This window comes from Mobula birostris, unplaced genomic scaffold (assembly GCF_030028105.1).
Source record: "Mobula birostris isolate sMobBir1 unplaced genomic scaffold, sMobBir1.hap1 scaffold_517, whole genome shotgun sequence".
Taxonomy (NCBI): domain Eukaryota; kingdom Metazoa; phylum Chordata; class Chondrichthyes; order Myliobatiformes; family Myliobatidae; genus Mobula; species Mobula birostris.
Window position 1 is genome coordinate 57,290 of NW_027278254.1, and position 132,887 is coordinate 190,176.

The 132,887-nt window shown below is 51.1% G+C and overlaps 2 protein-coding genes across 2 annotated transcripts; both read right to left on the minus strand.

Annotated features, from left to right (window-relative positions):
• Window positions 1–26,621: 26,621 nt before the first annotated feature.
• Window positions 26,622–41,086, minus strand: LOC140193347 (G protein-activated inward rectifier potassium channel 3-like). The gene is made up of 3 exons (XM_072250674.1): window positions 40,985–41,086; window positions 30,003–30,950; window positions 26,622–27,020 (listed from the first exon to the last, which is right to left on the minus strand). The coding sequence occupies exons 2-3, from the start codon at window positions 30,889–30,891 to the stop codon at window positions 26,659–26,661; spliced, it is 1,251 nt and encodes a 416-aa protein (XP_072106775.1). The 5' UTR covers window positions 30,892–30,950; window positions 40,985–41,086; the 3' UTR covers window positions 26,622–26,658.
• A 2,277-nt stretch (window positions 41,087–43,363) lies between these two features.
• On the minus strand, window positions 43,364–117,513 carry LOC140193348 (uncharacterized). The gene is made up of 6 exons (XM_072250675.1): window positions 117,166–117,513; window positions 81,698–81,997; window positions 71,446–71,553; window positions 66,146–66,175; window positions 45,961–46,152; window positions 43,364–45,177 (listed from the first exon to the last, which is right to left on the minus strand). Exons 1-6 carry the CDS (start codon window positions 117,221–117,223, stop codon window positions 45,038–45,040), a joined length of 828 nt encoding a protein of 275 aa, XP_072106776.1. The 5' UTR covers window positions 117,224–117,513; the 3' UTR covers window positions 43,364–45,037.
• Between the last annotated feature and the right edge of the window lie 15,374 nt (window positions 117,514–132,887).

Consider the following 132,887-nt stretch of genomic DNA (forward strand, 5'->3'; position numbering starts at 1 on the left):
CCAGCAGTTCTCCCATTCCTCTCTATCCACCTAATACCCCCTTCATGTCTCTGTGTGTCCAACAGTTCCCCCGTCCCTCTCTCTCCATCCAATCAAGCTCCAGTCATCTGTGAGTCCAACTGTTCTCTCATCCCTCTCATGATCTCTCTCTCTCCAACCAATCCCACTCCATTCCTCTGTCCAATAGCTCTCCCATCCCACTCTCTCCATTCAATACCTCTCCGTTCCTCTGTGAGTCCAACTGTTACCCTACCCCTCTCACCATCCCTCTCTCCATCCAATCCCATTTGATTTAACTGTGAGTCCAACAGTTCCCCTCCCATCACTCTCTCAAACCAACCCCACCACAGTCCTCTGACTGAGTCCAACAGTTTCCGCATCCCTCTATCTCGATCCAATCCCAATCCATTCCTCTGAGTGAGTTCAACAGTTCTCCAACTCTCTCTCTTCATCCTATCCCACCCAATTCCTCTGAGTCCAGAAGATCCTCCCATCCCTCTCTTTCTCCATACAGTCCATGTCCATTCCTTTTTGAGTCCTGCAGTTCCCCCATCCCTCTCTCTCCATCCAATCCCACTCCATTCCTCTAACTGAGTCCAACAGTAACCACATCTCTGTGTCTACATCAAATCCCACTCCATTCCTCTGAGTCCAACAGTTTCCTCATCCCTCTCTCTCCATCCAATATCATTCCATTCTTCTGTGAATTCATCAGCCCCCATCTCTCTCTCTCCATCCAATACCACCCCATTCTTCTAAGTCAAACAGGTTCCACATCCCTTTCTCCATAACCAATCCACTCCATTCCCCTGACTGAGTCCAACAGTTTCCCCATCCGTCACTCTCCACCGAATCCCACTCTATTCCACTGTTAGTACAACAGTCCCCCTTTTCCCCCTTTCCATCCAATTCCACCCCATTCCTCTGAGTGTAACAGTCTGCCAAACCCACTCTCTCCATCGAATCGCACGCCATTCCTCTGAGTCCAACAGTTCCTCCATCCCTCTCTCTCCATCCAATCTCACTCCATTCCTCTGTGAGTCCAACAGTTCCGCCATCCGTCACTCTGCAACGAAACCCACTCCATTCCATTGTGAGTACAACAGTCCCCCCATTCCCCTCTTTCCATCCAATTAAACACCATTCCTCTGTGAGTCTAACAGTCCTCCAACCATCCCTCTGCATCCAATCAAACGGCATTCCTCTGAGTCAAATAGTTTTTCTATCCCTTTCTGTCCATCTAATCCCACTCCATTCTTTTGTGAATCCATCAGCCCCCAATTTCTCTGTCCTTCCAATACCACCCCATTCCTGCGACTGAGTCCAACAGTTCCCCCATTCCTCTATCTCGATCCAACCCCAATCCATTCCTCTATCAGTCCAACAGTTCCCCATCCCTCTCCCTCCATTCAATGCCACTCCATTCCTCTGAGTGAGTCCAACAGTTCCCCAAAACCTCTCTCTCCATTCTATCCCACCCCATTCCTCTGTGAGTCCAACAGATCCTTCCATCCCTCTCTCTGTACAATCCCTGTCCACTCCTCTTTGAGTCCTACAGTTCCCCCATCCCTCTTTCTCCATCCAATCCCACTCCATTCCTCTAAGTCAGTCCAGCAGTTATCCCATCTCTATGTCTACATCAAATCCCACTCCATTCCTCTGAGTCCAACAGTTTCCCCATCCCTCTCTCTCCATCCAATCCAACTCCATTCCTCTGTGAATCCAAAAGTTGCTCCATCCCCCTCTCTGCATCCAATCCCACTCCATTCTTCTGTGAATCTATCAGGTCCCCATCTCTCTCTCTCCATCCAATACTAACCCATTCCTCTGATTCCAACAGGTCCCACATCACTCTCTCCCCAACCAATCCCACTCCATTCCCCTGTGAGTCCAACAGATCCCTCATCCCTCTCACCATCCAAACCCGCTCCGTTACTCTGTCACTCCCACAGTTCCACCATCCCTCTCTCTCCAACTAAACCCACTCTATCCCTGAGTCCAATAGTTGCGCTATTCCTCTCTCTCAAAACAATCCCTCTCCATTTTTCTGAGTGAGTCCAACTCTACCCATCATCCCTCTCTCTATCCAATCCCACACTGTTGTTCTGACTGAGTCCAACAGTTCCCCATCCGTCACTTTCTACCGAATCCCACTCCATTCCACTGAGTACAACAGTCCCCCCATTCCCCTCTTTCCATCCAATCCCACTCCATTCCTCTGTGAGTCCAAAAGTTCACCTCCCATTCATCTGTCTCTCCATTCAATCCCACTCAGATGCTCTGTGAGTCCAACATTCCCCCATCACCCTCTCTCCATCCAATCTCACTTCATTGCTCTGACTGAGTCCAACAGTTTTCCCATCTCTTTCTCTCCAAACAATCCCACTCCATTCCTTTGTGAGTCCTACAGTTCCCCTATCCCTCTCTCTCCAAACCCTCTCTCTCCATCCAATCCCAATGCATACCTGTGTCCAACAATTTCCCATCCATCTCTCCATCCAATCCCATTCTATTCCTCCGAGTCCAATAGTTCACCTCCCATCCATCTCTTTCTCCATCCAATCCCACTCCATTCCACTGTAAGTCCAAAAGTTCACCTCCCATCCATCTGTCTCTCCATCCAATCCCACTCAGTTGGAATGTGTCCAACATTTCCCCCATCCCTCTCTCTCCATCCAATCCCTCTCCATTCCTCTGTGATTCCAACAGATCCTCCCATCCCTCTATATCTCCATTCAATTCCACAGCACTCCTCTGTGAGTCCTAGTTCCCCCATCCCTCTCTCTTTCCATCCAATCCTACTCCATTCCTCTCTGAGTTCAACATATCTTCCCATCCCGCTCTCTAGCCACCCAATCCTACTCCATTTCTCTGTCTGTCCAACAGTACCCCCACCCTTCTCTCTCCATCCAATCCCACTCCATTCCATTGTTAGTCCAACAGAACCCCATACCTTACTCTCCAACGAATCCCACTCAATTCTTGTGAGTCCAACAGTTCCCCCATCCCTCTCCCTCCATCCAGTCCCACTCCATTCCCCTGACTGAGTCCAACAGTTACCTCATTCCTCTCTATCCACCTAATTCCCCCTTCATGTCTCTGTGTGCCCAACAGTTCCCCCGTCCCTCTCTCTCCATCCAATCAAACTCCATTCCTCTGTGAGTCCAACTGTTCTCTCTCTCTCCAGCCAATCCCACTTCATTCCTCTGAGTCCAACAGCTCTCCTATCCCTTTCTCTCTCCATTCAATGCCTTTCCGTTCCTCTGTGAGTTCAACTGTTCCCCCATCTCTCTCACCATCCCTCTAACCATCCCTCCCTTCATCCAATCCTACTCAATTTAACTGTGAGCCCAACAGTTCCCCTCCCATCACTCCCTCTAAAACCAATCCCACCACATTCCTCTGACTGAGTCCAACAGTTCCCACATCCCTCTATCTCGATGCAACCCCAATCCATTCTTCTGTTTCAACAGTTCCCCAAAACCTCTCTCTCCATCCTCTCCCACCCCATTCCTCTGAGTCCAACAGATCCTTCCGTTCCTCTTTCCGTACAATCCCTGTCCATTCCTCTTTGAGTCCTACAGTTCCCCCATCCCCCTCTCTCCATCCAATCCCACTCTATTCCTCTAAGTCAGTCCAACAGTTACCCCATCTCTATGTCTACATCAAATCCCACTCCATTCCTCTGAGTCCAACATTTTCCCCATCCCTCTTTCTCCATCCAGTCCAACTCCATTCCTCTGTGAGTCCAAAAGTTGCTCCATCCCTCTCTCCGCATCCAATCCCACACCATTCTTCGGTGAATCCATCAGGCCCCCATCTCTCTCTCTCCATCAAATACCAACCCATTCCTCTGATTTCAACAGGTCCCACATCACTCTCTCTCCAACAAATCCCGCTCTATTCCTCCGTGAGTCCAACACATCCCTCATCCCTCTCACCATCCAAACCCACTCCATTACTCTGGCACTCCCACAGTTCCACCATCCCTCTCTCTCCAACTAATCCCACTCTATCCCTCTGAGTCCAATAGTTGCGCTATTCCTCTCTCTCAAAACACTCCCTCTCCATTCTTCTGAGTGAGTCCAACTCTACCCATCATCCCTCTCTCCAACCAATCCTACATTATTCCTCTGACTGAGTCCAACAGTTCCCCATCCGTCACTTTCTACTGAATCCCACTCCATTCCACTGTGAGTCCAAAAGTGCACCTCCCATTCATCTGTCTCTCCATTCAATCCCACTCAGATGCTCTGTGAGTCCAACATTCCCCCATCACCCTCTCTTCAACAGATCCTCCCATTCCTCTCTCTATCCAGCCAAGTATACTCCATTTCTGTGACTGTCCAACAGTTCCCTCACCTCTCTGTCTCCATCCAATCCCACTCGATTGCAATGAGTCCAACAATTGCACATCCCTGTCTCTCCTTCCAAACCCACTACATTCCTATGTGAGTCCCAACAGTCCTGCCATCTCTCTCTCCAACCAATCCCACTGCATTTCTCTGTGAGTCAAACAGTCCCCCCGTCCCTCACTCTCCATCTAATCAAGCTCCATTCCTCTGTGTCTAACTGTTCCCTCATCCCTCTCACCATCACCCTCTCTCCAGCCAATCCCACTCCATTCCTCTGAGTCCAACAGCTCTCCCATCCTTCTCTCCATTCAATGCCACTGCATTCCTCTGTGAGACCAACAGTTTCCCCCATCCCTCTCTTTCCTTCCAATCCCCCTCCATTCCTCTGTTAGTCCAACAGACCCCATCCCTGACTCTCCAACAAATCCCACTACATCCCTCCGAGTCCAACGGTCCCCCCTTCCCTCTCTCTCCATCCAATCCCACTCCATTCTTTTGTGAATCCATCAGCCCCCTCATTTCTCTCTCCATCCAATATGACCCCATTCCTCTGAGTCCAACAGTTCCCCCATCCTTCTCTCTCCATCCGATCCCACTCCATACTATCACTCCCACAGTTCCACCATCCCTCTCTCTCCAACTAATGCTACTCCATCCCTCTGTGAGTCCAAAAGTTCCACCATTCCTCTCTCTCAAACCAATCCCTCTCCATTCCTCTGATTGAGTCCAACTGTACCCACCATCTGTCTCTCTTCCACCAATTCCACTCCATTCCTCTGACTGAGTCCAACAGACCCCCATCAGTCACTCTCCACCGAATCACACTCCATTCCACTGTGAGCATAACGGACCCCCATTCTCCTCTTTCCTTCCAATCCCACCCCTTCCTCTGTGAGTCTAAGTCTTCCCAACCCTCTCTCACCATTCAATCGCACTCAATTCCTGTGTGAGTCCAATGGTTCCTTCATCCCTCTCTCCATTGAATCCCACTCCATTCCTCTAACTGAGTCCAACAGTTCTCCCATCTCTTTCTGTCCAAACAATCCCACACCAGTCTTCTTTGAGTCCTACCATTCCCTCATCCTTCTCTCTCCATCCAATCCCTCGGCATTCCTGAGTCCAACAATTTCCCATCTGTCTCTCCATCCAATCCCATTCCATTACTCTGAGTCCAAAAGTTCACCTCCCATCCATCTGCCTCTCCATCCAATCCCACTCAGTTGCATTGTGAGTCTAACATTTCCCCCATCCCTCTCTCTCCATCCAATCCCACTCCATTCCTCTGTTATTCCAACAGAAACCCATACCTTACTCTCCAATGAATTCCACTCCATTCCCCTGACAGAGTCCAACAGTTCTCCCGTTCCTCTCTATCCACCCAATCACACTTCATGTCTCTGTGTGTCCAACAGTTCCCCCCGTCCCTCTCTCTCCATCCAAACAAGTTCCATTCCTCTGCGAGTCTAACTGTTCTCTCATCCCTCTCACGATCGCTGTCTCTCCAGCCAATCCCACACCATTCCTCTGACTAAGTCCAACAGTTCTCCCATCTTTTTCTCTTCAAACAATCCCATTCCATTCCTCTGTGAGTCCAACAGCTCTCCCATCCCTCTCTCTCCATTCAATGCCTCTACGTTTGGCTGTGAGTCCAACTGTTCCCCCATCCCTCTCACCATCCCTCTCTCCATCCAATCCCACTCCATTTAACTGTGAGTCCAACAGTTCCCCTTCCATCTCTTTATCTCCAACCAATCCCACCCCATTCCTCTGACTGAGTCCAACAGTTCCCCCATCCCTCAATCTCGATCCAATCCCAATCCATTCCCCTGCGAGTCCAACAGATCCCCATCCCTCTCCCTGAATCCAATGCCCCTTCATTCCTCTGAGTGAGTCCAACAGTTCCCCAAATCTCTCTCTCCATCCTATCCCACCCCATTCCTCTGAATCCAACAGATCCTCCCATCCGTCTCTCTCTCCATACAATCCATATCCATTCCTTTTTGAGTCCTGTAGTTCCCCTATCCCTCTCTCTCCATCCAATCCCACTCCGTTCCTCTAACTGAGTCAAACAGTAACCCCATCTCTCTCTCTCCTTCCAATACCACCCCATTCCTTTGAGTCCAACAGGTTCGCCATCCCTCTCTCCCCAGCCAATCCCACTCCATTCCTCTGACTGAGTCCAACAGTTCCCTGATCCCTCTCTCTCTTCCAGTCCCACTCCATTACTCTGTCACTCCCACAGTTCCACCATCCCTCTCTCGCTAACTAATCCCACTCCATCCCTCTGTTAGTCCATAATTTCCGCCATTCCTCTCTCTCAAACCAATCCCTCTCCATTCTTCTGAGTGAATCCAACTGTACCCACCATCCCTCTCTCTCCCACCAATCCCACTCCATTCCTCTGGCTGAGTCCAACAGTTCTCCCATCTCTTTCTCCCCAAACAATCCCACTCAATTCCTCTGAGTCCTACAGTTCCCCTTCCCTGTCCCTCCATCCAATCCCATTGCATTCCTCTGTGAGGCCAACAGTTCCCCATCCCTCTCTCTTCAACCAACCCCAATCCATTCCTCTGAGTCCAACTGTTCCCCCGTCCCTCTCACAATCCCTCTGTCTCCATCCAATCCCACTCCATTCCTCTGACTGTCCAACTGTTCCTCCATCCCTCTATCTCGATCAAATCCCAATAAATTCCTTTGAGTCCAACAGTTCCCCATCTCTCTCCCTCCATCTAATGCCACGCCATTCCTCTGAGTGAGTCCTACAGTTCCCCCAAAGTCTCTCTCTCCATCCTATCCCACCCCATTCCCCTGAGTCCAACAGTTCCCCCATTCCTCTCTCTCCATCCAATCCCACGCCATTCATCTAACTGAGTCCAACAGTTACCCCATCTGTGTCTGCATCAAATCCTACTCCATTCCTCTGTGAATCCAACTGTACCCACTATCCCTCTGTCTCCCACCAATCCCACTCCATTCCTCTGAGTCCAACAGTTCCCCCATCCCGCTCTCTCAATCCAATCCCTCTCAATTCCTTTGAGTGATTCCAACTGTACCCACCATCCTTCACTCTCCCACCAATCCTACTCCATTCCTCTGACTGAGTCCAACAATTACCCCATCCGTCACACTCCACCGAATTGCACTCCATTCCACTGTGAGTACAACATTCCCCATACTCCTATTTCCATCCAATTCCACTCTATTCCTGTGAGTCTAATAGTCTTCCGAACCCCCTCTCTCCATCCAGTCGCGCTCCATTCCTCTGAGTCTTACAGTTCCCACCATCCCTCTCTCTCCAAACAATCCCACAACATTCCTCTGTGAGTCCTACCATTCCCCCACCCTCGCTCTCCATCCAATCCCACTGTATTCCTGAGACAAACAATTTCCCATCCGCCTCTCCATCAAGTCTCATTCCATTCCTCTCTGAGTCTAATATTTTACCTCCTATCCATCTCTTCTCCATCCAATCCACTCCATTCCTCTGTAAGTCCAAAAGTTCACCTCCCATTCATCTGGCTCTCCATCCAATCCCACTCAGATGCTCTGTGAGTCCAACATTTCCCCTATCCCTCGCTGTCCATCCGATCCCTCTCCATTCCTCTGTGATTCTAACAGCTCCTCTCATCCCTCTATCTCCCCATTCAATTCTATACCATTCCTCTGAGTCCAAAAGTTCCCCCATACCTCTCTCTTTCCATCCAATCCTACTCCATTCCTCTCTGAGTTCAACATATCCTCCCATCGCTCTCTCTATCCACTCAATCCTACTCCAATTCTCTGAGTGTCCAACAGATCACTCACACCTCTGTCTCCATCCAATCCCATTCCATTCCTATGTGATTCCAACAGCTCTCCCATTCCTCTCTCTCCATCCAATCCCACTCCATTCCTCAGTTAGTACAACAGTTTCCACCATCCCTCTCTCTCTCTTCATCCTATTTCATTCCATTCCTCTGTGAGTCCAAAAGCTCTCCGATCCCTCTCTCTCTCCAAACAATCCCACTCCATTCCTTTTATAGTATAACAGACCCCCATATCTTACTCTCCAACGAATCCCACTCCATTCCTGTGAGTCTAACAGTTCCCCCATCTCTCTCCCTACATCCAATCCCACACCATTTCCCTGACTGTCCAACAGTTCTCCCATTCCTCTCTATCCAACCAATCCCACTTCATGTCTCTGTGTCCAACAGTTCCCCTGTCCCTCTCTCTCCATCTAATCAAGCTCCATTCCTGAGTCCAATTGTTCTCTCATCCCTCTCACCATCGCTCTCTCCATCCAATCCCAATCCATTCCTCTCTGAGGCCAACAGTTCCCCCATCCTTCTCACCATCTCTCTATCTCGATCCAGTCCCAATCCATTCATCTGTGAGTCTAACAGCTCCCCAAAACCTCTCTCTCCATCCTATTCCACCCCATTCCTCTGAGTCCAGCATATCCTCCCATCCCTCTCTCTCTCCATTCAATCCCTGTCCATTCCTCTTTGAGTCCGGCAGTTCCCCCATCCACTCTCTCCATCCAATCCTACTCCATTCCTCTAACTGAGTCCAACTGTTACTCCATCCCTCTCCTCCATCCAATCCAACTCCATTACTCTGAGTCCAAAGGTTCCTCCATCCCTCTCTCTCCATCCAATCCCACATCATTCTTCTGTGAATCGATCAGCCCCCCCCCCCACTTCTGTCTCACTCCATCCAGTACCACCCCATTCCTCTCTGAGTCAAACAGGTCCCACATCCCTCTTTCCCCAACCAATCCCACTCCATTCCTCTAACTGAGTGCAACAGTTCCCTCATTTGTCTCTCTTCATCCAAACCCACTCCATTACTCTGTCACTGCCACAGTTCAACCATCCCTTTCTCTCCAACTAATTCCACTCCATCCCTCTGAGTCCAAAAGTTCCACTAATCCTGTCTCTCAAACCAATCCCTCTCCATTCCTCTGAGTGCGTCCAACTGTACCCACCATCCCTCTCTCTCCCACCAATACCACTCCATTCCTCTGACTGAGTCCGAAAGTTCCCCCTTCCGTCACTCTCCACCGAATCCCACTCCATTCCACTGTGTGTACAACAGCCCCCATTCCCCTCTTTCCATCAAATTCCCCACCCTTCCTCTGTGAGTCTAACAGTCTTCCCAACCTCCTATCTCCATCCAGTCACTCTCCATTCCTCTGAGTCCAACAGTTCCATCCAACCCCACTGCATTCCTCTGTGTCCAACTATTTCCCAGCCTTCTCTGCATCCAACCCCATTCCATTCCCCAGTGAGTCCAAAAGTTCACCTTCCTTTCCATCCAAATCCCATCCAGTTCCCCCATCCCTCTCCCTCCATCCAATCCCACTCCATTCCCCTGACTGAGTCCAACGGTTCACCCATTCCTCTCTATCCAAACGATCCCACTTCATGTCTCTGTGTGTCCAACAGTTCCCCATCACTCTCTCTTCACTCAATCCCACTCCATTCCTCTGTGAGTCCACCTGTTCCCCCATCCCTCTCACAATCACTCTCTCTTCATTCAATCCCACTCCATTCCTCTGTGAGTCCAACAGTTCCCCCATTCTTCTCTCTCCATCCAATCCCATTCCATTACTGTCACTCCCACAGTTCCACTATCCCTCTCTCTCCAACTAATCCCACTCCATCCCTTCGTGAGTCCAAAAGTTCCGCCATTCCTCTCTCTCAAACCAATCCCTCGCCATTCCTCTGATTGACTCCAACTGTACCCACCATCCCTCTCTCTCCCATCAATTCCACTCCATTCCTCTGAGTCCAACAGTTCCCACATGCCTCTCTCCAACCAATCCCACTCCATTCCTCTGAATGAATCAAACAGTTCATCTATCCTTCTCTCTCCATCCAATCCCACTCCATTCCTCTGAGTCCAACAGTTCCCCCATCCCACTCTCTCAATCCAATCCCTCTCAATTCCTTTGAGTGATTCCAACTGTACCCACCATCCCTCACTCTCCCACCAATCCCACTCCATTCCTGACTGAGTCCAACAATTACCCCATCCGTCACTCTCCACCGAATCCCACTCCATTCCACTGTGAGTACAACATTCCCCATACCCCTCTTTCCATCCAATTCCACTCCATTCCTCTGTGAGTCTAATAGTCTTCCCAACCCCCTCTCTCCATCCAGTCGCACTCCATTCCTGAGTCCAACAGTTCCCACATGCCTCTCTCTCCAACCAATCCAACTCCATTCATCTGACTGAGTCAAACAATTCACCCATCCGCCTCTCTCCATTTCCCTGTGAGACCAACATTCCCCCTGTTCCCCTCTCTCCATCCAATCCCACTCCATTTCTGTGTGGGTCCAATGTTTCCTCCATCCCTCTCTCCATCGAATCCCACTCCATTCCTCTGACTGAGTCCAATAGTTCTCCCACCTCTTTCTCTCTGAACAATCCCACTCCATTCCTCTGTGAGCCCTACAGTTCCCCCATCCCTCTCTCTCCAAACGATCCCACAACATTCCTCTGTGAGTCCTACCATTCCCTCAAACCTCGCGCTCCATCCAATCCCACTGAATGCCTGAGACAAACAATTTCCCCATCCGTCTCTCCATCCAATCTCATTCCATTCCTCTTTGAGTCCAATAGATCACCGCCCATCCAATCCACTCCATTACTCTGTGAGTCCAAAAGTTCACCTCCCATCCATCTGTCTCTCCATCCAATCCCACTCAGATGCTCTGTGTCCAACATTTCCCCCATCCCTCACTCTCCATCCAATCCCTCTCCATTCCTCTGTGATTCTAACAGATCCTCTCATCCCTCTATCTCCCCATTCAATGCTATACCATTCCTCTGAGTCCAACAGTTCCCCCATACCTCTCTCTTTCCATCTAATCCTACTCCATTCCTCTCTGAGTTCAACATATCCTCCCATCGCTCTCTCTATCCACCCAATCCTACTCCAATTCTCTGAGTGTCCAACAGATCACTCACACCTCTGTCTCCATCCAATCCCATTCCATTCCTATGTGATTCCAACAGCTCTCCCATTCCTTTCTCTCCATCCAATTCCACTCCATTCCTCAGTTAGTACAACATTTTCTGCCATCCCTCTCTCTCTCTCCATCCTATTCCATTCCATTCCTCTGTGAGTCCAAAAGCTCTCCGATCCCTCTCTCTCCAAACAATCCCACTCCATTCCTTTTATAGTATAACTGACCCCCATATCTTACTCTCCAACGAATCCCACTCTATTTTTGTGAGTCTAACAGTTTCCCCCATCTCTCTCTCCTACATCCAATCCCACACCATTTCTCTGACTGTCCAACAGTTCTCCCATTCCTCTCTATCCAACCAATCCCACTTCATGTCTCTGTCCAACAGTTCCCCTGTCCCTCTCTCTCCATCTAATCAAGCTCCATTCCTGAGTCCAATTGTTCTCTCATCCCTCTCACCATCTCTCTCTCTCCAGCCAATCCCAATCCATTCCTCTGTGAGTCCAACTGTTCCCCCATCCTTCTCACCATCTCTCTATCTCGATCCAGTCCCAATCCATTCATCTGTGAGTCTAACAGTTCCCCAAAGCCTCTCTCTCCATCCTATCCCACCCCATTCCTCTGAGTCCAGCAGATCCTCCCATCCCCCTCTCTCTCCATACAATCCCTGTCCATTCCTCTTTGAGTCCAACAGTTCCCCCATCCACTCTCTCCATCCAATCCCACTCCATTCCTCTAACTGAGTCCAACTGTTACCCCATCCCTCTCCTCCATCCAATCCAACTCCATTACTCTGAGTCCAAAGGTTCCTCCATCCCTCTCTCTCTCCATCCAATCTCACATCATTCTTCTGTGAATCGATCAGCCCCCCCCCACTTCTGTCTCACTCCATCCAGTACCACCCCATTCCTCTCCGAGTCAAACAGGTCCCACATCCCTCTTTCCCCAACCAACCCCACTCCATTCCTCTGAGTGCAACAGTTCCCTCATTTGTCTCTCTTCATCCAAACCCACTCCATTACTCTGTCACTGCCACAGTTCAATCATCCCCTTCTCTCCAACTAATTCCACTCCATCCCTCTGAGTCCAAAAGTTCCACTAATACTGTCTCTCAAGCCAATCCCTCTCCATTCCTCTGAGTGCGTCCAACTGTACCCACCATCCCTCTCTCTCCCACCAATACCACTCCATTCCTCTGACTGAGTCCAAAAGTTCCCCCCATCCGTCACACTCCACCGAATCCCACTCCATTCCACTGTGTGTACAACAGTCCCCCATTCTCCTCTTTCCATCAAATTCCCCACCCTTCCTCTGTGAGTCTAACAGTCTTCCCAACCCCCTATCTCCATCCAATCACTCTCCATTCCTCTGAGTCCAACAGTTCCATCCAACCCCACTGCATTCCTCTGTCCAACTATTTCCCAGCCTTCTCTGCATCCAACCCATTCCATTCCCCTGTGAGTCCAAAAGTTCACCTTCCTTTCCATCCAAATCCCATATAGTTCCCTCATTCCCTCTCCCTCCATCCAATCCCACTCCATTCCCCTGACTGAGTCCAATGGTTCACCCATTCCTCTCTATCCAAACAATCCCACTTCATGTCTCTGTGTGTCCAACAGTTCCCCATCACTCTCTCTTCATTCAATCCCACTCCATTCCTCTGAGTCCAACAGTTCCCCCATCCTTCTCTCTCCAACCAATCCCATTCCATTACTGTCACTCCCACAGTTCCACCATCCCTCTCTCTCCATCCAATCCCACTCCATTCCTCTGAGTCCAACAGTTCCCCCATCCCGCTCTCTCAATCCAATCCCTCTCAATTCCTTTGAGTGATTCCAACTGTACCCACCATCCCTCACTCTTTCCCCAATCCCACACCATTCCTCTGACTGAGTCCAACAATTACCCCATCTGTCACTCTCCACCGAATCCCACTCCATTCCATTGTGAGTACAACATTCCCCATACCCCTCTTTCCATCCAATTCCACTCCATTCCTCTGTGAGTCTAATAGTCTTCCCAACCCCCTCTCTCCATCCAGTCGCACTCCATTCCTGAGTCCAACAGTTCCCACATGCCTGTCTCTCCATCCAATCCAACTCCATTCCTCTGACTGAGTCAAACAATTCACCCATTCCCCTCTCTCCATCCAATCCCACTCCATTTCTGTGTGGGTCCAACGTTTCCTCCATCCCTCTCTCCATTGAATCCCACTCCATTCCTCTGACTGCGTCCAATAGTTCTCCCACCTCTTTCTCCCTGAACAATCCCACTCCATTCCTCTGTGAGTCCTACCATTCCCCCAAACCTCGCGCTCCATCCAATCCCACTGAATGCCTGAGACAAACAATTTCCCCATCCGTCTCTCCATCCAATCTCATTCCATTCCTCTTTGAGTCCAATAGATCACCGCCCATCCAATCCCACTCCATTACTCTGTGAGTCCAAAAGTTCACCTCCCATCCATCTGTCTCTCCATCCAATCCCACTCAGATGTTCTGTGAGTCCAACATTTCCCCCATCCCTCGCTCTCCATCCGATCCCTCTCCATTCCTCTGTGATTCTAACAGATCCTCTCATCCCTCTATCTCCCCATTCAATTCTATACCATTCCTCTGACTCCAACAGTTCTCCCATCCCTCTCTCTTTCCATCCACTCTTACTCCATTCCTCTCTGAGTTCAACATATCTTCCGTTCCCTCTCTCTATCCACCCAATCCTACTCCAATTCTCTGAATGTCCAACAGTTCCCTCGCCCCTCTGTCTCCATCCAATCCCATTCCATTCCCATGTGATTCCAACAGCTCTCCCATTCCTCTTTCTCAATCCAATCCCACTCCATTCCTCTGTTAACATAGAAACATGGAAAATAGGTGCAGGAGTAGGCCCTTCGGCCCTTCGAGCCTGCACCGCCATTTATTATGATCATGGCTGATCATCCAACTCAGGACACCGCCCCAGCCTTCCCTCCATACCGCCTGACCCCCGTAGCCACAAGGGCCATATCTAACTCCCTCTTAAATATAGCCAATGAACTGGCCTCAACTGTTTCCTGTGGCAGAAAATTCCACAGATTCACCACTCTCTGTGTGAAGAAGTTTTTCCTAATCTCGGTCCTAAAAGGCTTCCCCTCTATCCTCAAACTGTGACCCCTCGTTCTGGACTTCCCCAACATCGGGAATAATCTTCCTGCATCTAGCCTGTCCAATCCCTTTAGTATCTTATACGTTTCAATCAGATCCCCCCTCAATCTTCTAAATTCCAACGACCCCTCTCTCTCCAACGAATCCCATTCCATTCTTATGTGATTCCAACAGCTCTCCCATTCGTTTTTCTCAATTCAATCCCACTCCATTCCTCTGTTAGTACAACAGTTTCCGCCATCCCTCTCTCTCTCTATCGAATCCCATTCCATTCCTCTGTGAGTCCAACATCTATCCTATCCCCCTCTCTCCAACCAATCCCATTCCATTCCTATGAGTCCAACAGTTACCCCATCCCTCTCCCTACATCCCATCCCACTCCATTCCCCTGACTAAGTCCAACAGTTCTCCAATTCCTCTCTATCCAACCAATCCCACTTCATGTCTCTGTCTCCAAACGTTCGTCTGTCAATCTCTCTCCATTCCCGAGTCCAATTGTTCTGTCATCCCTGTCACCATCGCTCTCTCTCCAGCCAATCCCACTCCATTCCTCTCAGTCAAACAGCTCTCACATCCCTCTCTCTCCATCCAATCCCAATCCATTCCTCTCTGAGGCCAACAGCTCCCCATCTCTCTCTCCTCAGCCGATCCCAATCCATTCCTTTGTGACTCCAACTGTTTCCCCATCCTTCTCACCATCCCTCTCTCTCTCTCCATACAATCCCTGTCCATTCCTCTTTGAGTCCAACAGTTCCCCCATCCACTCTCTCCATCCAATCCCACTCCATTCCTCTAACTGAGTTCAACTGTTACCCCATCCCTCTCCTCTATCCAATCCAACTGTATTCCTCTGAGTCCAAAAGTTCCTCCATCCCTCTCTCCATCCAATCCCACATCATTCTTCTGTGAATCGATCAGCCCCCCATCTGTCTCTCTCCATCCAGCAGAACCCCATTCCTCTCTATCCAGCCAATCCCACTTCATGTCTCTATGTGTCCAGTAGTTCCCCATCCCTCTCTCTTCATTCAATCCCACTCCATTCCTCTGTGAGTCCACCTGTTCCCCCATCCCTCTCACCATTCCTCTCTCTCCACCCGATCCCAATCCATTCCTCTGTGAGTCCAACAGTTTTCCATCCCTCGCCCTCCATCCAATGCCACTCCATTCCTCTAACTGAGTCCAACAGTTCCCCCATCCGTCTCTCTCCATCCAAACCCATTCCATTCCTCTGTGAGTCCACAGTTCCCCCATCCTTCTCTCTCCATCCAATCCCACTCCATTACTGTCACTCCCGCAGTTGCACCATCCCTCTCTCCAACTAATCCCACTCCATCCGTCTGAGGCCAAAAGTTCCGCCATTCCTCTCTCTCAAACCAATCCCTCTCCATTCCTCTGACTGAGTCCAACAGTTAAACCATCCGTCACTCTCCACCGAATTCCACTCCATTCCACTGTGATTACAACAGTCCCTCGATTCCCCTCTTTCCATCCAATCCCACCCCATTCCTCTGTGAGTCTAACAGTCTTCCCAACCCCCTCTCTCCATCCAATCGCACTCCATTCCTCTGAGTCCAACAGATCCCCCAACTCTCTCTCTCCATTCAATCGCACTCCAGTCCTCTGAGTCCAACAGTTCCCCCAACCCTCTCTCTCCATCCAATCTCACTCCATTCCTCTGAGTCCAACAGTTCCCACATGCCTCTCTCCAACCAATCCCACTCCTTTCCTTTGACTGAATCAAACAGTTCACCCATCCGTCTCTCTCCATTTCCCGGTGAGTCAAACATTCCCCCTCTCTCCATCTAATCCCACTCCATTCCTGTGTGAGTCCAACAGTTCTCCCATCTCTTTCACTCCAAACAATCCCACTCCATTCCTCTGTGAGTCCTACAGTTCCCCTACCCTCTCCCTCCATCCAATCCCAATCCATTCCTCTGTGAGTCCAAAAGTTCCCCAAAACCTCTCTCCCCATCCTATCCCACCCCATTCCTCTGAGTCCAACAGATCCTCCCATCCTTCTCTCTCGCCATACAATCCCTGTCCATTCCTCTTTGAGTCCTACAGTTCCCCCATCCCTCTCCCTCCATCCAATCCCACTCCATTCCTCTGAGTCCAAAAGTTCCTCCATCCCTCTCTCTCCATCCAATACCACCCCATTTTTCTCTGAGTCCAACAGGTCCCACATCCACCTCTCTCCACTCATTCGCACTCCATTCCTCTAACTGAGTCCAACAGTTCTCCCATCCGTCTCTCTCCATCCAAACCCACTCCATTACTCTGTCACTCCCAAAGTTCCACCATCCCCCTCCAACTAATCCCACTCCATCCCTCTAAGTCTAAAAGTTCCGCCAATCCTCTCTCTTAAACCAATCCCTCTCCATTCCTCTGAGTGCGTCCAACTGTACCCACCATCCGTCTCTCTCCATCCAATCCCACTCCATTCCTCTGAGTCCAACTGTTCCCCCATCCTTCTCTTCATTAAATCCCACTCCATTCCTATCACTTCTACAGTTCCACCATCCCTCTCTCTCCAACTAAACCCACTCCATCCCTGTGTGTGTCCAAAAGTTCCACCATTCCTCTCTCAAACCAATCCCTCTTCATTCCTCTGAGTGAGTCCAACTGTACCCACCATCCCTCTCTCTCCAACTAAACCCACTCCATTCCTCTGAATCCAACAGTTCCCACATGCCTCTCTCCAACCAATCCCACTCCATTCCTCCAACTGAATCAAACAGTTCTCCTATCTGTCTCTCTCCATTTCCCTGTGAGTCCAACATTACCCCCATCCCCCTCTCTCCATCCAATCACACTCCATTCCTGTGTGAGTCCAATAGTTCCTCCATCCCTCTCTCCCCAACTAATCCCACTCCATTCCTCTGACTGAGTCCTACAGTTCCCCCATCCCTCTCTCTCCATCCAATCCCACTCCATTCCTCCGTGAGTCCACAGTTCTCCATCCCTCGCCCTCCATTGCTCTGAGTGAGTCCAACAGTTCCCCAAAATCTCTCTCCATCCTATCTTACCCCATTCCTCTGTGAGTACAACAAATCCTCCCATCCCTCTGTCTCCATACAATCCCTGTCCTTTCCTCTTTGAGTCCTAAAGTTCCCCATACCACTCACTCTCTCTATCCAATCCCATGCCATTCCTCTGTGCAACAGATACCCCATCTCTGCGTCTACATCAAAACCCACTCCATTCCTCTGACTGAGTCCAACAGTTCCCCCATCATTCTCTCTCCATTAAATCCCACTCCATTCCTGTCACTCCCACAGTTCCGCCATCCCTCTCTCTCCAAGTAAACCCACTCCATCCCTCTGTGTGTCCACAAGTTCCACCATTCCTCTCTCTCAAACCAATCCCTCTTCATTCCTCTGAGTGAGTCCAACTGTACCCACCATCCCTCCCTCTCCAACCAATCCCACGCCATTCCTCTGAGTCCAACAGTTCCCACATGCCTCTCTCCAACCAATCCCACTCCATTCCTCTGTGAATCCAACAGTTCCCCCATCCTTCTCTGTCCATCCAATCCCACTCCATTACTCTGTCACTCCCACAGTTCCGCCATCCCTCTCTCTCCATCTAATCCCACTCCATCCCTCAGAGTCCAAACGTTCCACCAATCCCTCTCCATTTCTCTGAGCACGTCCAACAGTTCCCACATCCGTCACTCTCACTGAATCCCAATCCTTTCCACTATGAGTACAAGTCTCCCATTCCCCTCTTGCCATCAAATCCCCCACCGTTCTCTCTGAGTCTAACAGTCTTCCCAACCCACTCTCTCCATCCAATCAACTCTCCATTCCTGAGTCCAACAGTTCCTCGATCCCTCTCTCCATCCAATCTCACTCCATTCCTCTGTGAGTCCAACAGTTCCCCCACCACTCTCTCTCCATTCCTCTGTGATTCCAACAGATCTTCCCACCCCTCTCTCTCCATCCAAACCCACTGCATTCCTCTGAGATCAACAATTTCCCATCCGACTCTGCATACAATCCCATTCCATTCCTCTGTGAGTCCAAAAGTTCACCTTCCATCCAAACTTACTCAGTTGCTCTGTGTGTCCAACATTTCCCCCATCTCTCTCTCTCCATCCAATCCCTCTCCATTCCGCTGTGATTGCAGCAGATCCTCCCACGCCTCTATCTCTCCATTGAATTCCACACCATTCATCTGTGAGTACAACAGATCCTCCCATCCCTATCTCTATCCACCCAATCCTACTCAATTTCTCTGACGGTCCAACAGTACCCCCACCCCTCTGTCTCCATCCAATCCACTCCATTCTTCTGTGAGTCCAACAGTTCTCCTATCCTTCTCTCTCCATCCAATCCCACTCCATTCCTTTGTTAGTCCAACAGACCCCCTTACTTTACTCTCCAACGAATCCCACTCCATTCCTGTGAGTTCCCCGTCCCTCTCCATTCCCCTGACAGAGTCCAAAGGTTCTCCCATTCCTCTCTATCCAACCAATCCCTCTTCATGTCTCTGTGTCCAACAGCTCCCCATCCCTCTCTCTTCATCCAATTCCACTCTATTGCTCTGTCAGTCCATCTGTTCCTCATCCCTCTCTCTATCCAATCCCACTCCATTCCTCTGAGTCCAACAGTTCTCCCATCTCTTTCTCTCCAAACAATTCCACTCCATTCCTCTGAGCCTTAGTTCCCCCATCCCTGTCCAAACAATCCCACTCCATTCCTCTGTGAGTCCTATAATTCCCCCATCCCTCTCTCCATCTAATCCCATTCCTCTGTGAGTCCAATAGTTCACCTCCCATCCATCTCTCTCTCCATCCAATCCCACTCAGTTCCTTTGTGAGTCCAACAGATCCCTCCCATCCAACCAATCCCCTTCTATTCCTCTGTGAGTCCAACAGTTCCCCCATCCCTCTCTCTCCATCCAATCCCCTGCATTCTGCCTCCATCCTCTGCTTTGCTGCTCTAACCCTCTTCTTCCTCCCTCCCCTCCATCCCTCCTCAATTTCTCCATTGCATCCCTTCCATCTCCCTTAATCTACCCTCCCCATCCTCTTCTCCCTCCACTGCTCACTCTCCCCTACCCTCCATCTCTCATACTCCAGTCTGCTTCACCTATCCCAGCTCTCTCTCTGCCCTTCTCCTCAGCCACTATCCTCACTAGCATTTCCCTTCCCTCTTTCTCCTCGACTCCTCTCCATCCTTTACCCTTTTAACCTTCTCCCTCCCCAACGATTTCATTCCCCAAGTACCAGCACACTTGTTTTTGCTTGTGAATTTATTGTGAAACATCTTCTTTACAGTGACACAGCATAGTAGAAAGGTAGGGCTCACTGCTGGGGGATGTTGTGCGTAGGAGTGGGGCCAAATTGAACCCAAGGTGCCTTTGGCCAAGCGGGACGTATCCAGACAACCGACCAAGTGCTTGCATCTTCCCATTGTCCCATCTCAGACCCTGGGCTATCACCAATGTCATCTTCATTCCCGGTGGCTGACGGAAGCTCAGCATCTTCTGCTGACAAGGCCCCAGCTCTGGAGGAGCCAGGCTGACCATCCCAAACAAGGCCCGGCTGGATTTAGGTAACTGAACTCCAGCAGTCACAGTGTCCATGTCTCTAGATACTGGGCAACCGCCCGAGCCAGGGCAAGAGCTTGCCATCAGCAACTCTTGTAGGCCAGCGATCCGTGGGAGTTGTGTTAAGGCAAGGGTTAAAAGTGAGACCTTTTCAAGAAAGGTTTTTGATGGACAGTGTGCCCCTTTACACTGTAGGGGGCGCCAGAGACAGGCGAGATAGGAATATAACAAAAGGATGAAAACACACCAACATCTAAGGAACAATATTTTACTAATTTCAAAGATCACCAGTGGTTTCTATTGATTGTGATAGGTGAAGTTCAAACAGACACAGCCCCACTCTGGAATTGCTTGTTGATTTTCCTGTTCAGACTTCGGAACAGCGTGGTGACTGGGTCCATGCACAAGCAAAACGAACTGTGTTTGAGGAGTCAGTGTGTGCGTGCTTTCTGTTCGGTTAAGCAGTGATGACGGACTCTGAATGCCTCCTGTGCTGAACTGAGGGCCAGCTGGCTATCTGTGAGTGACCACCCTGCTCCTGACGGTCCCAACCTGTTGATCCACCAACACATCACCTTACCATTCCCCTTGCACTGAAGTGGGGGCTCCCCGCATTCAGGATTGTTTAGGTCATTTCCAGTACACAGGTGTAAAAGAGGCTGAAATCATTGTTACTCCAGATCCCATGGAGCACAAAACAAAAACACAAGATAAAGAACACAATAATAAAAACAGGATAAGTATAAATACATAGGATAGCTGATATAGAGAGAGTGATTGTACGTCCAGACAGTGACGCTAGACACAGGAGTGTCTGTACATAAGGTGACTCTGACAGGAAATGATACAGTAGTGCTGGACCGGGGGTATTCCACCGAGATGCAGCACTGAGCGTCATAGGAAGTCATTCCTGCCTGTGACCATCAAACTTTACAACTCCTCCCTTGGAGGGTCAGACACCCTGAGCCAATAGGCTGGTCCTGGACTTATTTCATAATTTACTGGCATAATTTACATATTACTATTTAACTATTTTTGGTTCTATTACTATTTATTATTTATGGTGCAACTGTAACAAAAACCAATTTCCCCCGGGATCAATAAAGTATGACCATGACTATGACTAGGAGGGGCAGATCAGTGGGTGGAAGTATTGATCAGCCTTACTGCTTGGGGAAAGTAACTGTTTCTGAGTCTGGTGGGCCTGGTGTGGATGCTACGTAGCCTCCTCCCTGAGGGGGGTGCGACAAAGCAGGGTGGATGGGACCCTTCATGATATTACTCGCCTTTTCCCAGCACCTTTCTGTATATATGTCCTCGATGGTGGGTAGGCTGGTGCTAGTGATGCATTGGGCCCCTACATATCACCTCCACTGCCCTGAGCATCCTATCCTGGCTAATCACCCCTTTCTCCCAGAAAGATCCCTCTTGTAGCTAACTTCCCTGCAACATAACCCCCTCTCATTTTCCCCACCCAGCCTCTGACTTTCTTATGGGATCGCCCTTCTGGCTGAACAGCCTTCTCAAAATACTGGAGCAACTCGGCAGCATCTATGGAGGGGGATATGTTCCAGACTGAGGCCCTCTGTCAGGGGCAGGAGGGAAGGGATCAGCAGACAGAAGAATAGAGAAGCACAAACTGGCAAGCGTTGGGTGAAGGTGGGGGAGGAGGGATGAATTGTGAAGCTGGGAGCTAATAGTCACAAACAAGAGAAAGTCTGTAGATGCTGGAAGTCTGAACAATACACACAATGCTGGAGGAACTCAGCAGATTGGGCAGAGCAGGACTGGAGAAAAAAAGCTGGGGTGTCAGAGTAAGGTGGGTGGAGGGGAGGAATAAAACACAAGGTGACAGATGAAACTGAGGAGGGTTTCATCAGTGGGGGTGCTGGGAAGTTGACTGGTGAAAGAGATAACGGGCCAGGGAAGGGAGAGTCTGACAGGAGATGACAGAAGGCCACGCGAGAAAGAAAAAGGCGGGGGGGGAGCGCCAGAGGAGGGCGATGGGCAGGTAAGGAGATAAGGTGAGAGAGGAAAATGGGGATGGGGAATGGTGAGGTGGGGTCATAATCGGAAGTTAAAGAAATCAACGTTCTTGTCATCAGGTGTTGTGTCTCCAATCTGGGTGTGGCCTTATGGCGACAGTCGAGGAGGCCTTGGGCTGAGATGTTGGATTGGGAATGGGAACTGGAATTAAAATGGGTGGCCACTAGGTGATCCCGTTTTTACTGACGGACAGAGCGTAGGTGCTTGGCAAGGCGGTCTCCCAATCTACGGCGGGTCTGACTGATAGGAGGCCATAGCGGGAGCACCGGACACAGTAAGTAACCCCAACAGACTCACAGGTGAAGTGTCATCTCACCTAGAAGGTCTGTTTGGATGTCTGAATGGTAGTGAGGGAGGAGGTGTAGGGGCAGGTGTAGCACTTGTTCCGTTTGCAAGGATAAGTGCCAGGAGGGAGATCAGTGGGGGGTGGAGGGGGGGAACGAATAGACAAGGAAGTTGATTAGGAAGCAAAAAGTGGGGAGAAGTGAAAGATATACTTAGTGATAGGATCCCGCTGGAGATGGCGGAAGTTACGGAGAATTGTAACCATATAACCATATAACAATTACAACAAGGAAACAGGCCATCTCGGCCCTTCTAGTCCGTGCCAAACTCTTACTCTCACCTAGTCCCACCGACCTGCACTTTGCCCATAACCCTCCATTCCTTTCCTGTCCATATATCTATCCAATTTAACTTCAAATGACAACATCGAACCTGCCTCAACCACTTCTGCTGGAAGCTCGTTCCACACAGCTACCACTCTCTGAGTAAAGAAGTGCCCCCTCATGTTACCCCTAAACTTTTGCCCTTTAACTCTCAACTCATGTCCTCTTGTTTGAATCTCCCCAATTCTCAATGCAAAAAGCTTATCTATGTCAACTCTATCAATCCCCCTCATAATTTTAAACACCTCTATCAAGTCCCCCCTCAACCTTCTACTCTCCAAAGAATAAAGACCTAACTTGTTCAACCTTTCTTTGTAACTTAGGAGATGAAACCCAGGCAACATTTTAGTAAACCTCCTCTGTACTCTCTCAATTTTATTGACATCTTTCCTATAATTCGGTGACCAGAACTGTACACAATACTCCAAATTTGGCCTCACCGATGCCTTATACAATTTCAACATTACATCTCAACTCCTATACTCAATGCTCTGATTAATAAAGGCCAGCATACCAAAAGCTTCCTTCAACACCCTATCCACATGAGATTCCACCTTCAAGGAACTATGCACCATTATTCCTAGATCTTTCTGTTCTACAGCATTCTTCAATGCCCTACCATTCACCATGTATGTCCTATTTTGATTAGTCCTACCAAAATGTAACACCTCACATTTTTCAGCATTAAACTCCATCTGCCATCTTTCAGCCCACTCTTCTAACTGGCCTAAATCTCTCTGCAAGTTTTGAAAACCTACTTCATTATCCACAACGCCACCTATCTTAGTATCATCTGCATACTTACTAATCCAATTTACCACCCCATCATCCAGATCATTAATACGTTTGTATATATGACAAACAACATTGGACCCAGTACAGTTCCCTGAGGCACACTGCTACACAATGTCCTCCGATCTGACACACAGTTATCCACCACTGCTCTCTGGCGTTTCCCATCCAGCCACTGCTGAATCCATTTTATTACTTCGATATTAATGCCTAACTAACCTTCCATGTGTAACCTTGTCAAAGGCCTTACTGAAGTCCATATAGACAACATCCACCGCTTTATCCTCATCAACTTTCTTAGTAACCTCTTCAAAAAATTCAATAAGATTTGTCAAACATGACCTTCCATGCACAAATCCATGTTGACTGTTCCTAATCAGACCCTGTCTATCCAGATGATTATATATACTATCTGTAAGAATACTTTCCATCAATTTACCCACTACTGACGTCAAACTCACAGGCCGATAATTGCTAGGTTTACTCTTAGAACCCTTTTTAAACAATGGAACCACATGAGCAATACGCCAATCCTCCGGCACCATCCCCGTTTCTAATGACATTTGAAATATTTCTGTCAGTGCCCCTGCTATTTCCACACTAACTTCCCTCAAGGTCCTAGGGAATATCTTGTCCGGACATGGAGACTTATTCACGAGGTTGGCGGGAGGAAGGTGAGGACAAGAGAAACCCTATTCCTGCTGGAGTGGCGGGAGGATGGGGTAAGAGCAGATGTACTGAAATGGAAGAGATGCGGTTGGGGGCGGCATTGATGGTGGAGGAAGAGAAGCCCCTTTCCTTGAAGAAGGAGGTCATCTTCTTCATTCTAAAACGAAAAGCCCCACCCTGAGAGCAGATGCGGCAGAGTTGGAGGAATTGAGAGAAGGGCATGGCACTTTTACAAGTAGCAGGGTGGGACTAGGTGTACTCCAGGTATCTGTGAGAGTCCGTGGGTTTTGAATAGACATCAGTGGCTAATCTGTCTCCGGAGATAGTAGCAGTGAGATCGAGAAAGGGGAGGGAGATGTCGGAACGGCACCAGGTGAATTTGAAGGCAGGGTAGAAGTTGGAGGCAAAGTGGATGAAGTCGACAAGTTCAGCACAGGTGCAGGAAGCAGCAACAATGCAGTCATTGATGTAGTGTAGGAAAAGTGTGGGACAGTCACCAGTGTAGACTGTTCCACGTCGCCGACAAACAGGGAGCCACAGCTGGGACCCGTGCAAGTATCCATTGCTACCCCTTTTGTTTGAAGGAAGTGACAGAAGCCAAAGGAAACTAATTAGAATGAGGACACGTTCTGCCAGGTGGAGGAGACTGGTGGTGGAAGGGAGCTGGTTAGGTGTGGTGTCCAGAAAAAAACGAACAGCTTTGAGGCCTTCCTGGTGGGGGGGTGGAGGTGGAAAGGGACTGGACATCCATAGTGAAAATAAGATGATGGGGGCCAGGGAAATTGAAATCATTGAAAAGATCCAGAGCGTGTGAAGTGTCATGGATGCAGGTAGGAAAGGACTGAACTTGCAGGGGGATAAAACAGAGTTGAGGTATGCCGATATGAGTTCAGTGGTGCAGGAACAAGCTACAACAGTGGGTCTACCAGGACAAGCAGGTTTACGGATTTTGTGTAGGAGGTAGAAATGGTGCAGGGTGTGGGAACTATGAGGTTGGTGGCAGTGGATGGGAGATCCCCAGGGTCAATAGGGTTGGTGATGGTGTGGGCGACAATGGCCTGGTGTTCCTTAGTTGGTAAGTAAGAGGAGGTGTCTGAGAGTTGTCGCTGGGTCTCAGCAAGGTAGAGGTCAGTACACCAGGTTACGAAAACACCTCCTTTATCTGCGGGTTTGATGGTGAGGTTTGGATTGGCGTGGAGGGAGTGGAGAGCCGAGCTTTTGGAAGGAATGAGGTTGGAATAGGAAAGAGGATTATTAAAGTCTAGACGGTTAATGTCCTGTCGGCAGTTGGCAATGTAAAAGTGCAGATGGGCAGAAGATCAGGGTGTGGTGTCCAGGAAGAGGAGGAGTGTTGAAGATTGGAGAAGGGGTCATTGTTGCGAGATGGAGATTCCTTGCTAAAGACATAGGCTTGGAGTTGGAGGCGATGGAAGACAACCTCACTATCATGGCGGGAGCAGAACTCACTGAGGTGTGGTCACAGTGGGACAAAGGTGAAGCCCTTATTGAGGACAGAACCTTCTGCCTCAAAGAGAAGAAGGTCAGAGGGTATTGTGAAAACCCAGCACGGATGAGAGCTGGGATCAGAGGGGGAAGGGAGTTGGTGGTGTCTGAGGGGAAGGGAGGTTTGGCGTGTTCAGGGATGGTGGGGTGAGAGGAAGATGGAGTCTCCAAGGACCCAAGAGCTGGTGGTGGGATCTGAGAGACATGGGATTGTGTCTGTCATGGGAGGTGATATGTGGAAGGCAAAGAGCTGAAGAAGAAGGAATCTGATAGGAGAGGTCAGAGGACCACAGAAGAAAAGGAAGGAGGAGGGGAACCAGAGGGAGGTGATGGGCAGGTAAGAGGATGAGGTGTCAGGGGAATCAGAATGGGGAGTGGAGCAGAGAGGAGGGATGGGGAGAAAATGCTGGGTTAGAGCAATCGGGTTGGCTAACCTGAACAAATACAAGATGTTGCCCCTCTACCCTGAGTTGGCCTCATAATTTCCCCTCTATAGATGGTGCTGACCTGCTGAGTTCCTCTGGCATTTTGGGTGTGTTGCTGAAGATTTTCAGCATCTGCAGCATGTCTGCAGTTTAACCTTCTCAGCCAGTCCCGGCTTGAGATGGAACGAAATGGGACAAGCTCCCCCGTCCGGTGAGGTGGGATGAGGTGGGATGAGGTGGGATGAGGTGGGACAAGCTCCCCCTGTCTGGTGAGGTGGGACGAGGTGGGACAGTGTGGGATGAGGTGGGATGAAGTAGGACAAGCTCCCCTTGTCCGGTGAGGTGGGACGAGGTGGGATGAAATGGGATGAGGTGGGACAAGCTCCCCCGTCGAGTACTGTTGGGATAAAACCTGGTGGTGCTGCATTCCCATCGGATGGCACCATGCCCACCCCCGTGGCCTGCTGACCCACCCCTCCCGCCGCACCAATTTCTCAGTGTTGCTGACATCGGCCTCCCACAGTTGATCGACTGCGGCCCCGTCACAAGGCAGACTCGTTGAGGTTGCCATTGGGTTGCTGGATCACATCCCCTTCCCCTTCCTTCTCCTCCTGCTTCCTCTTGCCCTCGGTTGTCATGGACGCAGGCAGAACTCCCTCCTCCAGCTGGGAGCTCCTCACCCTAGGGGGTCTAGTGACGGACCAGTAGAGCTGGGCCTCGGCCTCAGCCTGACGCTCAGCCAGCTCGCGGGCGCTGCAGGTGGGGGTGGACACCTCGAAGGTCTGGTGGAACATGCTGTAGTCCACCTGGTAGTGGCCGTCCTCCAGCGATAACACTGAGGCGAAGCGGTGGCCCCACAACACCTCCTCACACAGGTACGAACTCCGCGCCTGGCATGTCATCCCTGCAGCATGAAGGGAGGGTCAGTCAGCATGTGGGGGTGGGGAATTGCTGTCCTCTGACCCAAACACAGGACTTGCAATACCACCCTCCCACTGACCAAACACAGACCATCCAAAACCCTCCTCTCCCTCCCCTCCCACTGACCAGACACAGACCGTCCAAAACCCTGTCCCTCCCCTCCCACTGACCAAACACAGACCGTCCACAACCCTCCTCTCCCTCCCCACCCACTGACCAAACACAGACACTACGAAACCCTGTCTTCTCCCTCCCCTCCCACTGACCCAGACACAGACAGTCCGAAACCCTGTCCTCTCCCTCCCCTCCCACTGACCAAACACAGACAGTCCGAAACCCTGTCCTCTCCCTCCCCTCCCACTGACCAAACACAGACAGTCCGAAACCCTGTCCTCTCCCTCCCCTCCCACTGACCAAACACAGAACGTCTGAAACCCTCCTGTCCCTCCCCTCCCACTGACCCAGACACTGACCGTCCAAAACCCTCCTCTCCCTCCCCTCCCACTGACCCAGATACAGACCGTCCAAAACCCTGTCCCTCCCCTCCCACTGACCCAGACACTGACCATCCAAAACCTTCCTCTCTCTCCCCTCCCACTGATCAAACTCAGACACTACGAAACCCTGTCTTCTCCCTCCCCTCCCACTGACCCAGACACAGACAGTCCGAAACCCTGTCCTCTCCCTCCCCTCCCACTGACCAAACACAGAACATCTGAAACCCTCCTGTCCCTCCCCTCCCACTGACCAAACACAGACACTACGAAACCCTGTCTTCTCCCTCCCCTCCCACTGACCCAGACACAGACAGTCCGAAACCCTGTCCTCTCCCTCCCCTCCCACTGACCAAACACAAAACGTCTGAAACCCTCCTGTCCCTCCCCTCCCACTGACCCAGACACAGACCATCCAAAACCCTCCTCTCCCTCCCCTCCCACTGACCAAACACAGACAATACGAAACCCTGTCTTCTCCCTCCCTCCCACTGACCCAAACACAGACAGTCCGAAACCCTGTCCTCTCCCTCCCCTCCCACTGACCAAACACAGAACGTCTGAAACCCTCCTGTCCCTCCCCTCCCACTGACCCAGACACAGACCGTCCAAAACCCTGCCCCTCCCCTCCCACTGACCCAGATACAGACCGTCCAAAACCCTGTCCCTCCCCTCCCACTGACCCAGACACTGACCGTCCAAAACCCTCCTGTCCCTCCCCTCCCACTAACTCAGACACTGACCGTCCAAAACCCTCCTGTCCCTCCCCTCCCACTGACCCAGACACAGACCGTCCAAAACCCTGCCCCTCCCCTCCCACTGACCCAGATACAGACCGTCCAAAACCCTGTCCCTCCCCTCCCACTGACCCAGACACTGACCGTCCAAAACCCTCCTGTCCCTCCCCTCCCACTGACCCAGATACAGACCGTCCAAAACCCTGTCCCTCCCCTCCCACTGACCCAGACACTGACTGTCCAAAACCCTCCTCTGCCTCCCCTCCCACTGACCCAGACATAGACCGTCCAAAACCCTCCTCTCCCTCCCCTCCCACTGACCCAGACACAAACTGTCCAAAACCCTCCTCTGCCTCCCCTCCCACTGATCCAGACACAGACTGTCCAAAACCCTCCTCTCCCCTCCCACTGATCGAGATACAGACCGCCCAAAACCCTGTCTTCTCCCTCCCCTCCCACTGACCAAACACAGACCATCCGAAACCCTGTCCCCTCCCTCCCCTCCCACTGACCCAGACACAGACCATCCAAAACCCTGTCCCTCCTTTCCCAACCCTCCTCTCTTCACCCTTCCAATAACCTCTGCCTACCTCCCATACCCTCCTCCTCTGCACCCCACACTCAAGCCCTGCCTTCGGCATCCTTCATTCCCACCACCTCTCTCCTCTTCCTCATCCCCAAAGTCTACTGGCCACGACAAATTCCCATCTGTCACCTCACCTCACTCCTCCAAATCTACACTCACCAAACCCCTTCCTCCTCCTTCTCTTCAAGCCTCACTGCTCCGTCTCTCCACTTGGCCCACTGTCCTCTCCCTGGTTCCTCCCCTCTACTTGTCCCTTCCCTACCTGTCGCTTCCCACTCACTCTGCGCCTTGCTTTCCCTCTCTCTCCCCCACCCCACAACCCCCCACCTACTCCATTCCCTGCCCCTCTCACACCTGTTCTGACCTCCCCTTCCTGGACCCCTCCTTGCCTCCTCACTTCCTCAGCCAAGACCTCTCCTCTTTTCCCACCTCAAGCCTCTTTCCCAAACCACTCCCATCTCTTGCCCCTACCTCGCTGACGTGGCCTCATCCAACCCCTCCCACTTCCCCTCCTGATTTCCTGCCCTCCCTTTCCTCTCTTTTTCTCCCACTCACCCCTCCCCTCCCTCTTGCCACTCCCGCCTCTCTCACATTCCTTACTCCCTCCAATCCCCTTCTCTTCTCTTCACCACACCTCCCTCCTCTCCCCTACAACCTCCTCTCCCTCTCGTACCACTCCCCTCTTCTCCACTACCTGTCATCTCCACCAACCCCTCCTCCCTCTTCACCAACACACCCTCCCTCCTATCCATCCCCCACTTCACTCTCCTCCTCAGGAACCCCTCCACATCTCCTCCTCCCCTCCCCAGGAACCCTCCACATCTCCTCCTCCCCTCCCCCTCCTCCCAAGGAACCCTCCACATCTCCTCCTCCCCTCTCCCTCCTCCCCAGGAACCCTCCACATCTCCTCTTCCCCTCCCCCTCCTCCCCAGGAACCCTCCACATCTCCTCCTCCCCTCTCCCTCCTCCCCAGGAACCCTCCACATCTCCTCCTCCCCTCCCCCTCCTCCCCAGGAACCCTCCACATCTCCTCCTCCCCTCACCTCACTCTCCTCCCCATGAACCCCTCTACATCTCCTCCTCCCCTCCCCTCACTCTCCTCCCCACGAACCCTTCTACATCTCCTCCTCCCCTCCCCTCACTCCTACCTGTCGCCTCCACCATTCCCTCCAGGATGACCACGATCTCGAAGTCCTCGGCCTGCAGCTGCTCCTTGTTCATCTCCCAGAAGGGGCTGAGGCAGTCGATCTCGTGGCAGATGATGAGCGGGGAGACGAGGAAGAGCCGGTCGTCACCGGTCTCCAGGCCGACGCCCACTTCGGTCTGGTCGAGGGGGATGAACTCGCCTTCGGCGGTCTGCTTGGAGCGGATCAGCTTGGCACGGATGGAGGCCTCGACGATGTGTGAGCGCCGGAGGTCTCCCACCCGGAACATTAGGCAGAGGCAGCCGTCCCGCGGGGACACCACCGCCCGATCGGAGAAGACCAGCGTCTCTGCGCGCTTGGTGGGCTGCGAGATCTTGACAAACATGCAGCCCACCATAAAGGCGTTGACCATGGAGCCCAGGATGGCCTGGAGAAGGAGCAGGGCAATTCCCTGTGGGCAGGAGTCGGCGATTACCCGGAAGCCGTAGCCAATAGTGGTTTCTGTTTCGATGGAGAAGAGGAAGGCGGAGACGAAGCCATTGAGGTTGTGCACGCACGGCGTCCACGCCTTGTCGCCCAGGTGCTCCAGGTCACCGCGGCAGTAAGCAAGCAGCCACCAGACGAGGCCGAACGAGAGCCAGGTCAATGTGTAGGCCAGCACGAAGACCAGCAGGCTGACTCGCCAGCGCAGGTCCACCAGCGTGGTGAAGATGTCGGTCAGGTAGCGGTACGTCTCCAGGACGTTGCCATGTTGCACGTTGCACTTGCCGTCCTTCTCCACGTAACGCTGCTTGCGACGCCCGCCGGAACCCGGGCCCTCCCTGCACTGTCTGCGGCCGCCAGCCACTGGTGGAGAGGCCGCCAGGCCGCAGTAAGTACCGTCTCGGCCCATGGGAGAGTGGGCAGGATCAGCGGCCAAGGGGGCTAGCAGGCCGCGGCATCGTCCGAGGGCTGAGGGAGCGAGGCAGAGTGAGGGGGGGGGTAAAGGGTCCGTGAAGGAGCTGGGAGGGAGGGAGGGAGGGAGGGAGAGATGGGGGTGAAGGGTCTACGTGAAAGCAAGATGTAAAGAAGGGACTTAGAGCGAGAGAGAGACGGATGAGAGACGGGAGACAGGTGGCGAGAGAAGAGTGACAGGTGGGAGACAGTGGATTGTACAGGGAGAGACCAGAGAGAGGTGAGAAACAGGGAGAGATGGGAAGGGGATGAAAGGGTGAGTGATGAGAGGGGTTGAGAGAAGCAAGGTGAGGGACAGGGGAAAGTGAGGAGGAGCAGACAACAGTCAGAGCAGGAAGGTGGGAGTTGGAGGGAGAGGAATAGATGTGGAGGGAGGTGGAGGTAGAGGAATAGATGTAGAGGGATGTGGAGGGAGGCAGGGGAATAGATGTGGAGGGAGTTGGAGGGGTGGAATAGATGTGGAGGGAGTTGGAGTGGAGGAATAGATGTGGAGGGAGGGGGAGGAATAGATGTGGAGGGAGGCAGGGGAATAGATGTGGAGGGAGTTGGAGGGGTGGAATAGATGTGGAGGGAGTTGGAGTGGAGGAATAGATGTGGAGGGAGGGGGAGGAATAGATGTGGAGGGAGGCAGGGGAATAGATGTGGAGGGAGTTGGAGGGGGAAGAATAGATGTGGAGGGAGGTAGAGGAATAGATGTGGAGGGAGGTGGAGGTGGAGGAATAGATGTGGAGGGATGTGGAGGGAGGTGGATGAATTGATGTGGAGGGAGGGGGAGGTGCAGGAATAGATGTGGAGGGATGTGGAGGGAGGCAGGGGAATAGATGTGGAGGGAGTTGGAGTGGAGGAATAGATGTGGAGGGAGGCAGGGGAATAGATGTGGAGGGAGTTGGAGGGGTGGAATAGATGTGGAGGGAGTTGGAGGTGGAGGAATAAATGTGGAGGGAGGTGGAGGTGGAGGAATAGATGTGGAGGGAAGTGGAGGGGGAGGAATAGATATGGAGGGAGGGGGAGGAATAGATGTGGAGGGAAGTGGAGGGGGAGGAATAGATGTGGAGGGAGTTGGAGGGGGAGGAATAGATATGGAGGGAGGTGGAGGTAGAGGAATAGATGTGGAGGGAAGTGGAGGGGGAGGAATAGATATGGAGGGAGGGGGAGGAATAGATGTGGAGGGAAGTGGAGGTGGAGGAATAGATGTGGAGGGAAGTGGAGGGGGAGGAATAGATGTGGAGGGAGGTGGAGGGGGAGGAATAGATGTGGAGGGAGTTGGAGTGGAGGAATAGATGTGGAGGGAGTTGGAGTGGAGGAATAGATGTGGAGGGAGTTGGAGTGGGAGGAATAAATGTGGAGGGAGTTGGAGTGGGAGGAATAGATGTGGAGGGAGTTGGAGTGGGAGGAATAGATGTGGAGGGAGTTGGAGTGGGAGGAATAGATGTGGAGGGAGGTGGAGGGGTGGAATAGATGTGGAGGGAGGTGGAGGGGAGGAATAGATGTGGAGGGAGTTGGAGTGGGAGGAATAGATGTGGAGGGAAGTGGAGGGGGAGGAATAGATGTGGAAGGAAGTGGAGGGGGAGGAATAGATGTGGAGGGAGTTGGAGTGGGAGGAATAGATGTGGAGGGAGTTGGAGTGGGAGGAATAGATGTGGAGGGAGGTGGAGGGGTGGAATAGATGTGGAGGGAGGTGGAGGGGAGGAATAGATGTGGAGGGAGTTGGAGTGGGAGGAATAGATGTGGAGGGAGTTGGAGTGGGAGGAATAGATGTGGAGGGAGGTGGAGGGGAGGAATAGATGTGGAGGGAGTTGGAGGGGGAGGAATAGATGTGGAGGGAGGTGGAGGAATAGATGTGGAGGGAGTTGGAGTGGGAGGAATAGATGTGGAGGGAGTTGGAGTGGGAGGAATAGATGTGGAGGGAGGTGGAGGGGTGGAATAGATGTGGAGGGAGGTGGAGGGGAGGAATAGATGTGGAGGGAGTTGGAGTGGGAGGAATAGATGTGGAGGGAGTTGGAGTGGGAGGAATAGATGTGGAGGGAGGTGGAGGGGAGGAATAGATGTGGAGGGAGTTGGAGGGGGAGGAATAGATGTGGAGGGAGGGGGAGGAATAGATGTGGAAGAAGGTGGAGGGGAGGAATAGATATGGAGGGAGGTGGAGGGGAGGAATAGATATGGAGGGAGGTGGAGGTAGAGGAATAGATGTGGAGGGATGTGGAGGGGGAGGAATAGATGTGGAGGGAGGTGGAGGGGGAGGAATAGATGTGGAGGGAAGTGGAGGGGGAGGAATAGATGTGGAGGGATGTGGAGGGGGAGGAATAGATGTGGAGGGAGGTGGAGGGGGAGGAATAGATGTGGAGGGAGGTGGAGGGGGAGGAATAGATGTGGAGGGAGGGGGAGGAATAGATGTGGAAGAAGGTGGAGGGGAGGAATAGATATGGAGGGAGGTGGAGGGGAGGAATAGATGTGGAGGGATGTGGAGGGGGAGGAATAGATGTGGAGGGAGGTGGAGGGGGAGGAATAGATGTGGAGGGAGGGGGAGGAATAGATGTGGAAGAAGGTGGAGGGGAGGAATAGATATGGAGGGAGGTGGAGGTAGAGGAATAGATGTGGAGGGAGGTAGGAGTGGGATATATAGATATATAGAGGCAGAGGAGTGTGTGGTTGAATGAAAGAAGGGGAGTGAGGACCAGTGTGTGGAAAGGATGGGTGTGGAGAGAATGAGGGAGTTGGGGAGTGAGGAGAAACAGAGGGATTGGAGGTGAATGAGAGTGGTGGGGGAGGTGAGTGAATGGTATGGTAGTGTGGGTGGTTGTGAGGGAGTGGACGGTGGGGTTGAGAGTGTAAAAGATGATATTAGATCATAAGATCGTAAGTCAAAGGAGCAGAATTTGGCCATTCAGCCCATCGAGTCTGCTTTTCACATGGCTGACTTACTATCCCTCTCCTCCCTTCTCCCCGTATCCTTTGCCCTTACTATCACAAACTCATCAACCTTCACTTTAAACACAGTGGATTACAGTTAACTGGGCCATCAGTTCATTGGGACTGCTGTTTACTCGAAACAACTCTTAAAGTAGAAAACTAATTGAAAAAATAGCCTGGTTTCCCTTCATTTATTTGTGACACCTCTATTTAATAGTGACAGGACACTTGCCAAACGGTTTCTAACTAGCAACAGTTCTGTTGTGTTTTCCCTCTATTCAAAGAGCAGTGATTTTTGTCACTGATCATTGGTGAGAAATAAACCGTAAGACAATTCAAAACTGCTTTGCTCACTGTGGTTTCAAGCATTCAGGCTCAGACACATGAGGAAATCTGCAGATGCTGGAAATTCAAGCAACACATCCAAAAATTGTTGGTGAATGCAGCAGGCCAGGCAGCATCTCTAGGAAAAAATACAATCGACGTTTTGGGCCAAGACTCTTCGTCAGGACTAACTGAAAGAAGGGATAGTAAGACATTTGAAAGTCTCAGGGGGAGGAGGAGATCTGAAATGATATTAGAAGACAGGAGGGGGAGGGATGGAGCTAAGAGCTGGAAAGTTGATTGGCAAAAGGGATACAAGGCTGGAGAAGGGAGAGGATCGTGGGATGGGAAGCCTAGGGAGAAAGAAAGGGGGAGGGGAGCCCAGAGGATGGACAGCAGGCATGGAGTTATAGTGAGAGGGACAGAAGGAGAAAAAAGAGAGAGAGAAAAAAAGGGGGGGAAATTAAAAAATAATAAATAGATAAATAAATAATGGGTGGAGCTGAGAAACAGGAAAGGTATGACCACATTAGTGGGGTTGTATTATAGACCACCCAATAGTCAGCGAGAATTGGAGGAGCAAATCTGCAGAGAGATAGCAGACAACTGCAGAAAACATCAAGTTGTGATAGTAGGATTGCTGATTGGGACTCCCATACTGTTAAAGGTCTAGACAGGTTAGAGTTTGTAAAATGTGTTCAGGAAAGTTTTCTAAATCAATATATAGAGGTAGAGAGGATGCAATATTAGATCTCCTATTAGGAAGCGAGTTAGGTCAAGTGACGGAAGTGTGTGTAGGGGAACACTTTGGTTCCAGTGATCATAACACCATTAGTTTCAACTTGATCATGGATAAAGATAGATCTGGTCCTCGGGTTGAGGTTCTAAACTGGAAAAAGGCCAAATTTGAAGAAATGAGAAAGGATCTAAAAAGCGTGGATTGGGCAAGGATGTGATTGGTAACTGGGAGGGCTTCAAAGGAGAAATTTTGAGAGTGCATTGTTTGTATGTTCCTGTCAGGATTAAAGGCAAAGTGAATAAGAATAAGGAACCCTGATTCTCAAGGGATATTGGAACTCTGATAAAGAAGAAGAGAGAGATGTATGACATGTATAGGAAACAGGAAGCAAACAAGGCGCTTGAGGAGTATAAAAAGTGCAAAAAAATACTTAAGAAAGAATCAGGAGGGCTAAAAGAAGACATGAGGTTGCTTTGGCAGTCAAGGTGAAGGATAATCCAAAGAGCCTCTACAGGTATATTAAGAGCAAAAGGATAGTAAGGGATAAAATTGGTCCTCTTGAAGATCAGAGTGGCTGGCTATGTATGGAACCAAAAGAAATGGAGGAGATCTTAAATGGGTTTTTGTGTCAGTATTTACTAAGGAAACTGGCATGGAGTCAATGGAAATAAGGCAAACAAGTAGTGAGGTCATGGAACCTATACAGATTGAGGTGGAGGAGGTGCTTGCTATCTTGAGGCAAATCAGAGTAGATAAATCCCCAGGACCTGACAGGGTATTCCCTTGGACCTTGAAGGAGACTAGTGTTGAAATTGCAGGGGCCCTGGCAGATATATTTAAAATGTCGGTATCTACGGGTGAGGTGCTGGAGGATTGGAGGATAGCTCATGTTGTTCTGTTGTTTAAAAAAGGCTCTAAAAGTAATCCGGGAAATTATGGGCCGGTAAATTTGATGTCGGTAGTAGGTAAATTATTGGAAGGAGTACTGAGAGATAGGATCTACAAGTATTTGGATAGACAGGGACTTATTAGGGAGAGTCAACATGGCTTTGAGCATGGAAGGTCATGTTTAACCAATCTATTAGAGTTTTTCAAGGAGGTTACCAGGAAAGTGGATGAAGGGAAGGCAGTGGATGTTGTCTGCATGGACTTCAGTAAGGCCTTTGACAAGGTCCCGCATGGGAGGTTAGTTAGGAAGATTCAGTTGCTAGGTATACATGGAGAGGTAGTAAATTGGATTAGACATTGGCTCAATGGAAGAAGCCAGAGAGTGGTAGCGGAGGATTGCTTCTCTGAGTGGAGGCCAGTGACTAGTGGTGTGCCACAGGGATCAGTGCTGGGTCCATTGTTATTTGTCATCTATGTCAGTGATCTGGATGTGGTAAATTGGATCAGCAAATTTGCTGATGATACAAAGATTGGAGCTGTAGTGGACAGTGAGGAAGGTTTTCAAAGTTTGCAGAGGGATTTGGACCAGCTGGAAAAATGGGCTAAAAAATGGCAGATGGAGTTTAATACAGACAAGTGTGAGGTATTGCACTTTGGAAGGACAAACCAAGGTAGAACATACAAGGTAAATGGTAGGGCACTGAAGAGTGCAGTAGAACAGAGGGATCTGGGAATACAGATACAAAATTCCCCAAAAGTGGCGTTACAGGTAAATAGGGTTGTAAAGAGAGCTTTTGGTACATTGGCCTTTATAAATCAAAGTAATGAGTATAAAAGTTGGAATGTTATGGTGAGGTTGCATAAGGCATTGGTGATGCCGAATTTGGAGTTTTGTGTACAGTTTTGGTCACCAAATTACAGGAAGGATATTAATAAGATTGAAAGGGTGCAGAGAAGGTTTACAAGGATGTTGCCGGGGCTTGAGAAACTCAGTTACAGAGAAAGGTTGAATAGGTTAGGACTTTATCCCCTGGAGCGTAGAAGAATGAGGGGAGATTTGATAGAGGTATGTAAAATTATGATGGGAATTATAGAGTGAATGCAAGCAGGCTTTTTCCATTAAGGCTAGGGGAGAAAGAAAACAGAAGACATGGGTTAAGGGTGAAGGGGGAAAAGTTTAAAGGAAACATTAGGGGGGAACTTCTTCACACAGAGAGTGGTGGGAGTGTGGAATGAGCTGCCAGATGAAGTGGTAAATGCGGGCTCACTTTTAACATTTAAGAAAACTTGGACAGGTAATGGATGAGAGGTGTATGGAGGGATATGGTCCAGATACAGGTCAGTGGGACTAGGCAGAAAAATAGTTTGGCATAGCCAAGAAGGGCCAAAAGGCCTGTTTCTGTGCTATAATGTTTTATAGTTCTATGGTTCTAATAAGGGATGGGGTACGAGGGGGAGGTGGGGCATTAACCGAAGTTAGAGCAGTCAGTGTTCATGCCATCAGGTTGGAGGCTACCCAGATGGAATATAAGGTGTTGTTCCTCCAACCTGAGTGTGGCTCCATCTTTACGGTAGAGGAGGCCATGGATAGACATATCAGAATGGGAATGGGATGTGGAATTAAAATGTGTTGCCACTGGGAGATCCTGCTTTCTCTGGCGGACAGAGCGTAAGTCCCATGATCCTCTCCCTTCTCCAGCCTTGTATCTCTTTTGCCAATCAACTTTCCAGCTCTTAGCTCCATCCCTCCCCTTCCGTCTTCTCCTATCATTTCAGATCTCCCCCTCCCAGTTTAAGAACTCCTACTACCTCTTCTTTCAGTTAATCCTGATGAAGGGTCTCAGCTCGAAATGTCAACTGTACCTTTTCCTAGAGATGCTGCGTTCACCAGCATTTTTTGTATGTATTCAGGCTCGGAGATGGCAGAAACAGCTAGGAGTGAAAATGAAATTATTTCCCTACTTCAGCAAGTGAGGACCTATGAAGAAGTTAAAATGATCTTGAATGTTACACTGAAAATGAAGGTGTGTAGGATGTAATTGTCAAAAGGATCGTATGAAGACAGTCTTCTATCTGCACTAGATATCTGTGCTGTTTTCGCTCATTTACAGTCAATCAAAGAACACGGCATTGTACAGTGGATGAATTCCTCCACTGATAACTATTAGCAACTAATAGTTTTATAGTACTGATAATCTGTTCTGTACTTCATTTAAATGCATAATTTACTATTCAGTTAAATGGTAGTTTGTCTTTTCTTCACACCCTTTTAACCATAGAGGGCTATGGGTAGCCCTAGGTAATTTCTAAAAGAAGGACATGTTCAGTGCAGTGTTGTGCGCTGAAGAGCTTGTATTGTGCTGTAAGCTTTTCTATCTTTCTATGTTCCTATTTCCTTGAAACTTGGCTAATTGGGGCAGCTGCTCAATTGGGCCAAAATGCACTGGTCCTAATGTGTCCCAATTAACCAGAATACACAGTATACCCGGTGACTTGGCCTCCACAGATGTCTGTGGCAATGAATTCCACTGACTCACCAACATCTGGCTGAAGAAATTCCTCCTCACCTCTGTTCTAAATGAACAGCATCCATTCTCAAACTGCGCCCTCTTGTCTGGACACCCCCATTACAGCAAATATCCTCTCCACATCTGCTGTATCTAGGCTTTTCAATATTCAATAGATTTCAATGAGATCCCTTCATTCATAAACTCCAGTGAATACAGATCCAGATCCTCACATGTAACCCTTTCACTCCTGGAATCATTCTGGTGAACCTCCTTTGGACCATCTCCAGTGGCAGCACATGCTTTCTGCTAACAATATTCAAAGTGTGAGTTGATCAATGCCTTATACATCCCTGTGTTTACATTCTAGTCCTCTCAAAATGAATGCTACCACTGCATTTGCCTTCCCTGCCATCAGTTCAACCTGCAGGTTAACCTTCAGGGAATCCTGCATGAGAACTCCCGAGTCTATTTGCACCTCTGATTTTTGAAATTTCTCCCCATTTAGAAAATAGTCAACACCTTTATTGCTCTGGCTGGCTTCTCTGCACTATATTTCATCGGTCACAGCTTTGCCCATCTCCCAATCTGTCTTTCTGCAGACATCCTGCTTCTTTAACGCTACCTGTCCCTTCAACTATCCTTGTATCATCTGTAAACTTGGTCACAGAGCCATCAATTCTGTCATCCAAATCATTGACACGTAACAAGAAAAGAAGCAGTTCCAACACTGACCCCTGCAGAACACAACTAGTTACCACCAGTCAACCTTTATTCCCGCTCTTTGCCACCTGCCAGTCAGCCAACAGACATTTCTGTTGATACCATGGGTTCTCATCTTGCTAAGCAGCCTCATGTGTGGCACCTTGTCACATGCCTTCTTAAAATCCAAGAAAACAGCAACCACTGACTCTCCTGCTTATCATTTCTTAACTTAACAGATTTGTCAGGCAAGATGGAAACCATGCTGACTTTGATTCATTTTATCAAAGGCCTCCAAGTACCCTGAAACCTCATCCTTAATAATGAACTCCAACTATTGAAGTCAGGCTAACTGGCCTATAATTTCCTTTCTTCAGCCTCCCTCCCTTCGTAAAGAGTGACATTTGCACTTTTCCAGTCCTCTGGAGCCACTCCAGAATCTGGTGATTCTTGAAATATCACTATCTCTACAATCTCTTCAGCTGCTTCTTTCAGAACCCTGAGGTGTAGTCCATCTGGTCCAGGCGACTTATCTACCTTCAGACCTGTCAGCTTCCCAAGCACCTCCTACTGCCCTCAACACACCCGAATTTATGGCATACTACTAAAGTCTTCCATAGTGAAGACTGATACAGCTTCCAGATTGCCCCCTGAAACTCCAGCCATTATTGTTCTGCCATCATCCCTGCTAACATCCCCTTCCAATCAACTTTGGCCAACTCTCTCATGCCTCTGCAATTTCCTTTACTCCACTGTAATCGTGATGCCTATGACTTTAGCTTCTTCCTCTCAAACTGCAGGGTGAATTCTATTACGTTATGATCTCTTCCTCGCATAACCTTAAACTCCCTAATCAAATCTGGTTCATTAGACAACATCCAATCCAGATTTGCCTTTCCTCTACTGGGCTCAACCACAAGCTGCTCTATAAACACATTTCATAGGAATTCTACAAATTCCTTTCCTTGAGATCCAGCAGCAACCTGACTCTCCAAATCTTCCTGCCTACTGAAATTCCCCAAGGGCATGATAACGTTGTCCTTTTGACATGCCTTTTCTATCTCCCGTTGTAGTTTGTAGCGTACATCCTGGCTATTGTTCGCAGTGTATATAACTTACATAACTCCCGACAGAGTTTTTTTTTAACCCTTTCAGCTTCTTAAATTTACCCACAAGAACTCTACAACTTCTGATCCTATGTCACCTCTTTAAATGTCACCTGGTCGCTTTTCGAGCATCTGCAGATTTTCTCGTTTGTCATTGTTCTAAGGATTAGATTTCATTTTTTTTTTGCCAGCAGAGCTAGCCGGCTCTCTCTTCCCTCTTTCCCTCTCCCCCTCCCCACCCCTCTTCCACTCCCCTACGCTTTTCCCCCTCTTCCCACCCCTCCCCCCCTTTTCCCAGATTCTCCTCGCTAGCGGTCACGCACACGAGAGCGCGCATAAGCATACAAATGTATGTTCACATGTTTATGTATGCACGGGGACACAAAGACACACCCATGTTTATGTATGTACGGGGACATATAGACGCTCCCGCGGACCCCGATCTCTTTCTCACACAGACACAGACATATGTTCACACACACACGCGGACTCCCGCTGACACACGCGGGGGTGGGGGGGGGGGACGCGCACACTTACATAAACGCGGACACATCGGCTACAAACGCAGATCCCCACAGACAGTGCAGGGACGCGCGGGTCTGCATGCACACGGACACGCATTTAAACCTGTCGGCAGATGGAGACCCACACAGGTTCAGATCCAAACATTACATGAATGCGGTCACATATGAGCCTCACGCACGGGACCTCGGCCTATTCCCTCTCTCACACACGCAGAACGAGCCGGGTCCCGGCCGTGCGGAGCCCCTTTCGCAGCTCAAACCCGCCCGCATCATCTCGTCCTTCATCGCCCCCTCTCGAACCCCGAACCCCTTCCCCCTTCCCACGGCTCACCGTGATCCGCCGGGTTCGGCTGCTGCTCTCGCCGGCTGCCGAGGTGGTCCGAGCAGCCGGGCCGGTGGAAAGGGGTCTTTGCTCCCCCGGGCTCAGATTCCAGGCGCTTCCGCAGCCGCAGTCAGCGACGACCGGCCTGACGCACCGCTGCTCCCTCCAACACACCCCTCCCTCCACCCGCCCCCTCCTCTTTCTCCTCTCAGCTGTTCTCCACATCCCTTCCCCAGCCTCCCTCCTCCACACTCCTCACCCCTCCTTCTCCGGTCCTCCTTTCTCCCCGACCTCTCCTCCCCTGTCCTTCTCATCATCCCCTCCCCTCAACTCACCTCACCGCCTCCTGCTCCTCCCCTTCCCCTCTACTCATCATCACCCTCCTTCTCCACCTTCCACTCCGTCACCTGTCCCTTCCCCTCCACTCCGCCACCCCTCCCCTTCCTCCAACCCCTCCTTCACCTCCCTCTCCCCTCCTCCATCTCCCTCTGCCTCTCCTCCACCTCCCCCTCCCCTTCCTCCACCTCCCTCCTTCCTTCACGTTCCCTCCTCCTTTCTTCACCTCCCTCCCCTTCTTCCACCTCCCCTCCCCCTCCTCCACCTTCACTACTCCCTCCTCCCCTCCCCTTCCCCCTTCTACACCTTCCCTCTCCTACTCCTCCCCCTCCCCTTCCCCATCCTATACCTCCCCCTCCTCTTCCACCGTCTCCACCTCCCCTCTTCCCCTTCTCCTCTTTCCGCTCCGCACTCCTTCCCCTCCATCCTTCCTTTTCTCCCACCCGCTCCTCTGCCCTCCTCCTGCCCCATCCTCCCCTCCCCTCCTCCATCTTCCACTCTCCTCCCCTTCCTCCTTCTTCCCCTCCATCCTTCCTTTTCTCCCGCCCACTCCTCTCCTCTCTTCCCCTTCCTCCCCTTCACCCTCCTCCCCTCCCCTCCTCTCTCCTCCCCTTTCTCCCCTCACCTCTCCACCCCGTCCTCTAGCTCTCCTTTGCCTCCCCCTCCCATCTTTCCTTCTCTCCCCTTCTCTCCCGCTCGTCCTCCCTTCCTCACCTCCACCCCTACACCCTCGTCCCCTCCCCTCCCTCCCTCCACCCTCCTCCCCTCCCATCCCTTCTTCATCTCCTCCCTCCCCATTCCCTCCCTTTTCCCCCTCTGCTCCACTCCCTTCACTCCTCCCCTCCCCATTCTCCAACCCCTCCCCCCTCCATCTGCAGCCCTACCCTCCCTCTATCCTCCCATCTTCTCTCCTGGTCTCCCTCTCCTTTCCTATACTCTCCTCTCAATCCCTCCCCTCCCCTCCCTCCTCCCCCATCTTTCTCCACTCTGCCCTCCTCCCCTCCCCATTCTCCAACCCCTCCCCCCTCCATCTGCAGCCCTACCCTCCCTCTATCCTCCCATCTTCTCTCCTGGTCTCCCTCTCCTTTCCTATACTCTCCTCTCAATCCCTCCCCTCCCCTCCCTCCTCCCCCATCTTTCTCCACTCTGCCCTCCTCCCCTCCACCCTCTCCTTGCCCCTTTTCCCAATCATCTCCCCCTCATCCCTACCCCATCTCTTCATCCCCTACCTCCTCCACCCTCTCCTCAATTACCATCGCACAGTAGTGTAGTGGTTAGCACGATGATTGACGGTACCAGTGACCCAGGATCGATTCCCGCAGCTGACCGTGAGGGTTTCCTCCGGGTGCTCTGGTTTCACCCACAATCCAAAGACATACTGGGTCAGTGGGGTGGTGGGGGGAGTGTAGGTTGATTGGTCATTGGTCCTGTGATAAGGCGAGGGTCAATTCGGGGGTTGCTGGACAGCTGTCTAAAGAATCGGAAGTGCCCGCCCTGTGCCGTGTCTCAATAATAACATAAAGATAAAGAAATAAAATGATACTTTACAGCGTGTAAGGAAGCGTCCTTGACTTTATTGTGTTAACAGGCATACACAGCATCATCAGACAGAGAACTCAGTATGCGTTCTTGCAGCCCGGCGGTTGGGGAGACTTGTCTAAAGTGTGCAGGAGTGTGAGCTTCAACTCTGGAGGCTGTGCAAATGGACGGACTGGTCAGTGGTCACTGAGAGTGAGGGACTGGTCAGTGGTCACTGGGAGGGGATGGACTGGTCACTGGTCACTGAGAATGAGGGATAGGACAGAGAGAGAGAGAGAGAGAAAGAGAAAAAAAGAGAAATAATGTGGGTGGGAAGGTATTAATTCCAGAGTTCACAGCTACTGTTTTTGGATGAATAAGACCAGCATTGCCAGGGAGCAGAAATGTCAGTTTGGAGCAAGGGTGCCAGAGAGGAGTTACAGAGACGGGAGGGGTGTAGGGGCCAGAGAGGAATTACAGAGACGGGAAGGGTGTAGGGGCCAGAGGGAGTTACAGAGACGGGAGGGGTGTAGGGGCCAGAGGGAGTTACAGAGACGGGAGGGGTGTAGGGGCCGGAGAGGAATTACAGAGACGGGAAGGATGTAGGGGCCAGAGGGAGTTACAGAGATGGGAGGGGTGTAGGGGCCAGAGGGAGCTACAGAGACGGGAGGGGTGTAGGGGCCGGAGAGGAGTTACAGAGATGGGAGGGGCTTAGGTGATACAGGGGGTTACAGAGATGGGAGGGGTGTAGGGGCCAGAGGGAGTTACAGAGACGGGAGGGGTGTAGGGGCCGGAGAGGAGTTACAGAGATGGGAGGGGCTTAGGTGATACAGGGGGTTACAGAGATGGGAGGGGTGTAGGGGCCAGAGGGAATTACAGAGACTGGGAGAGGTATAGGGGCCAGAGGGAATTACAGAGATAGGGAGGGGTGTAGGGGCCAGAGGGAATTACAGAGACTGGGAGGGGTGTAAGGGCCAGAGGGAATTACAGAGATGGGAGGGGTGTAGGGGCCAGAGGGAAATACAGAGATAGGGAGGGGTGTAGGGGCCAGAGGGAATTACAGAGACTGGAAGGGTTTACAGGGAGGTGGGAGGGCTGACTGGGGTGAAGGAGCGTCTATGTTACTGAGACGTCCTGAGATAATGAAACCTGTTTTCAGACATCTGAGATGGTGGAGGTCTCGGTTGAAGTTGGAACGTGCAGAGGGTGTGACTGATGCTGAGGTCTGACCTATAATCTATGGGGATGTCCAGCTTGTCGGTGGGGAGTGGGGGGGTGGTCTGGACAGGTTCTCTGTGTCACGGACAGAGCCAGGGTTGGGTGGTGCCGACCCAGACTCAACCACTGAAGACTGTAGTGGAGATTGTGTTGTACCTGCTGGTCTCCAGTGGTGGGAGGCGAAGGGGAAGGGTGTTACTGATGGGCAACAATGCGAGATGTGAAGTAGTTCGTTGCACGCAGAGGGTGTGTGCATCGAGCATAGCCTTTGCCCTAGGCACCAGAAAAGGTTGTCGGCTACAGCAGCGACCCCGGGCGGGATGTTGTCCAGCCGATGAGAAGGTGCAGGTTGGGTGAGATCTACTGGCAACTCGTAGTCAATAGACCGAATGGCCTTTGGCTGTTTGGGTCTGTCACCATGGCAGGCAGTTATCGCGGAGTCTCCCGTGTGTTCCCGGCTCTGATTAGGGTGATGCTATCACAGCTCACAGTTCAATTCCATCGTCAGCTGTACAACCTCCCAATGGGGCTGCTCCGGTTTCCTCCCACAGTCCACAACAGATCAATCAGTAGGGTTGCTGGGCAGTATGGCACGTTGTGCTGGAAGGGCCCAGCAGACACACAGAATCAAACTGCCCCGGAGCCTGGTACAGACTGGCACCTAGTTCAGGAGTTATATATACTCAATATTTTCCAATATATTCTGGGAGTTTGTTACACGAGGGAAGTCAATCCAGGTGTTCAGCAGGTACATACCTACTCAGAAGTGTATTACAGGCTGGGATTCAATTGAGGAGTTTGGGAGGGGTCTTATGTAAAGAACGACCAATCTAGTCTGGAATCTAGTCATAGGGTCAGGAAATTTATATGTACAGGGTGACAGCAGTCCAGGAGTGAGCAGGAAGCTGGAATTAAATCCAGAGCCTTGGGCGTTTGGTTTTTAACAGAGAACATCAGTAGCCTGGGCGTGAGCGGGTGATTGCCTCCTGCTTAGGTCTTGGCTTCTCCTTGCAGGGAGACCTCTTCCATCGGAGCTGAGAAGGTCACCGTAGGCTCACTGCCAGCCGCTGGCTTCTGGAGGGTGTTATAGGTGTCGTCCTTGTCCTTCACCAGGGGCTGATACGTTGGATCTGAGGGATGCAGAGGTGAATGTGAGCAAAACTCACATAGGCACAGTCTGCTTCAGGACAGGACAAGAGACCTTTGTGTACAGCCTGTGCCCACTGACTGGTCTCCCAACGTCCCCACACTCTTGCCCCCAGAGAGCGGTGAATGTCGGGCTTTACATTCCCCTTCATACACGAGCATCATGGCACTGGATTTCTTAGGGTTATCCTTGGCTAATGTGAAAATAATCTGCTCTCTGTCCTATCTCTAAATTCCACACCACTGTACACCTTCCTTTACAATTCCATGACAACCTTTAAATTCATTAGTGCCACCCCTCACCCAGAATCGGCCTCCCTGACTGGAATATGCTTTCGCTGAAATTTACAAAGTATCCTGTTAAAATTTTCATTCTCTCATTCTCTCTCTCTCTCTATTTCTCTCTCTCTTTCTCTCTCTCTCTTTCTCTCTCTCTCCCTCCCTCCCTCTCTCTCCCTCTCTATCTGTCTCTCTCTCTTGCTCTCTCTCTCTCTCCCTATATACCTCCACATTCATCTCTCTCTCTAGCTTTCACTCTTGCTCTCTCCTGCTCCCTCTGTCTCTATATACCTTTTGATAGCTCTCTCTTTCCCAATCCCTCTCTCAGAGCAGGTACTTTGTTAGATATCTCTGTCTCTATCTTTACGTCTTTCTCTTATATCTCCATCCCTCGATCAAGTATTTAATCTCTCTGTCTATTCTGCCCTTCACTCTGTGTCAATGTGCCTCTCTGTGTGCCCAGCCCTGACTCCAGGTTCACGTGCTACCTTGGGCCAGTGCTGTGGCTGCTGCTGGCGTGAGCCTACTGTAGTCCTCATTCTTCTCTGCTTCCTGCAGGGTCTGGTAGGTGGGATTGGGAGTCTGCTTAGCTTGGCTCGGCCCAGGCTTCTCCCCCTCTTGCTGTGGGCTGTCTTCGGCACCAAGGTCAGACATTCCCACATGCGAGTAGATTCCTTCCTCTGTAACCATGGAAAGAAAAGACAGGGATGGATCGGGAGGTGGTAACTCAGGATACACATCTTGTTTCCCTGGTCCTTCAATCTTTTAACCTACTCTGAGAGCAATCTAAACCCCTCCCTCCCTCACAGCCCTGCATTATCCAATGATCCGCGTGCCTAACTGTCTCATAAATATTCCAAATGTATCTGCCTCTACCACAGCCCCCACCATTGCAATCCACACACCCACCACTCTCTGTGTAAAAAAAACTACCTCTGCCATCCCCCTAAACTTTCCTCCATTCACCCAAAAATTATAACCCCTTTTCTGCTCTGGGAGAGAGTTCAAAATTCAAAGTAAATTTATTATCAAAGTACATACATGTCACCAAATACAACAGTGAGATTCATTTTCTTGCAGGCATTCACAGTAGAACAATGAAACAAAATCGGATCAGTGAAAAACCCCGCAGAAACAGGTTGACAAGCAACTAATGAGCAAACGAGGACCAACTGAGAAAATGCAAATACAAATATAAATAAATAAATAAATAAATAGAACATAGAACACAGAATAGTACAGCAAAGTACAGGCCCTTCAGCCCACAATGTTGTGCTGACCCTCAAACCCTGCCTCCCATATAAGCTCCCAACTTAGGTTCCTCCATATACCTGTCTAGTAGTCTCTTAAACTTCACTAGTGTATCTGCCTCCACCACTGACTCAGGCAGTGCATTCCACGTAGCAGCCACTCTCTGAGTAAAAAACCTTCCTCTAATATCCCCCTTGAACTTCCCACCCCTTACCCTAAAGCCATGTCCTCTTGTATTGAGCAGTGGTGCCCTGGGGAGGAGGCGCTGGTTATCCATTCTATCTATTCCTCTTATTATCTTGTACACCTCTATCATGTCTCCTCTCATCCGCCTTCTCTCCAAAGAGTAAAGCCCTAGCTCCCTTAATCTCTGATCATAATGCATACTTTCTAAACCAGGCAGCATCCTGGTAAATCTCCTCTGTACCCTTTCCAATGCTTCCACATCCTTCCTATAGTGAGATGACCAGAACTGGACACAGTACTCCAAGTGTGGCCTAACCAGAGTTTTATAGAGCTGCATCATTACATCGCGACTCTTAAACTCTATCCCTCGACTTATGAAAGCTAACACCCCATAAGCTTTCTTAACTACTCTATCCACCTGTGAGGCAACTTTCAGGGATCTGTGGACATGTACCCCCAGATCCCTCTGCTCCTCCACACTACCAAGTATCCTGCCATTTACTTTGTACTCTGCCTTGGAGTTTGTCCTTCCAAAGTGTACCACCTCACACTTCTCCGGGTTGAACTCCATCTGCCACTTCTCAGCCCACTTCTGCATCCTATCAATGTCTCTCTGCAATCTTTGACAATCCTCTACACTATCTACAACACCACCAACCTTTGTGTCATCTGCAAACTTGCCAACCCACCCTTCTACCCCCACATCCAGGTCGTTAATAAAAATCACGAAAAGTAGAGGTCCCAGAACAGATCCTTCTGGGACATGACTAGTCACAATCCTCCAATCTGAATGTACTCCCTCCACCACGACCCTCTGCCTTCTGCAGACAAGCCAATTCTGAATCCATCTGGCCAAACTTCCCTGGATCTCATGCCTTCTGACTTTCTGAATAAGCCTACCATGTAGAACCTTGTCAAATGCCTTACTAAAATCCATATAGAGCACATCCACTGCACTACCCTCATCTATGTCTGGTTACCTCCTCAAAGAACTCTATCAGGCTTGTTAGACACGATCTGCCCTTCACAAAGCCATGCTGACTGTCCCTGATCAGACCATGATTCTCTAAATGCCTATAGATTCTATCTCTAAGAATCTTTTCCAACAGCTTTCCCACCACAGACGTAAGGCTCACTGGTCTATAATTACCCGGACTATCCCTACTACCTTTTTTGAACAAGGGAACAACATTCACCTCCCTCCAATCCTCCGGTATCATTCCTGTGGACAACGAGGACATAAAGATCCTAGCCAGAGGCTCAGCAATCTCTTCTCTTGCCTTGTGGAGCAGCCTGGGGAATATTCCGTCAGGCCCCGGGGACTTATCTATCCTAATGTATTTTAACAACTCCAACACCTCCTCTCCCTTAATATCAACATGCTCCAGAACATCAACCTCACTCATATTGTCCTCACCATCATCAAGTTCCCTCTCATTGGTGAATACCGAAGAGAAATATTCATTGAGGACCTCGCTCACTTCCAAAGACTCCAGGCACATCTTCCCACCTTTATCTCTAATCCCCAATTAAAAATTTTCCTGTTCTCTTTGATTCTATCCTTTTCCATAATAATTATAAAGGCCAGGGAGCGGTGGTCACTGTCCCCCAGATGCTCACCCACTGAGAGATCTGTGACCTGACCCGGTTCATTACCGGTTCCGTACTAGATCTAGTATGGCATTCCCCCTGGTCGGCCTGTCCACGTACTGTGACAGGAATCCATCCTGGACACACTTAACAAACTCTGCCCCATCTAAACCCTTGGAGCTAATCAGGTACCAATCAATATTAGGGAAGTTAAAGTCACCCATGATAACAACCCTGTTATTATTGCACCTTTCCAAAATCTGCCTCCCAATCTGCTCCTCTGTATCTCTGCTGCTACCAGGGGGCCTATAGAATACCCCCAGTAGAGTAACTACTTCCTTCCTGTTCCTGACTTCCACCCATATTGACTCAAAAGAGGATCCTGCTGCATTACCCACCCTTTCTGTACCTGTAATAGTATCCCTGACCAGTAATGCCACCCCTCCTCCCCATTTTCTGCCCTCTCTATCCCTTTTAAAGCACTGAAATCCAGGAATATTGAGAATCCATTCCTGCCCTGGTGCCAGCCAAGTCTCTGTAATGGCCACTACATCATAATTCCATGTATGTATCCAAGCTCTCAGTTCATCACCTTTGTTCCTGATGCTTCTTGCATTGAGGTACACACATTTCAGCCCTTCTACCTTACTGTCTCTACACCGTTTATTCTGCTTCTCTTTCCTCAAAGCCTCTCTGTACGTTAGATCTGGCTTTACTCCATGCACTTTTTTCACTGCTCTATCGCTCTGGGTCCCATCCCCCTCACAAATTAGTTTGAACCCTCCCAAACCATGCTAGCAAACCTACCTGCAAGGATATTGCTCCCCCTCGAGTTCAGGTGCAACCCATCCAATCTGTACAGGTCCCACCTTCTCCAGAAGAGATCCCAATGATCTAAAAATCTAAAACCCTGCTCCCTGAACCAACTCCTCAGCCACGCATTCAACTGCCATCTCCTCCAATTCTTACCATCTCTGTCACGTAGCACTGGCAGCAATCCTGAGAATGTCACCCTTGAGGTCCTGTTCTTCAGCCTTCTGCCTAATTCCTGAAACTCACACTTCAGGACCTCATCCCTCTTCCTGCCTATGTCGTTGGTCCCAACGTGTATCACGACTTCTGGTTGCTTTCCCTCTCGTACCAGGATGTCGTGCACCCGGTCAGAGACATCCCGGACCCTGGCACCCGGGAGGCAACAAACCATGCGGGTGCCCTTCTCACGTCCACAAAATCTCCTGTCTCCTCCCCTGACTATAGAGTCTCCAATGACGACAGCTCTCCTCTTCTCTGTCCCACCCTTCTGCACCACCGGGTCAGACTCAGTGCCGGAGGCCCTGCCACCGTGGCTCACACCTGGTCGGTCATCCCCACCAACAGTATCCAGGATGGTAAACTTATTATTCAGGGGAATGGCTACAGGGGTGTTCTGCACTACCTGTCTGCTCACCTTCGCTTTCCCCCCTCTGACTGTCACCCAACGACCTGCTTCCGACAGCCTAGGTGTGACTACCTCCCGGTAGCTCTCATCTATGACTGCCTCATTCTCCCTTATGAGTCGAAGGTCATCCAGCTGCTGCTCCAGATTCCTTACACGGTCTTCCAGTATGCACTTCTGGCAGATGTGACTCTGCGGGAGAGGGGCGTTCCCCCAAGACTGCCACATCTCACATGAGAGGCACATCACCATCTCAGGAGGCATTGTAAAAACTAATTGCGAGCTAGCTTGTCCTCCACCTCTTCTCGTCGAAGCCTCTCGAGTCAAAGCCTCAAAGCTCCACTCCTTCACTGGCCCATTCTATGGAGATAGATAGATAGATAGCTACATGGATAGATAGATAGCTACATGGATAGATAGATGGACACATAGATAGATAGATAGATACATGGATAGATACTTACATACATAAATGCCAAGGGCATGAGTTATAGAGTCCAGGAAACTGTCCATAGGTTGTGGAATCAGTTTAGAGTTGAAATGAATAAAGTTATCCACAATCCACACCAATTCAGGAACCTGATGTTTAAAGGGTAATAACTATTCCTGAACCCGGTGGCGTGGGACCAAAGACACCTTCCTGTGCCCCTTGCCTGATGGTAGTAGCAAGAAGAGAGCATGGCCTGTGTGGCATGGCATGGCCTGAATGTCTCTGGCTATCCACTCAATCTACGCTTCTGATCACCTCCTACACCTTAACCAAGATACTTTGTGCTGTGATATCATTTTGCTACTGCGCCGTCCACCTCAAAGCCTTCTTCTCCTCCATAGGAAAGAAAGTTGCTCGTCATCTTAGTAGGAAATGGGCAACCTCTTGTACTTAAACAGTGGTGCTCTTGTTATAACCATATAACATATTACAATTACAGCATGGAAACAGGCCATCTTGGCACTTCTAGACCGTGCCGAACTCTTACTCTCACATAGTCCCACTGACCTGCACTCAGCCCATAACCCTCCATTCCTTTCCTGTCCATATATCTATCCAATTTAACTTTAACAACAACATCGATCCTGCCTCAACCACTTCTGCTGGAAGCTCGTTCCACACAGCTACCACTCTCTGAGTAAAGAAGTTCCCCCTCATGTTACCCCTAAACTTTTGCCCTTTAACTCTCAACTCATGTCCTCTTGTTTGAATCCCCCCCACTCTCAATGGAAAAAGCCTATCCATGTCAACTCTATCAATCCCCCTCATAATTTTAAATACCTCTATCAAGTCCTCCCTCAACCTTCTATGTTCCAAAGAATAAAGACCCAACTTGTTCAACCTTTCTCTGTAACTTAGGTGATGAAACCCAGGTAACATCCAAGTAAATCTTCTCTGTACTCTCTCTATTATATTGACATCTTTCCTATAATTTGGTGACCAAAACTGTACACAATACTCCAAATTTGGCCTCACCAATGCCCTGTACAATTTCAACATTACATCTCAACTCCTATATTCAATGCTCTGATTTATAAAGGCCAGCATACCAAAAGCTTTCTTCACCACCCTATCCACATGAGATTCCACCTTCAGGGAACTATGCACCATTATTCCTAGTTCCCTCTGTTCTACAGCATCCTTTAATGCCCGACCATTTACCATGTATGTCCTATTTTGATTAGCCCTACCAAAATGTAGCACCTCACATTTTTCATCATTAAACTCCATCTGCCATCTTTCAGCCCACTCTTCTAACTGGCCTAAATCTCTCTGCAAGCTTTGAAAACCTACTTCATTATCCACAACACCACCTATCTTAGTATCATCTGCGTACTCACTCATCCAATTTACCACCCCATCATCCAGATCATTAATGTATACGACAAATAACGTTGGACCTAGTACAGATCCCTGAGGCACACCACTAGACACCGGCCTCCAATCTGACAAACAGTTATCCACCACTACTCTCTGGCGTCTCCCATCCAGCCACTGCTGAATCCATTTTACTACTTCAATATTAATACCTAACGATTGAACCTTCCTAACTAATCTTCCGTGTGGGACCTTGTCAAAGGCCTTACTGAAATCCATATAAACAACATCCACCGCTTTACCCTCGTCAACTTTCCTAGTAACCTCTTCAAAAAATTCAATAAGATTTGTCAAACATGACCTTCCACGCACAAATCCATGTTGACTGTTCCTAATCAGACCCTGTCTATCCAGATAATTATATATACCATCTCTAAGAATGATTTCCATCAATTTACCCACCACTGATGTCTAGGTTTACTCTTAGAACCCTTTTTAAACAATGGAACAACATGAGCAATATGCCATTCCTCTGGCACCATCCCTGTTTCTGATGACATTTGAAATATTTCTGTCAGAGCCTCTGCTATTTCCACACTAACTTCCCTCAAGGTCCTAGGGAATATCCTGTCAGGACCCACAGACTTATCCACTTTTATATTCCTTAAAAGCTCCAGTACTTCCTCTTCTTTAATCATCATAGTTTCCATAACTTCCCTACCTGTTTCCCTTACCTTACACACTTCAATATTCTTCTCCTTAGTGAATACTGAAGAAAAGAAATTGTTCAGAATCTTCCCCATCTCTTTTGGCTCCACACATAGCTGTCCACTCTGATTCTCTAAGGGATCAATTTTATCCCTCACTATCCTTTTGCTATTAATATAGTGGTAGAAACCCTTGGGATTTATTTTCACCTTACTTGCCAAAGCAACCTCATATCTTCTTTTAGCTTTTCTAATTTCTTTCTTAAGATTCTTTTTACATTCTTTATATTTCTCGAGCACCTTATTTACTCCATGCTGCCTATATTTATTGTAGATATCTCTCTTTTTCCAAACCAAGTTTCCAATATCCCTTGAAAACCATGGCTCTCTCAAACTTTTAACCTTTCCTTTCAACCTAATAGGAACATAAAGATTCTGTACGCTCAAAATTTCACATTTAAATGACATCCCTCGGACCTTGAAGGAGACTAGTGTTGAAATTGCAGGGGCCCTGGCAGAAATATTTAAAATGTCGCTGTCTACAGGTGAGGTGCCGGAGGATTGGAGAGTGGCTCATGTTGTTCCGTTGTTTAAAAAAGGATCGAAAAGTAATCCAGGAAATTAGAGGCCAGTAAGTTTAACATCGGTAGTAGGTAAGTTATTGGAGGGAGTACTAAGAGACAGAATCTATAAGCATTTGGATAGACAGGGACTTATTAGGGAGAGTCAATATGGCTTTGTGTGTGGTAGGTCATGTTTGACCAATCTATTGGAGTTTTTCGAGGAGGTTACCAGGAAAGTGGATGAAGGGAAGGCAGTGGATATTGTCTACATGGACTTCAGTAAGGCCTTTGACAAGGTCCCGCATGGGAGGTTAGTTAGGAAAATGCAGTCGCTAGGTATACATGGAGAGGTGGTAAATTGGATTAAACATTGGCTCAATGGAAGAAGCCAGAGAGTGGTAGTAGAGAATTGCTTCTCTGAGTGGAGGCCTGTGACTAGTGGTGTGCCACAGGGATCAGTGCTGGGTCCATTGTTATTTGTCATCTATATCAATGATCTGGATGATAATGTGGTAAATTGGATCAGCAAACTTGCTGATGATACAAAGATTGGAGGTGTAGTAGACAGTGAGGAAGGTTTTCAGAGCCTGCAGAGGGACTTGGACCAACTGGAAAAATGGGCTGAAAAATGGCAGATGGAGTTTAATACAGACAAATGTGAGGTATTGCATGTTGGAAGGACAAACCAAGGTAGAACATACAGGGTTAATGGTAAGGCACTGAGGAGTGCAGTGGAACAGAGGGATCTGGGAATGCAGATACAAAATTCCCTAAAAGTGGCGTCACAGGTAGATAGGGTCGTAAAGAGAGCTTTTGGTACATTGGCCTTTATTAATCAAAGTATTGAGTATAAGAGCTGGAATGTTATGATGAGGTTGTATAAGGCATTGGTGAGGCCGAATCTGGAGTATTGTGTTCTGTTTTGGTTACCAAATTACAGAAAGGATATAAATGATGTTGAAAGAGTGCAGAGAAGGTTTACAAGGATGTTGCCAGGACTTGAGAAACTCAGTTACAGGAAAGGTTGAATAGGTTAGAAGAATGAGGGGAGATTTGATAGAGGTATATAAAATTATGATGGGTATAGATAGAGTGAATGCAAGCAGGCTTTTTCCACTGAGGCAAGGGGAGAAAAAAAAACAGAGGACATGGGTTAAGGGTGGGGGGGAAAAGTTTAAAGGGAACAGTAGGAGGAGCTTCTTCACACAGAGAGTGGTGGGAGTGTGGAATGAGCTGCCAGATGAGGTGGTAAATGCGGGTTCTTTTTTAACATTTAAGAATAAATTGGACAGATACATGGATGGGAGATGTATGGAGGGATATGGTCCGCGTGCAGGTCAGTGGGACTAGGCAGAAAATGGTTCAGCACAGCCAAGAAGGGCCAAAAGGCCTGTTTCTGTGCTGTAGTTTCTATGGTTTCTATCCATTTCTGTATTACATTCCTCCCATAAAACAAATTGTCCCAATCCACTCCTTCTAATTCCTTTCTCATCTCGTCAAAGTTAACCTTTCTCCAATTAAAAATTCTCAACCCTAGGTCCAGCCCTATCCTTCTTCATAATTATATTGAAACTAATAGCATTGGTTCTTGTGTTTTTTTTTAAACAGTGGTGCTCTGGTTCTTGTTTTTAAACAGTGGTGCTCTGGTTCTTGTTTTTAAACAGTGGTGCTCTGGTTCTTGTTTTTAAACAGCGGTGCTCTGGTTCTTGTTTTTTAAACAGTGGTGCTCTGGTTCTTGTTTTTAAACAGTGGTGCTCTGGTTCTTGTTGTTTTTTAAACAGTGGTGCTGTGATTCTTGTTTTTAAACAGTGGTGCTCTGGATCTCTATTTTCCTGGAGATTAACCGCCCGGGGGAAGAAACTTCTAACTTTTAAAATTTTGTGTGAAGTTTTTCTTTCCGTAGCAGTTCCAGTGGGAGCTTTCAGAAAAAGCAGTTTGCAAGAAGGGTAGTGTCTCGAGATTACACTAATTTTTCTTCAGTCCCTTCTCACCCTTGTAAACAGCAGCAGAATTAACTCTTCCAACTCTTCCTATGCTACATCAACAACTGTACTGGGGCTGTTCCTGCACCTATGCTGAGTTTGCGATTTCATCAAGTTTGCCTCTAACTTCCACCCTGCCCTCAAATTTACCTGGTCTATTTCTGACAACTCTCTCCCCTTTCTCGATCTCACTGTCTCTGTCTCTGGCACTTGCAAAAATGCCATTCCCTTCTCTCAGTCACATCTCCGCCACATCTGCCTGAAAGAGTGAGAATGTGTGTGGATACAATAAAATGCCATTCCCTTCTCTCAGTCACATCTCCACCACATCTGCTCTCATGTTGAGGCTTTTCATTCCAGGAATCTGAGATGTCCTCCTTTGAAGAAAAAGGTTTCCCTTCCTCCACCATCAGAAGGATATTGAATTGTGTAAGGTAAAGGAAACAAGAAGGGTAGTTATGGAAAGTATGCTGATTAAAGAAGTGGAAGCCCTTGCGCTTTTAAGGAATATAAAAGTGGATAAGTCTCCGCGTCCGGACAAGATATTCCCTAGGACCTTGAGGGAAGTTAGTGTGGAAATAGCAGGGGCTCTGACAGAAATATTTCAAAAGTCATTAGAAATGGGGATGTCGCCGGAGGATTGGCGTATTACTCATGTGGTTTCATTGTTTAAAAAGGGTTCTAAGAGTAAACCTAGCAATTATCGGCCTGTGAGTTTGACGTCAGTGGTGGGTAAATTGATGGAAGGTATTCTTAGAGATGGTATTTATAATTATCTGGATAGACAGGGTCTGATTAGCAACAGTCAACATGGATTTGTGCGTGGAAGGTCATGTTTGACAAATCTTATTGAATTTTTTGAAGAGGCTATTAGGAAAGTTGACGAGGGTAAAGCGGTGGATGTTGCCTATATGGACTTCAGTAAGGCCTTTGAAAAGGTTCCACATGAAAGGTTAGTTAGGAAGGTTCAATCATTAGGCATTAATATCGAAGTAGTAAAATGGATTCAGCAGTGGCTGGATGGGAAACGCCAGAGAGTAGTGGCGGATAACTGTGTGTCAGATTGGAGGATGGTGTGTAGTGGTGTGCCTCAGAGATCTGTTCTGGGTCCAATGTTGTTTGTCATATATATTAATGATCCAGATGATGGGGTGGTAAATTGGATTAGTAAGTATGCAGATGATACTAAGATAGGTGGTGTTGTCGATAATGAATTAGGTTTTCAAAGCTTGCAGAGAGATTTAGGCCAGTTAGAAGAGTGGGCTGAAAGATGGCAGATGGAGTTTAATGCTGATAAATGTGAGGTGTTACATTTGGTAGGGCTAATCAAAATAGGACATACATGGTAAATGGTAGGGCATTGAAGAATGCAGTAGAACAGAGAGATCTAGGAATAATGGTGCATAGTTCCCTGAAGGTGGAATCTCATGTGGATAGGGTGGTGAAGAAAGCTTTTGGTATGCTGGCCTTTATTATCAGAGCATTGAGTATAGGAGTTGGGATGCAATGTTGAAATTGTATATGGCATTGGTGAGGCCAAATTTGGAGTATTTTGTCCATTTCTGGTCACTGAATTATAGGAAAGATGTCAATAAAATTGAGAGAGTACAGAGGAGGTTTACTAAAATGTTGCCTGGGTTTCATCTCCTAAGTTACAGAGAAAGGTTGAACAAGTTAGGTCTTTATTCTTTGGAGCGTAGAAGGTTCAGCGGGGACTTGATAGAGGTATTTAAAATTATGAGGGGGATAGATAGAGTTGACGTGGATGGGCTTTTTCCATTGAGAGTAGGGGAGATTCAAACAAGAGGACATGAATTGAGAGTTAAAGGGCAAAAGTTTAGGGGTAACATGAGGGGGAACTTCTTTACTCAGAGAGTGGTAGCTGTGTGGAACGAGCTTCCAGGAGAAGTGGTTGAGGCAGGTTTGATGTTGTCATTTAAAGTTAAACTGGACAGCTATATGGACAGGAAAGGAATGGAGGGTTATGGGTTGAGTGCAGGTCGGTGGGACGAGGTGAGAGTAAGAGTTCGACACGGACTAGATGGGCCAAGATGGCCTGGTTCCGTGCTGTAATTGTTATATGGTTATATCAATGCGGCCCTCAACCACAGATTTTCCATTTTGCACATGTTTGTCCTCAGCCCATCCTCCCACTGCCACACCAGAGCTTGGGTTCGTCTTGTCCTCTCCTACCACCTCGTCCAGCACATAATTCTCCATAACTTCTGCCATCTCCAAAGGGATCCCACCACCGAGCGCATCTTTCCACTTTTTGTAGGGATCCCTTGTCCACTTGTCCCTCTACACTCAACTCCACTCTGCCTCAGAACACAGGGTTGTCCATTTAGAACAGAGAGGAGGAAGAATTTCTTTAGCCAGAGGGAAGTCTGTTGTTATTTTTATTTCAGTAATATTTGAGTAATATTGTAGCTATAATGTCATTCTTTGTTGTTTACATAATTTATTATGGGTTATATGTAAAAGTATGAGAATGACATACGTCATCATGCCACTGCATCATATATATGCACCTCACTAAAAGTAACAATGAAGAGGGTACACATGACCTGCAGATCATGCTTTCCCTTCAATTTGTTTTACGCTTTGGAGTTACAAAACATAACAGCGGTGACCAGTAAATTTTAAAACAAACTCAAGGCAACTACCTAACTTTGATGTGCTGCGCATTTTTTCTTTGCAGGAGGAGAGAGATTGTTGAGTTAGAAAAAAGTGAAACATTAGTCTCTTCGGAAAAGGAGAGAGATGGTTGAGTTAAAATAAAGAATGAAAATGGAAAAAAATTAATGGGTTCACAAATAGTGAGTATTGGGTAAAAATAATAGTAATTTTAAAAAAGTGCAATTGGTGGAAGGACATACAGTTTTTGTCTGGAAGTTTAACTGCTCCAACCAAGCCAGCCAAAGTTAGGCTTGCTGGTATTGTGAAAGTAATGCAGGAACATTTAGAACAGAAACCATTGTTGCTTCAGAATGCTTTAGGTTTCATAAGCGGAATTGAAGGAAGGGAAGTCTATTTTGGCTTATGTCGTTGAATTTTAAAAATTGTCTCAGCATTGTCATTTCAGTGATTGCCACCAAGAAATAATTTAGTTTGTGGAATCTTACAAAAGAGCATTAAAAATAGCTCCTAACCGAAGCACAATTCACATTTAAAAGAGAAGGTGAAGTTGCTGTTTCATGGAAACAGCAGACAGAGATGCAGGAATGAAAATAAGCATGAGCAAAATTGCAACATCTAAACAGAAACCAGACTGACCAGACTGTTACCATTGTGGTAGGGGATCACATACACCAGACCAATGCAGCTTTAAAGGTGAAACTTGCAGAAATACAACACACACGAAGAGCATGTCTGGCACAGGGAAGAGAAAAATATAAAAAGTCCAGTTGCAGTTTCAAACAGAGCACTAATCTGCATGCTGATTTAAAAAATCTGATAGTGGTGAGAGTGACACAGGAGTGAGAAGCCTTGAGATTTACAATGTGAAATCTAACAATAGACAAGCAACATGACTCACATCAGAAGTGAACGGCAAATTAATTGACGTAGAATTGGACACTGTCTCGGCTGTCTCAGTCATCCCACAAAATGAGTTGAATGGTATTTCAAAGATATGGAACTGAAGTCTGCAGATATCCAAATAGAAGTCGTATTTGAGAAAAGATAATTCCTGTGGGAATGACACTCATCACAGTGAAATACAACCACCACCATGCCACATTGAGTTGTATGTGGTAAAAACAGGAAGATCAGCATTGTGGGGCTGAGACAACCGTAACTTGATTGGAGATCCATTGAGCAATTGCATGCCACATCCCCTGCAATGGAGTCACTGAAAGCGAATTAAGGAAGGTACTGGATGATGCCACAGCAGTGTTCAAGGCTGGCACTGCAAAGCTCAAACACTTCAAGGGCGAAATAGCACTAAATAAAAAAGTCACACCATGTTTTACAAAGTGCGTTCTGGTCCTGACGAGAGGTGATTGGTAAGTTCGTGGCCAAAGGTAGAAGGAGTCAATTTTAGAAAACCTAGCACATTTATTTTTCAATATAGTCCCCTCCTACATGTACACACTTAGTCCAGTGGTCGTGGAGCATATGGATCCCTTCTTTGTAGAAGTGGTCCACAGCAGGCGTGATGGATAAGTTTGTGGCTTAAGGTAGAAGGAGATGTGTTATACAGCTCTCATTCCATGCACGTGAAGTTCAACTCTTTCAGTGAAAATGCAGAAAGTTTGAAGTGTCTCCTCATCTCTTTCTACTTTAGGCCACAAACTTATCAATCACCCCTGCTGTAGACCACTTCTGGAGGTCCAAGACGCCAACCTCTACAAAGAAGGGATCGGTATGCTCCGCGACTGCTGGACTAAGTGTGTAAATGTAGGAAAAATAAATGTGCTGGGTTTTCTAAAATTGACTCCTTCTACCTTAGGCCACAAAGTTATCAATCACCCCTTGTATACCATTTGTGACGAAGTAGCCAGTGAGCTAGGTTGCATGGAGGCTGTAGGAATTTGTTCCAAGCTTTAGAGGATATCTTAGCAAGCCATTCTGGAGGGAAATTCTCCAGCAAAGCGGACTTAGCTGAGGTCTACCTACAGATAAAGAGTCCAAAGTGTTTCTCACCATAAACACTCACAAAGGACTTCGTCGCTAAAATAGGCTGATTTTTGGTGCTCTGGCCAAAAGCTATCGACTTCTGCTACAAGTCTGCCCAGGGATTTGGTATTACCTGGATCCCATCATTGTTACTGGTAAGGATGACAAGGAACTTCTCTAAAATCTCGAGACACTGTTAAAAAGGTTCGAAGATTATGAGCTCAGCACATAACACAACAAGTGTGAATTATTTAAACCTATCATCACTTACTGTGGTCACACCATTGACGCACAAGTACTTGCACAAGTGTGTTGAGAAAATTCAAGTAGTGTGGATGCCTCTAGGCCAAAGGAAGTGTCACAGTTGCAGTCCTTTTCAGGGATCTGTTATATAACAAGTTTCAGTTAAACCTGGCTAATTTTCTCCACCCCTTGAACTCATTACTACAGATTTGGAAGAAATGGCAATGGAAAAAACAGTGTGAGGTGGCTTTCCAAAAGGTAAAGGGAATGATGACATCAGGAATTGTATTCACACAGTGAAGCTTGTCCGTGATGTCTCACCTTACAGCATAGGTGTCATCATGCCACATGTTATGAGCGATGGAAGTAGGCTTTGCATCATGCTCCCTTACCATTGTAGAGGAAAATTAGACACAGATTATCAGAGAGGCCTTGAATCTGGTTTGGGGTGTAAAACATTTCAGCCAGTACTTGTATGGAGAGAGTTTACCCTCGTTACTGATCATCAACCACTGGTGTCCATTTTCAATCCACAGAAGGGTATTCCACTACCAGCAGCAGAACGAATGCTGAGATGGGTTCTGATTCTTGGAGCCCAAGAAACAAGATTACAAGATCAAATTGAAGAGGACACTAATCATGGAAATGCTGATGGATTGTCCTGTTTATCCTTGGAAAAGGAAATTCCGGGAAAAATTACAAAGGAGGACACTCCTCTTGACGTATTCTCCCTAATGCAAATCAAACGTCTCCCTATGACGGCGGAGATGATCCAAAGAGAAACTAGAAAAGGCCCCACACTGTCTCAAGTCTACATGGCAACCCAAAAAGGCTGGAATATGCAGCAGAAATTCCAGTTTCCTCATTTTTAACAACATGGGGATGAACTTGCCCTTGACAGGGGTTGCCTTTTGCCTTTTTGGGATTGAAAGTTGTTGTACCATCCAAGCTGAGAGCTAAAGTGTTGGAGGAGCGACATGCTGGTCATCTAGGTGTGGTCAAAGTGAAAGTGTTGGCTCGAAGCTTTTGTCTGGTGGCCTGATAGATCAGCAGATCCAGCAGCAGTTCCTGATGCCAACACGTCCAGAAGATGCCAAGAACAGTGTCTCTCCATCCCTGGGAATGGCCTTCATTGGCCTGGCGGAGAATTCATGTGGATTTTGCTGACCATTCATGTCGGCACATTTCACGATAGTAGCGGATGTAGCTAGAAAGTGGTCGGAACTGCTCCCAATAGCCTCCACTCCAGCCTCACACACTGTTAAAGTGTTGAGCAGCTTCTTGTCAAGGACTGGTGTTCCAGAACATTGAATTAGTGACAATGGACCATAGTTTGTTGTGGAACAGTTTCAGTCATCCCTGACAATGAATAGAATAAGGCATATTACATCTGTCCTGTACCACCCAGCTACAAATGGGCTGGTGGGGAGGTTTGTCCAGTCTAAAGTACACACTGTCAGCGCAACACACTACACAGATGCTGAATCAGAAGCTCGCAAATTTCCCCCTTGCATATCACAATGCCACACACTCCACAACCAACAACTCCCCAGCTAAGCTGTTCCTGGAATGTCCCTCATATTCACACTTGGATCTCCTCAAACCCATTATCTGAAGGAGTATGTAGACCATCAGCTGAGACAGACTGAGGGCTTCTCAAATAAGAAGGTTCACTGTTTCACTCCTGGACAAGCTGTTCTGATGAGGGACTACATAGGTGATCAAACATGGGTAGTTGGAAAGATTAAGGACAGAACTGGATCACTCTCCTGTAGAGTGAAAATTGTGTCTGATATCATCCGAAGATCACGTCGATCAGTTGAGAAGAGTAGAGTCAATTATTAGAGAGGAAAGTTGTCCAGATCTGTCAGACCACTTCCTGCAATTCCAGAGTCAACTCCTACAACCACCATAGAGGAGGTCCCAGAACCTGAGATTGTTCCATAGGCTCATATCTCACCTGCAGAGCAGAGGGACCCCCCCCCCCCATCTCATCAGGAACCACATTATGTCACAAGAGAAAGAAATCCTCCACAACAATTAAATCTTTAGGCCTGAATGGGACAATGTACTATGCTGTAGGTATCTGTATAATAGCTGTATTGTGTGGTATTATGTGTATATAATTGAGATGCATTCTCTTTTGAGTTGGAGTTTATAGCTATTAATGTTTGATTAAGCATTCTTTGTTGTTTACATAATTCATTATGGGTTATATGTAAAAGTATATGAATGGCACGCGACATCACGCCACCATGATGGACCTCACTAAAAGTAAAAGTGGAGACCCTGCGCATTACTCTGGCTCCATGTTTTGCTTTCGATTAGTTTTATGTTTTGGGTTACAAACATACCACAGTGAATCTGTGGAAGTTATTACCACAGATGGCTGTGGAGGCCCAAGACATGGAATATATTTAAAGTGGAGCTTGGTTAGTGTGTCAAAGATTATAGGGAGAAGGCTGTAGAATGGAGATGAGGGGGAAAATAAGTCAGCTATGATGGAACAGTGGAACAGACTAGTTGGGCAAAATAGCCCAATTCTGTTCCCAATGTCTTATGGTGATCTGCCCCCACCAGCACAAACCTCATCCTCACAACCACTTAGATCACCTCTCACTAAAATGGATTTTTTATTGTTCCAATTGTGTCCTTTCTTTTAAAGAAAGTGTATAATTTATTCTTATGCTTTTTGGGAATCAACAAATCCTGTGGTCGATGCTGAGCATCAAGACCCAAGGGCCAGTTCAGAAGTTTGGACGTCCAGAGCAAATCTCTGCCAGTCTGCTGGGCTAGTCAAAGGCCCCATGGCTGCAGGTCCATCTCTGAATCCAAATCTGTTGCAGGCCAGAGGCTAAAGAATACAGACAGTCTTGGGATTAGGAGACTGGTGTATGGGTGGAAGCGAGGAAAGGGGCTTGTTTTGTTGCTTGCTGTGTTCTCTGTTGTTCTACCGAACATTGTGGGTAAGCTATACTGGTGCTGGATGTGTGACCACACTTGCAGGCTGCCCCCGCACATCCTCAACTGTGTTGGTGGTTAACACAAGCAGCACATTTCAGTCCTGTATGTTTCGATGTACATATGATAAATAATTTATGTCCAATTTATGTTTTCCTTCTGAGTGTTGCAAATATGATTCCCTGTGCCAGTGATGCAGACACCACAGTAGCGTAGAGGTTAGCATGATGCTATTACAGTTCAGGGCATCGGAGATCAGAGGTCATTCCCGGCACCCCCTGTAAGGAGTTAGTACGCCCTCTCTGTGTAACATGTGACTTTCCTCCCATAGTCCAAAGACATACTGGTTAGTGGGTTAATTGGTCGTTGTGAATTGTCCTGTGATTAAATGGGGGGTAGCTCAGCTCGAAGGGCCAGAGGTGCCCTGTACTGCTCTAAATTAATTAATTATGCTGAAAGTAAGATTTCGTTGCATACGTGTAACTGTACGCAGGACAATAAACTTGTTACATTTAACACCCTTTCCTTACTTAAGGAGGCCAATAGTGCCGGGATGTAACCGGAGCATGGCCACAGCACACTGATCCTCACACCTCCGTCAGCCCTCTGCTGTCTGCAGTGGGAAACTCAGGTCCGTCTGGCACCCTGATCTCTGCAGTCTCACTCTGCAAGGATAACGTGTTTTCTTTTAGCTTTTCTTCCGAAGTTTCACGTTCTCCACTTTTACCAATTCCTTGCTATTCACAAATTCAATATATTTCCATGCCATGTATTATCTCATGATAAAGAAAAAGGACATTTGTCCCTTTGAGTTTGTGTCAGTTGCAGTACAAACCTAATTAATTCCAGGCACATAATTTATCACATAATTCTCACATTAGGACAGGTCACAGTAGGTGATACTCTGCCAAGCCCAACCTCTTTGGAATGTGTTCAAGTTCAGATTATTGTCATACAACCGTAAACATGTATACGGCCAAATGAAACAATGTTCCTCTGGAACAAGGTGCACAACACAGTACATATAACTCATACACAACACCACACAATACATTTAACTCACACAGAACACAGTACGTATAACTCACACACCACACAGTACATATAACTCACACACAACATGGTACATATAACTCATACACAACACAACACAGTAGAACATAGAATAGTACAGCACAGTACAGGCCCTTCGGCCCACAATATTGTGCCGACCCTTAAACCCTGCCTCCCACCTTAATTTCCTCCATATATCTGTCTAGTAGTCTCTTAAATTTCACTAGTGTATCTGCCTCCACCACTGACTCAGGCAGTGCATTCCACGCACCAACCACCCTCTGAGTAAAAAACCTTCCTCTAATATCTCCCTTGAACTTCCCACCCCTTACCTTAAAGCCATGTCCTCTTGTATTGAGCAGTGGTGCCCTGGGGAAGAGGTGCTGGCTGTCCACTCTATCTATTCCTCTTAATATCTTGTATACCTCTATCATGTCTCCTCTCATCCTCCTTCTCTCCCTTAATCTCTGATCATAATGCATACTCTCTAAACCAGGGAGCATCCTGGTAGTTCTCCTCTGTACCCTTTCCAATGCTTCCATATCCTTCCTATAGTGAGGTGACCAGAACTGGACACAGTACTCCAAGTGTGGCCTAACCAGAGTGTTATAGAGTTGCATCATTACCCTGTGACTCTGTCCCTCGACTTATGAAAGCTAACACTCCTTAAGCATTCTTAACTACCTTATCTAGCTGTGAGGCGACTTTCAGGGATCTGTAGACATGTACCTCCAGATCCCTCTGCTCCTCCACACTACCAAGTATCCTGTCATTTACTTTGTACTCTGCCTTGGAGTTTGTCCTTCCAAAGTGTACCACCTCACACTTCTCTGGGTTGAACTCCATCTGCTACTTCTCAGCTCACTTCTGCATCCTAGTAATGTCTCTCTGCATTGTACTACACTCCCTACAGTAGATATAACTCACACACAACACAACACAATACATATAACTCACACACAACACAACACAACACAACACAGTACATATAACTCACACACAACACACAGTACATATAACTCACACACAACACAACACAGTACATATAACTCACACACAACACAACACAATACATATAACTCACACACAACACAACACAACACAACACAGTACATATAACTCACACACAACACACAGTACATATAACTCACACACAACACAATACATATAACTCACACACAACACAACACAGTACATATAACTCACACACAACACACAGTACATATAACTCACACACAACACAACACAGTACATATAACTCACACACAACACACAGTACATATAACTCACACACAACACAGTACATATAACTCACACACAACACAGTACATATAACTCACACACAACACAACACAACACAGTACATATAACTCACACACAACACACAGTACATATAACTCACACACAACACAACACAGTACATATAACTCACACACAACACACAGTACATATAACTCACACACAACACACAGTACATATAACTCACACACAACGTAGTACATATAACTCACACACAACACAACACAGTACATATAACTCACACACAACACACAGTACATATAACTCACACACAACACAACACAGTACATATAACTCACACACAACACAGTACATATAACTCACACACAATAATACACAAAATAATATTACCACAAGAAAATTAACAAATAATCAGGAGCGTTAATGACACAAGTTAAAAAACAAAAAGTTCAATATGACTGGCACCTTCTACACGATGAGACCTGGGTAGTGGCAGGGAGTTGAGTCGTCTCATGGCCTGGGGGAAGAAGCTGTTTCCCATCCAAACAGTTCTGAACCTAATGGTACTGCACCTCCTACCTGATGGTAGAGGGTGAAATAGATTGTGGTTTGGATGGGCGTTGGGGGGTGTGGAAATCACTGACAATACTATGGGCCCTGTGTACTGACAAATATCTGCGCAAATCAGAGCAGAAGAGATCCCAGAGAGAACAGACAAACATAGGGAGGCAAGACAGAGGTGGGATCGAGCCCAGAGATCAGGGACCGGAACGGAGCCGCTCTAACCACTGTGATACCCTAACTCTGTGGTACCCTGAGTGACTGGGCTACTCTGGCAAGGAAAATTCTGCTGCAGTGCAGGGGTATCGTGAGACCAGAGGTGAGGGATGTAGGACACCCACAGGGATAGAGAAATGGGCAGGCAGACCCCTGCCACACCATCCACAAGCAGACCCTGACACACATATTGGGGGAGCGGTTACTGAAGGTGATGAGACAAGAGTAATCTCCTTACCTTTGGTCTGCTTTACTGTAGCCTTCTGACCTGGATCAGGAGAGACAGAGGGGCAGTTAATGCCCACAGCCGAGGCAGGTAGATTTCCCTCCCTCCGACCATCTACTTCACTCTGACCCACTTGAACATTCCCCATGTACCGCACACTGACAATCACACCCTCCATCCACCTAGCTCACCTATGACCCTCGCTCTTCACCTAAATCACTCTGTGATCCTCACTCCTCACCTACAACACCCTGTGACCCTCACCTGTGTCACTCTGTGACACTCTCTGACCAACTTTGAGTTTACCCCAGTCAGCACTCTGCTGGACTGAGACATTCTACCACCCCTGAATTATCCAAAAACATTTCAGTATCCAGATGCTGAAGTGGGATTCAAACTCATGCCTACAGTTATTGTGCCCAGTTACCGACCATCAATTCCTTAACGCAGTGCTACCCCTCCCATCACCACTACCCCTCCCATCACCTATGTCCCTCCATCACCATTACCTCTATCCCTCCCATCACCATCACCTCTATCCCTCCCATCACCATCACTTCTATCCCACCATTACCATCACCAGTATCCCTCCCATAACCATCCCCTCTGTCCTGCAGTCACCATCACGTCTAGCCCTCCATTACCATCACCTCTATACCTCCATCACCATCACCATCACCTCTATCACTCCCATCACCATCAACTCTTTCCCTCCATCACAAGCACCACTATCCCTCCAGTCACCATCACATCTTTCCCTCCCATCACCATCACCTCTATCCCTTCATCACCATCACCTCTATCCTTCCCATCACCATCACCTCTATCCCTCCATCACCATCACCTCTATCCCTCCCATCACCATCACCTCTATCACTCCGATCACCATAACCTCTATCCCTCTATCACCATCACCTCTATCCCTCCATCACCATCACCTATATCCCTCCCATCACTATCACCTCAATCCCTCCCATCACCATCACTTCTATCCCTCCATCACCATCACCACTATCCCTCCCATCTCCATCACCTCTATCCCTCCATCACCACCTCTATTCCTCCATCACCAATATCCCTCCCATCACCATCATCTCTATCCCTCCCATCACTATCACCTCTATCTCTCCATCACCATCACCTGTAACGCTCCCCTCACCACTATCTCTTCATCACTACTATCCCTCCACTACCTCTATCCCTCCCATCACAATCACCTCTATCCCTCCCATCACCATCACCTCTATCCCTCCCATCACCATCACCTCTATCCCTCCATCACATCTATCCCTCCCATCACCATCACCATGATCTCTCCCATCACCATCACCTCTATCCTTCCCATCTCCATCATCTCTATCCCTCCATCACCTCTATTCCTCCCATCACCATCACCTCTATCTCTCCCATCACCTTCACCTCTATCCCCTCCATCACCATCAACACCATCCCTCCATCACCATCACCGTGATCCCTCCCATCACCATCACCTCTATCCCTCCACCACCACTACATCTATCCCTCCCATCATATCAACTCTATCCCTCCATCACCATCACTGCGATCCCTCCCATCACCATCAACCCTATACCCCGTCACCATTCGATTCCTCCCTTCATCATCACCTCTATCCCTCCATCAGCTCTATCCATCCATCACCATCACCTCTATCCCTCCATCAACATCACCTCTATCCTTCCAGCACCATCACCTCTACAACTCCCATCACATCTACCCCTCCTATCACCTCTGTCCCTCCTTCAACATCACCTCTATCCCTCCCATCACCATCACTTCTATCCCTCCATCACCATCACCTCCATCCTTCCCATCACCATCACCTCTCTCCCTCCCATCACCATCACCTCTATCCCTTCATCACTATTACCTCTATCCCTCCCATCAACATCACCTCTATCCCTCCATCACCATCACCAGTATCCCTCCCATAACCATCCCCTCTGTCCTGCAGTCACCATCACTCTAGCCCTCCATTACCATCACCTCTATATCTCCATCACCATCACCTCTAATCCTCCATCACCATCACCTCTATCACTCCCATCACCATCAACTCTTTCCCTCCATCACAAGCACCACTATTCCTCCCGTCACCATCACCTCTATCCCTCCATTACCATCACCTCTATCACTCCGATCACCATAACCTCTATCCCTCTATCACCAGCACCTCTATCCCTCCATCACCATCACCTGTATCCCTCCATCACCATCACCTCTATCCCTCCATCACCAGCACCTCTATCCCTCCCATCACCATCACCTCTATCACTCTGATCACCATAACCTCTATCCCTCTATCACCATCACCTCTATCCCTCCATCACCATCATCTGTATCCCTCCCATCACCATCACCTCTATCCCTCCATCACCATCACCTCTATCACTCCAATCACCATAACCTCTATCCCTCTATCACCATCACTTCTATCCCTCTATCACCATCACCTCTATCCCTTCATCACCATTACCACTTGCTCTCCCATCACCAGCACCTCTATCCCCCCATCATCTCTATCCTTCCATCGCCTCTGTTCCTCCCAGCAGCATCACCTCTATCCCTCCATCACCATCATCTATTCCTCCATCACCATCACCCCTATCCCTCCATCATCATCACCTTACCATCACTACTATCTCTTCATTACCTGTATCCCTCCATCACCTTTATCCCTCCATCACCATCACCTCTATCTCTCCCATCACCATCACCTCTATCCCTCCATCACCATCACCTCTATCCTTCTCATCACTACTATCTCTTCATCACCTCTATCCCCATAACCTTTATCAATCCATCACCATTACCTCTATCTCTCCATCACCATCACCTCTATCCCTCCTATCACCATCACCTCTGTCCCTCCATCACCATCACCTCTATCTCTCCATCACCATCACATCTATTGCTCCATCACCATCACCTCTGTCCCTCCATCACCATCACCTCTATCCCTCCATCACCATCACCTTTATCCCTCCATCACCATCACCTCTATTCTTCCCATTACCATCACCCCTATTCCTCCATCACCTCTATCGCTCCCAGCACTTCACATGTGTCCCTCCATCACCATCACCTTTTCCCCTCCATCACCTCTATTCCCCATCACCATCACCTCTACCCCTCCACCACCTCTATCCCTCCCATCACCATCACCTCTATCCTTCCATCACCAGCACCTCTTTCCCTCCATCACCATCACCTCTATCCCTCCATCACCATCACCTCTATCCCTCCATCACCATTACCTCTATACCTCCATCACCATCACGTCTATTCTTTCCATCATCACTATCTCTTCATCACCGCTATCCCTCCATCACCTCTTTCCCTCCGTTCACCATCACCTCTATCCCCCCGATCACCATCCCCTCTATCCCTCCATCACCATCACCTCCATCCTTCCCATCACCATCACCTCTCTCCCTCCCATCACCATCACCTCTATCCCTTCATCACTATTACCTCTATCCCTCCCATCAACATCACCTCTATCCCTCCATCACCATCACCAGTATCCCTCCCATAACCATCCCCTCTGTCCTGCAGTCACCATCACTCTAGCCCTCCATTACCATCACCTCTATATCTCCATCACCATCACCTCTAATCCTCCATCACCATCACCTCTATCACTCCCATCACCATCAACTCTTTCCCTCCATCACAAGCACCACTATCCCTCCTGTCACCATCACCTCTATCCCTCCATTACCATCACCTCTATCACTCCGATCACCATAACCTCTATCCCTTTATCACCAGCACCTCTATCCCTCCATCACCATCACCTGTATCCCTCCAACACCAGCACCTCTATCCCTCCATCACCAGCACCTCTATCCCTCCCATCACCATCACCTCTATCACTCTGATCACCATAACCTCTATCCCTCTATCACCATCACCTCTATCCCTCCATCACCATCATCTGTATCCCTCCCATCACCATCACCTCTATCCCTCCATCACCATCACTTCTATCCCTCTATCACCATCACCTCTATCCCTTCATCACCATTACCACTTGCTCTCCCATCACCAGCACCTCTATCCCCCCATCATCTCTATCCTTCCATCGCCTCTGTTCCTCCCAGCAGCATCACCTCTATCCCTCCATCACCATCATCTATTCCTCCATCACCATCACCCCTATCCCTCCATCATCATCACCTTACCATCACTACTATCTCTTCATTACCTGTATCCCTCCATCACCTTTATCCCTCCATCACCATCACCTCTATCTCTCCCATCACCATGACCTCTATCGCTTCATCACCATCACCTCTATCCCTCCCATCACCATCACCTCTATCCCTCCATCACCATCACCTCTATCCTTCTCATCACTACTATCTCTTCATCACCTCTATCCCCATAACCTTTATCAATCCATCACCATCACCTCTATCCCTCCTATCACCATCACCTCTGTCCCTCCATCACCATCACCTCTATCTCTCCATCACCATCACATCTATTGCTCCATCACCATCACCTCTGTCCCTCCATCACCATCACCTCTGTCCCTCCATCACCATCACCTTTATCCCTCCATCACCATCACCTCTATCCTTCCCATTACCATCACCCCTATTCCTCCATCACCTCTATCGCTCCCAGCACTTCACATGTGTCCCTCCATCACCATCACCTTTTCCCCTCCATCACCTCTATTCCCCATCACCATCACCTCTACCCCTCCACCACTTCTATCCCTCCCATCACCATCACCTCTATCCTTCCATCACCAGCACCTCTTTCCCTCCATCACCATCACCTCTATCCCTCCATCACCATCACCTCTATCCCTCCATCACCATTACCTCTATACCTCCATCACCATCACGTCTATTCTTTCCATCATCACTATCTCTTCATCACCGCTATCCCTCCATCACCTCTTTCCCTCCGTTCACCATCACCTCTATCCCCCCGATCACCATCCCCTCTATCCCTCCATCACCATCACCTCCATCCCTCCATCACCATCACCTCTATCCCTACCATCACCAGCACCTTTATCCCTCTATCACCATCACCTCTATCCTTCCCATCACCACTATCTCTTCATCACCTCTATCCCTCCATCACCATCACCTCTATCCCTTCCAGCACCATCACCCCTATGTCCCTGTCACCATCACCTCTATTCCTCCCATCACCATCACCCCATCCTCCATTTCCATCACCTCTATTCCTCCCATCACCATCACCCCTATCCCCCCTTCACCATCACTTCCAACCCCCCATCATCTCTATCCACGATGCCTGCACGTAACTGGTCTTTTTGTTGCAGCAGAAGAATGTACACCCCAAGGCTCCGAGCCACAGGGTTAGTAAGGTGATCTTCACGGCCAGCAGTCCCCCGGAACACGTACCCAAGGAGCCTGGAACTCAGAGAAATCATTAGCAGGAACCTGTCCCAAACCCTCGCAGAGATTTCTGCGCCTTGTGTAGCTGTGTGTGAGTTTCTTCACATACAATAGTCTCTGTGAGAGAGAGAGAGAATATGAGAGAGACAAAGTGATTGAGAGAGGGGGATTGAAGGAGTAGAGATATTCAGAGTAGAGAAAGAAGGATAGAGAAACAGAGAGAGGGAGAGATGGAGAACGAGTCAGCATGTTTTGTGATGAGATGACGAGAGATTACAAGGTCTTTCACAAGGTCCCTCATGGCCGCAATGGAGAATTGTCTGTTTCGACTAAGCGCTGACTGTGTGTAGTGATCAAAGAGACTTATTTGAGTTGGAGGTCTGTTATTGATGGTGTTTTTCAGGGATCCGTGCTGGGAACTCAGCTGTTCATGATGTATATAAATGATCTAGATTAAAGTGTAGATGGGTGGGTTAGTAAGTATGTGGGTGACACCAGGATGGGTGGAGTTGTGTATGGTGTAGAGGACTGGCAAAGAATACAGCATGATATAGATCAGTTGCAGATTTGGTCTGAGAAAGGCAGATGGAGTTTAACCTGGCCAAATGTGAAGTGTTGCACTTTGGTAGGGAGAAAGCAAGGAGACAGTGCACTGTTCTTAACAGCGTTGATGTGCTAAAAGATCTTGGGGTCCAAGTTCACAGCTCCCTGAATGAGACTACACAGTTTGACAGGGTGGTTTAGAGGGCATATGACAAGCTTGCTTTTATTAGTCAAGCCATTAAGATCAAAAGTCAGAAAGTTACGTTGCAGTTTGATAAAACTCTAGTTCAGCCCCATCTGGAATATTGCACACAGTTCCTGTCACCCCACTAAAGGAGGACATCGAGGTTTTGGAGAGGGTACAGAAGAGGTCTGCCAGGACACTGTCTGGATTAGAGGGCATGTGCTCTAACAAGAGGTTAGACAAGCTTGGGATGTTTCCTGCAGAGGGGCGGAGGAGATCTCATCGATTATGAGAGACATAGATAGAATACAGACATTATCTTTTGCCCAGGCTTGAAACGTCTGATACCAGAGGCATGTATGTAAGGAGTGAGGAGACAATTTCAAAGGAGATGTGAGGGGCAAGTTTTTTACACAGAAAGTGGTGGGTAATGGAGTGCTCTGCCTGGGTGGTGGGAGAGGCAGAGGCATTCGGGACTTTTCAGAGACATTTAGACAGGCACAGGAATGTGAGGAAAATGGAAGGGTGTGGGCATTGATAGGCTGAAAAGATTAGTTCAGTTGATCAGAAATTTAATTGGTTCAGCACAATGTTGTCAGCTGAGAGACTTGTCCTTGTGCTGTGCTGTTTTGTGTTCCAAGTTCCACCACAGAGAGACAGAGAGAGACAGAGTACGTGAGAGATGGATATAGATAGATAGATAGAGAGAGAGACAGAGTACGTGAGAGATGGAGGTAGATAGATAGAGAGAGAGAGACAGAGCATGTGAGAGATGGAGGTAGATAGAGAGAGACAGTACGTGAGAGATGGAGATAGATAGATAGAGAGAGAGACAGAGTACGTGAGAGATGGAGATAGATAGATAGAGTATGTGAGAGATGGAGATAGATAGATAGATAGAGAGAGAGACAGAGTACACAAGGGATGAAGATAGATAGATAGAGAAAGAGACAGAGAGAGACAGAGTACATAAGAGATGGAGATAGATAGAGAGAGAGAGACTGAGTACGTGAGAAATGTAGATAGATAGATAGAGAGAGAGAGTATGTGAGAGATGGAGATATATAGATAGAGAGAAAGAGAGAGAGAGACAGAGTACTTAAGAGATGGAGATAGATAGATAGAGAGAGAGAGACAGAGTACGTGAGAGATGGAGATAGATAGATAGAGAGAGAGAGACAGTACGTGAGAGATGGAGGTAGATAGATAGGGAGAGAGACAGAGTACGTGAGAGATGGAGGTAGATAGATAGATAGAGAGAGAGAGAGAGACAGAGTATGTGAGAAATGGAGATAGATGGAGAGAGAGTATGTGAGAGATGGAGATAGATAGAGATAGAGAGAGATAGTACGTGAGAGATGGAGATAGAGAGAGAGAGAGACAGAGTATGTGAGAGATGTAGATAGATAGAGAGAGAGAGAGACAGAGTACGTGAGAGATGGAGATAGATAGATAGAGGTAGAGATAGAAAGAGAGAGACAGAGTATGTGAGAGATGGAGTTAGATAGATAGATAGAGAGAGAGTACATGAGAGATGGAGATAGATAGAGAGAGAGAGTACATGAGAGATGGAGGTAGATAGAGAGACAGAGTATGTGAGAGATGGAGATAGATAGATAGAGAGAGAGACAGAGTATGTGAGAGATGGAGATAGATAGATAGAGAGAGAGAGACAGAGTATGTGAGAGATATAGATAGATAGAGAGAGAGAGACAGAGTATGTGAGAGATGGAGATAGAAAGACAAAGAGAGACAGAGTATGTGAGAGATGTAGATAGATAGACAGAGAAAGAGACAGAGCATGTGAGAAATGGTGATAGATAGAGAGAGAGAGACAGAGTATGTGAGAGATGGAGATAGATAGAGAGAGAGAGAGACAGAGTACGTAAGAGATGGAGATAGATAGATAGACAGAGAGAGAGAGAGCATGTGAGAAATGGTGATAGTTAGAGAGAGAGAGACAGAGTACGTGAGAGATGGAGGTAGATAGATAGAGAGAGAGACAGAGTATGTGAGAGATGGTGATAGATAGATAGAGAGAGAGAGAGAGACAGAGTATGTGAGAGATGGAGATAGAGAGAGACAGAGTATGTGAGAGATGGAGATAGATAGAGAGAGAGAGAGACAGAGTACGTGAGAGATGAAGGTAGATAGAGAAAGAGACAGAGTATGTGAGAGATGGAGATAGATAGATAGAGAGAGAGTACGTGAGAGATGGACATAGAGAGAGAGAGAGAGACAGAGAGAGACAGAGTACGTGAGAGATGGAGATAGATAGAGAGAGAAAGACTGAGTACGTGAGAGATGGAGATAGAGTGAGAGAGAGACAGAATATGTGAGAGATGGAGATAGATAGATAGATATAGAGAGACAGAGTATGTGAGAGATGGAGATAGATAGAGAGAGAGAGACAGAGTACGTGAGAGGTGGAGATAGATAGAGAGAGAGAGTGAGAGTACGTGACAGATGGAGATAGATAGATAGAGAGAGAGAGACAGAGTACGTGAGAGATGGAGATAGATAAATAGAGATGGAGAGAGAAAGAGAGAGACAGTACGTGAGAGATGGAGATAGATAGAGAGAGAGAGACAGAGTATGTGAGAGATGGAGATAGATAGATAGAGAGAGAGAGAGCGAGCGACAGACAGACAGAGTTCGTGAGAGATGGAGATAGAATGGAGATAGATAGATAGAGAGAGAGGGAGAGAGACAGAGACAGAGAGATTTCCTTTCTAGTGCATGTGTCTGTGTGAGTATGCTTGTGTAAAGGTTTGTGTGAATGTGTATGTGTGTGTGTGTCTCTGTCTGTCTGTCTGTGTCGGTTTGTGTGTATGTTTCTGTGCATCTGCGTGTATTTGTGTGGGTTTGTGCATTTGTGTGTAAATGTGTATATTAGTATGTGTTTGTGTGTGTGTGTTGGTGTGTGTGAGTTTTCGCATGTGGGTCTATGTGTGTGTGTGCGGGAGGTTTCTTTGTGTGTTCACCGAGCCACACAAATTCTCACGCAATCCATCTCAAACACACACACATGTACAGTCCAGGTGTCTCTCTCGCTCTCACACACACACACACACACACACACACACACAAATCCTGTAAGTTTGTGTGTTTGTGTTTGTGTGTCTGTGAATGTGTGCATTTGTGTATGTGTCAGTGTGTATATATTTCTGCTTGTGGGTTTGTGAGTGTGTGTGTGATTGTGTCAATTTGTGCGTATGTCTGGATGCGTGCATGTGTGTGTGGGAGGGGTGTTTTGTGTTTGTGGGTTTGTGTGTAGGGTGGTGTGTGTGTGTGTGTGTTTGTGTGTGTGTGTGGTGGGGGGTGTATATGGTGAGACTGTATGCCTGTCTATATAAGAGCATGTGATTGCCTGTGTGTAACTATCCCTTTGCCACAGTCTGTGCATGTTTGTTCTGCTTGCATATACATTGAGTGGCTTGTACCTCCTTTGTTTAATAAAGTGGCCATTAAGTGTATGTTCATAGTCTTTTATTGCTGTCATTTCAATGTTCGATGTGTTGTGCGTTCAGAGATGCTCCTCTGCACACCACATTTGAGTTACTGTCACCTTGAACCAGTCTGGCCATTCTCCTCGGATCTCTCTCATTAACAGGGTGTTATTGCCCACAGAACTGCCACTCACTGCATGATTTTTTGCACCATTCTCTGTAAACTCTTGAGGCTGTTGTGTGAGAAAATGCAGGAGATCAGCGGTTTCTGAGTCACATCCAGCACCAACAATCACTCCACGGTGAAAGTCACTGAGGTCACAGTTCTTGCCCATTCTGATGATTGGTCTGAACATCTTGACCATGAATACGAGAACTTTATTCCTTGGAATGTAGGTGACTGAGGGGAGATTTGATAGCGGTATACAATATTATGAGGGGTATACAAGCAGGCTGTTTCCACTGAGGCAGGCTGAGATAGAACTAGAGGTCATGGATTAAAGGTGAAAGTTGAAAAGTTGAAGGGGAACATGAGGGGAAACTTCTTCACTCAGAGGGTCGCGACAGTGTGGAAAAAGCTGCCAGCACAAGTGGTGCATGTGAACATTTCAATGTTTAAGAGAAGTTTGGATAGGTACATGGATGGTAGGGGTCTGGAGGACACAGCCCTGCTGCAGTTCGATGGGAGTAGGCAGTTTAAATGGTTTAGCATACTAGATGGGCCAAAGAGCCTGTTCTTGTGTTGTACTTTTCTATCACTCTATGTCGGCATGCTTTTATGCATTGAGTTGTTGCCACATAATTGGTTGATTAGATATTTGCAGTTCCCTAGTACAGTGGCCAAGTACTGTGTGTGTTGGGAGAATTTTTCTGTACAATCCTCCTTCCCTTTCTCCCACGGTCCATTGCTGAGTTGCTCACACCCAGAGTGCAGGCTTCAGACAGTGGATGGGTGGCCACCAGGAGAAGTAAAGGGAGTAGACAGTCAGTGGAGGGTTCCCCTGTGGCCATTTCCCCTCAGTAACAAGTACACCCTGTGGATACCACAGGGGGTGGGGGTAGTGGTGGAGTGTTGGGGAGTAGACAGTCAGTGCAGGGTTCCAGCAGCACTGTGGCTGGCTAAGGTTCAGCAGGAAAGGTCTATGTCAGACAGAGTGATACTGATGGGACACTCGATAGTTAAGGGGATGGACAGGAGATTCTGTGGCCTCAAAGAAAAAGCCAGTGTGGTGTGTTGCCTCCCAGATGCTAGGGGGAGACCTATCTCAGAGCAGCTGCAAAAGACTCTCAAGGAGTGTGAGCAGCCAGAGGCCATGGTTCACGTTGGCATCAATGACACAGGTAGAAAGGGGGACAAGGTCCTGTACGGTGAGTATAGGGAATTGGGGTGAGCCTGAAGAGCACGATCCCGAAGGCACTAATCACTGGATTATTCCCAATACTACGCCCGAGTCAGGGCAGGAATAGGATGATGGTGCAGATGAATGGGTGGCTGAGGAAGTGGTGCGGGGGGGTGGCTGGGTTTCAGATTTCTGGATCATTGGGATCTCTTCTGGGGAAGGTATGACCTGTTACACCTGAACCCGAGGTTTGCTCGAGCTGCGTGGGATACAGGCTAATTTGACAGGGCGATGGGTACCGGAGTGATCGGATGATAGAGCTGAGGAGAGGGCTGTTGGTTTACGGTGGGTAGTGAGACTGTGAGGAAGGACAGGTAGATGACAGGGCAAAATTACAGTCCGTGGGATGAGTTGAAGTGTAACATGGGGGCAAAATCAAAAAGGGTGAAGAATACAGGAAATGGCAGACAAACTGAGCATCAGTCTTCACTGTGGAAGACACTAAGCAGTGTGTCAGAGGTCTGCGTGTCAGGTGCAGAAAGGAGTGCAGTTGCTGAAAGGGTTAAGGGTAGATACGTCACCTGGACCAGATGATCTACATCCCAGTGTTCTGAAAGAGGTAGCTGAAGAGATGAGTAAAGATCACTAAATTCTGCAACAGTTCCTGAGGACTGGAAAATTACAAGTGTCATTCCACTTTTTAAGAAGGAAGGGAGGTAGAAGGAAGGAAATTATCAGCAAGTAGCCTAACTTCAGTGGTTGGGAAGATGCTGGAGTCCATTATTAAGGATGAGGTCTCAGGGTACTCGGAGGCCCATGATAAAATAGACCACAGTCAGCAGGATTTCCACAAATCACTTGGAATTCTCTGAAGAAATAACAAGCAGAATAGACAAAGGAGAGGTAGTGGATTTTCAGGCCTTTAACAAGGTGCTGCACGTGAGGCTGTTGAACAAGTTAAGAGCCCATGGTATTTCAGGAAAGATATTAACAATAATACAGCAGTGGCTGATTGGCAGGAGACAAAGAGTGGGAATAAAGGGAGCCTCTTCTGGTCGGCTGCCGGCCGGTGACTAGCGGTGTTGGGACCACTTCTTTTCGCATTATATGTTAATGGTTTGGAAGACGGAAGTGATGGCTTTGTGACTAAGTTTGCAGAGGATACAAAGGTAGGTGGAGGGGCAGGTAGTTTTAAGGAAGCAGTGAGTCTGCAGAAGGATAGACAGATTGGAAGAATGGGAAAAGAAATGGCTGATGGAATATAGTGTCGGGAAGTGACTGATCATACATTTTGGTAGAAGGAATAAAGGCAAAGACTGTTTTCTAAATGGGGAGAAAATACAACAATTAGATGTGTAAAGGGACTTGTGCACACACACACACACACACACACACGCACAAACAAACATCTAGTGAGCAGCAGTTCTGTGGGTGAAAACAACTTGTTAATGAGAGAGGTCAGAGGAGAATGGCCAGACTGGTTCAAACTGACAGGAAGGTGACAGTATTGAACTGAACTGAATTGAATTGACTTTATTACTTACATCCTTCATGTACATGAGGAGTAAAAATCTTTACGTTACGTCTCCGTTTAAATGTGCAATGTGCAGTTTATGATAATTTATAATAAATATTATCTACAACAGGACAGTCAATATAACATAGACATACATTTGCATCAGCATGAGTTAATCAGTTTGAAGGCCTGGTGGAAGAAGCTATCCTGGAGCCTGTTGATCCTGGCTTTTATGCTGTGGTACCGTTTCCCGGATGGTAGCAGCTGGAACAGTTTGTGGTTGGGGTGACTCTGGTTCCCAATGATCCTTGGGGCCCTTTTTACACACCTGTCTTTGTAAATGTCCTGAATAGTGGGAAGTTCACAACCACAGATGCTCTGGGCTGTCCACACCACTCTCTGCAGAGTCCTGCGATTGAGGGAAGTACAGTCTCCATACCAGGCAGTGATGCAGCCAGTCAGGATGCTCTCAATTGTGCCCTTGTAGAAACTAACCACACATTACAACACACATCAAAGTTGTTGGTGAACGCAACAGGCCGGGCAGCATCTCCAGGAAGAGGTACAGTCGACGTTTCGGGCCGAGGCCCTTCGTCAGGACTAACTGAAGGAAGAGCTAGTAAGAGATTTGAAAGTGGGAGGGGAGGGGGAGATCCAAAATGATAGGAGAAGACAGGAGGGGGAGGGATGGAGCCAAGAGCTGGACAGGTGATTGGCAAAAGGGATATGAGAGGATCACGGGACAGGAGGTCCAGGGAGAAGGAAAAGGGGGAGGGGGGAAAATCCCAGAGGATGGGCAAGGGGTATAGTCAGAGGGACAGAGGGAGAAAAAGCAGGGAGAGAGAAAGAATGTGTGTATATAAATAAATAACAGATGGGGTACGGGGGGAGGTGGGGCATTAACGGAAGTTAGAGAAGTCGATGTTCATGCCATCAGGTTGGAGGCTACCCAGACGGAATATAAGGTGTTGTTCCTCCGACCTGAGTGTGGCTTCATCTTTACAGTAGAGGAGGCTGTGGATAGACATATCAGAATGGGAATGGGAATGGGATGTGGAATTAAAATGTGTGGCCACTGGGAGATCCTGCTTTCTCTGGCGGACAGAGCGTAGGTGTTCAGCGAAACGATCTCCCAGTCTGCATCGGGTCTCACCAATATACAGAAGGCCACATCGGGAGCACCGGACGCAGTATATCACCCCAGCCAACTCACAGGTGAAGTGTTGCCTCACCTGGAAGAACTGTTCGGGGCCCTGAATGGTGGTAAGGGAGGAAGCGTAAGGGCATGTGTAGCACTTGCTCTGCTGACAAGGATAAGTGCCAGGAGGGAGATCAGTGGGGAGGGATGGGGGGGACGAATGGACAAGGGATTCACGTAAGGAGCAATCCCTGCGGAAAGCAGAGAGCAGGAGAGGGAAAGATGTGCTTAGTGGTGGGATCCCGTTGGAGGTGGCGGAAGTTACGGAGGATAATATGTTGGACCCGGAGGCTGGTGGGGTGGTAGGTGGGGACCACGGGAACCCTATTCCTAGTGGGGTGACGGGAGGATGGAGTGAGAGCAGATGTACGTGAAATGGGGGAGATGCATTTGACAGCAGAGTTGATGGTGGAGGAAGGGAAGCCCCTTTCTTTAAAAAAGGAGGACATCTCCCTTGTCCTGGAATAAAAAGCCTTGTCCTGACAGCAGATGCGGTGGAGACGGAGGAATTGCGAGAAGGGAATGGCATTTTTGCAAGAGACAGGGTGAGAAGAGGAATAGTCCAGATAGCTGTGAGAGTCAGTAGGCTTATAGTAGACATCAGTAGATAAGCTGTCTCCAGAGATAGAGACAGAAAGATCTAGAAAGGGGAGGGAGGTGTCGGAAATGGACCAGGTAAACTTGAAGGCAGGGTGAAAGTTGGAGGCAAAGTTAATGAAGTCAATGAGCTCAGCATGCGTGCAGGAAGCAGCGCCAATGCAGTCGTCAATGTAGCGAAAGAAAAGTGGGGGACAGATACCAGAATAGGCACGGAACATAGATTGTTCCACAAAACTAACAAAAAGGCAGGCATAGCTCGGACCCATACGGGTGCCCATAGCGACACCTTTAGTTTGGAGGAAGTGGGAGGAGCCAAAGGAGACATTATTAAGAGTAAGGACTAATTCCGCTAGACAGAGCAGAGTGGTGGTAGAGGGGAACTGATTAGGTCTGGAATCCAAAAAGAAGCGGAGAGCTTTGAGACCTTCCTGATGGGGAATGGAAGTATATAGGGACTGATATGTCTATTAATCTGATATGTCTGATATGTCTATCCACGGCCTCCTCTACTGTAAAAATGAAGCCACACTCAGGTTGGAGGAACAACACCTTATATTCCGTCTGGGTAGCCTCCAACCTGATGGCATGAACATTGACTTCTCTAACTTCCGCTAATGCCCCACCTCCCCCTCGTACCCCATCCGTTATTTATTTATATACACATATTCTTTCTCTCTTTCTCCTTTTTCTCCCTCTGTCCCTCTGACTATACCCCTTGCCTATCCTCTGAGTTTTCCCCCCCTTGCCCTTTTCCTTCTCCCCGAACCTCCTGTCCCATGATCCTCTCGTATCCCTTTTGCCAATCACCTGTCCAGCTCTTGGCTCCATCCCTCCCCCTCCCGTCTTCTCCTATCATTTTGGATCTCCCCCTCCCCCTCCCCCTCCCCCTTTCAATTCTCTTACTGGCTCTTCTTTCAGTTAGTCCTGACGAAGGGTCTCGGCCCGAAACATCGACTGTACCTCTTCCTGGAGATGCTGCCTGGCCTGCTGCGTTCACCAGCAACTTTGATGTGTGTTGCTTGAATTTCCAGCATCTGCAGAATTCCTCGTGCACACATTACGACAGTGGTGTACAGAAGGACAGCTCTGAATGCACAACACAGCGAATGTTGAAGTGGATGGGCTACAGCAGCAGATCGCAGACATACAGTCAGTAGCCTAGCTCCTCTATTAGGTAGCTCCTGTACATCATTGTGCGAGAGTGTCTGTGCACATGTGAGTGTGTGTGTGTACATCTCTGCATGTGCACAGTATGTATGGGACCTCTACCATGTTCGGGACAAGGCAGGGGTCACTGGGGAGAAAGGGTTAACACCAGAAGACTCCTACCTGCTTTCGTCACGATAGTGTCCACGAAGCCACAGGTTGGGGCCACATCGACGGACATGTGCTCTGTGGGTGTCGTCTTGGAGGAGCACTTGTACAGGGTGTTGCTGGGGTCCGGAGACACAGTCAGCAACATGCCACCATAGGTCACATTGTGCCTTTTGTCGTTGGACACCAGCGTTTCACCTTGGTACCACTGAAACTTTTCGAAGCTCATTTTCTTTTCGCAGCGTATCTCCAGGCTGCAGGGGCTGTTCAGGGGGCTGAGTCTCTCAACTGTGAGGATGACCTTTCCAGCAGTACCTGGGGGGTGGGGGAGACGGCAGGAGGTGCTCAGAGTCCAGGCAAACTCCTGACTACAGCATGAAGCAGTTACGGCTAGCTCGGGAGACACTAGGGACAGTTGTGGGAGGGTGTCTGTGACTGTGGGAGGGGATTCAGTGGGTGGGGAGAGTCAGTGATGGGGACAGTGTCCATGGGGAGAGTCAGTGATAGGGAGAGTGTCCGTGGGGAGAATCTGTGATGGGGGAGAGTGTCCATGGGGAGAGTTAGTGATGAGGAGACTGTCTGTGACTGTGGGGGGGGATTCAGAGGGTGGGGAGTGTCAGTGATGGGGACAGTGTCCGTGGGGAGAGTCAGTGATGGGGAGAGTGTCCGTGGGGAGAGTCAGTGATGGGGAGAGTGTCTGTGGGGAGAGTCAGTGATGGGGAGAGTGTCCATGGGGAGAATCTGTGATGGGGGAGAGTGTCCATGGGGAGAGTTAGTGATGAGGAGACTGTCTGTGACTGTGGGGGGGGGATTCAGAGGGTGGGGAGTGTCAGTGATGGGGACAGTGTCCGTGGGGAGAGTCAGTGATGGGGAGAGTGTCCATGGGGAGAGTCAGTGATGGGGAGAGTGTCCGTGGGGAGAGTCAGTGATGGGGAGCGTGTCTGTGGGGAGAGTCGGTGATGGGGAGAGAGTGTGGGGTGAGTCAGTGATGGGGGAGAGTGTCCGTGGGGAGAGTGGGTGATGAGGGGAGTGTCCGTGGGGAGAGTCGGTGTTGGGGAGAGTGTCTGTGTGGTGTGGGAGGGGATTAAGAGGGTGGGGAGAGTGTCCGTGGGGTGTGGATGGGGACTCAGTGGGTGGGGAGAGTCAGTGCTGGGGAGAGTATCTGTGACTGTGGGTGGGGAGAGTTGGTGATGGGGAGAGTGTCCGTGGCGAGAGTCAGTGATGGGGAGAGTGTTCATGGGGAGAGTCGGTGATGGAGGGGGAGTTTCTGTTGGGAGAGTCAGTGATGGGAGGGGAGTTTCTGTGGTGGGAGTCAGTGATGGGGAGACTGTCCGTGGGGTGTGGGAGGGGATTCAGTGGGTGGGGAGAGTCGGTGATGGGGACAATGTCCGTGGGGAGAGTTAGTGTTGGGGAGAGTGTCCGTGGGGGTGGATGGGGTTTCAGTGGGTGGGGAGAGTCGGTGATGGGGGAGAGTCCGTGATGGGGGGGTAGTTTCTGTGGGGAGAGTCAGTGATGGGGAGGAGTTTCTGTGGGGAGAGTCAGTGATGGGGAGAGTGTCCGTGGGGAGAGTAGGTGATGGGGAGAGTGTCCGTGGGGTGTGGATGGGGATTCAGTGGGTGGGGAGAGTCAGTGATGGGGTGAGTGTCCGTGGGGAGAGTCGGTGATGGGGAGAGTGTCTGTGGGGAGAGTCAGTGATGGGGAGAGTGTCCGTGGGGAGAGTAGGTGATGGGGAGAATGTCCCTGGGGTGTGGATGGGGATTCAGTGGGTGGGGAGAGTCGGTGATGGGGTGGAGTGTCCATGGGGAGAGTCGGTGATGGGGAGAGTGTCTGTGGGGAGAGTCAGTGATGGGGAGAGTGTCCGTGGGGAGAGTAGGTGATGGGGAGAATGTCCCTGGGGTGTGGATGGGGATTCAGTGGGTGGGGAGAGTTGGTGATGGGGTGGAGTGTCCATGGGGAGAGTCGGTGATGGGGAGAGTGTCTGTGGGGAGAGTCAGTGATGGGGAGAGTGTCCGTGGGGAGAGTAGGTGATGGGGAGAGTGTTCCTGGGGTGTGGATGGGGATTCAGTGGGTGGGGAGAGTCGGTGATGGGGTGGAGTGTCCGTGGGGAGAGTCGGTGATGGGGTGGAGTTTCTGTGCGGAGCATCAGTGATGGGGGGGAGTTTCTGTGGGGAGAGTCAGTGATGGTGGGGAGTCAGTGATGGGGAGAGCATCTGTGGGGAGAGTCGGTGATGGGAAGTGTGTCCGTGGGGAGAGTCGGTGATGGGTAAAGTGTCCGTGGGGAGAGTCGGTGATGAGGAGAGCGTCCGTGGGGAGAGTCGGTGATGGGGAGTGTGTCTTTGGGGAGAGTCGGTGATGGGGAAAGTGTCCGTGGGGTGTGTGAGGGGATTCAGGGGGTGGGGAGAGTTGGTTTTGGGGAGAGTGTCCGTGAGGAGAGTCGGTGATGGGGAAGGGTGTCCGTGGGGAGAGTCGGTGATGGGGAGAGTGTCCGTGGGGTGTGTGAGGGGATTCAGTGGATGGGGAGAGTCAGTGCTGGGTAGAGTGTCTGTGACTGTGGGTGGGGAGAATCGGTGATGGGGAGAGTGTCTGTGGGGAGAGTTGGTGATGGGGGAGAGTGTCCATGGGGAGAGTCGGTAATGGGGGAGAGTGTCCGTGGGGAGAGTCGGTGATGGGGAAAGTGTCCGTGGGGAGAGTCGGTGATGAGGAGAGCGTCCGTGGGGAGAGTCGGTGATGGGGAGTGTGTCTTTGGGGAGAGTCGGTGATGGGGAAAGTGTCCGTGGGGTGTGTGAGGGGATTCAGGGGGTGGGGAGAGTCGGTGATGGGGTGGAGTGTCCGTGGGGAGAGTCGGTGATGGGGTGGAGTTTCTGTGGGGAGCATCAGTGATGGGGGGGAGTTTCTGTGGGGAGAGTGAGTGACGGGGGGGAGTCAGTGATGGGGAGCATGTTCGTGGGGAGAGTCAGTGTTGGGGGGAGTGTCCGTGGGGTGTGTGAGGGGATTCAGGGGGTGGGGAGAGTCAGTGATGGGGAGAGCGTCTGTGGGGAGAGTCGGTGATGGGGAGTGTGTCTTTGGGGAGAGTCGGTGATGGGGAAAGTGTCCGTGGGGTGTGTGAGGGGATTCAGGGGGTGGGGAGAGTTGGTTTTGGGGAGAGTGTCCGTGAGGAGAGTCGGTGATGGGGAAGGGTGTCCGTGGGGAGAGTCGGTGATGGGGAGAGTGTCCGTGGGGTGTGTGAGGGGATTCAGTGGATGGGGAGAGTCAGTGCTGGGTAGAGTGTCTGTGACTGTGGGTGGGGAGAATCGGTGATGGGGAGAGTGTCTGTGGGGAGAGTTGGTGATGGGGGAGAGTGTCCATGGGGAGAGTCGGTAATGGGGGAGAGTGTCCGTGGGGAGAGTCGGTGATGGGGAAAGTGTCCGTGGGGAGAGTCGGTGATGAGGAGAGCGTCCCTGGGGTGTGGATGGGGATTCAGTGGGTGGGAAGAGTCGGTGATGGGGTGGAGTGTCCGTGGGGAGACTCGGTGATGGGGTGGAGTTTCTGTGGGGAGCATCAGTGATGGGGGGGAGTTTCTGTGGGGAGAGTGAGTGATGGGGGGGGAGTCAGTGATGGGGAGAGTGTTTGTGGGGAGAGTCAGTGTTGGGGGGAGTGTCCGTGGGGTGTGTGAGGGATTCAGGGGGTGGGGAGAGTCAGTGATGGGGAGAGCGTCTGTGGGGAGAGTCGGTGATGGGGAGTGTGTCTGTGGGGAGAGTCGGTGATGGAGAGAGTGTCCGTGGGGAGAGTCAGTGATGGGGAAAGTGTCCGTGGGGAGAGTCGGTGATGAGGAGAGCGTCCGTGGGGAGAGTCGGTGATGGGGAGTGTGTCTTTGGGGAGAGTCGGTGATGGGGAAAGTGTCCGTGGGGTGTGTGAGGGGATTCAGGGGGTGGGGAGAGTAAGTGATGGGGAGAGTGTCCGTGGGGAGAGTCAGTGATGGGGAGAGTGTCCGTGGGGTGTGGGAGGGGATTCAGTGGGTGGGGAGAGTTGGGTTTGGGGAGAGTGTCCGTGGGGAGAGTCGGTGATGGGGAAGGGTGTCCGTGGGGAGAGTCGGTGATGGGGAGAGTGTCCGTGGGGTGTGTGAGGGGATTCAGTGGGTGGGCAGAGTCAGTGCTGGGTAGAGTGTCTGTGACTGTGGGTGGGGAGAGTCGGTGATGGGGAGAGTGTCCGTGGGGTGTGGATGGGGATTCAGTGGGTGGGGAGAGTCGGTGATGGGGACAATATCTGTGGGGAGAGTCGGTGATGGGGAAGAGTGTCCATGGGGAGAGTCGGTACTGGGGAGAGTGTCCATGGGGAGAGTCGGTGATGGGGAGAGTGTCCGTCGGGAGAGTCAGTGTTGGAGAGAGTGTCCGTGTGGTGTGTGAGGGGATTCAGTGGGTGGGGAGTGTCGGTGATGGGGGAGAGTGTCTGTGAATGTGGGAGGGTATTCAGTGGGTGGGGAGAGTCGGTGATGGGGAGAGTGTCTGTGGGGAGAGTCAGTGATGGGGAGAGTGTCCCTGGGGTGTGGATGGGGATTCAGTGGGTGGGGAGAGTCGGTGATGGGGTGGAGTGTCCGTGGGGAGAGTCGGTGATGGGGTGGAGTTTCTGTGGGGAGCATCAGTGATGGGGGGGGAGTTTCTGTGGGGAGAGTGAGTGATGGGGGGGAGTCAGTGATGGGGAGCGTGTTCGTGGGGAGAGTCAGTGTTGGGGGGAGTGTCCGTGGGGTGTGTGAGGGGATTCAGGGGGTGGGGAGAGTCAGTGATGGGGAGAGCGTCTGTGGGGAGAGTCGGTGATGGGGAGTGTGTCTTTGGGGAGAGTCGGTGATGGGGAAAGTGTCCGTGGGGTGTGTGAGGGGATTCAGGGGGTGGGGAGAGTTGGTTTTGGGGAGAGTGTCCGTGAGGAGAGTCGGTGATGGGGAAGGGTGTCCGTGGGGAGAGTCGGTGATGGGGAGAGTGTCCGTGGGGTGTGTGAGGGGATTCAGTGGATGGGGAGAGTCAGTGCTGGGTAGAGTGTCTGTGACTGTGGGTGGGGAGAATCGGTGATGGGGAGAGTGTCTGTGGGGAGAGTTGGTGATGGGGGAGAGTGTCCATGGGGAGAGTCGGTAATGGGGGAAAGTGTCCGTGGGGAGAGTCGGTGATGGGGAAAGTGTCCGTGGGGAGAGTCGGTGATGAGGAGAGCGTCCGTGGGGAGAGTCGGTGATGGGGAGTGTGTCTTTGGGGAGAGTCGGTGATGGGGAAAGTGTCCGTGGGGTGTGTGAGGGGATTCAGTGGATGGGGAGAGTCAGTGCTGGGTAGAGTGTCTGTGACTGTGGGTAGGGAGAATCGGTGATGGGGAGAGTGTCTGTGGGGAGAGTTGGTGATGGGGGAGAGTGTCCATGGGGAGAGTCGGTAATGGGGGAGGGTGTCCGTGGGGAGAGTCGGTGATGGGGAGAGTGTCCGTGGGGAGAGTCAGTGTTGGGGAGAGTGTCCGTGGGGTGTGTGAGGGGATTCAGTGGGTGGGCAGAGTCAGTGCTGGGTAGAGTGTCTGTGACTGTGAGTGGGGAGAGTCGGTGATGGGGAGAGTGTCCGTGGGGTGTGGATGGGGATTCAGTGGGTGGGGAGAGTCGGTGATGGGGACAATATCTGTGGGGAGAGTCGGTGATGGGGAAGAGTGTCCATGGGGAGAGTCGGTACTGGGGAGAGTGTCCATGGGGAGAGTCGGTGATGGGGAGAGTGTCCGTCGGGAGAGTCGGTGTTGGAGAGAGTGTCCGTGGGGTGTGTGAGGGGATTCAGTGGGTGGGGAGTGTCGGTGATGGGGGAGAGTGTCTGTGAATGTGGGAGGGGATTCAGTGGGTGGGGAGAGTGTCTGTGGGGAGAGTCAATGATGGGGAGAGTGTCCGTGGGGAGAGTAGGTGATGGGGAGAGTGTCCCTGGGGTGTGGATGGGGATTCAGTGGGTGGGAAGAGTCGGTGATGGGGTGGAGTGTCCGTGGGGAGACTCGGTGATGGGGTGGAGTTTCTGTGGGGAGCATCAGTGATGGGGGGGAGTTTCTGTGGGGAGAGTGAGTGATGGGGGGGGAGTCAGTGATGGGGAGAGTGTTCGTGGGGAGAGTCAGTGTTGGGGGGAGTGTCCGTGGGGTGTGTGAGGGATTCAGGGGGTGGGGAGAGTCAGTGATGGGGAGAGCGTCTGTGGGGAGAGTCGGTGATGGGGAGTGTGTCTGTGGGGAGAGTCGGTGATGGAGAGAGTGTCCGTGGGGAGAGTCAGTGATGGGGAAAGTGTCCGTGGGGAGAGTCGGTGATGAGGAGAGCGTCCGTGGGGAGAGTCGGTGATGGGGAGTGTGTCTTTGGGGAGAGTCGGTGATGGGGAAAGTGTCCGTGGGGTGTGTGAGGGGATTCAGGGGGTGGGGAGAGTAAGTGATGGGGAGAGTGTCCGTGGGGAGAGTCAGTGATGGGGAGAGTGTCCGTGGGGTGTGGGAGGGGATTCAGTGGGTGGGGAGAGTTGGTTTTGGGGAGAGTGTCCGTGGGGAGAGTCGGTGATGGGGAAGGGTGTCCGTGGGGAGAGTCGGTGATGGGGAGAGTGTCCGTGGGGTGTGTGAGGGGATTCAGTGGGTGGGCAGAGTCAGTGCTGGGTAGAGTGTCTGTGACTGTGGGTGGGGAGAGTCGGTGATGGGGAGAGTGTCCGTGGGGTGTGGATGGAGATTCAGTGGGTGGGGAGAGTCGGTGATGGGGACAATATCTGTGGGGAGAGTCGGTGATGGGGAAGAGTGTCCATGGGGAGAGTCGGTACTGGGGAGAGTGTCCATGGGGAGAGTCGGTGATGGGGAGAGTGTCCGTCGGGAGAGTCAGTGTTGGAGAGAGTGTCCGTGTGGTGTGTGAGGGGATTCAGTGGGTGGGGAGTGTCGGTGATGGGGGAGAGTGTCTGTGAATGTGGGAGGGTATTCAGTGGGTGGGGAGAGTCGGTGATGGGGAGAGTGTCTGTGGGGAGAGTCAGTGATGGGGAGAGTGTCCCTGGGGTGTGGATGGGGATTCAGTGGGTGGGGAGAGTCGGTGATGGGGTGGAGTGTCCGTGGGGAGAGTAGGTGATGGGGTGGAGTTTCTGTGGGGAGCATCAGTGATGGGGGGGGAGTTTCTGTGGGGAGAGTGAGTGATGGGGGGGAGTCAGTGATGGGGAGCGTGTTCGTGGGGAGAGTCAGTGTTGGGGGGAGTGTCCGTGGGGTGTGTGAGGGGATTCAGGGGGTGGGGAGAGTCAGTGATGGGGAGAGCGTCTGTGGGGAGAGTCGGTGATGGGGAGTGTGTCTTTGGGGAGAGTCGGTGATGGGGAAAGTGTCCGTGGGGTGTGTGAGGGGATTCAGGGGGTGGGGAGAGTTGGTTTTGGGGAGAGTGTCCGTGAGGAGAGTCGGTGATGGGGAAGGGTGTCCGTGGGGAGAGTCGGTGATGGGGAGAGTGTCCGTGGGGTGTGTGAGGGGATTCAGTGGATGGGGAGAGTCAGTGCTGGGTAGAGTGTCTGTGACTGTGGGTGGGGAGAATCGGTGATGGGGAGAGTGTCTGTGGGGAGAGTTGGTGATGGGGGAGAGTGTCCATGGGGAGAGTCGGTAATGGGGGAGAGTGTCCGTGGGGAGAGTCGGTGATGGGGAAAGTGTCCGTGGGGAGAATCGGTGATGAGGAGAGCGTCCGTGGGGAGAGTCGGTGATGGGGAGTGTGTCTTTGGGGAGAGTCGGTGATGGGGAAAGTGTCCGTGGGGTGTGTGAGGGGATTCAGGGGGTGGGGAGAGTAAGTGATGGGGAGAGTGTCCGTGGGGAGAGTCAGTGATGGGGAGAGTGTCCGTGGGGTGTGGGAGGGGATTCAGTGGGTGGGGAGAGTTGGTTTTGGGGAGAGTGTCCGTGGGGAGAGTCGGTGATGGGGAAGGGTGTCCGTGGGGAGAGTCGGTGATGGGGAGAGTGTCCGTGGGGTGTGTGAGGGGATTCAGTGGATGGGGAGAGTCAGTGCTGGGTAGAGTGTCTGTGACTGTGGGTAGGGAGAATCGGTGATGGGGAGAGTGTCTGTGGGGAGAGTTGGTGATGGGGGAGAGTGTCCATGGGGAGAGTCGGTAATGGGGGAGGGTGTCCGTGGGGAGAGTCGGTGATGGGGAGAGTGTCCGTGGGGAGAGTCAGTGTTGGGGAGAGTGTCCGTGGGGTGTGTGAGGGGATTCAGTGGGTGGGCAGAGTCAGTGCTGGGTAGAGTGTCTGTGACTGTGAGTGGGGAGAGTCGGTGATGGGGAGAGTGTCCGTGGGGTGTGGATGGGGATTCAGTGGGTGGGGAGAGTCGGTGATGGGGACAATATCTGTGGGGAGAGTCGGTGATGGGGAAGAGTGTCCATGGGGAGAGTCGGTACTGGGGAGAGTGTCCATGGGGAGAGTCTGTGATGGGGAGAGTGTCCGTCGGGAGAGTTGGTGTTGGAGAGAGTGTCCGTGGGGTGTGTGAGGGGATTCAGGGGGTGGGGAGAGTAAGTGATGGGGAGAGTGTCCGTGGGGAGAGTCAGTGATGGGGAGAGTGTCCGTGGGGTGTGGGAGGGGATTCAGTGGGTGGGGAGAGTTGGTTTTGGGGAGAGTGTCCGTGGGGAGAGTCGGTGATGGGGAAGGGTGTCCGTGGGGAGAGTCGGTGATGGGGAGAGTGTCCGTGGGGTGTGTGAGGGGATTCAGTGGAGGGGAGAGTCAGTGCTGGGTAGAGTGTCTGTGACTGTGGGTAGGGAGAATCGGTGATGGGGAGAGTGTCTGTGGGGAGAGTTGGTGATGGGGAGGAGTGTCCATGGGGAGAGTCGGTAATGGGGGAGGGTGTCCGTGGGGAGAGTCGGTGATGGGGAGAGTGTCCGTGGGGAGAGTCAGTGTTGGGGAGAGTGTCCGTGTGGTGGTGTGAGGGGATTCAGTGGGTGGGCAGAGTCAGTGCTGGGTAGAGTGTCTGTGACTGTGGGTGGGGAGAGTCGGTGATGCGGAGAGTGTCCGTGGGGTGTGGATGGGGATTCAGTGGGTGGGGAGAGTCGGTGATGGGGACAATATCTGTGGGGAGAGTCGGTGATGGGGAAGAGTGTCCATGGGGAGAGTCGCTACTGGGGAGAGTCGGTGATGGGGAGAGTGTCCATCGGGAGAATCAGTGTTGGAGAGAGTGTCCGTGGGGTGTGTGAGGGGATTCAGTGGGTGGGGAGTGTCAGTGATGGGGGAGAGTGTCTGTGAATGTGGGAGGGGATTCAGTGGGTGGGGAGAGTGTCTGTGGGGAGAGTCAATGATGGGGAGAGTGTCCGTGGGGAGAGTAGGTGATGGGGAGAGTGTCCCTGGGGTGTGGATGGGGATTCAGTGGGTGGGAAGAGTCGGTGATGGGGTGGAGTGTCCGTGGGGAGAGTCGGTGATGGGGTGGAGTTTCTGTGGGGAGCATCAGTGATGGGGGGGAGTTTCTGTGGGGAGAGTGAGTGATGGGGGGGAGTCAGTGATGGGGAGAGTGTTCGTGGGGAGAGTCAGTGTTGGGGGGAGTGTCCGTGGGGTGTGTGAGGGATTCAGGGGGTGGGGAGAGTCAGTGATGGGGAGAGCGTCTGTGGGGAGAGTCGGTGATGGGGAGTGTGTCTGTGGGGAGAGTCGGTGATGGAGAGAGTGTCCGTGGGGAGAGTCGGTGATGGGGAAAGTGTCCGTGGGGAGAGTCGGTGATGAGGAGAGCGTCCGTGGGGAGAGTCGGTGATGGGGAGAGTGTCCGTCGGGAGAGTCGGTGTTGGAGAGAGTGTCCGTGGGGTGTGTGAGGGGATTCAGTGGGTGGGGAGTGTCGGTGATGGGGGAGAGTGTCTGTGAATGTGGGAGGGGATTCAGTGGGTGGGGAGAGTGTCTGTGGGGAGAGTCAATGATGGGGAGAGTAGGTGATGGGGAGAGTGTCCCTGGGGTGTGGATGGGGATTCAGTGGGTGGGGAGAGTCGGTGATGGGGTGGAGTGTCCGTGGGGAGAGTCGGTGATGGGGTGGAGTTTCTGTGGGGAGCATCAGTGATGGGGGGGAGTTTCTGTGGGGAGAGTGAGTGATGGGGGGGAGTCAGTGATGGGGAGAGTGTTCGTGGGGAGAGTCAGTGTTGGGGGGAGTGTCCGTGGGGTGTGTGAGGGATTCAGGGGGTGGGGAGAGTCAGTGATGGGGAGAGCGTCTGTGGGGAGAGTCGGTGATGGGGAGTGTGTCTGTGGGGAGTGTCGGTGATGGGGAGAGTGTCCGTGGGGAGAGTCAGAGTTGGGGAGAGTGTCCGTGTGGTGTGTGAGGGGATTCAGTGGGTGGGCAGAGTCAGTGCTGGGTAGAGTGTCTGTGACTGTGGGTGGGGAGAGTCGGTGATGGGGAGAGTGTCCGTGGGGTGTGGATGGGGATTCAGTGGGTGGGGAGAGTCGGTGATGGGGACAATATCTGTGGGGAGAGTCGGTGATGGGGAAGAGTGTCCATGGGGAGAGTCGGTACTGGGGAGAGTGTCCATGGGGAGAGTCGGTGATGGGGAGAGTGTCCGTCGGGAGAGTCAGTGTTGGAGAGAGTGTCCGTGTGGTGTGTGAGGGGATTCAGTGGGTGGGGAGTGTCGGTGATGGGGGAGAGTGTCTGTGAATGTGGGAGGGTATTCAGTGGGTGGGGAGAGTCGGTGATGGGGAGAGTGTCTGTGGGGAGAGTCAGTGATGGGGAGAGTGTCCCTGGGGTGTGGATGGGGATTCAGTGGGTGGGGAGAGTCGGTGATGGGGTGGAGTGTCCGTGGGGAGAGTCGGTGATGGGGTGGAGTTTCTGTGGGGAGCATCAGTGATGGGGGGGAGTTTCTGTGGGGAGAGTGAGTGATGGGGGGGAGTCAGTGATGGGGAGCGTGTTCGTGGGGAGAGTCAGTGTTGGGGGGAGTGTCCGTGGGGTGTGTGAGGGGATTCAGGGGGTGGGGAGAGTCAGTGATGGGGAGAGCGTCTGTGGGGAGAGTCGGTGATGGGGAGTGTGTCTGTGGGGAGAGTCGGTGATGGAGAGAGTGTCCGTGGGGAGAGTCGGTGATGGGGAGAGCGTCCGTGTGGAGAGTCGGTGATGGGGAGTGTGTCTTTGGGGAGAGTCGGTGATGGGGAAAGTGTCCGTGGGGTGTGTGAGGGGATTCAGGGGGTGGGGAGATTTGGTGATGGGGAGAGTGTCCGTGGGGAGAGTCGGTGATGGGGAGAATGTCTGTGGGGAGAGTCAGTGATGGGGAGAGTGTCCCTGGGGTGTGGATGGGGATTCAGTGGGTGGGGAGAGTCGGTGATGGGGTGGAGTGTCCGTGGGGAGAGTCGGTGATGGGGTGGAGTTTCTGTGGGGAGCATCAGTGATGGGGGGGAGTTTCTGTGGGGAGAGTGAGTGATGGGGGGGAGTCAGTGATGGGGAGAGTGTTCGTGGGGAGAGTCAGTGTTGGGGGGAGTGTCCGTGGGGTGTGTGAGGGGATTCAGGGGGTGGGGAGAGTCAGTGATGGGGAGAGCGTCTGTGGGGAGAGTCGGTGATGGGGAGTGTGTCTGTGGGGAGAGTCGGTGATGGAGAGAGTGTCCGTGGGGAGAGTCGGTGATGGGGAGAGCGTCCGTGTGGAGAGTCGGTGATGGGGAGTGTGTCTTTGGGGAGAGTCGGTGATGGGGAAAGTGTCCGTGGGGTGTGTGAGGGGATTCAGGGGGTGGGGAGATTTGGTGATGGGGAGAGTGTCCGTGGGGAGAGTCGGTGATGGGGAGAATGTCTGTGGGGAGAGTCAGTGATGGGGAGAGTGTCCGTGGGGAGAGTAGGTGATGGGGAGAGTGTCCCTGGGGTGTGGATGGGGATTCAGTGGGTGGGGAGAGTCGGTGATGGGGTGGAGTGTCCGTGGGGAGAGTCGGTGATGGGGTGGAGTTTCTGTGGGGAGCATCAGTGATGGGGGGGAGTTTCTGTGGGGAGAGTGTTCGTGGGGAGAGTCAGTGTTGGGAGGAGTGTCCGTGGGGTGTGTGAGGGGATTCAGGGGGTGGGGAGAGTCAGTGATGGGGAGAGCGTCTGTGGGGAGAGTTGGTGATGGGGAGTGTGTCTGTGGGGAGAGTCGGTGATGGAGAGAGTGTCCGTGGGGAGAGTCGGTGATGGGGAAAGTGTCCGTGGGGAGAGTCGGTGATGAGGAGAGCGTCCGTGGGGAGAGTCGGTGATGGGGAGTGTGTCTTTGGGGAGAGTTGGTGATGGGGAAAGTGTCCGTGGGGTGTGTGAGGGGATTCAGTGGGTGGGGAGAGTTGGTGATGGGGAGAGTGTCCGTGGGGAGAGTCAGTGTTGGGGAGAGTGTCCGTGTGGTGGTGTGAGGGGATTCAGTGGGTGGGCAGAGTCAGTGCTGGGTAGAGTGTCTGTGACTGTGGGTGGGGAGAGTCGGTGATGGGAGAGTGTCCGTGGGGTGTGGATGGGGATTCAGTGGGTGGGGAGAGTCGGTGATGGGGAGAGTGTCCGTCGGGAGAGTCAGTGTTGGAGAGAGTGTCCGTGTGGTGTGTGAGGGGATTCAGTGGGTGGGGAGTGTCGGTGATGGGGGAGAGTGTCTGTGAATGTGGGAGGGGATTCAGTGGGTGGGGAGAGTCGGTGATGGGGAGAGTGTCTGTGGGGAGAGTCGGTGATGGAGAAAGTGTCCGTGGGGAGAGTCGGTGATGAGGAGAGCGTCCGTGGGGAGAGTCGGTGATGGAGAGTGTGTCTTTGGGGAGAGTCGGTGATGGGGAAAGTGTCCGTGGGGTGTGTGAGGGGATTCAGGGGGTGGGGAGAGTAAGTGATGGGGAGAGTGTCCGTGGGGAGAGTCAGTGATGGGGAGAGTGTCCGTGGGGTGTGGGAGGGGATTCAGTGGGTGGGGAGAGTTGGTTTTGGGGAGAGTGTCCGTGGGGAGAGTCGGTGATGGGGAAGGGTGTCCGTGGGGAGAGTCGGTGATGGGGAGAGTGTCCGTGTGGTGTGTGAGGGGATTCAGTGGATGGGGAGAGTCAGTGCTGGGTAGAGTGTCTGTGACTGTGGGTAGGGAGAATCGGTGATGGGGAGAGTGTCTGTGGGGAGAGTTGGTGATGGGGGAGAGTGTCCATGGGGAGAGTCGGTAATGGGGGAGGGTGTCCGTGGGGAGAGTCGGTGATGGGGAGAGTGTCCGTGGGGAGAGTCAGTGTTGGGGAGAGTGTCCGTGGGGTGTGTGAGGGGATTCAGTGGGTGGGCAGAGTCAGTGCTGGGTAGAGTGTCTGTGACTGTGAGTGGGGAGAGTCGGTGATGGGGAGAGTGTCCGTGGGGTGTGGATGGGGATTCAGTGGGTGGGGAGAGTCGGTGATGGGGACAATATCTGTGGGGAGAGTCGGTGATGGGGAAGAGTGTCCATGGGGAGAGTCGGTACTGGGGAGAGTTTCCATGGGGAGAGTCGGTGATGGGGAGAGTGTCCGTCGGGAGAGTCGGTGTTGGAGAGAGTGTCCGTGGGGTGTGTGAGGGGATTCAGTGGGTGGGGAGTGTCGGTGATGGGGGAGAGTGTCTGTGAATGTGGGAGGGGATTCCGTGGGTGGGGAGAGTGTCTGTGGGGAGAGTCAATGATGGGGAGAGTGTCCGTGGGGAGAGTAGGTGATGGGGAGAGTGTCCCTGGGGTGTGGATGGGGATTCAGTGGGTGGGAAGAGTCGGTGATGGGGTGGAGTGTCCGTGGGGAGACTCGGTGATGGGGTGGAGTTTCTGTGGGGAGCATCAGTGATGGGGGGGAGTTTCTGTGGGGAGAGTGAGTGATGGGGGGGGAGTCAGTGATGGGGAGAGTGTTCGTGGGGAGAGTCAGTGTGGGGGGAGTGTCCGTGGGGTGTGTGAGGGATTCAGGGGGTGGGGAGAGTCAGTGATGGGGAGAGCGTCTGTGGGGAGAGTCGGTGATGGGGAGTGTGTCTGTGGGGAGAGTCGGTGATGGAGAGAGTGTCCGTGGGGAGAGTCAGTGATGGGGAAAGTGTCCGTGGGGAGAGTCGGTGATGAGGAGAGCGTCCGTGGGGAGAGTCGGTGATGGGGAGTGTGTCTTTGGGGAGAGTCGGTGATGGGGAAAGTGTCCGTGGGGTGTGTGAGGGGATTCAGGGGGTGGGGAGAGTAAGTGATGGGGAGAGTGTCCGTGGGGAGAGTCAGTGATGGGGAGAGTGTCCGTGGGGTGTGGGAGGGGATTCAGTGGGTGGGGAGAGTTGGTTTTGGGGAGAGTGTCCGTGGGGAGAGTCGGTGATGGGGAAGGGTGTCCGTGGGGAGAGTCGGTGATGGGGAGAGTGTCCGTGGGGTGTGTGAGGGGATTCAGTGGAGGGGAGAGTCAGTGCTGGGTAGAGTGTCTGTGACTGTGGGTAGGGAGAATCGGTGATGGGGAGAGTGTCTGTGGGGAGAGTTGGTGATGGGGGAGAGTGTCCATGGGGAGAGTCGGTAATGGGGGAGGGTGTCCGTGGGGAGAGTCGGTGATGGGGAGAGTGTCCGTGGGGAGAGTCAGTGTTGGGGAGAGTGTCCGTGGGGTGTGTGAGGGGATTCAGTGGGTGGGCAGAGTCAGTGCTGGGTAGAGTGTCTGTGACTGTGAGTGGGGAGAGTCGGTGATGGGGAGAGTGTCCGTGGGGTGTGGATGGGGATTCAGTGGGTGGGGAGAGTCGGTGATGGGGACAATATCTGTGGGGAGAGTCGGTGATGGGGAAGAGTGTCCATGGGGAGAGTCGGTACTGGGGAGAGTTTCCATGGGGAGAGTCGGTGATGGGGAGAGTGTCCGTCGGGAGAGTCGGTGTTGGAGAGAGTGTCCGTGGGGTGTGTGAGGGGATTCAGTGGGTGGGGAGTGTCGGTGATGGGGGAGAGTGTCTGTGAATGTGGGAGGGGATTCCGTGGGTGGGGAGAGTGTCTGTGGGGAGAGTCAATGATGGGGAGAGTGTCCGTGGGGAGAGTAGGTGATGGGGAGAGTGTCCCTGGGGTGTGGATGGGGATTCAGTGGGTGGGAAGAGTCGGTGATGGGGTGGAGTGTCCGTGGGGAGACTCGGTGATGGGGTGGAGTTTCTGTGGGGAGCATCAGTGATGGGGGGGAGTTTCTGTGGGGAGAGTGAGTGATGGGGGGGAGTCAGTGATGGGGAGAGTGTTCGTGGGGAGAGTCAGTGTTGGGGGGAGTGTCCGTGGGGTGTGTGAGGGATTCAGGGGGTGGGGAGAGTCAGTGATGGGGAGAGCGTCTGTGGGGAGAGTCGGTGATGGGGAGTGTGTCTGTGGGGAGAGTCGGTGATGGAGAGAGTGTCCGTGGGGAGAGTCAGTGATGGGGAAAGTGTCCGTGGGGAGAGTCGGTGATGAGGAGAGCGTCCGTGGGGAGAGTCGGTGATGGGGAGTGTGTCTTTGGGGAGAGTCGGTGATGGGGAAAGTGTCCGTGGGGTGTGTGAGGGGATTCAGGGGGTGGGGAGAGTAAGTGATGGGGAGAGTGTCCGTGGGGAGAGTCAGTGATGGGGAGAGTGTCCGTGGGGTGTGGGAGGGGATTCAGTGGGTGGGGAGAGTTGGTTTTGGGGAGAGTGTCCGTGGGGAGAGTCGGTGATGGGGAAGGGTGTCCGTGGGGAGAGTCGGTGATGGGGAGAGTGTCCGTGGGGTGTGTGAGGGGATTCAGTGGAGGGGAGAGTCAGTGCTGGGTAGAGTGTCTGTGACTGTGGGTAGGGAGAATCGGTGATGGGGAGAGTGTCTGTGGGGAGAGTTGGTGATGGGGAGGAGTGTCCATGGGAGAGTCGGTAATGGGGGAGGGTGTCCGTGGGGAGAGTCGGTGATGGGGAGAGTGTCCGTGGGGAGAGTCAGTGTTGGGGAGAGTGTCCGTGTGGTGGTGTGAGGGGATTCAGTGGGTGGGCAGAGTCAGTGCTGGGTAGAGTGTCTGTGACTGTGGGTGGGGAGAGTCGGTGATGGGGAGAGTGTCCGTGGGGTGTGGATGGGGATTCAGTGGGTGGGGAGAGTCGGTGATGGGGACAATATCTGTGGGGAGAGTCGGTGATGGGGAAGAGTGTCCATGGGGAGAGTCGGTACTGGGGAGAGTCGGTGATGGGGAGAGTGTCCATCGGGAGAATCAGTGTTGGAGAGAGTGTCCGTGGGGTGTGTGAGGGGATTCAGTGGGTGGGGAGTGTCAGTGATGGGGGAGAGTGTCTGTGAATGTGGGAGGGGATTCAGTGGGTGGGGAGAGTGTCTGTGGGGAGAGTCAATGATGGGGAGAGTGTCCATGGGGAGAGTAGGTGATGGGGAGAGTGTCCCTGGGGTGTGGATGGGGATTCAGTGGGTGGGAAGAGTCGGTGATGGGGTGGAGTTTCTGTGGGGAGCATCAGTGATGGGGGGGAGTTTCTGTGGGGAGAGTGAGTGATGGGGGGGAGTCAGTGATGGGGAGAGTGTTCGTGGGGAGAGTCAGTGTTGGGGGGAGTGTCCGTGGGGTGTGTGAGGGATTCAGGGGGTGGGGAGAGTCAGTGATGGGGAGAGCGTCTGTGGGGAGAGTCGGTGATGGGGAGTGTGTCTGTGGGGAGAGTCGGTGATGGAGAGAGTGTCCGTGGGGAGAGTCGGTGATGGGGAAAGTGTCCGTGGGGAGAGTCGGTGATGAGGAGAGCGTCCGTGGGGAGAGTCGGTGATGGGGAGAGTGTCCGTCGGGAGAGTCGGTGTTGGAGAGAGTGTCCGTGGGGTGTGTGAGGGGATTCAGTGGGTGGGGAGTGTCGGTGATGGGGGAGAGTGTCTGTGAATGTGGGAGGGGATTCAGTGGGTGGGGAGAGTGTCTGTGGGGAGAGTCAATGATGGGGAGAGTAGGTGATGGGGAGAGTGTCCCTGGGGTGTGGATGGGGATTCAGTGGGTGGGGAGAGTCGGTGATGGGGTGGAGTGTCCGTGGGGAGAGTCGGTGATGGGGTGGAGTTTCTGTGGGGAGCATCAGTGATGGGGGGGAGTTTCTGTGGGGAGAGTGAGTGATGGGGGGAGTCAGTGATGGGGAGAGTGTTCGTGGGGAGAGTCAGTGTTGGGGGGAGTGTCCGTGGGGTGTGTGAGGGATTCAGGGGGTGGGGAGAGTCAGTGATGGGGAGAGCGTCTGTGGGGAGAGTCGGTGATGGGGAGTGTGTCTGTGGGGAGTGTCGGTGATGGGGAGAGTGTCCGTGGGGAGAGTCAGAGTTGGGGAGAGTGTCCGTGTGGTGTGTGAGGGGATTCAGTGGGTGGGCAGAGTCAGTGCTGGGTAGAGTGTCTGTGACTGTGGGTGGGGAGAGTCGGTGATGGGGAGAGTGTCCGTGGGGTGTGGATGGGGATTCAGTGGGTGGGGAGAGTCGGTGATGGGGACAATATCTGTGGGGAGAGTCGGTGATGGGGAAGAGTGTCCATGGGGAGAGTCGGTACTGGGGAGAGTGTCCATGGGGAGAGTCGGTGATGGGGAGAGTGTCCGTCGGGAGAGTCAGTGTTGGAGAGAGTGTCCGTGTGGTGTGTGAGGGGATTCAGTGGGTGGGGAGAGTTGGTTTTGGGGAGAGTGTCCGTGGGGAGAGTCGGTGATGGGGAAGGGTGTCCGTGGGGAGAGTCGGTGATGGGGAGAGTGTCCGTGTGGTGTGTGAGGGGATTCAGTGGATGGGGAGAGTCAGTGCTGGGTAGAGTGTCTGTGACTGTGGGTAGGGAGAATCGGTGATGGGGAGAGTGTCTGTGGGGAGAGTTGGTGATGGGGGAGAGTGTCCATGGGGAGAGTCGGTAATGGGGGAGGGTGTCCGTGGGGAGAGTCGGTGATGGGGAGAGTGTCCGTGGGGAGAGTCAGTGTTGGGGAGAGTGTCCGTGGGGTGTGTGAGGGGATTCAGTGGGTGGGCAGAGTCAGTGCTGGGTAGAGTGTCTGTGACTGTGAGTGGGGAGAGTCGGTGATGGGGAGAGTGTCCGTGGGGTGTGGATGGGGATTCAGTGGGTGGGGAGAGTCGGTGATGGGGACAATATCTGTGGGGAGAGTCGGTGATGGGGAAGAGTGTCCATGGGGAGAGTCGGTACTGGGGAGAGTTTCCATGGGGAGAGTCGGTGATGGGGAGAGTGTCCGTCGGGAGAGTCGGTGTTGGAGAGAGTGTCCGTGGGGTGTGTGAGGGGATTCAGTGGGTGGGGAGTGTCGGTGATGGGGGAGAGTGTCTGTGAATGTGGGAGGGGATTCCGTGGGTGGGGAGAGTGTCTGTGGGGAGAGTCAATGATGGGGAGAGTGTCCGTGGGGAGAGTAGGTGATGGGGAGAGTGTCCCTGGGGTGTGGATGGGGATTCAGTGGGTGGGAAGAGTCGGTGATGGGGTGGAGTGTCCGTGGGGAGACTCGGTGATGGGGTGGAGTTTCTGTGGGGAGCATCAGTGATGGGGGGGAGTTTCTGTGGGGAGAGTGAGTGATGGGGGGGAGTCAGTGATGGGGAGAGTGTTCGTGGGGAGAGTCAGTGTTGGGGGGAGTGTCCGTGGGGTGTGTGAGGGATTCAGGGGGTGGGGAGAGTCAGTGATGGGGAGAGCGTCTGTGGGGAGAGTCGGTGATGGGGAGTGTGTCTGTGGGGAGAGTCGGTGATGGAGAGAGTGTCCGTGGGGAGAGTCAGTGATGGGGAAAGTGTCCGTGGGGAGAGTCGGTGATGAGGAGAGCGTCCGTGGGGAGAGTCGGTGATGGGGAGTGTGTCTTTGGGGAGAGTCGGTGATGGGGAAAGTGTCCGTGGGGTGTGTGAGGGGATTCAGGGGGTGGGGAGAGTAAGTGATGGGGAGAGTGTCCGTGGGGAGAGTCAGTGATGGGGAGAGTGTCCGTGGGGTGTGGGAGGGGATTCAGTGGGTGGGGAGAGTTGGTTTTGGGGAGAGTGTCCGTGGGGAGAGTCGGTGATGGGGAAGGGTGTCCGTGGGGAGAGTCGGTGATGGGGAGAGTGTCCGTGGGGTGTGTGAGGGGATTCAGTGGAGGGGAGAGTCAGTGCTGGGTAGAGTGTCTGTGACTGTGGGTAGGGAGAATCGGTGATGGGGAGAGTGTCTGTGGGGAGAGTTGGTGATGGGGGAGAGTGTCCATGGGGAGAGTCGGTAATGGGGGAGGGTGTCCGTGGGGAGAGTCGGTGATGGGGAGAGTGTCCGTGGGGAGAGTCAGTGTTGGGGAGAGTGTCCGTGGGGTGTGTGAGGGGATTCAGTGGGTGGGCAGAGTCAGTGCTGGGTAGAGTGTCTGTGACTGTGAGTGGGGAGAGTCGGTGATGGGGAGAGTGTCCGTGGGGTGTGGATGGGGATTCAGTGGGTGGGGAGAGTCGGTGATGGGGACAATATCTGTGGGGAGAGTCGGTGATGGGGAAGAGTGTCCATGGGGAGAGTCGGTACTGGGGAGAGTTTCCATGGGGAGAGTCGGTGATGGGGAGAGTGTCCGTCGGGAGAGTCGGTGTTGGAGAGAGTGTCCGTGGGGTGTGTGAGGGGATTCAGTGGGTGGGGAGTGTCGGTGATGGGGGAGAGTGTCTGTGAATGTGGGAGGGGATTCCGTGGGTGGGGAGAGTGTCTGTGGGGAGAGTCAATGATGGGGAGAGTGTCCGTGGGGAGAGTAGGTGATGGGGAGAGTGTCCCTGGGGTGTGGATGGGGATTCAGTGGGTGGGAAGAGTCGGTGATGGGGTGGAGTGTCCGTGGGGAGACTCGGTGATGGGGTGGAGTTTCTGTGGGGAGCATCAGTGATGGGGGGGAGTTTCTGTGGGGAGAGTGAGTGATGGGGGGGAGTCAGTGATGGGGAGAGTGTTCGTGGGGAGAGTCAGTGTTGGGGGGAGTGTCCGTGGGGTGTGTGAGGGATTCAGGGGGTGGGGAGAGTCAGTGATGGGGAGAGCGTCTGTGGGGAGAGTCGGTGATGGGGAGTGTGTCTGTGGGGAGAGTCGGTGATGGAGAGAGTGTCCGTGGGGAGAGTCAGTGATGGGGAAAGTGTCCGTGGGGAGAGTCGGTGATGAGGAGAGCGTCCGTGGGGAGAGTCGGTGATGGGGAGTGTGTCTTTGGGGAGAGTCGGTGATGGGGAAAGTGTCCGTGGGGTGTGTGAGGGGATTCAGGGGGTGGGGAGAGTAAGTGATGGGGAGAGTGTCCGTGGGGAGAGTCAGTGATGGGGAGAGTGTCCGTGGGGTGTGGGAGGGGATTCAGTGGGTGGGGAGAGTTGGTTTTGGGGAGAGTGTCCGTGGGGAGAGTCGGTGATGGGGAAGGGTGTCCGTGGGGAGAGTCGGTGATGGGGAGAGTGTCCGTGGGGTGTGTGAGGGGATTCAGTGGAGGGGAGAGTCAGTGCTGGGTAGAGTGTCTGTGACTGTGGGTAGGGAGAATCGGTGATGGGGAGAGTGTCTGTGGGGAGAGTTGGTGATGGGGAGGAGTGTCCATGGGGAGAGTCGGTAATGGGGGAGGGTGTCCGTGGGGAGAGTCGGTGATGGGGAGAGTGTCCGTGGGGAGAGTCAGTGTTGGGGAGAGTGTCCGTGTGGTGGTGTGAGGGGATTCAGTGGGTGGGCAGAGTCAGTGCTGGGTAGAGTGTCTGTGACTGTGGGTGGGGAGAGTCGGTGATGGGGAGAGTGTCCGTGGGGTGTGGATGGGGATTCAGTGGGTGGGGAGAGTCGGTGATGGGGACAATATCTGTGGGGAGAGTCGGTGATGGGGAAGAGTGTCCATGGGGAGAGTCGGTACTGGGGAGAGTCGGTGATGGGGAGAGTGTCCATCGGGAGAATCAGTGTTGGAGAGAGTGTCCGTGGGGTGTGTGAGGGGATTCAGTGGGTGGGGAGTGTCAGTGATGGGGGAGAGTGTCTGTGAATGTGGGAGGGGATTCAGTGGGTGGGGAGAGTGTCTGTGGGGAGAGTCAATGATGGGGAGAGTGTCCATGGGGAGAGTAGGTGATGGGGAGAGTGTCCCTGGGGTGTGGATGGGGATTCAGTGGGTGGGAAGAGTCGGTGATGGGGTGGAGTTTCTGTGGGGAGCATCAGTGATGGGGGGGAGTTTCTGTGGGGAGAGTGAGTGATGGGGGGGAGTCAGTGATGGGGAGAGTGTTCGTGGGGAGAGTCAGTGTTGGGGGGAGTGTCCGTGGGGTGTGTGAGGGATTCAGGGGGTGGGGAGAGTCAGTGATGGGGAGAGCGTCTGTGGGGAGAGTCGGTGATGGGGAGTGTGTCTGTGGGGAGAGTCGGTGATGGAGAGAGTGTCCGTGGGGAGAGTCGGTGATGGGGAAAGTGTCCGTGGGGAGAGTCGGTGATGAGGAGAGCGTCCGTGGGGAGAGTCGGTGATGGGGAGAGTGTCCGTCGGGAGAGTCGGTGTTGGAGAGAGTGTCCGTGGGGTGTGTGAGGGGATTCAGTGGGTGGGGAGTGTCGGTGATGGGGGAGAGTGTCTGTGAATGTGGGAGGGGATTCAGTGGGTGGGGAGAGTGTCTGTGGGGAGAGTCAATGATGGGGAGAGTAGGTGATGGGGAGAGTGTCCCTGGGGTGTGGATGGGGATTCAGTGGGTGGGGAGAGTCGGTGATGGGGTGGAGTGTCCGTGGGGAGAGTCGGTGATGGGGTGGAGTTTCTGTGGGGAGCATCAGTGATGGGGGGGAGTTTCTGTGGGGAGAGTGAGTGATGGGGGGAGTCAGTGATGGGGAGAGTGTTCGTGGGGAGAGTCAGTGTTGGGGGGAGTGTCCGTGGGGTGTGTGAGGGATTCAGGGGGTGGGGAGAGTCAGTGATGGGGAGAGCGTCTGTGGGGAGAGTCGGTGATGGGGAGTGTGTCTGTGGGGAGTGTCGGTGATGGGGAGAGTGTCCGTGGGGAGAGTCAGAGTTGGGGAGAGTGTCCGTGTGGTGTGTGAGGGGATTCAGTGGGTGGGCAGAGTCAGTGCTGGGTAGAGTGTCTGTGACTGTGGGTGGGGAGAGTCGGTGATGGGGAGAGTGTCCGTGGGGTGTGGATGGGGATTCAGTGGGTGGGGAGAGTCGGTGATGGGGACAATATCTGTGGGGAGAGTCGGTGATGGGGAAGAGTGTCCATGGGGAGAGTCGGTACTGGGGAGAGTGTCCATGGGGAGAGTCGGTGATGGGGAGAGTGTCCGTCGGGAGAGTCAGTGTTGGAGAGAGTGTCCGTGTGGTGTGTGAGGGGATTCAGTGGGTGGGGAGTGTCGGTGATGGGGGAGAGTGTCTGTGAATGTGGGAGGGTATTCAGTGGGTGGGGAGAGTCGGTGATGGGGAGAGTGTCTGTGGGGAGAGTCAGTGATGGGGAGAGTGTCCCTGGGGTGTGGATGGGGATTCAGTGGGTGGGGAGAGTCGGTGATGGGGTGGAGTGTCCGTGGGGAGAGTCGGTGATGGGGGGGAGTTTCTGTGGGGAGAGTGAGTGATGGGGGGGAGTCAGTGATGGGGAGCGTGTTCGTGGGGAGAGTCAGTGTTGGGGGGAGTGTCCGTGGGGTGTGTGAGGGGATTCAGGGGGTGGGGAGAGTCAGTGATGGGGAGAGCGTCTGTGGGGAGAGTCGGTGATGGAGAGAGTGTCCGTGGGGAGAGTCGGTGATGGGGAGAGCGTCCGTGTGGAGAGTCGGTGATGGGGAGTGTGTCTTTGGGGAGAGTCGGTGATGGGGAAAGTGTCCGTGGGGTGTGTGAGGGGATTCAGGGGGTGGGGAGATTTGGTGATGGGGAGAGTGTCCGTGGGGAGAGTCGGTGATGGGGAGAATGTCTGTGGGGAGAGTAAGTGATGGGGAGAGTGTCCCTGGGGTGTGGATGGGGATTCAGTGGGTGGGGAGAGTCGGTGATGGGGTGGAGTGTCTGTGGGGATAGTCGGTGATGGGGTGGAGTTTCTGTGGGGAGCATCAGTGATGGGGGGGAGTTTCTGTGGGGAGAGTGAGTGATGGGGGGGAGTCAGTGATGGGGAGAGTGTTCGTGGGGAGAGTCAGTGTTGGGGGGAGTGTCCGTGGGGTGTGTGAGGGGATTCAGGGGGTGGGGAGAGTCAGTGATGGGGAGAGCGTCTGTGGGGAGAGTCGGTGATGGGGAGTGTGTCTGTGGGGAGAGTCGGTGATGGAGAGAGTGTCCGTGGGGAGAGTCGGTGATGGGGAGAGCGTCCGTGTGGAGAGTCGGTGATGGGGAGTGTGTCTTTGGGGAGAGTCGGTGATGGGGAAAGTGTCCGTGGGGTGTGTGAGGGGATTCAGGGGGTGGGGAGATTTGGTGATGGGGAGAGTGTCCGTGGGGAGAGTCGGTGATGGGGAGAATGTCTGTGGGGAGAGTCAGTGATGGGGAGAGTGTCCGTGGGGAGAGTAGGTGATGGGGAGAGTGTCCCTGGGGTGTGGATGGGGATTCAGTGGGTGGGGAGAGTCGGTGATGGGGTGGAGTGTCCGTGGGGAGAGTCGGTGATGGGGTGGAGTTTCTGTGGGGAGCATCAGTGATTGGGGGGAGTTTCTGTGGGGAGAGTGTTCGTGGGGAGAGTCAGTGTTGGGAGGAGTGTCCGTGGGGTGTGTGAGGGGATTCAGGGGGTGGGGAGAGTCAGTGATGGGGAGAGTGTCTGTGACTGTGGGTGGGGAGAGTCGGTGATGGGGAGAGTGTCCGTGGGGTGTGGATGGGGATTCAGTGGGTGGGGAGAGTCGGTGATGGGGAGAGTGTCCGTCGGGAGAGTCAGTGTTGGAGAGAGTGTCCGTGTGGTGTGTGAGGGGATTCAGTGGGTGGGGAGTGTCGGTGATGGGGGAGAGTGTCTGTGAATGTGGGAGGGGATTCAGTGGGTGGGGAGAGTCGGTGATGGGGAGAGTGTCCCTGGGGTGTGGATGGGGATTCAGTGGTTGGGGAGAGTCGGTGATGGGGTGGAGTGTCCGTGGGGAGAGTCGGTGATGGGGTGGAGTTTCTGTGGGGAGCATCAGTGATGGGGGGGAGTTTCTGTGGGGAGAGTGAGTGATGGGGGGGAGTCAGTGATGGGGAGAGTGTTCGTGGGGAGAGTCAGTGTTGGGGGGAGTGTCCGTGGGGTGTGTGAGGGTATTCAGGGGGTGGGGAGAGTCAGTGATGGGGAGAGCGTCTGTGGGGAGAGTCGGTGATGGGGAGTGTGTCTTTGGGGAGAGTCGGTGATGGGGAAAGTGTCCGTGGGGTGTGTGAGGGGATTCAGGGGGTGGGGAGATTTGGTGATGGGGAGAGTGTCCGTGGGGAGAGTCGGTGATGGGGAGAGTGTCTGTGGGGAGAGTCAGTGATGGGGAGAGTGTCCGTGGGGAGAGTAGGTGATGGGGAGAGTGTCCCTGGGGTGTGGATGGGGATTCAGTGGGTGGGGAGAGTCGGTGATGGGGTGGAGTGTCCGTGGGGTGTGTGAGGGGATTCAGGGGGTGGGGAGAGTCAGTGATGGGGAGAGCGTCTGTGGGGAGAGTTGGTGATGGGGAGTGTGTCTGTGGGGAGAGTCGGTGATGGAGAGAGTGTCCGTGGGGAGAGTCGGTGATGGGGAAAGTGTCCGTGGGGAGAGTCGGTGATGAGGAGAGCGTCCGTGGGGAGAGTCGGTGATGGGGAGTGTGTCTTTGGGGAGAGTTGGTGATGGGGAAAGTGTCCGTGGGGTGTGTGAGGGGATTCAGTGGGTGGGGAGAGTTGGTGATGGGGAGAGTGTCCGTGGGGAGAGTTGGTGATGGGGAAGGGTGTCCGTGGGGAGAGTCGGTGATGGGGAGAGTGTCCGTGGTGTGTGTGAGGGGATTCAGTGGATGGGGAGAGTCAGTGCTGGGTAGAGTGTCTGTGACTGTGGGTGGGGAGAATCGGTGATGGGGAGAGTGTCCATGGGGAGAGTCGGTAATGGGGGAGGGTGTCCGTGGGGAGAGTCGGTGATGGGGAGAGTGTCCGTGGGGAGAGTCAGTGTTGGGGAGAGTGTCCGTGTGGTGGTGTGAGGGGATTCAGTGGGTGGGCAGAGTCAGTGCTGGGTAGAGTGTCTGTGACTGTGGGTGGGGAGAGTCGGTGATGGGGAGAGTGTCCGTGGGGTGTGGATGGGGATTCAGTGGGTGGGGAGAGTCGGTGATGGGGAGAGTGTCCGTCGGGAGAGTCAGTGTTGGAGAGAGTGTCCGTGTGGTGTGTGAGGGGATTCAGTGGGTGGGGAGTGTCGGTGATGGGGGAGAGTGTCTGTGAATGTGGGAGGGGATTCAGTGGGTGGGGAGAGTCGGTGATGGGGAGAGTGTCCCTGGGGTGTGGATGGGGATTCAGTGGTTGGGGAGAGTCGGTGATGGGGTGGAGTGTCCGTGGGGAGAGTCGGTGATGGGGTGGAGTTTCTGTGGGGAGCATCAGTGATGGGGGGGAGTTTCTGTGGGGAGAGTGAGTGATGGGGGGGAGTCAGTGATGGGGAGAGTGTTCGTGGGGAGAGTCAGTGTTGGGGGGAGTGTCCGTGGGGTGTGTGAGGGTATTCAGGGGGTGGGGAGAGTCAGTGATGGGGAGAGCGTCTGTGGGGAGAGTCGGTGATGGGGAGTGTGTCTTTGGGGAGAGTCGGTGATGGGGAAAGTGTCCGTGGGGTGTGTGAGGGGATTCAGGGGGTGGGGAGATTTGGTGATGGGGAGAGTGTCCGTGGGGAGAGTCGGTGATGGGGAGAGTGTCTGTGGGGAGAGTCAGTGATGGGGAGAGTGTCCGTGGGGAGAGTAGGTGATGGGGAGAGTGTCCCTGGGGTGTGGATGGGGATTCAGTGGGTGGGGAGAGTCGGTGATGGGGTGGAGTGTCCGTGGGGTGTGTGAGGGTATTCAGGGGGTGGGGAGAGTCAGTGATGGGGAGAGCGTCTGTGGGGAGAGTCGGTGATGGGGAGTGTGTCTGTGGGGAGAGTCGGTGATGGAGAGAGTGTCCGTGGGGAGAGTCGGTGATGGGGAAAGTGTCCGTGGGGAGAGTCGGTGATGAGGAGAGCGTCCGTGGGGAGAGTCGGTGATGGGGAGTGTGTCTTTGGGGAGAGTCGGTGATGGGGAAAGTGTCCGTGGGGTGTGTGAGGGGATTCAGGGGGTGGGGAGTGTAAGTGATGGGGAGAGTGTCCGTGGGGAGAGTCAGTGATGGGGAGAGTGTCCGTGGGGTGTGGGAGGGGATTCAGTGGGTGGGGAGAGTCGGTGATGGGGAGAGTGTCCGTGGGGTGTGTGAGGGGATTCAGTGGATGGGGAGAGTCAGTGCTGGGTAGAGTGTCTGTGACTGTGGGTGGGGAGAATCGGTGATGGGGAGAGTGTCTGTGGGGAGAGTTGGTGATGGGGGAGAGTGTCCATGGGGAGAGTCGGTAATGGGGGAGGGTGTCCGTGGGGAGAGTCGGTGATGGGGAGAGTGTCCGTGGGGAGAGTCAGTGTTGGGGAGAGTGTCCGTGTGGTGGTGTGAGGGGATTCAGTGGGTGGGCAGAGTCAGTGCTGGGTAGAGTGTCTGTGACTGTGGGTGGGGATTCAGTGGGTGGGGAGAGTCAGTGATGGGGAGATTGTCTGTGGGGAGAGTCAGTGATGGGGAGATTGTCTGTGACTGTGGGAGGGGATTCAGTGGGTGGGGAGAGTCAGTGATGGGGAGATTGTCTGTGGGGAGAGTCAGTGATGGGGAGAGTGTCCGTGGGCTGAGTCAGTGATAGGGGAGAGTGTCCCTGGGGTGTGGATGGGGATTCAGTGGGTGGGGAGAGTCGGTGATGGGGACAATATCTGTGGGGAGAGTCGGTGATGGGGAAGAGTGTCCATGGGGAGAGTCGGTACTGGGGAGAGTGTCCATGGGGAGAGTCGGTGATGGGGAGAGTGTCCGTCGGGAGAGTCAGTGTTGGAGAGAGTGTCCGTAGGGTGTGTGAGGGGATTCAGTGGGTGGGGAGTGTCGGTGATGGGGGAGAGTGTCTGTGAATGTGGGAGGGGATTCAGTGGGTGGGGAGAGTCAGTGATGGGGAGATTGTCTGTGGGGAGAGTCAGTGATGGGGAGATTGTCTGTGACTGTGGGAGGGGATTCAGTGGGTGGGGAGAGTCAGTGATGGGGAGATTGTCTGTGGGGAGAGTCAGTGATGGGGAGAGTGTCCGTGGGGAGAGTCAGTGATAGGGGAGAGTGTCCCTGGGGTGTGGATGGGGATTCAGTGGATGGGGAGAGTCGGTGATGGGGAGATTGTCTGTGACTGTGGGAGGGGATTCAGTGGGTGGGGAGAGTCGGTGATGTGGGAGAGTGTCTATGAATGTGGGAGGGGATTCAGTGGGTGGGGAGAGTCAGTGATGGGAAAGTGTCCGTGGGGAGAGTTGGTGATGGGGAGAGTGTCCATGGGGAGAGTCAGTGATGGGGAGAGTGTCTGTGAATGTGGGAGGGGATTCAGTGGGTGGGGAGAGTCAGTGATGGGGAGATTGTCTGTGACTGTGGGAGGGGATTCAGTGGGTGGGGAGAGTCGGTGATGGGGGAGAGTGTCTATGAATGTCGGAAGGGATTCAGTGGGTGGGGAGAGTCAGTGATGGGAAAGTGTCCGTGGGGAGAGTTGGTGCTGGGGAGAGTGTCCGTGGGGAGTGTCAGTGATGGGGAGAGTGTCCGTGCGGTATGGAAGGGGATTCAGTGGGTGGGAGAGTCGGTGATGGGGAGAGTGTCTGTGGGGAAAGTCGGTGATGGGGAGAGTGTCCGTGGGGAGAGTCAGTGTTGAGGAGAGTGTCCGTGTGGTGTGTGAGGTGATTAAGTGGGTGGGGAGAGTCAGTGCTGGGTATAGTGTCTGTGACTGTGGGTGGGGAGAGTCGGTGATGGGGAGAGTGTCTGTGGGGAGAGTCGGTGATGGGGGAGAGTGTCCATGAGGAGAGTCGGTAATGGGGGAGGGTGTCCGTGGGTGTGGATGGGGATTCAGTGGGTGGGGAGAGTCGGTGATGGGGAGAGTGTCCGTGGGGAGAGTCAGTGTTGGGGAGAGTGTCCGTGTGGTGTGTGAGGGGATTCAGTGGGTGGGGAGAGTCAGTGCTGGGTAGAGTGTCTGTGACTGTGGGTGGGGAGAGTCGGTGATGGGGAGAGTGTCCGTGGGGTGTGGATGGGGATTCAGTGGGTAGGGAGAGTCGGTGATGGGGAGAGTGTCTGTGAATGTGGGAGGGGATTCAGTGGGTGGGGAGAGTCAGTGATGGGAAAGTGTCTGTGGGGAGAGTCAGTGATGGGGAGAGTGTCGCTAGCTGTGGGAGGAGGTGTAATTGAGTGATAGTGAAGAATGTCTATCGGCATACAGGAAACATTCCATGAGTGAGGTGTCTGACTAATTTATTTATGGGGAAGTCCTAATGCTGAGTTGCTTTTTTAATCACTGGTACATGACATGAGCGTTTCCAAAAATGCTGACTTCACAATCGAAACTCAAAATGAGAACTTCGATTCACATCTCTTTCAGCCCAATGCTCTCCGTCTCCCTCTCTGCCCTCCCCACTCCCTCCCTCTGCCCTCTCTCACTGTCACCCTCTTTCACACTCACTCCCTCTCCCACTCTCACACTCTCTCTCCCTCCCTCTCACATTCTCTCTTTCCCTCATGTATTCTCCGTCCCTCCCTGTGCCCTCTCACACTTACTCTCTCTGTCCTTTCTCACACATGTTCTTACTCCATCTATCTCTCACATTCTCACACCATTTCACAAACCTCTCTCTGCTCTCTGTCCTTCAGTCTGACAATCTCTCTCTGCTCTCCCTCGTTCTCTCTCACAACTCCTCTCACACTCTCTCTCCCTCTTTCCTTGTGCCATCTCACACTGTCAGTCTCTGTCCTTACTCACAAACTCTCACACTCTCTCTCCCTAACATTCTCTCACACTCTCTCTCTGGCCTCTCTCACACTCCATCACGCTCGCTCGCTCACATTTCATCTCACTCACTCTCTCATTATCAATAACATTCACTCTCTCACACTCCATCACACTCACTCTATCACACTTAATCTTACACTCTCTCTCTCTCGCTTCTCTCACACTCCATCGCACTCACTCTCACACTCACTCACTCACACGTTCTCTCTCTCTGCCCCGTGTCTCAGTCACAGGAATGACTGTGATGCGATGTATACAGAGAGTCTGTGCTGACAGGAAATGTTGGTTTTGTGCAGAGACATTGTTATCCACAGGGAGTACAGGGAAAAGTCACACACCTGAAGTGTTAACCATCCCTGTACCCACCAGATGCTTCCTGGCCGATGTGCATATTTCACACCCGCAGTCTGAGCCTCCGATGCTGCCTCGCCCCCTCACGTTTCTCCTACAGTTCCCACTCCTGCTGTCTGCTCCCCACATTTACCCTGGTCGTGCTCGATCTCCTCCACACACTTCTCCTGCTTTCCCTCCCACTCCCTGTGTTAAATCTGCTCCCTCAGAATAGCGGGATGTCACTTTAGAATAAAGTAGAGGGAGAATTTCCTTCACGAGACGGTGGTGAATCTATGGAATTCATTACCACAGACTCTGTGGAAGCCAAATCATCGAGTAGATGTAAAGCAGAGGTTGATAGGTTTTGATTCGTCAGGTGTCGAAGGTAACAAGGAGAAGGCAGAAGAATTGGGTCAAGAGGGAAATTAAATCAGCCATGATGGAATGGCAGAGCAAACTCAATGGTCTAATTCTGCTCTTTCAGTTTTGTGCTTTTGCTCGTTTTTTCTTGTTGCAGTTTCTGCGATTTGTATTTTTGCACGCTGGGTGTTGGATGGTTTTCTTTGAATGGTTTACTTTGTTTCATGGCTGTCTGTGGGGAAGACGAATCTCAGGGTTTTATACTACAGACACACTTTGATAGTAAATGTACGTCAAATTTCTAATTCTGTTCATGGAGTACAACTCTGGATTCTACCCTGGAGCCTGGAAACATGGGCTGTGGGCAGCAGCCAAGACTATCTAGTCCATTGTGGAGAACGCTAGTTCCATTTCAGACAATCGGGAATGCCTCACTGTCGTGGACAAATATTTTACAGATCTCTTTTCAGATGAGAGAGAAGGGAAATGATTTGATGTCACTTCTCAGAGTCACTGGTGAAGCAGATGCTGGAGGAGAAACCAGCCGGTGTGGCTGCAGACAGGACACAGAGAGTTCGATTATAGAGAGCTGCTGGGAACCCATCAAGAGTACGGCAGGATCTGCCGTTCAGGCACAATGGTTCACAGTCTCTGCTGAGCTGGATGCGAGTCCAGGTTCCTGTGCTCAGTGGCCAAGTGGACAGTGGGAGCATGTGGGGAGGTGAGAAGGGGTACATAGACAGGGCAAGTACATGGATAAGGACAGGGTAGATGGGAAATGATGTGGAAAAATGAGAAAGGCACACTCTGTAAGGTGAGGTAGTGAGGGAGCAACCCATTGTGTGAGTGGGAATCCTGAGAGACTGCCACAATATGCGAGAGGCAGAACTGAGGGAGCACCACACTGAGGGAGAGGCAGAACTGAGGGAGCTTCACACTGAGGGAGAGGAGGTACTGAGGGAGCTCCACACTGAGGGAGAGGCAGATCTGAGGGAGCACCACACTGAGGGAGCATTACACTGGGAGCTCCACAGTGCTGGAGGAACAATACTGAGGGAGCACCACATGGAGGAAGAGGCAGTACTGAGGGAGCAGTACACTGAGGGACAGGTAGTACTGAGAGAGCACTTCACTGAGGGAGAGGCAGAACTGAGAGAGTATCACACTGAGGGAGAGGCAGAACTGAGGGAGCTTCACACTGAGGGAGAGGCAGTACTGGGGGAACTCCACACTGAGGGAGCACCACACTGAGGGAGAGGCAGTTCTGAGGGAGTACAATGCTGAGGGTGAGGCAGTAATGAGGGAGTTCCACACTGAGGGAGAGGCAGTACTGAGGGAGCACAATGCTAAGGGAGAGGCAGTAATGAGGGAGTACCATACTGAGGGAGAGGCAGTAATGAGGGAGCTCCACACTGAGAGTGAGGCAGTACTAAGGGAGCACAACACTGAGGGAGAGGCAGTAATGAGGGAGTACCACACTGAGGGAGAGGCAGTAATGAGGGAGCTCCACACTGAGAGTGAGGCAGTACTAAGGGAGCACAACACTGAGGGAGAGGCAGTAATGAGGGAATACCACACTGAGGGAGAGGCAGAACTGAGGGAGCTTCACACTGAGGGAGAGGCAGTTCTGAGGGAGTACAATGCTGAGGGTGAGGCAGTAATGAGGGAGTACCGCACTGAGGGAGCTTCACACTGAGGGAGCACCATACTGAGGGGGCTTCACACTAAGGGAGGAGCATTAGTGAGGGAACACCAGAATGACAGAGAGGCAGTACTGAAGGAGCACCACACTGTGGGAGAGGCAGTACTGAGGGAGCTTCACACTGAGGGAGCACACACTGAGGGAGAGGCAGTACTGAGGGAGCACACACTGAGGGAGAGGCAGTACTGAGGGAGCACACACTGAGGGAGAGGCAGTACTGAGGGAGCACACACTGAGGGAGAGGCAGTACTGAGGGAGCACCACACTGAGGGAGAGGCAGAACTGAGGGAGCTTCACACTGAGGGATCACACATTGAGGGAGAGGCAGTACTGAGGGAGCACACACTGAGGGAGAGGCAGTAATGAGGAAGTACCACACTGAGGGAGAGGCAGAACTGAGGGAGCTTTACACTGAAGGAGCACACACTGAGGGAGAGGCAATACTGAGGGAGCACAATGCTGAGGGAGAGGCAGTAATGAGGGAGCTCCACACTGAGGGAGAGGCAGAACTGAGGGAGCACCACACTGAGGGGGAGGCAGAACTGAGGGAGCTTCACACTGAGGGAGCACCAGACTGAAGGAGAGGCAGTACTGAGGGAGCACCGCACGAGGGAGCATTACACTGGGAGTTCCACAGTGCTGGAGGAACAATACTGAGGGAGCACCACATGGAGGGAGAGGCAGTACTGAGGGAGCATTACACTGAGGTAGAGGCAGAACTGAGAGAGCATCACACTGAGGGAGAGGCAGTACTGAGGGAGCTCCACACTGAGGGAGAGTCAGAACTGAGGGAGCTTCACACTGAGGGAGAGGCAGTACTAAGGGAGCACAATGCTAAGGGAGAGGCAGTTATGAGGGAGTACCACACTGAGGAAGAGGCAGTACTGAGGGAGCTTCACACTGAGGGAGGAGCATTAGTGAGGAAGCACCAGAGTGACAGAGAGGCAGTTCTGATGGAGCACTTCACTGAGGGAGAGGCAGTACTGAGGGAGCACAATGCTGAGGGAGAGGCATTAATGAGGGAGCACCACACTGAGGGAGAGGCAGAACTGAGGGAGCTTTACACTGAGGGAGCACACACTGAGGGAGAGGCAGTAATGAGGGAGCTCCACACTGAGGGAGAGACAGAACTGAGGGAGCACCACACTGAGGGAGAGGCAGTACTGTGGGAGCACCACACTGAGGGAACATTACACTGGGAGTTCCACAGTGCTGGAGGAACAATACTGAGGGAGCACCACATGGAGGAAGAGGCAGTACTGAGGGAGAGTCAGAACTGAGGGAGCTTCACACTGAGGGAGCACACACTGAGGGAGAGGCAGTACTGAGGGAGCACAACGCTGAGGGAGAGGCAGTACTGAGGGAGAGTCAGAACTGAGGGAGCTTCACACTGAGGGAGAGGCAGTACTAAGGGAGCACAATGCTAAGGGAGAGGCAGTTATGAGGGAGTACCACACTGAGGAAGAGGCAGTACTGAGGGAGCTTCACACTGAGGGAGCTTCACACTGAGGGAGGAGCATTAGTGAGGGAGCACCAGAGTGACAGAGAAGCAGTTCTGATGGAGCACTTCACTGAGGGAGAGGCAGTACTGAGGGAGCACAATGCTGAAGGAGAGGCATTAATGAGGGAGCACCACACTGAGGGAGAGGCAGAACTGAGGGAGCTTTACACTGAGGGAGCACACACTGAGGGAGAGGCAGTACTGAGAGAGCACAACGCTGAGGGAGTGGCAGTAATGAGGGAGCTCCACACTGAGGGAGAGACAGAACTGAGGGAGCACCACACTGAGGGAGAGGCAGTACTGAGGGAGCACCACACTGAGGGAACATTACACTGGGAGTTCCACAGTGCTGGAGGAACAATACTGAGGGAGCACCACATGGAGGAAGAGGCAGTACTGAGGGAGAGTCAGAACTGAGGGAGCTTCACACTGAGGGAGCACACACTGAGGGAGAGGCAGTACTGAGGGAGCACAACGCTGAGGGAGAGGCAGTACTGAGGGAGCTCCACACTGAGGGAGAGTCAGAACTGAGGGAGCTTCACACTGAGGGAGAGGCAGTACTGAGGGAGAGGTAGTACTGAGGGAGAGGTAGTACTGAGGGAGAGGTAGTACTGAGGGAGCTCCAAGGAACATCTGGAGAAACTTCTGAACTGCCTTCTTCGCTGCTGCTGCTACTGTGTGATCCAGAATCTTCGGAGAGGAAGGCCCCGAGCCCTCGGCTTTGCTTGTTGCTCAGCAGCCGGGGTGGGGTCGAAGTGCTCAGCAGAGATGGTGCTCAGTGCTCAGTGTTGGAGGGCTGGTTGGAGGCTCGAAGTTTTCGGACGGACTCAGAGTCGGCTGTGGTCGGGTGCTTCCAATGCATCATCAGTTGTCGGCACCTGGGGTTTATGGCGGGGAGAGTTTCTCCCTTTTGCCAACTGCTATCGGGACTATCGGGAGTCTATTGGAACCTTGAGACTTTTTTTTACCGTGCCCATGGTCTGCTCTTATTACCAAATTATGGTATTGCTTTGTACTGCTGTAAATATATGTTATAATTATGTGGTCTTGTCAGTGTTAGTCTTTGGTTTGTCCTTTTTTTTCTGTGATATCACTCTGGAGGAACATTTTTGTCATCTAAATGACAATAAACGAGGACTGAGTGTCCTCATAATCTAATTGTCCAATCGAGCCTGTACTCTGCCTCTCCAAGAGCAGTGCAGCCAGTCCCACTGCATGTCCCGTGCCCGCAGCCAGTCCCACTGCATGTCCTGTGCCCGCAGCCAGTCCCACTGCATGTCCTGTGCCCACAGCCAGACCCACTGCATGTCCCGTCCCCACTGCCAGTCCCACTGCATGTCCCGTGCCCGCAGCCAGTACCACCGCATGTCCCGTACCCGCTGCCAGTCCCACTGCATGTCCCATGCCCGCAGCCAGTCCCACTGCATGTCCCGTGCCCGCAGCCAGTCCCACTGCATGTCCCATGCCCACTGCCAGTCCCACTGCATGTCCTGTGCCCACTGCCCTGCCGAATGTCTCTCTTTGCAGGTCTTTAACCCGACCTGCTTTGAACTCTACAGAAAGTTGCCAGAAAAGGGCCAGTAACATCATGAAGGATTCCACCAAGCCTGCTCATGGACTGTTTGTCCCACTCCCTTCAGGGAGGAGGCTATGTAGCATCCACACCAGGACCACCAGACTCAAAAATCCTATCCCCAAACACCCACTAACCCAGCCCTCCAGACTCCCACCACCACTACTTTACACTTGTGTACTGGAAATGACGTAAAGAATCCTGAATTGTTATATCCGTATCAGCCTGACTACATGTTCTTACACACACAGCGACTCTGTCTCACTCTGTTGGCTTCAGAAAAGTCCACACACCTAATGCTTTCCAAGTGAAAGAAAACGCTGCTCTGAAGAACTTCCCCTGCTGGCTTTAAAGTTATACATTTGAATATTTCATATTTCCTCCCTGGGGAAAATGGACTCTGTCCATCTACTCTGTCTATGCCTCTCAAATATTTTATAAACCTCTAACAGGTCTGCCCTCAGTCTCCAGCACTCCAGAAAAAAACATCAAAGTTTGTCCAACCTTTCCACATCGCTGGTACTCTCCAATCTGGGCAACGCCCTGGTGAACCCGTTCTGCACTCTCTCCGAAGCCTCTCCATGGTGTGGAGACCAGAAATGCATACAATACTCAAATCAAACCTGCACCATGACTTCACAACCTTTCATTCAGTGCCTCAACAAGCCACTGACACCGACGCCCCAGAGCAGCGAAGGGCTTCAGATAACGGTTCACTCTCTCCACCTGCACCCTCACCTCCTCAGCGAGCTGAGAATGAGATGGATTTACCAAGTGTGGGAAGGGGTGTGGTGGGTGAGGATGAGAAAGCTGGCCAGGGTGCAGTATGAGAAGGCTTGGTGGAGAGATGTATCTGGGAAGAGAGAAGTAAACAAGGACAAAACTGGGTAATGTACTCTGGTGAGGATGGTCATTAGGGAGCCGGAGTATCCAAGAATGAGCTGGCACATGGAGCTTTGTCCCCACCCCAGAGAGACGGAAAACATAGAGAAACAGACATCATATGTCCAAGCCGCTCTCCTTCCACATCAGTACACCCCTCAGAAGCACCACTCTCTCTTTATCTAAAGACCCAGTACACTTGGCCCTTCCCTCTCCTGACTTCCCTCCTCATGTTCCGACTTTCAGCTTTCTCTCTCTACCCTTGTTCCATCTCTCAGTCCCTCTTTCCTGCCTTCCCACACCTCCTCTCCCTCTCTCTTTCTCCATCTCTCAGTCCCTCTTTCCTTCCTTCCCACACCTCCTCTCCCTCTCTCTAAACCAAATAAAGCCCCTCTCTCTCACTCTGTATCAGTTTGTCCTCTGCCTCGTTCCTTCCGTCACCTTCTCTCGCTCTTTCCCTCGCTCCCATTCTCCCTCCCCTATCTCAAGTTCAAGTTTGTTGTCATTTGACTGTACATATACACTACCAAATTAAAAACCTTCCCTTGGACCACAAAACATCGTTCCTTCCCTCTCTCACGTCTCCCATGTCCTCGCTTCCTTTTATCCCTCGCTGTCTCCCTCCATCCCTCCCACTGCCTGACTTACCAGTCCACACGGAGAGAAAGATGACGACTCCCAAGGCATTCTTCACCACTGGACCCATCGCTTCTTGGCTGTGTGAGCACCCAGGAGAGCGGGTAGCTAACTGTGACTGCTGTGTGTGGTCAGAGATCGTGGACTGCAAGAGAGAGAGGCAGGGAGGCTCACAGAGGTCAAGAAACCGCAAGAATCAAGACTTCCTGGCCCAGCAAGTACACAGCCAAAATAAAAGCCACGGACACCCAGCCCAGGGCTGCACAGGGAGGTGCTAGGGTGGGGGAGGGAGGGAGGTAATGATAGAAGGAGAGGCAGAGGGAGGGGAGGAGAGGCAGAGGGATAGAGAGGTGGAGAGATGGGAAGAGAGAGTGGGGGAAAGAGAAGTGGGTGAGAGAGTGGAGAGAGGAAAGGGGAAGAAGGAGAGAGAGGCGGGGAGTGAGTAGATGATAGAGAGGCAAGAGGGGGTACAGATGGGGAGAAGGAGGTGGGAATGGGATGATGAGAAGGGGAGGGAGAAACGGCGGGAGACAGTGAAGGGAAGGAGTAAGCTGGGGTGGAAATGCAGCAGCAGGGTGGGTGAGTGAGCAGTGGAGAAGTGAGGGAGAGGGGGGATACAGAGAGGGAGGTTGAATGAGCAGGTAGAGAGGGTAAAGTGCAGAAGAGTTGAGTGGAGAGGGTGGAGAGAGAGAGGGAGTGTGGGAGATAGTGGGATGGAGGAGAGAGAAAGAGAGGGAGTGTGGGAAATAGTAGGATGGAGGAGAGAGGGCGTGTGGCAGATAGTGGGATGGAGAGAGAGAGGGTGTGAGAGAGATAGTGGGGAGGAAAGAAAGAGGGAGTGTGGAGATCGTGGGATGGAGAGAGAGGGAATATGGGAGATAGTGGGGGGAGAGAGAGACGGGGTGTGTGAGATAGTGGGGGGAGAGAGAGAGGGAGTGTGGGAGAGAGGGTAAATTGGGAGAGTGGGTGGAGGGGAGAGGTTGGAGATGGAGGGTATATGTGGAGGGTAAGGAAGGGGGACATTAGGAATGGGGCTGAGATGAGGCAACAGATGTGAGAATGTAGAGTGTGGTGGGGAGAACGAGGGGGCAGGAGGGAGAAGAGTGAAGTGTGGGTGAAGAGGAGTGCTGGTAAAGCAGGAATGGAGAAAGGGAGGGGGTTAGAGAGGTTGGGTGGTGGGGTAGGGGGTTGAGGGGGAGAGGGAGGAGGCGTGGCAAGAGTGGGAGCAGTGAGAGCAGGAGTAGGGTGATGAAGAAGTGGAGGGCTGAGGGAGAGAGGGAAAGAGGATGGGTAAAGGGTGCAGAGGGGATTGGGTAAAGATGGGATGGGGGATCAGAGTGCATGGAGGCGAAACAGAGGGAGAAGCGAGGCAAGTGGGGAGAGGAGTAAGCATTGAAGGGAAGGGAGAATGGGGGGCAGTGAAGGGGTTGTAATGGGGAGGAGGAGAAGGGCAGGGGAGACTGGGAAGAAAGAGAGAGATGGTTATGATGGAGGGCAGAGGAGTTAGAAGGGGTGGATAAGGTTAGAGGAGGAGGAAGGTGAGGAAGGGGAGATGGATGGGATGGAGGGGGTAAATAGAGAACAAGATACAGTGAGAGAGGGGAGGAGAGGGAAGGGTTAATAGAGAGAGACAAGGTACGGTGAGAGGGGGAAGGGGAGGGACGGGGTAATAGAAAGAGACAAGGTACAGTCAGAGAGGGGAGGGGAGGGAAGGGGTAATAGAGAGGGACAAGGTATAGTGACCGAGGGGAGGGGAGGGAAGGGGTAATAGAGAGAGACAAGGGACAGTGAGCGAGGGGATGGGAGGGAGGGGGTAATAGAGAGAGACAAGGTACAGTGAGAGAGGGAAGGGGAGGGAGGGGGTAATAGAGAGAGACAAGGTACGGTGAGAGGGGGAAGGGGAGGGACGGGGTAATAGAAAGAGACAAGGTACAGTCAGAGAGGGGAGGGGAGGGAAGGGGTAATAGAGAGGGACAAGGTATAGTGACCGAGGGGAGGGGAGGGAAGGGGTAATAGAGAGAGACAAGGGACAGTGAGCGAGGGGATGGGAGGGAGGGGGTAATAGAGAGAGACAAGGTACAGTGAGAGAGGGGAGGGGAGGGAGGGGGTAATAGAGAACAAGGTACAGTGAGAGAGGGGAGGGGAGGGAGGGGGTAATAGAGAGAGACAAGGTACAGTGAGCAAGGGGAGGGGAGGGAGGGGTTAATAGTGAGAGACAAGGTACAGTAAACGAGGGGAGGGGAGGGAGGGGGCTAACAGAGAGAGACAAGGTACAGTGAGCGAGGGGAGGGGAGGGAAGGGGTAATAGAGACAGACAAGGTACAGTCAGAGAGGGGAGGGGAAGGAGGGGTTAATAGAGAGAGACAAAGTACAGTGAGCGAGGGGAGGGGAGTGAGGGGTTAATAGTGAGAGAACAAGGTACAGTCAGAGAGGGGAGGGGAGGAAGCGGGTAATAGAGAGAGACAAGGTACAGTCAGAGAGGGCAGGGGAGGGAGGGGGTAATAGAGAGAGACAAGGTATAGTGAGAGAGGGGAGGGGAGGGAAGGGGTAATAGAGAGGGACAAGGTATAGTGACCGAGGGGAGGGGAGGGAAGGGGTAATAGAGAGAGACAAGGGACAGTGAGCGAGGGGATGGGAGGGAGGGGGTAATAGAGAGAGACAAGGTACAGTGAGAGAGGGGAGGGGAGGGAGGGGGTAATAGAGAACAAGGTACAGTGAGAGAGGGGAGGGGAGGGAGGGGGTAATAGAGAGAGACAAGGTACAGTGAGCAAGGGGAGGGGAAGGAGGGGTTAATAGTGAGAGACAAGGTACAGTAAACGAGGGGAGGGGAGGGAGGGGGCTAACAGAGAGAGACAAGGTACAGTGAGCGAGGGGAGGGGAGGGAGGGGGTAATAGAGACAGACAAGGTACAGTCAGAGAGGGGAGGGGAAGGAGGGGTTAATAGAGAGAGACAAAGTACAGTGAGCGAGGGGAGGGGAGTGAGGGGTTAATAGTGAGAGAACAAGGTACAGTCAGAGAGGGGAGGGGAGGAAGCGGGTAATAGAGAGAGACAAGGTACAGTCAGAGAGGGGAGGGGAGGGAGGGGGTAATAGAGAGAGACAAGGTATAGTGAGAGAGGGGAGGGGAGGGAAGGGGTAATAGAGAGGGACAAGGTATAGTGAGAGAGGGGAGGGGAGGGAGGGGGTAATAGAGAGAGACAAGGTACAGTCAGAGAGGGGAGGGGAAGGAGGGGGTAATAGAGAGAGACAAGGTACAGTCAGAGAGGGGAGGGGAAGGAGGGGGTAATAGAGACAGACAAGGTACAGTCAGAGAGGGGAGGGGAAGGAGGGGTTAATAGAGAGAGACAAAGTACAGTGAGCGAGGGGAGGGGAGTGAGGGGTTAATAGTGAGAGAACAAGGTACAGTCAGAGAGGGGAGGGGAGGAAGCGGGTAATAGAGAGAGACAAGGTACAGTCAGAGAGGGGAGGGGAGGGAGGGGGTAATAGAGAGAGACAAGGTATAGTGAGAGAGGGGAGGGGAGGGAAGGGGTAATAGAGAGGGACAAGGTATAGTGAGAGAGGGGAGGGGAGGGAGGGGGTAATAGAGAGAGACAAGGTACAGTCAGAGAGGGGAGGGGAAGGAGGGGGTAATAGAGAGAGACAAGGTACAGTCAGAGAGGGGAGGGGAAGGAGGGGGTAATAGAGACAGACAAGGTACAGTCAGAGAGGGGAGGGGAGGGAGGGGGTAATAGTGAGAGACAAGGTACAGTGAGCAAGGTGAGGGGAGGGAGGGGGTAATAGTGAGAGACAAGGCACAGTCAGAGAGGGGAGGGGAGGGAAGGGGTAATAGTGAGAGACAAGGTACAGTCAGAGAGGGGAGGGGAGGGATGGGGTAATAGTGAGAGACAAGGTACAGTTAGAGAGGGAAGGGGAGGGAGAGGGTAATAGGGAGAGACAAGGTATAGTGAGAGAGGGGAGAGGAGGGAGGGGTAATAGTGAGAGACAAGGTACAGTCAGAGAGGGGAGGGGAGGGAGGGGATAATAGAGAGAGACAATGTATAGTGAGGAAGGGGAGGGGAGGGAGGGGGTAATAGAGAGAGACAAGGTACAGTCAGAGAGGGGAGGGGAGGGAGGGGGTAATAGAGAGAGACAAGGTATAGTGAGGGAGGGGGTAATAGAGAGAGACAAGGTACAGTGAGCGAGGTGAGGGGAGGAGGGGGTAATAGAGAGAGACAAGGTATAGTGAGGGAGGGGAGGGGAGGGAGGGGGTAATAGAGAGAGACAAGGTACAGTGAGCGAGGTGAGGGGAGGGTGGGGGTAATAGAGGGGTGTTTGGATGAAAGATATAGCAACGGGGAGCAAGGAGCATGTGACAGGGAAGTAAGGGAGGAAGTGTGGGGGAGATAGACAGAGAGAGCAAGAGAGAGAGAGAGAGAAAGAGAGAGAGTATGTGCGAGATGGAAATAGATAGAGAGAGAGAGAGACAGACAGAGTACATGAGAGATGGAGATAGATAGATAGAAAGTACGTGAGAGATGGAAATAGATAGATAGAGAGAGAGACAGACAGAGTACGTGAGAGATGGAGATAGATAGATAGAGAGTACACGAGAGATGGAGATAGATAGATAGAGAGTACGTGAGAGATGGAAATAGATAGATAGAGAGAGAGACAGACAGAGTACGTGAGAGATGGAGATAGATAGATAGAGAGTACGTGAGAGATGGAGATAGATAGATAGAGAGTACGTGAGAGATGGAGATAGATAGATAGAGAGCGAGAGAGACTCATGATGGAGGCAATGTTCCCTCTAATTTGTAATGACCAGTGTGTACAAAAATCTTGTGCTGTGCAACTTTTTGCCCTGTGACAAGATGTGCACACTGAATTTTATCATTTTGATCATTTTCACTCTCGTTCATCTGCACTCTCACAAAACATATGTATCAGGTCTGTCGCGGGTCATGAAGGATTTTCTCACCAAAGCTTTTGCACACTGTCCATATGTGATTTGCTTGCTACATGATGCTTTAAAAAGTCAAGTTCCCAGATATCACTCTACTCTTCCCACTTGTAAATTCTCCAGCTACTTTTGTGTTGCGCCAATACACGTAGGTAATATCAGTTCCTGTATTGCACATAAATATTTCTCGTAGCCGCACGTTCCTGACCTCATGAGATTTCAGTGTAGCGGTTTCCACTGTTTCATGAAGCCGTTCTGCTTTAAATGAGCTAGCAGTTCTTCTACGCTTCACACCCTTTGCTTCTTTGGAATTTGACATAGCGACTCAATAATTTCTTCAGTAACAACAGTATAAACAAGTCGGTTCTAAAATCTGCAGACAGATCATCACAAACTCCAGGTTGTCAAAACTGTCCACATCAGACAGTGGAAAAGGAAATGTGATTGTGTACGATCATGAAATATTGCTAACATGCCAACGAGGCAGAGGGTGACAATATTTTGTCCGCAGTTTAAATTCCTTTGTGCGCTAGTAGCAAAAGATGAGTGCATGCACACACTCACTCACCTCGGATGGAGAGGAGCAGGCAGTGAAGAACAGAAAATGCATAAGGAGGAGGAAAGAACAGAGACGGGGAGGAGGCAGAGAGAGAGTGAGGTAGGGCCAGAGCAGAAGTCACAAAGGAGATGGTGAGAGGGAGAGAGAGAAGGGAGAAACAGAGAGATGGAGATATATTCAGAGAGACAGGGCATAGAGAAGGGGAAAGCAACAGAGTGAGGACAAAAATGGAGTCACAGCAGGAAGGCGAAGGGGAAGGTGGGACAGGGGAGTATATATATTGAGAGAGGTAAGGATAGAGACAGAAAGAGGAAAGGAGAGATGGAGGGAGTGAATGGGAAGAAGGTAGTGAAGGACTGATGGAGAGGGAGAGAGAAAGGAGGAGTGAGGGAGCGAGAGGGAAAGGGAGGGAAAGGAAGAAGGAGAGAGGGAGAGGGAGAAAGAAGAGAGGAAGGTGTGGAGAAAGAAGCATAGAGAGGGAGTGGCAGAGAGATGGAGAAAAAGAGGCCCACATTGAGAGGGAAGAGACAGGGAAAAAGGGAGGGAACGTGTGGAAAGGGGATGGACAGAGAAGGGGAGGGAGGGAGAGAAGGTCAGGAATCGTGGGGAAAGAAGAGGGCGGGAAGGACGTTGGGCAGCACAGTGACATAACGGATGGAGAAAAGCTACTACAGTACCAATGAGGCAGGTTCAATTCCCTGTGAGGAGTTTCTCGATCCAGACCCCCACGGGTTTCCCCCAGTGCTCTCATATCCTTTCTCAGTGAAAAGACGTCCCAGTTCGTAGATTGACTGTTTACATGGGGTTAATTGGGTGGATTGGGTGCCATGACTGGGACAGTGAAGTGACAAATACCCAGCATCATACTGCTTGCATCCCTGGGTTTGAGGCACAGATCTGTTGAGAGAGTGGATGATCTGGTTATCAGTTTCCAAAGATCTCAGGTACTGAGTATCAGAGGAAAGCAAATGACATTGAGGAAAGGAGGAAAGAAACAAATATCTCTCCCTCTCTCACTCCCCTTCCTTTCTCTCTTTTCCTCCCTCTCTCACACCCCTTCCTTCCTCTCCTGTCTCCCTCTCTCACTCTTTCTTCCTCTCTTTCGCTCTCCCACCCTTAATCACCTTTTCTTTCTCACCTCTCACTGCCTCCTTCCCATTCCCTTCCCATCATTCCTCCTTCTTCCCCCCTCTGCCCTCTATCCTTAATTTCCCCCTCCATTTTACAAAAGTGAAATAAGGGGAATATAAGTGGGAACTTCACTCTGGGTTGTAAGAATGTGGAACAAGCTGCCAGCAGAAGTGGTGGATGTGGGTTTGATTTCAACATTTAAGAGAAATTTGGATAGGTACATGTTTTTGTTGAGGGAAGAATGTAACATCCTGGTATAAGACCACCTACCATTTTATTAGTACAGTTATGCTGTTAGGCATTTTATTTTCTGCAGATATTTATATTTTTGTCTAGTTTGCCCTCATATTTCATCATTTCCCTTCTTATAGTTTTTTAGTTGTCATTTGTTGGATCTTAAAAACTTCCCAATCATCCAACTCCCTACTCACTTTTGCTACCTTATATTTGCTTTTCCTTGCTTTTATGCAGTCCTTAACTTCCCTTGTCAGCCACAGTTTCCCAGCCCTGCCATTTGAGAATTTCTTCTTCTGTGGGACATACCTATCCTGTGTCCGGTGAACTATTCCCAGAAACTTCAGTCACTTCTGCTTTGCCGTCATCCCCACCAGTATCCACCTCCAATCCACCTGGGCAAGCTCCTCTCTCATGCCTCTGTAGTTCCCTATATTCCATTGTGATACTGATATATGTGACTTATGCTTCTCCCTCTCAAATTGCAGTGTGAATTCAATCATATTATGATCACTGCCTCCTAAGGGTTTCATCACATTAAGCAGACTAATAAAATTTGGGTTATTACACAATGCCCGATCTAAGGTAGCCTTTCCCCTAGTAGGCTCAAGCACAAGCTGCTCTAAAAAGCCATCTAGCAGGCGTTCAACAAATTCCCTCTCTTTCAATCAAACTCCAACTTAATTTTCCCAATCCTCTTGCATGTTGAAATGATGCAGCACTGAGCGTCATAGGAAGTCATTTCTGCCTGTGACCCATCAAACTTTACAACTGAGCCAATAGGCTGGTTCTGGACTTATTTCATAATTTACTGGCATAATTTACATATTATTATTTAACTATTTATGGTTCTATTACTATTTATTACTTATGGAGCAACTGTAACAAAAACCAATTTCCCCCGAGATTAATAAAGTATGACTATGACTATAACATAGGAACATAGAAAACCTGCAGCACAATACAGGCCCTTCAGCTGTGCCGAACATGTCCTTACCTGAGAAATTACCTAGGGTTACCGTAGCCCTCTATTTTCTAAGCTCCATGTACCTGTCCAGGAGTCTCTTAAAAGACCCTATTGTTTCCACCTCCACCACAGTCGCCGACAGCCATTCCACACACTCACTACTCTCTGCATAAAAATCGTACCCTGACATCTCCTCTGTACCTACTTCCAAGCACCTTAAAACTCTCGTGCCAGCCATTTTAGGCCTGGGAAAAAGCCTCTGACTATCCACACGAGCAATGCCTCTCTCATCTTATACACCTCGATCAGGTCACTTCTTTCATCCTCTGTTGCTCCAAGGAAAAAGGACCGAGTTCACTCAAACTATTCTCATAAGGCAAGCTCCCCAATCCAGGCAACATCCTTGTAAATCTCCTTTGCACCCTTTCTATGGTTTCCACATCCTTTCTGCAGTGAGGCGACCAGAATAGAGCACAGTACACCATGTGGGGTCTGACCAGGGTCCAATATAGCCACAACATTACCACTTGGCTGCAATATTACCTCTCAGCTCTTAAACTCAGTCCCACGATTGATGAAGGCCAATGTACTGTATGCTTTTTTAACCACAGAGTCAACCTGCACAGCAGCTTTGAGTGTCCTATGGACTGGACCCCAAGATCCCTCTGATCCTTCACACTGCCAAGGGTTTTGCCATTAATACTATATTCTGCCATCATATTTGACCTACCAAAATGAACCACCTCACACTTATCTGGGTTGAACTCCATCTGCCACTCCTCAGCCCAGTTTTGCATCCTCATCAATGTCCCACTGTAACCTTTGACAGCCTCCACACTATCCACAACACTCCCAACCTTTGCATCATCAGCAAATTTACTAACCCATCTCTCCACTTCTTGATCCAGGTCACTTATAAAAATCATGAAAAGTAGGGGTCCCAGAACAGATCCCTGAGGCACACCACTGGTCACCGATCTCCATGCAGAATAAGACCCGTCTACAACCATTCTTTGCCTTCTGTGGGCAAGCCAGTTCTGGATCCACAAAGCAATGTTCCCTTGGATCCCATGCCTCTTTACTTTCTCAATAAGCCTTGCATGGGGCACCTTGTTGAAATCCATATACACTACATCTACTGCTTTACCTTATCAATGTGTTTAGTCATATCCTCAAACATTCAATCAGGGTCATAAGGCATGACCAGCCTTTCACAAAGCCATGCTGACTATTCCTAATCATATTATACCTCTCCAAATGTTCATAAATCCTGTCTCTCAGGATCTTTTTCATCAACTTACCAACCACGTGAAGTAAGACTCACTGGTCTATAATTTCCTGGGCTAGCTCTACTCCCTTACTTGAATAATGGAACATCTACAACCCTCCAATCCTCCGGACCCTCTCCTGTTCCCATTGATGATGCAAAGATCATCGCCAGAGGCTCAGCAATCTCCTCCCTCACCTCCCACAGAGCCTGGGGTACATCTCGTCCGGTCCCGTGACTTATCCAACTTGATGCTTTCCAAAAGCTCCAGCACATCCTCTTCCTTAATATCTATATGCCTCAAGCTTTTCAGTTTACTGTAAGTGATCCCTACAATCGCCAAGATCCTTTTCCGTCATGTATACCAAAGCAAAGTATTCATTAGGTACCTCTGCTATCTCCTCTGGTTCCATACACACTTTTCCACTGGTCACACTTGATTGATCCTATTCTCTCACGTCTTATCCTCTTGCTCTTAACATATTTGTAGAATGCCTTGGGGTTTTCCTTAATCCTGTCTGCCAAGGCCTTCTCATGACCTCTTCTGGCTCTCCTAATTTCTTTCTTGAGCTCCTTCCTGCTAGCCTTATCATCTTCTAGCTCTTTATCATTACCTAGCTTTTTCAACCTTTTGTAAGCTTTTCATTTCTTCTTGACTAGATTTACAACAGCCCTTTGTACACCACGGTTCCTGTACCCTACCATCCTTTCCCTGTCTCATTGGAATGTACCTATGCACAACTCATGCAAATATCTCCTGAACATTTTCCACATTTGATCCATACATTTCCCTGAGAACATCTTTTCCAATTATGCTTCCAATTTCCTGCCTGATAGCCTCGTATTTCCCCTTACTCCAATTAAACGCCTTCCTAACTTATCTGTTCCTATCCCTTCCCATGCTATGGTAAAGGAGATCGTCCCTGCCAACAGTATCCAGGACAGTAAACCTATTATTCAGGGGAATGGCTACAGGGGTGCTCTGCAATACCTGTCTACTCACCTTCGCTTTCCCCCCTCTGACTGTCGCCCAATGACCTGCTTCCGGCAGCCTAGGTGTGACTACCTCCCCTGTAGCTCTCATCTATGACTGCCTCATTCTCCCTTATGAGTCGAAGGTCATCCAGCTGCTGCTCCAGATTCCTTACACAGTCTTCCAGATCACCCAGCCACATGCACTTCTGGCAGATGTGACTCTGCGGGAGAGGGGAGTTACCCCAAGACTGCCACATCTCACATGAGAGGCACATCACCATCTCAGGAGGCATTGTAAAGACTAACTGGGAACAAGCTCAATAGACAATAGACAATAGGTGCAGGGGAAGGCCATTCAGCCCTTCGAGCCAGCACCGCCATTCACTGTGATCATGGCTGATCATCCACAATCAGTATCCAGTTCCTGCCTTATCCCCATAACCTTTGATTCCACTATCTTTAAGTGCTCTATCCATCTCTTTCTGAAAGCATCCAGAGACTTGGCCTCCACAGCCTTCTGGGGCAGAGCATTCCATACCTTTGACTCGCTCCTCGAGTCAAAGCCTCAAAGATCGTTCCTTCACTGGCCCACTCACTCACTGGCCGTTTTCCACAGGCCGCTCCGCTTGAGCTACCCCTCTATTTATCTGTTTGAGCTGTTCAAACTGCTTGGTCACCTGACCTCGATTGCCCAATCAGCTGCTTCCTGCTGAGTCTGAGCTATTCAAATCTTGGCTGACTTGATTTCTCAGTCCAACTGCCAAACCTGCCAGAATCTCTCGAGTTAAGGAGGAATTTTTTTAAGCCAGAGAGTAGTAAATCTGTGGAATGATTTGTCACAGGCTGCGGTGGAGGCCAAGTGCATGTGTATATTTAAGGCAGAAGTTGATCGTTTCCTGATCAATCAGGGCATCAAAGGATATGGCGAGAAGGCAGGTGTATGGAATTGAGTGGGATCGGGGATCCGCCATGATGGAATGGTGGTGCAGATTCGATAGGCTGAACGCCTAATTCTGCTCCTATGTCTTATGGTCCTATGGTCTTATGTTAAGAGCAAAAGAATTGCAAGGGACAAAATTGGTCCTCTGGAAAATCAAAAGGGTAATCTGTGTGTGCAGCCATGGCAGACAGGAGACGGACGCAGGGTCTATAGAAGTGAGGCAAAGCAGCATCAACTTCATGGACCCTATCCAGATTGCAGAGGAGGAGGTGTTTGCTACCCTGAGGCAAATCATGGTGGATAAATCCCAGGACCTGACAAGGTTTACGGGAGGCAAGTACAGAAACTGCCGGGGCCCGAGCAGAGATATTTAAATCACCTTTAGTGACAGGAGAGGTACCAGAGGATTGGAGAATAGCTAATATTGTTCTGCTGTTTAAAAAAGGCTCTAAACATAAACCAGGAGATCATAGGCCGGTAACTCTGACATCAGTAGTGTTGTTATTGGAAGTTATTCTGAGAGACCGGATATGCACATATTTTGATAGACATGGAATGATTAAGGATAGTCAGCATGACTTTATGCATGGTAGGTTGTGCCTGAACTAATTGTGTAGGTTACCAGGAAACTGGATGAAGGGAAGGTAGTAGATGTTGTCTGCATGGACTTTAGAAAGGCTTTTGAGAAGGTCCCACATGGGAGATTGGTCAAGAAGGTTCAGTCATTCGGCATTCAAGGTGAGGTAGTAAATTGGTTTCGACATTGGCCTTGTGGGAGAAGCCAGAGGGTGGTAGTAGATGGTTGCCTCTGACTGGAGGCCTGTGACTAGTGGAGTGCCGCAGTGATCGGTGCTGGGTCGTTGTTGTTTGTCATCTATATCAACAATCTGCATGATAATGTGGTTAACTGGATCAGCAAATTTGCAGATGATACCAAGATTGGGGGTGCAGTGGATAGCAAGACAGGCTATCATGGCTTGCAGAGAGATCTGTATCAGCTGGAAAAATAGACTGAAAATTGGTAGACAAGTGCTAGATTTTGCACTATGGTGGGACCAACAAGGGTAGGTTTTACACAGTGAACGATAGGACACTGAGAAGTGTGGTAGAACAAAGGGATCTGGGAATACAGGTACATAATTCATTGAAAGTGGCATCACAGGTCATAAAGAAAGCTTTTGGCACATTGGTCTTCATAGATTGTATTGAGTACAGGAGATGGGATGTTATGTTGAAGTTGTATAAGACATGGTGAGGCCTAATTTGGCGTATTGTATGCAGTTTTGGTCACCTACCTACAGGAAAGATTGAAAAGTACAAAGAAAATTTACAAGAAGGTTTTTTTAAAAACACAAACATGAGGAATTCTGCAGATGCTGGAAATTCAAGCAACATCCATCAAAGTTGCTGATGAACGCAGCAGGCCAGGCAGCATCTCTAGGAAGAGGTATAATCGACGTTTCAGGCCGAGACCCTTTGTCAGGACGGGTCTGACTAGTCCTGACGAAGGGTCTCGGCCTGAATGTCGACTGTACCACTTCCTAGAGATGCTGCCTGGCCTGCTGCGTTTACCAACAACTTTGATGTGTGTTACAAGGAGGTTGCTGGGTCTGGAGGACCGAGTTATAAGGAAAGATTGAATAGGTTAGGACTGCATTCTTTAGAATGCAGAAGATAGAGAGGAGATTAAATAGAAATATACAAAATTATGAGGGGTACAGATAGGATAGGCTTTTTCTACAGAGGTTCAGTGTGACTACAACCAGAGGTCATGGGTTCAGGGTGAAAGGTTTGAGGGGCAACCTCTTCATTTAGAGTGTCATGAGAGTGTGGAATGAGCTGCCAGCACAAGTGGTGTGTGGGCTCTATTCAACGTTAAGAGAATTTTGGATAGGTACATGGATGGTAGGGGTATGGAGGGCTATGGTCCTGGTCCAGGCTGATGGGAGTAGGCAGTTTAAGTGGTTTCAGCATGGACTAGATGGGCCAAAGGGCCAATTTCTGCACCGTACTTCATGGTGTTTCTATGAATATAACTGAAATATATCGTCCAGTGTGGAGCAAGTTGTGAAGGGTGTACTGTCAGAAGACACAGTTGCTCTGTGTATTAAAATGGCCCACTGGATGTGTGATCTGCCGTCTTTTACTGAGGTACTCAGAGAGGAGGAAGATATGATTGAGGAGTGAACTGTTTCCAAAAGTCGAGTAATGTCTTCAGTTGTGCTCTCTGTTGCTAAAGAGACGCCTGATGCCTCAGAAATAGAGCTTTTGAGACATGAGGTGGAAAACATTCGAGCTGAGATAACTCGGTTGGTGTTGCAGCTAACTGTGACATGTCCACTGGAAAGCCCGACCCTCCATGAAAGTCAGATAGCAGAGGAATGCTGTTGCAAGTGTTTTCTGGCTGAGGATAGGCCTGGGGTTTTTCTGTTACAAATGTAGAGAAGATGGACAAGGTTGTGATGGACAGTAAGATCTTCAAAAAGTAACCAATGGTCAATCAAACAGAAAAAGAAGATGGGAAACTACAGAGGAACGGCCTGACGCCCCGGAGCAAACACATTCCAATCAACAGAAATACCAAAGTGCAAAACACTATTCCTGAAGGCCTAGTGGGGCCAAGTTCTCATACATTGAAGGCATTTATGTTAGAGCCATACCTGACACAGGTTCTCAAGTTACTTTACAGATCCTTTTACAAGTGGCATTTGACTCCTATCAGTGTCCTTGAGATTTGGGAGCTCAGTGCTGATGATTACCCTTGTGATCACTTCCACTGTGAGAAGGTTCATGGAGTATATAAAGAGAGAAAGGGACAGAGAACTTTCTGGGACCTTATCTATTCACCGGTATTCAGAGACATTTTCGAGAATGTATAACTTTCTCTGATGCAGGATGATGAGAATGAAGAGGAACTGTGTGGTATATTGAGTCTAGACCAGTTATATTACACCATGGCGGAGTAACTAGAGTGAAGGGTAACCCAAATTTTCACGAGTGCCCAGTACCCCAGCCATTCCTGATGATCAGGAAGGAGAGTCACTCCAGCCATTCCTGATGATCAGGAAGGAGAGTCACTCTTACCTGCAGTTGTGTTGCTGAGACCTGAGTTGCAGAAATCTTCCACTGTCTACTCCAACAGGATGACAGTGATTGTCAGGAACACCTCAGGGAGAGTGCCACCCTCAATCAAGGCACACAGACTGCACATCTTTTCGGTGGTGGTAGTTTCTGGTTTTCCAGTGGAGAAAAAGGAAGAGAAACATTCGCCTGTATCGGGAAAGTTGACATCAAAGCCATTCAAATTTGATGTCTCACCAATACCAGAGGAATGGAAAAAGAGACTGACTAATCAGATGTTGGAACGTTTTTTTCTAATGATGACTTTGTTATTGGTTTCTCCAACAGTCCTCGCCACACCATCAGAGAGACAGAGGACACACCTTTCCAAGAGAGGTTAGCACCAGCAGATGTTGAAGAGGTTAGGCTGCACGTATTGAAGTTGGAATTATCACTGAGTCGAGGAGTCCCTATGCATCATCTATAGTGGTTGTGAGGAAAAAGAATGGGAAAATACAAATGTGTGTTGAGTATTGAATACTGACCAGATGTCCAAACCCAGACCAACCTACAGTTCCACAGACTGAGGATGCTCAGGCCTGCTGAAGTGGATGCAAATGATTCAGTGTATTGTATTACCAAATACCCACGAGTGAAGCTGATAAAGACAGCACAGCATTTATATGTCCTTTTGGATTTTTTCCATTTGAAAGGATGCCCCAGGGCATATCAGGAGCACCAGCTACCTTCCAACGCATCATGAAGCAGGCTGTTGGAGACATGAGCCTGCTTGAAGTGCTTGTGTGCTTGGATGATGTCATAGCATTTGGGTCAACACTCAAGGAGCATGAGACAAGACCACTGAAGGTGTTTGACTGCCTGAAAGCTGGAAGTTTAAATGTGTCACCGGACAAGTGCCAGTTCTGTAAGACATCGGACTACCATGTAGAGCACATAGTCTCTCAGACTGAGTCGCTACAGATCCGTCTAAGACTGAGGCAGTGAACGCATGGCCAAGACCCAGAACTGTGCTCATTCCTTGGATTCTGTGGGTACTACCAGAGATTTGTGGAGCTAAACCAGAGTGAGCCACATTCTAAATCAACTGCTGTGTGGTTATCGCTCCTAACAAGGAAAGGGAGAAAGCCACAGGGGAAAGAATCCAAGGCTTATCTTAATCCTTCCGAGTTTTTCAGGGAAAGATGGATGTGAAGTGTGAAAAGGCATTTCAGACGATTAAAGAGCTACTAACTGAAGCACCCATGCTTGCCTTTGCAAACACCCCATTTGCCTTATGTATTGCACACAGAAGCTAGCCATGAAGGGTTTGGTGGCTGCTTATAGGTGATGACCTGAGACCTCTTACGTTCATTAGCCGGAGTTTGGCACTATACAGACTGAAACTGCCCTGCTCACAAATTGGAGTTTCCGGCATTGAAATGGGCAGTGGTGAACAAATTTAACGGCTAGCTATATGGTGCCAAGTTCAGGCTAAGAACCGGCAATTACCCATTAATATATAATTTGACCTCAGCAAAATTGGATGCTACAGGTCATTGGTGGCTGGCGGTGTTGTCTGTCTATGATAGTACCGGCCAGAAGTCTGACATTAACACAAATGCATTATCACAACACTCTTATGAGATGCCAGTACCTGACC

Bases quoted from the DNA above. Each gene is read 5' to 3' on its own strand.
- LOC140193347 (XM_072250674.1), bottom strand. From the start codon at position 30,891: ATGGGCCGAGACGGTACTTACTGCGGCCTGGCGGCCTCTCCACCAGTG. The intron at 27,021-30,002 runs GTAGGAGTGAGG...TTCATGCTGCAG, and splicing joins GGGAATGGTGGAGGCGACAG to GGATGACATGCCAGGCGCGG.
- LOC140193348 (XM_072250675.1), bottom strand. From the start codon at position 117,223: ATGGGTCCAGTGGTGAAGAATGCCTTGGGAGTCGTCATCTTTCTCTCC. The intron at 81,998-117,165 runs GTAAGTCAGGCA...CCCACCCCCCAG, and splicing joins CTTTCTCTCCGTGTGGACTG to GTACTGCTGGAAAGGTCATC. The intron at 66,176-71,445 runs GTTACGTGCAGG...CTCCTGATCCAG, and splicing joins CTGCTGCAACAAAAAGACCA to GTCAGAAGGCTACAGTAAAG.